This window comes from Martes martes, assembly GCF_963455335.1.
Source record: "Martes martes genome assembly, chromosome: 4".
Lineage (NCBI taxonomy): Eukaryota > Metazoa > Chordata > Mammalia > Carnivora > Mustelidae > Martes > Martes martes.
In genome coordinates, this window is record NC_137891.1 from 81,900,244 (window position 1) to 82,044,422 (window position 144,179).

Sequence of the window (144,179 nt, forward strand, 5' to 3'; positions counted from 1 at the left end):
AACCAATAAGAGATCTAACTTTACATAGATGTTTGCTTATAATAAGGAATTGGCTTATGTGGTTATGGAGGCTCAGGGGCCCTAAGATCTGCAGAGTGAGTTGGCAAGCTGGAAACGTAGGGGACCTGATGATGTAAGTTCCAGTCAGAGTCTGTGACTGGAGGCAGGTAAAGACCAATTCTTTCTTACTCAGCCCCTTTGTTCTATTCAGGCCCTCAAGGAACTGAATGAGGCACACGTTGGGGACGAAACCCTGCTTTACTCAGCCTATAGATTAAAATGTTAATGTCATCCAGAAGCACCCTCACAGACACTTCCAAAATAATGTTGTTGTTGTTGTTGTTGTTGTTGTTGTTATCAGAAAAATGTTTAACTAGATAATGTTTAAACATAAAATACTCTATGGTCCAGTCAAGATGCATATACAATTAACTATCACAGATGCGCAGGTAAGTCCAGACCAAGTAACATGACTCAGGGCTACTTTAGGAAGGGCCCTAGTTCCATACTCCTGTCCCTGAATACCAATTAATTCCTTCAAACTCTGGTACAAGTGAACTAAATCCGCGACAGAGGCTTAGTAGGACTCTGCAAATGCAGCACAGCACACCCCAGTCACAGGCTTGCCGAACTGCCTAAGCTGGATGGAAAATGGCTTGAGAGAACAGGGGAAGGAGATGGGCGGGGTGGGGAGATGCTGTTGTGATTAGGGGTGGGGCTGAGATAAGGGTACTTCATTGGGCAGGAGCTTGGGTGCTTTGAATCTCCTGCCAGTGCCACAAGGGGGCGGTACCCAGGCTCTCAAGTCAACTTGCTCAGGTGTGCGGTGCAAGAAAAGAGAGAAGCCCTCAGACCTGCAGCCATAGGAACCGAATCTGCCAACAATCTGAATCAGCTTGGAAGAGGACCGAGAGTGGGGCCTGTGATACCCTGGGTGCAGGACCCAGCTAAGCTGCCCTGACTCCTGACCCATGAAAATTGCCGGGTCACAAGCCTACATTGCTGCCAAACTTATGGCAGCATCAGAAAAATGAATGCAGTAAGTCGCAATTCTTGAAAACAAAGGTTAAACCTTTTTTCCCCCCATAAGCACCCACAGAGGTGTTCACAAAAAGTGATGATATATTAATCCACAACATTATCTGGTAGTAATGGAATGTAACTGGGAATTGATGAAAAAACTGGGAAATAAAACAATATCAGCAAGTATTCTTTAAACAGTTAAAAGTCTCTTAAATATATTTTGAGTCAGAAGGAAAATCAAACAAAAATTATAGACAATGTTGAAAGTAACCAAAATTAGAATACTCTATTGAAAGAGGACTCAACTACCTCCATTTTGACCTCAAACTTTGTAATTAAGGTCTGCTTTCCAGTTTATTTCTTAACTCAGGCAAAATATCCTATGGGAAAAGCATCCCCTGATGGGATCCCAAACTTCCCCTTCAATAGGAACTACCTTGAGCTGGAAGAACCTGACTGTGATCCAGCCCTAGACATTGATGGACTGACCTGACTTTCAGTGCCCACTTGCATGGACCCACCCACTGACCTTTGTCCTATATTTTCCTTATTATATAAACCTTGGATATTTTTGGCACTTGGGGACAGTCTTTGAGATGTTAATTTGCTGTCTTCCAGGCATTGGCCTCACTGAAATAGATTCCTTTCTTGTTCCACCACAGCTTGTTTCTCTGTCTTTGGATTTTTCAAGTGGCATGTGGCTGAACCTGGTCTGGTTGAGACCCCTGAACCAGGTGTTCTTGCACCCCTGTGCCTCCAGTATAATACCAGAGCTTTGGATCTGGAGCTAAAGGTGACAGAAAAAATCATACCCTTAGACACTCATGTTTTTAACAGTTTTCAAGTGGAATGAAAATAAATTAGTTAAGCTCCAACTGAAGAATTAAAAAATAACAGAACAATGAAATAAATCTAAGGAAAGTAAAATGATAGATAATATAAGTGCAAAATTTATATATTCAAAATCATTTTTAAAGAGTTGAATTTTTAAAAAGACCACAAGTTAGTTATTTCTCATAAACAACAAAATATATAAATGTTTACCACACAGGGGGTGCCTGGGTGGCTCAGTGGGTTAAAGCCTCTGCCTTCGGCTCGGGTCATGATCCCAGGGTCCTGGGATCGAGCCCTGCATCGGGCTCTCTGCTCAGCAGGGAGCCTGCTTCCCTTCCTCTCTCTGCCTGCCTCTCTGCTTACTTGTGATCTCTGTCTGTCAAATAAATAAATAAAATCTTAAAAAAAAATGTTTACCACACAGTGAACAAAAGAAAGAATAAAATATTGACAAATAAGAAATATAATTATGGGAATATCATAAAAACACAGCAGATTAAAAGAATTCCAAGTGAGTATCTGGATCAATTGTATGCAAATAAATTTGATAGGCTGTATAAAATGAGTGAGGATGATGATATCTGAGAGAAAAGCCATTCAAAGAGCCACCCTCTTGCAACCTCACACTGTTTCCAAAAAGCCTTGCTCCCAGGTGGATTTGGTGGTTATTATTCCAAATGGTTAAGGAATAGATAGTGCTAATACTGTTAAAATTTCAGGAACTTAGAAAAAGAATATTGCAACTTATTTTGAAGACATGGGCCAACAGTAAAGAGTCCAAAATGATATCACAAAGGAAGAAAATTATAAATCAGTTTACAATTAAATAAACTGATTCCTATGCTCAACTCTGTAGATATTTAAAATGCACTTAAAATGTCACCTTCTTTACTTTTTTTAAAAAGCTCTTAAACATAGGAATATATACATATGATATGCATATTTTATCTATCTATCAATCTACACACACACACACACACACACACACACACATGCACACAATATCATAATGAATCCAAAGCAAAATGCTTAGTGGAAAAGCATTGGAAATATTCCACTTGTAGGCAGACCAAAACAAGGATTTTCAGTCCCTACTCTAAGGTCACTGCACTGTAGGACAGAGGTATGTTTTTAAGGAATACAATGTGAGTGATGACTCCTCCCCACCTTGAGCAACTCAGCTCAATTGGACATTTTTATTTAACATTGCTCTGAATGAATTGCCCAATAAAATTAAGTAAGAAGAAGAAAAACTGTTATAATGACAGAAAACCTGTTATAAATGACATGAGAGTTCATAACCTACCTAGACAGAAAATTTATATACAGGAGTCACTAGTCTGCAATACACAAACACAAGCAATTAGAAGAGGAGATGGGAGGATATGTAATATAAAGTGTTTATGAATAGAACCGCCTCCCCAAATGCAGATCATTGTGAGTAAAAGTTTGAAACACTTCCAACCGTCATGATATTGCCATTTGGATGTCTAAATGGTTTTTAAAATAGTGCAAAAATATTTCTTTCTGGTCTCTATACAGACCTCGAAAATTTACTTCTTTGTATTTCAATAGTTGAATCACATTTAGGGATGACATCAGGACTACACATATTGGTATTTGGGATTAAGCAACTACAGATTCTAGATAAAACAATCTGAGTGGGTGACATATAATAAAACATAACAGATCTTTTTTATGCCCCAAAGAATTTTTCATTAAAGGGAGCAAACGTGATGGTACAGAGAAAGAAAGGAGTGTTGCTGAATGAAGTTTTTGTTTTTCAGACCATGATGGGATCCAGTTCACAGCTGTAGGGTTGGGGCTCAGAAGAATGGGCAACTTTTTTCTAAAATCTATGAAAGAAAATTCATAGGCACAGATGAAAATACGTACATAGGGTTTATCTATTTGAAGTTTTCTTCCCATTGAATTTTACCTATTTTTCAGAGAAATAAGAATTAAGGCCAACAGCTTTGAGTAGGGATGGGGAGATGTTTTTGAAAGCTTAAGAAGAAAGAATTCAGTATGAAATAGTCAATGAAGTAGTAGAAAAGGGAATGTACCTGGAAATGTAGAATGATTCCTGGGCAGCATGGAAGGCCCATGCAATACTAAAGGGAATGAGTACAAAGGGAAACAGTAACCTGCTTGTATATTTTTTCCAGCAACATTAAGATGCATAAGTGCTAAGATAGACTGTGAAGTGTTGCATTTAATAAGAATATGTGGTTCAGTGAAGGAAATATTTTAATGCAAGACAGGTGGAGGGAGCTGCAAGCTTATAAAAAGTAATAATGGTAAAAGGATATAAGTTGGATCAGGAGAGAAGTGAGGACAAGTTTGAAGGACAGTGGAAAGATGCTTAGATGAATGAAATGGCATAAATTAGGCTGAGAAATTTTAAAATTAGAATAAGAGATCCCACACATTTCAAAGACACTTGCCTTTCAGTACACAGCACTAACTTCTTTGAACACATGTGACTCTCTCCAGGTGGGATTGCTCTGTCTGTGGGAACATGCCACACCTAAGTGTAGGGAAGTCTGGGCACTTTTTATAACAGAAATCATCCCTCAACAAGTAATAAAAACTAGTAGATAAGGATTCTGTCTTCTCTTTTAGTAAAATTGTGAGATATTCTACACAGTATTCAGAGGTCCCCACTGAGACACGATTGATACTTACATTGGGAAAACCAAAACATTTTACAGTACCTGTTAGGGAGGGTTGCTGTGGTCAATTGGTTATAGGACTCCTGACCTAAATTGTCTTAGCGTGTGTTCAAATTTACAGACTCTCCTGTGATATTTTCTGTAGTCCCGAGTTGAATAATTGGAATCAATACATAGGGCAAATAGCAGAAGGCCATAATGTTTCCTAACCTGTGTACTAGGACTAATTTAATAAAAAAATTCCAGGATTAAAAAAAAAAAAAAGTTTGAAACACTAGTGAGAAACACAAATGAAGCCATGAGCCATGGAAAGACATACTTAAACTTAGGGGAAAATAATTCAATAAAAATGAAAATTCTCCCAAGTTTTGAAATTTAATGCAGTCACAATGAAATAAAAACAACATTAAAAAAAAAAAGAAGGGGAAAAGGCAAAGTTTTCAAACCTTATATAGAGAAATAAGAAAGAGAGAAAAAGGATATTTCTGAAGAAAAAAAAGTATGGAGGGAAAATTGGTTCTGGGGAGATGGAGCAAACACATTCCTCCCACCAATTAAAACTAACAATGCTGGACATTACCTACAAAGCAAATATAAGAAGTCTCTAAAGAGGAATGGTTAAGATTCTTAGATTCAAGGAAGAATGTGGTGGTGAGTTCCCTGGGTTTTATTTTTCCTTCATATATCTCAAACTGAATATTGAAGAAGTCAGCAACCAGGAAATACCAACAGGCAACAAAACAAAACAAAACCCAAAAAGAGCAGACAAAAATAAAAGCCCAAGGAAAGTCTGCAGAGTCAGGTCCAAAGCACTCCGGACTACTTCTAATAACAATCATTCTGCTGCAGCAGAATGTGGCCACACCTCCCTCCCTGCCAGCAAAGGTGAGTGGGGAGCTGTATTCTCACTCTTGCCAGGCTGTCACAGGTACCCCAATCCTTGGCACTGGTGTTGGAGAAGGTATTCCAGTGAAGAGCCAGGATGTGATGGTTCCCAAGCTCCTGGGAGCTTCTTACATGTGGTTTAAAACTGGCCTTATTCAGGCAGGGAAAGAAGAAGAAAGAGAGACAAGTACTTGAGATGGGGAAGATGGGGAGGGAGCGGCCTCAATAAGCAAGGGAGCTTACCTACAAGGCTTGTCTTGGGCTGCACAAGACAAGAGGTCTGCACCCGCCTGCCATATTTTAGGTTATGTACTTTTCAGATCTCGGCACCATGTCACCCTCTCCAGGCTGTGTCCTTGGAACAGCCTCTGGGAGTGGAAAGTCAAGCAGAATACACATTCTGAAGATGGGAGGAGTGGGGAGCCTCTCACTGCCTGGTCTAGCTCACAGATCAAACAGCAGTTATGTCCTCTTGATGACCTCCCCTGACACTCCACCTCCCAGTGACCCACTCATACAATTTCATATGTACCCACTCCCCCTCTAGTCTTATGCATTCTGCCCTGAAGTATCAGGAGTTTCATGAGGATGGAGGTGGCCTTTTGGAAACTACCTGGCTGCACTACAGGCAGAAGCCACAGCAACAATATTGGCTAATGCAAGAGAAACAGAGATAAAGACAATGATTCCCAAAGTCAGTGACAACTTTTTTCCAAGAGCTCCATGATCTGAACCGTTGATGAATCTCTTACACTGGGACATTCACTTATGTCCTCATGTGGCTTAATAAAACTGATACATTAGCGGACTCATGTGTATGAACACATGCATTCTGTTTGGATAACAGTACAGCTTTCTCCTTCTGAGACAGTTGTAATGTCCAATGCCATCCTATATTGGAGGACGGTTCTTTTCATCTGTGGCCCCAGTGCTCAGTGTTCAGAAAGGGCAGGTTTTGTTACTACCATTCAAGACCCTCTGGGCAAATTTAGTAAGAACTTCTATATATGTTATAACATCCTCCAGGCCAGTGGTGGGAACAAAGATGGCAATCAAGTGATTAATCAATGGAAAAGAGAAAGTGTCCACCTGGCCTTGAGGAGAGGGAGGCTGGCAGCCTTTTGGATTGTGACCAGGTTGTGCATACCATGTATGTTGGGAAAGCAGACAATTAGGTGTGAGGAGATGGACTGGGAGTGGATATGCCAGACCAGGACTCCCATCTTCTCCTCTCTTTCAATGGTGGATATTCCATTCCAGGTATAGTACATTTAAACAGGTCCAGCTGGTAGCAGGGCAATGGGGTCCCACTGGAGATTGATTAGTTCCCCTTCATCCAAGGGTACGAACTAATGGACCCATTGCAAATTCTAGTAGGTAACTCCTTTCCTAAATGTGATGGGTTTTGGGGTTCTCAGCAGCATAGCATGTGGATCCATGGTGAGAGTTGGGGCAATGGTTATTTCCTGTGATTGTTATAACTTTATGGTGTTGGGTGTCTCAGCAGAGGTCCCCAGCCTGTCACAGGGAGCAGCAGGCTTCACTGGTTGATCATTCAAATGTATTAAAGCCTGGGACAGTACTTTAGTCCACCCAGACCAGGTGGTTTTACCTATTAACAATTTAATCTGCTGTTTTAATATTCCATTTTTCCTTTTTACCAACGCTGTCACGTATAGATTTAGAGGAGATGGAACCTCATTTAATTCTATGTTCTTTTGCCCCATCTTACATATTATGACCTCTGAAATGTAACCCCAATCACTGTCTATTCCATGAGGGTATCCATATATAACTCAACTTCTGTAATGCCCTAATGGTGGTAACCTGGTTTGCATCTCAACAGGGGAAAGCTTGGGTCAGCCAGATGCAGTGTCCACACAAACCAAGCCATAAATAGAACTCTCATTTAGAGGGAGGGGACCAATATAATCAATTTGCCAATCTCTTACTGATTGGGAACTCCAGTGGATGGTCCAATCTCCTTTGGCAGTTGCCTTGTGCATTGTCTAAAACACACCGGACATGGCGTTACTGCATTAACCAAGTCACTACACTTCAAGGGTGCATGATCATGCTTGGCAACACACCAGTTCACCTGGGGACTGCGGTCGCCACTCTTTCTAGGCACCCAATCTGCTGTAATACTGCAGGGTCAGTTGCTATAGTTTGTACACAGATAGGCCATAATATTTTTGATTGCCAGGAAGTATCAGTGACTTATGAACCAGGATGTGCAAAACAGTGAGGATTGCCTCGGGTTCTTGTAGATGGACTCAAATGCCTTTTCACATATCTTGACCCTTTTAAGGGCTAATATATAATCATCTACCCCTTGGCTTTTATTGTCCAAGTCAGTTTAATAATTTATTAATTATTAATCTTTTCAGAACAGCCCAAATCTCAGTGCAAGGGGATCATCAGTCAAAGCACTCTGAGTTCAGCCCACTGCCTGCTGTCGTTCCTCCCTTCCTGACAGGCCCCACTCAAAGAATACTCTGCACACTCCTAGGAGCTGTCACTCTGTGGGGTCTATCAGACTCCTGCCACCTTCCAGAGCTGGGACCCAAAATCCTAGGGGCATGCTCCCTTTCGATGTCTTAGCCATAATGCCTGACCCACACCTTCCAGAGTCATAGACACATCTAACTCAAATGGTGGTCCTGCCTGGGGGATGCCCAGAGCTTTAGCCTGATTCACCGGTATTTTTGCCTCCTCAAAGGTGGTTTGTTGCTCTATCCCTACTCCCACATTTGCCCTTTTTTTATGAGGTAGTATAGGCAATGTGGACACTACAAAGAGTAAGAAATGAAAGTCCTCCAAACCCCCAAAATCCTACAAAGGCTTCTATTTCCTTTACATTTTTAGGGCTTGGTTAGGCTTGTATCTTATCAAACTCAACTTCTGGGACACCATGAGTTTTACCCAACCATAGGACTCTCCCAAAACCTTGTGGTAGTACATGAGTCTTGAGTTTTCTGTGGTTTACTACACATCTTCTCCCTCACAGATGTTTCAGGAAAGTCTGCAGAGTGTCCTGCAGCAGGGAGATGTCTTCACATGTTGATTATGTATTACTTTAATGTGGCCATTTACTGATGTGGGGAAGGAGCAGGGGGACAGGTCTTGCGTTACCATCTCAGGACATATTGTGAGGATGCACAAGTAGCTTTAGGGAAGCACTTGAAAGATTTATTATTGTCCTTTCCACATGAAAAAAAAAAATGATCTTGGCTATATCAGAAACTTGTCAAAGTCTTTTTGTCAAAGCATTGGAGTAAAACAGTAAGTGTCAGCAAATGGCGGAGGACTTAAAAATGGTTATGGTTAAAGATATAATGGGAGTTTATTATAAAACAATTGACAAGGGAATTTATTGCTGTGGCATGCATTTTAAATTTATGAATTATAACATTAAACCAAGATATATCAGATTTTGGGGGATTTTAGACAAACAAACTCTAAAAAAATTTATCATCACCTCTATTTGACATTTCCCATGAAATTTAACATATACAAAAGTTACATAAAAATTACATAGTTGTAGAAAATTTTAACTTAATCTTTTAATTTAATTTTTTAAATTTAATTTTTTAATGGAGACTCCATTCCTTGATTAATCAAAGACCTGATAAAAACAAAACACAGAATCTTTGTTCTCTAGGCAGATTACATCAAAGGTAAAATCAAACCAAAACAAAACAAAAGCTTTGTTATTTTTTTTTCCTTAAATAGCGGGACATTAAACTAAGACAACTTTGTTCTTTTAACAGAGAAAAAACCAAGTTCTAAGTTTGCACCAGTATACTTTTGGTATTAAAATTATTCTCTTTCTTTCCTTCTTTTTCTTTCTTTTTTTTTTTTCCTTTTTAATTGAGGGCAGTGTTTTGGTTATCTCTTAGTGTTTAAGACAGGACAAGGTTTACAAAGGTTGGAGAAAGAAGTCAAGTTTTCTCCTAGGAGTTTTGAGGTAATTGCTATTTAAATTTTTCTTTTGTAGTAGGGGTCAGACAACATGAAACATTTTGTCCATTTCTGCATCACAACATCCTCTTTGTTCTCATTTTTCCAGGCACTTCACAGCTTAGTGTCCTAATCAGGTTTTGTTACAAGCACTCAGATCTTAATCTGAGGCAGTTTGTGCTCTCTTAGCTTTGCAAAATACCATGCTAAGGTTTTCACCTCTCCACCTTGTTTGTTAGGCCAGAAGCCAGCAGAGCAGTGAGCACTCTTCTCTCTCCTCAGTTCCTCCAACTTTCTAACTTGGGCTTCAGCCTCTAGTTGAGCATCAGTGGCCAGTGGAACTGCCCACAGCAGAAGCCAGCTCATTGTGTCAGACATGCAAGTCCCTTCTTTGCCACAGTGTGCTATGTGCAGCTCTTCCAACAAGTGCATTAGGCCATCTGACATTTTCTGGGCGTCCCTGTATTCACAGAACAGTTCACAAGCATCTACATACTGGCCATCCCTCCCCACATAGAAGTCACTGCCAAATCAAGAATTGAATTCCCCATGGATACCTCTTTCCCAAGACCCATTTCTTCTGTCTCCTGGCTGGCTTGGCAATTGTTGATTCACAATCTCCTCAGGAGCTTCCCAATTATCATCTGAAATTAACCCTAGTATGCAGGGCAGGGACAGACTGAAGAAAGAGGCAGGCTATTCCAGGTTGGTAGCGGGCAGTTTTAATGAGCAAAGGTTTGTCTTGGACGGCTGAAAGATGGGTAGATGTCTGCACCTGCTGGCCAAATCTTAAAGTTTATATGGCCTTAACTGGACTCAGTGAAGTATACTGTTCAGATCGCCTCAACACCACATCTCTATCTCAAGGCTATGTCCTTGGGGCAGATTCTGGGATGGAAAGGCAAATGGAAAGCAAATTCCAAGGATGGTGGAAGGGTGGGAAGCCTCCAGATTGCCCAGGGTCCAGCTCATGGATCAACCAGTAGTTACGCCCTGTCAATGACCTCCCTAGTAGACTATCATCCCCACTAGCTCTTAATAAATCTCCTCACACTTTGTGTCATTGATGACCATAAGGGGGTCCATACTTCCAACATCATTCAACACTAACAACGGAGATCTCCTCCCCGCTGGGTGCTGTCAGTTGAGGCCAGGTGGAGAGTCAGGATTATGGACCCACTGCACAGTAACAAGGAGCTCCTCTCCTCCCAAGTGTCAAAGAATCCTAGTGGACAGGCTGGATTCCCACACACACCTAACAATGTTGAGGTACTGTCCTACTACCACCCCTTGGAATCATGTCAGAGGAGTTAAAAAAAAAATCTAAATAAGATCCAGAATCTCATAATGTAATACTCAAAATGTCCAGGGTTTGATTGAAAACCACTTTTCATACCAAGAGCCAGGAATATCCCAAACTGAATGAGAAAATTTTAAAAAGCCATTAAATGCCAATGCTGAGATAAAACAGATGTTGAAATCATCTGACAAGGATTTCAAAGCAGTCATTATAAAAATGCTTCAATGAGCAATTTACAAACATGCTTGAAACAAATTCAAAAAAGAAAAACATAGTCTTAGCAAAAATAGAAAGAAGTATCAAGTGAAAGTTTTAGAACTGATAGTTACAATAAGAAAAATTGAAAGCTCAAATGTGGGCTCAACAGTAGGATGAGGGGGACAAAGGGAAGCATCAGTAAACTTGAAGATAAAACAGTAGAAACTACTCTTCATGAACAACAGAGAAAAAATAGACTAAAAAAATGGACAGAATCTCAAGGATCTGTTGGACTATAACAAAAGATTTAACATTTGGCTCATTTAAGAGGAGGAGGTACAGAAGGCTTTCCATCTCTTGAGTTTTCTAAATGATAATTGATAATTGAAGCAAAAATTAGATAGCACCACATACTTATCAAAACAACTAAAATAATAAAAAAGTGATGACATAAAATTTTGGAGAAGATATAGAAAAACTGAATCACTCATGCATTACTTGGCGAAATGTAAAATGGTACAGACACTCTGAAAAGAGCTCTTCAATTTCTTATAAAATCAAACTACCATATGACCCAACAGTTACACTGAGCATTTATTCTAGACAAATGAAAAGTCATGCTCAAATAAAACACATGTATACTGATGTTTTCTGCAAGTTTGTTTAACCCTACCTGGAAAGATGCCCTTCGTGCAATGAATGATGAGACAAACTGGTACATTTAGAGACTGGAACACCACTCAGCAATAAAAGAAATGAGCTATTGACATATACAGCAACTTGGAGAATCTCAAAGCAATGATGCTGAATAATAACAATAAAAAATCCCAAAAGGTTATATCATATATATACTGTATTATTCCATTTACATATAATTAAATGATAAAATTTTAGAGATGGAAATATGTTAATGATTGCCAAGGGTTAAGGATGGTGTAGAGGGAGAGGTATAGGTAGCAGGAGGGAGGGAAATTATTGTTGATGGGTTAGTTCTGTATCCTTGAATGTGGGGGTGGTGACACAAATTTACATGTGATAAAATGGCATAGGACTATAAACACACCTTATATCAATATCAAATTCCTTCTTTTGATATTGTTGCATAAAAATTTAATTTGTTTATTTGACACAGAGCAAGAGAGCATAAGCAGGGGGAGCAGCAGAGGGAGAGGGAGAAGCAGGTACCTGTTGAGCAGGAAGACCCATGCAGGGCTCAACCCTAGGATCCCGGATCATGACCTGAGCTGAAAGCAGACACTTAACAGACTGAGCCACCCAAGAAAGGAAATTATTAGAAATTTGAAAACTTTGTATGAACACTTTTCAAAAAAAGTAAATGCTTTACCTATCAATTTCCTAATTGTTGTAAAATTCTATTCCATTTTAGGAACTATTGGGTGGGCATAGCATATTTTAGAAATCATACTTTTGGGGAAAATGCAAAACAGAATTTTTTTTAAAAGATCATTCTTAAAATACAAAATATATCATATAAAACCTCAAGCAAAAAAAACAAAAAACAAAAAACAAAAACCTCAGGCAATAATAAAAACTCATAAGTACATGTTTTCATTTTTGTTTCCTTCTTTAAAGCTATTTTAAACATTGCTGTTGTTCTACTTTCTTAAAGTTTAAGGACTCAGTGGTTATTTTTAACTTCAGCATACCAGTTATTCTTCCCTTCTACCATTACATAATCTGGAAATTTCATTAGCGGGTGTTTAGCAGACTCATTTCCTCAGCTCTACAATAGAACTAGTGTGAATTCCAGCCTACCCAAAAGTCACAGTGAAGTAAGAATTTGGAAGACTGGAGTCTAGTTGAGTACCTGTCATATGGCAGACATATAATAAATAATCACTGAATGAATACAACAAATATCACTGTGGGTAATGTTCTTAATCTACAATGATATAAATTATATTCATGTACTACTTTTGAAGATTAGATGATTCTATAAGCCAGTTTTCTATATTTACTTTGAAAGCCATAGTGCTAATCACAGAATCACAATAAATAAATAAATAAATAAATAAATAAATAAATAAATAAAATCAAATAAGCACTCTAGGTGTTTTATGTGACGGATATGCAATGGAGATAAAGAAAAATTATTATTCTTTTAGATTGTATTTATTTCTAACATAGGTAATAAGTGAATTAGGACTGAAAAACAAGAAGTACATTTTTTTAGAAAGATTTTTTATTCATTTATTTGACAGAGAGAGAGAGAGAAAGAGATCGCAAGTAGGTAGAGAGGGAGGGGGAAGCAGGCTCCCTGCTGAGCAGAGAGCCCGATGTGGACCTTGATCCCAGGACCCTGAGATTATGACCCGAGCTGAAGGCAGAGGCTTAACCCACTGAGCCACCCAGGCACCCAAGAAGTGCCTTTTAATTAAAAACAAAAAACAAAAAACAAACAAAAAAAAAAACAGTTTTTGGAAAAAAAAAAGAACACAAGAATTAGTTTTCTGTCATCATTAATGTTTGAGGATATAGACGAAAACTACCTACAAAAGTAGAAAATCCTTCCAAATCCCAATCTTTCTTTCTTCAATCTTTGAAGTCGATTCATTATGCATGTTCTCCCCTAACCCTTTGTCACTTGAAATGACCCTATATTATGTGATTTATTTCAAGAATTACTCACATGCTCTTTCAGGCCAATTTGAGCTTTTCACATCTAAAGTTACAACCAGGGCAAAACATATGCTTGTTTCCCGAGTTCTGGGAGAGGACAGTTGCAGTTTTGACAGCCTAATAAAGCCTTCTATATATCAGATACAATTTACCAGGAGCCCTTATTAAGGAATGAGATTCTTAGGTCTCAGCTCAGGACCATTGATTTAGAATTTCTGGAAATGGAGCTTTGACATTCGTATTTTATCAAACCCCGCACATGGTTCTTAGGCACACTGAGTTTTGAGAATTGCAGAGGGGCAGCTTTGCTAAAACAAGTATCTTCCTCTCTAGGCAACAATCAAGGCTCTTACAGATTTGTTACACTGTTGTAATATGCCTCCACCCTATACATGTCATTTTAATTACTTAGCATTAGAGAAGCTATTATTGCCATTTGAAGAAACACAAAGTGTTTCACCCAAGCATTGTAAATAATGAATTAGAATAATTAGCTGTAGAGAGATTTGACTTGTAATTCAATATTTTCTGGAGTTTTGAAAGGGCAAGAAGTACGGAATAGTGTTAAAAGGTTGTTTTCAAAAGGAAAATACTTGGTTGAATTGGAATTAATTGGTCAGTTACAGATTGGTTAAACTTTTTAAAGATAGGTGTAAGAAAAATTAATTCACCTCCACATTTCCCCAAATTTCTATTCCAGTCCTACCCTGCTGCTTTGAATGAGGCCTGCTTTGCTTTCAGGTTGGGTTCCTGCTTCTGGAGTCCAGAATGCTGGGCAGATTGAACTCCTGTATTTGCCATCAAGCGGACTCAAATGTGTTTCTACCTCAGGGACTGCAGAGAATGTCAGCCAGACATAAGGAAGCTAGAAGGATGCTTTCTGCACAGTAGAAAGAATAATATGGTGTCCTTCCAGAATATTAAGCAGTATCAGCAGTAACAGGAAATAAATGGATATGTGAAATCCATCTAGGATCACTAAGAAAAAGCAACATGATCAGTTTACTTTATGAGCTTTGTCTGTCTTCTCTCTTCATGCTAAAATTCAGCTTGAAATTTGAAGATGGACAGCTCTCTAAATGTGCTTTTTAAGATCGCATCAATATTTTCAAGGTAGTTTATTTGAAAATAAAATGCTGGTCACTCTTCCTTGCAAAGGAATTTCAAAATCCTAACCCTTGTAGTTGGTTGACATACAAACATAGTTATATTAATTGTTCATTCATTGATTTAAAAACCTCTGCTAGGCACATAAAAAGGACAAAATACTTATGGAGCTTACATTCCATTTGGCTGTTAATGAAATAATTACTATAATGCAAATGATATAACATATTTTGGGTTTACAACCTGGACCCAAATAAATTTCAATCTATCTAATTAAAAATGATGAAGCAAAACTTGTATATCTGATCTATTTAGATGAAATTATAACTAAAAAATTCAAATCATTTTTCCTGAATAGCTGAAATACATATTCAGTTAAAATGAATTTAATTAACATGTACTAAGATGTTGAATGAAAGTTGTTTGAAGCACTGTATTAGAATCACATACTTTTCTCCCCTCCACTTTTTGGAAACCAGATAATTATACTGTAACAGGAGAGTATTTTTCAGACCTCCAAACTGAAATACATTGTTTCTAAACTATTGAGGAAGGAAAGTAACTATGTAGCATTCTCTTTCCCTAGGTTTTTGTTTGTTTGTTTGTTTGATTTTATTTTTATGGAATAGTTGTAAGAAGATGTTTTTTGAAATGAAACTCAGCAATAATCTTTAAAATAATAGTCATTTGTTTATCCATTTGGTATGAGAGGTGGGGGAAAAATGATGGGATAAAACTTATGTTGTAGTTTAGAAAATTATTTCAGGAACTGGAGACTCTCATGAGACTGTGCCCACAGGATTCAAGGCATTCTGAAGAGCTGTGGGAGATGTCTGGTGACTTTACATGAATGTTGCTATGCACTGTGATTTTAGACCACGGTCACACTTTAAGAAAAAAATTACGTAACCTCAAATCTGACCAGACTATTTCTTATCCTGATTTTAGTTGGAAAGAAACAGAGCAGACAATTTGACCCCTATAGAAAATACCAAATTCTTGTAAAGCAGCTGTGTCTTGAAAATAGTGTAACAGGAAACTAAATACATTATGTAGAGCATAGTAAATTGCACTATTTTTTTTTTTTTTTTTTTTCTGTCTAGAGCACTTTTCACCAAACTGGCTGCTTCCCCTCTTTTAGGATTCAGTCCATGCCCAATTCTCAGTGAGGCTTTCCTAACTACACCAATTACAGCAGCCCTTCCTCAACCTTTGTCCTACCTCGATCACTCTCCAACAAATGTTCTCATTTCCTTTACAGTGCTTGCCACTGCTGGAAAAGGTTGTCTTTATTGATTTAGTGTTTAGTCTTTGCCAAAACATAACACTTCTTGAGAGAGGGGCCAGCTCTAGCTAAAGAACCATTGTCTTCTTTTGACAAATATTTGTTGATCTCTCAGAAGCTGGGTATAAAATGTCGAGTAGAGCAGACATGATCCTTGCCCTCATGTAGTTTATGACCCAGTGGGAAAAGTGTATTATACTGCAGCAGAGAAAATAAACACCTAGACAAACAAATGTAAAATGATAACTGTAGGAAGAGCTAGAAAGGAGAGAAAATGGCCTATGAAAGCCTATAATAAAAATCTAATTTATTAAGTAGATTAGAGAAGTTTTCTCTGAGGAAGAGACTTTTGAGCCAAAATTTAAAGGATGAGCAGACATTAATTAAGTGAAGAGAGTCCAAGCCTACTGAAAGGTTGCACAGCAGGAGAGAAGCTGATGCATATGAGAAACTGAAAAGAGAACTGACATAGCCAGAACACAGGATTCCTTGGGGAGAAAGACACAAGAATAGACTATGGAGATCTGCATGGGCTGGGATATGTGGGGATTTCTGTGAGTTGTGACTTTAACCTGAGAATCATGGGATTATTGAATATTGTGGGTGTGCTAGTGTGTTGGGGTGTGTGTTTGTGTTTACAGGGGAATATAATCAGATCTGTGTTTTGTTAAGATGACTTTGATTGACCTGTAGAGGACATTCAATTGGAGAGATCTAAAAAAGGGGTGCAGGTAGACCTTTTAGGATGTTATGGCCATTTTTCTCAGGAGAAATGATAAAAGTCTGGGTTCAGGTAGTGCTGATAGAAGAGTAAATATGTAGGTAGATCCAAAAAAAGAAAGAAAGAAAGAAAGAAAGAAAGAAAGAAAGAAAGAAAGAAAGAAAAAGAAAGAAAACACAAACATGTGGTGTTGGCTTAAGTTTAAAGGCAGATATCATGAGTAACAAACTTATTTGATGGGATGAATGTGTAGGCATTTTCTGAGAAAGAAGAAGCAATTGTGAGCTATTCAATCCTGAGCTGGCTTTTGGCATGTTCATTTGGAGGATGTCATTGGGAGGATGGATAAATTATGACTCTACATTTTTTGAATTTCTGTGTGTGAGAAGTTTGGCTACTCCATTTGACTTAAACAATTATTTTCCACTACTGCTTTTTAAAGATTTTTATTTTATTATTTATTTGACAGACAGAGATCACAAGCAGGCAGAGAGGCAGGCAGAGAGAGAGAGGAAGGGAAGCAGGCTCCCTGCTGAGCAGAGAGCCTGATGTGGGGCTCAATCCCAGGACCCTGGGATCGATCGTGACCTGAGGCGAAGGTAGAGGCTTTAACCCACTGAGCCACCCAGGTGCCCCCCACTACTGCTTTTTAATAGGCAAGTGGGATTCCTGAATTTTATTTCCTACAACCTAAACTTCTGCATAATGTATAAAGCACCAAGTAGGCCGAAAAACCAGCTAGATAACTTTAACTGTACTAAGAATTCATGAATTGGTTGTTGCTGATTTTATCTGTAAAAAATTTTGGGTTCAGTATCTTTGTACCTGCTATCAAAATCATATCTTGGGATGCCTGGGTAACACAGTCGGTTAAGTATCTGCCTTCAGCTCAGGTCGTGATCCCAGGGTCCTGGGACTGAGTCCCACCTTGGGCTCCTTGCTCAGCAAGAACCTGCTTTTCCCTCTGCCTACTGCTCTCACTCTCTCTGACAAATAAAATCTTAAAAAAAAATCATCTCTCAAAAATTTAGTGGAACTTTAACATATAATTTCACAGAACCTGAACAGAAATAGTCAAAACTTAGTTGCATTTAATACAGTCATCCCAGCCAAGTCAATTAACATTTCATAATATCAAATTAGAGTGATTATAGCACATCTCAAGTCATATGGAGTTATGGCACCCCTGTAATATATTTAGCCTCCACTATTTGTTATCCAGCCAATATATAACAAAGCCAGGCAGGGGATGTTTGAACTAAAATAACACAGTTATGCTGAGATATATGTGTGAAGTACCTTTTAAACATATCCTCAAAGTGTCTGAACTGTAAGAAAACTACATTAGAAATAACTAACTAGAATTTATCTAGAAGATATAGTTTTTCTCCCTTTATATCATCCTCATTCTATACAAACTCTGGGATAGCACACAGGAATCCTTTCAATTTTTTTTTTTTTAATTCACCTTAATCTTACTTTTCTGAAAGAATCCATATATATATATTTTTTTCAGAATCTCTATCATCTATTTATCTCTCTATCATCTATCTATTTATCTATCTATATAGTCATCCATCCATCCATCCATCCGTCCATCGTCTATTCTCACATATATATGTGTATTAACCACTCTAAAATGCTTAATAACTATTTATGGTCATTATGTTTGACTAAAAATCTTATGTAAAATCCAACTACCTTAAACAATAACTTTCCACAACAGTAACAGTAATCTAAACTACTATAAAAACAATAATTCTGACACATGCAAAATATACAAATACATAGGCAAAAGGTATAATTTAATAAATGCTATCTTTCTGAGTGAACACAATAAATATCAACTTGATATCTTATTTGGGGAAATTCATCAAATAACCTAAACAGTCTGTTCACACATTAAGTGGCTAAGAAAATGGAATTTGTTAATAATCTTAAAGGAAAAAACAAAACCTCCCACGATTTATCATATTGTTTCATCATATTTTTCTCTCACTTTAGAAAAAAAGTTAGTCTTCCATAACTGTAATTTGATTTTATACTAAAACCAAGTGAGATATATAGCCCCAAAATTTAATCAGCCTCTACAAAAAAAAAAAAAAGTATAAATGCAAGCAACCACCAGAAAAGCAATAGCATGTAAATAATGATGTACTATTGGGCCAACAAGGTATACGAGTCTGTTCATTGACAGCAAAGTGATAGGAAAACACAAAATTGAAGGAACATATGTCCCATTTGGAAACAGTAGTAAGTAATTGGTCAGTTGTGTCCATCACTGCAAATTGTCAGTCCTGATATTTTCTCATGGTTATACAGCTGGCTAAGAAGACAGTCTTACTAACAACCATATGTGTTCTTCTGGACGTTTAATGCAACATAAGATTAGTGACATCAACCTGAGTGAATTCACCATCCATAATTTTGAAAGTCTTATATCTTCATTGAAAAATATTTGCAAGCAGTATACAGAAACTTTTCAGCTGAAACTCATTTAATATTGTCTACCCCATATTGAGCATATTGAGGAAAGAAGGGAATATTCTAGCCAAAGTAGGGAATATTTCTGTTCACAAAAATGTCCAGTGCTTCTTTTTTTATAATAACATCCATTATTTTCTAATTATATGCAAAAACATCATATTAGAAATTTAAGAAGATATAGAAAAAAGATAAAGAAGGAAATGAAAATCACCTATAATTCTATATCTAGAAATAGTCACTATTACCATTTTGGTGTATTTCTTCTCAGTCTATTATTAGGGATATGTACATATCTAACACAACTAAAATCACACCATTTATAGATTATTCTATATTATTAAATATTATTTAAAATCATTAATTTTATTTTTTATTATGTTCAGTTAGCAACTGTATAGTACATAATTAGTTCTTTTTTTTTAAGGATTTTATTTATTTATTTGACAGACAGAGATCACAAGTAGGCAGACAGCAGGCAGAGAGAGAGAGAGGAAGCAGGCTTCCTGTTGAGCATAGAGCCTGATGCAGGGCTTGATCCAAGGACCCTTGGATCATGACCTGAGCCGAAGGCAGAGGCCTTAACCCGCTGAGCCACCCAGGCACCCCATAATTAGTTCTTGAAGCAGTTTTCAATGATTCATTAGTTAAGTATAACACCCAGTGCTCATCACAGCACATGCCCTCCTCAATATCCATGAGTTGTAAAAGTCTACACAATAACAAATTAAATATGTATACAGGAATATATTTTAACAGGTAATATATTTATGGGGATGTTTTCCATTTCCAATGTTCATGATTAGAAATACAACTTTTGCAACTGCTCTCTACATTCTCTACATTCTCTAAGAATGACATTTAAATCATTCTTAAGCATCAATGTTTCACTTTTAAAGGTATAATAAATCATTCATCAGACATATAGAGTACCTAAAAATTTTTAGAAACTTTTGAAAACTTTTTGAAAAATAATGTGGATTTTAAAAACAGTCTACTTCATACAAAGTTTTACTATATTTAAAGTCTCTTATTACTTTAAAAAGGCACGTGTTTTCAAAAGCATTCTGTTCCAATGTTCTCCATGTTGCGCTGATGCCACTTGCAGCAAGTCTGTATAATGAGGAAAATGCCTAATCTTTTGCCGTATGGGTGGCTGTAGAGATACTATCCCAGAAATGTGTTCTCAAGCAGATTTCTGTCTTCTTATAATGAAGAAAAGTCATCTGGAATAGCTTAGTCCTGAAAGGTGTAGTTCACAAATATAGCACCTTGACAGTAGAGTCTTGTTGATTGTCCGAATCAACTACTAGTGCTGTATAAAATAGTCAGCAATTACAACAATGTTCATTGAATTGTCATACACAGATAGTTAGCTAAGAAATGCTTAGCTGCAAGTTGCCTTTATAGTCAAAATAAAGTGGAAAAATGAGTGAAACAGTTACCTAGATAGTTCAAATTAATATACTTAATAGAGTGAAAAATACATGCTTTCAACAATTAACCTCACTTTTTTCTCTTTGATTTTTAAAATTATCAATATTTAATTGATCATATTTCAAATTTATATATGTAAAAAAATTCATTAAAACCCTTATGTTAGGATCTATGAAATCCATTATTACTCTTTTTATTCTATTTAGTAAATAGTCATTAGTTAAGTGTGTAAAAAAGTAAGTATCTTAGAGACCCTTAGAATAACAACTGTGTTATCCAGTGTGTTAGGGTTCAAAATACGTAGAAACACTTGTATGCAAACCCACCAATTCAATCTTCTATCTAGTAATTAGCACCGTAAGGAGACCAGTCAAAGCCAGGAGTGGGACTAACCTAGATTGTCTAGGACACGGACTAAACAATTGTTTTCTGTTTTTTGTTGTGGTAGTATCTGATAGTTTTCTCCATTGGAAAATTACTATTTTCCCCTTTGAAATTAATAAATATTTGTGGAGAGACACTCCCTATAAATACTTATTTATCACCATTTATTTTAGCACCCATTGTTAATCCTTGCCTAGAACAGTTACTACTGTAAAATATGTCAAAAGATAATTCTCTATCATTCCTTCTACATTTATTAATTGGAATACTGCAATAAAGAACTTTCCTTTTATTAGAGTAGATAATTGTTGTTTCCTGAAAGTACTGGAAAAACAAGTTTCGAACTTTGCCTTTGACTCCCAATCCATAACCTCTAAACAATGATAAAAACTGGCATGTGACTTTCAATTTCTCTTTAGTGACAGAATTAGAAAGAGTGCTCATGATTTGACTGACGGTTAACAAAAATGGGGGAGCATATGTCTTCTCCATCTCAATCCCCCAAGTGTGCTTTATATTAAAGCCTTCACCACCCTCAAGAAGCAACTGTGATTTATCCCTAATGTTAACATAGTAATTACTACCTATATTCTTTTATTCTGATAAGGAAATACCTTTATCAGAGAAAAACTAAAACGTACCCACTAGCAGACAGATCTTCTCTTCTTACATCTGAAAGGACGGGGTCACAATGGAAAAAGGATTTAAACCACCAGCTGGATTCTTCCACTTTCAGTAACCCTATCAAATAAAAGTCATATTACCCCCTTCTCAAACACATTTGGAAGATTAGAAACAAGGAAAATAATGAGGTCAGTGATCCTGATAAGAAATAAACCAAATACCTTGTTGGGATTTGTCATCAAGTATGATGTTAACAGTATCAGTTAAAGAGCTAACTGAAGAAATACTGGCCTCTGTAAGAAATAAATGGGAATCAATAAACAAGTAAATAATGGCCAAACACACACAGGCATATTGTTTATGCATAAACTCCCAATTATCAAGTAACATGGTTTAAAATCATTTACTCCTGGATCATTTTCATGAATCAAAAAATGGATTGAATTGTCAATTAAGAAGTTTTGGAAAAGGCATATTGCATGTTTTTTAAGTTTAAGATAATTTTTAAAGATACATCATAACATACGAATGTTCATTCCACAAAATTTTGATGATAGAGCTTATGATACACCTAGTTGGTAGTAACACCCGGGTTTTCCAAATAGTCATCATTTTTCTCTTGTCTGCATAGACTTACTAGCTGCCTTCCTGTTTTGCTACTTTATTTCAAAGTCTCTCTTCTTTCTCTGAGATCCCTTCCTAATTTTCTGGGATCTCTTCATGCTTTTCTGGTGGGCAAGTTCTTGCTGATATCTGTGGGCTATGTCGACTACCAGACAAAGCCTGGAAGAGAGTTACTTGGAAGAGCAACAGTCTCCTAGCACACTCTTACATTTTCTATTAATAAGGTATATTTATTTCCATGCTGGACAATGCTGTCTCTCTCCATAGATATAGATGTAGAATTTAAAATATAAGTGTCATCAAATTCAAAATCAGTACAAAATCAAGAATGAATATTAGAAATATTACATGGGCATATATTTTAATTTTCTACAAAAGTTACAAATTTAGAAATAAAGGAATTATTTCTAAAGAATAAGCATTTTATTTCTTTTATCATACTTGTATCTTAGACCTATAAGTCTTTTAAGTGATCAGAATATAAAAATAACTTTTATGGGTATAATAACACTAAGTAAATGGAAACAGCTTAACAATTTTGTAAAAAGAATAAGTCAATAAACATTTCCAACCTTTATCTACAAACAAAACATGCAATTAGAATTTTCTACAGGTGGGCATATTTTCAGTAAATGATCATTTGTTTCCGAAATGATTGCTTCATTCTAGAAATTTCCAAATTATCCTTAAGAAGCTACGATTTTCTATTCAGCTATGAATATTCACAGATGGATAGATAAATAAAGATAAAACTGCCAACCAGAACCTGACCTATTATCCAAGAGAAAATGGAAATTAAAGAATCCTTCAAGCAGTCATGTTATCCCTTCTTTTCTAAGAAATACATAGTATTTCCTTTATGTAAAATTATCAGCTTTTAATGTATCCTATTAAATGCAAGATACATGAAATTAAAACATAATTATGAAACATAAGCTTATTTTTGCTTATTTATAAGTGTAATGGTTTCATCAATATGGTATAATATAACATAGTTTAAACAAAGAGCTAAGCCTTGACAATATTGATTCGGAGAGGTCTGAATGAGTTCTATTCCTATTTTCTTCACTGTCACAAACAATTGTCAAGCCTTGTCCTTGAAGTTCTGACCAAGACACGATACGTAGGTTAATAATATCTCAGAAACATCACCTCAAATCACATTCTCTAGGAATATAGTGCTCTAGTGATGATACAACTTACTTCGATAATACTGATTTTTGGCCAGCAGGCAACCAATGGAAGGTACCGATGCCATTGTTTTCCCTGTGCAAAAGCGGCAGAGAGACTGTGAACAGCAATCTGGAAACAGTGACAAGGAAAGAGAGGTTGTTGCACAGAGTTTCCTTTCTTATCTATCTCCAACTACAAAAAATGCCCACAACTTGTTCTATCTGAAATAATCCTATCAGAAAAAAAAAAAAAAAGTGTTAACACAGCTATGATATAGTCACTCACCTATTTGTTTTCTCCAACTTGTTTTAAAATAAACGTGTTCTAAGTATTCCTCAGAAAGCATACACTGAAAAAGTGGAGGTGATCCAGAAAGTACTGAATTCTGCAGGCCAGGAGCACACTGCAGAGAATGTGGGTGTGCTCCGGGACCCCTGAGCACACCTTATATTTAGAAGGTTGAAACCCGAGCTGTGGGCACCACAGAGGGAAGTGAAGCTCTTCGTCTGTCTGCCCTTCAGCATGTCAGAGTGCCAACCAGGGCTGCTGGCAGCAGGGACAGACTCTGTAAGGTCAGGGCTTATGACTGCTGGTTTCTGCAGAGTGGAAAGTGATGCCCATGAATTCTCTTGGCCTTCCATCTTATCTCACACTGGGGCAAGTGCCAGTCTAGGTACCATTGGGGCAAGTGCCAAGTCTAGGTACCATTGGGTTTGGGGGTGTGTGGGTTACCGTGGCAGCCAGTCTCCAGGCCAGCTGAGGGAACTGGTCATACCCACAGACACAATGATGCAAAACAGAGCTACAGGAATAGCTCACAAGGAGGAGCTCCTTGAATCACTGAAGTCCTATGGGAAAGGACATGCACTGCAGAAATGTATGGACTGTGAGGTAGAAATTCCAGTGAGACTGATAAAAGACAGGTGGCAATCATCAGTAATGAGGGGAATTAGTGACATTATGACATTGTATCAGTATTATTTATTGATTCAAAAGTTATATTTATATTCTATTTTTGCAACATCTCAATTGAACTGTTTTGCCATTTTATAGACTCGGTTTATCATGAATCTGATCAGGGCTCCCCTTCACACAAGGGTGGAGGGATTTTCAGTCCTGTTTCAATTTATTTAGTAGCTATTAGTTTTATCAGCTTAAACCACACAAAATTTCTTATGTTAGTTAGTTTCAATATATTTAAAACTTTGATTTTAGTATGCCACTGTGGTTCTTTCTAACTGTCTAGTCCACCTGGTTATGGCTTACTTAGGCTTTTCTCTTTCTGACTTAATTAGTTTTGCTGGGGGTTTCCCTATTATATTAGATCTGTCAAAGAACTATTTGTCCTCTTTGTTTCTTGATTTTATAGTTCAGTATTTTCTGTATTATTTTATTGTTTTTCTTTTACTTTAAGATTATTCTTATTGTCATTTATTTCAAAATATTTTGCTAACTACCATTATGACATTTCTTGAATGCTTGATTTAAGGATGCTTTTCTTTTTCCAAATATATAAATTTTTAAAAATATCTTTTAGTTTATTTCTAAATCTACTGTGTTGTCAAGAGAAAATGTTCCATTTTTATTCGTTCTTTGACAGTCTTTATGGAAATAGCTTTCTGTGTATTTGAGAGTAGTAAATAATTCTTCATTTACTGCATACAGTCATTTTATTTTTTTCATTTAAAATAATTTTTATTTTTGCATTTTTAATTGACATTTTTATGAAAACATATTTAAATTGTATTTATTTTATTTTATTTTTAAATTTAAATTAAATTAATTAACATATAATGTATTATTAGTTTCAGAGGTAGAAGTCAGTGATTCAACAGTCTTATATAGTACCTGGTGCCCATTACATCACATGATCTCCTTAATGTTCATCACCCAGTTACCGTATCCTCCCTCCCCTCTCCCCTCCAGTAACTCTCAGTTTATTTCCTATTATTAAGAGTCTCTTATGATTTGTCTCCCTCTCTGGTTTTGTCTTGTTTTATTTTTTCCTCTTCTCCCCTATGATCCTCTGCTTTGTTTCTTAAATTCCACATATGAGTGAAATCATATGATAATTGCCTTTCTCTGACTGACTTACTCCACTTAACATAATATATTCTGGTTCTAGCTACATCATTGTAAATGGCAAGATTTCATTTTTGATGGCTGAGTAGTATTCTATTATATATGTGTATACACACACATATATATTATATATATGTATATAAAATATATACATATATATTATATATACACCTCACATGTTCTTTATGCATTCATCTGTCAAAGGATATCTAGGCTCTCTCCATATTTTGGTTATTTTGGTCACTGTTGCCATAAACATTGGGATGCAGCTGCCCCATTGGATCACACTTTTACCTTTGGGGTAAATCTCTAGTAGTGCAATTTCTGGGTTGTAGGGTGGCACCAAAAACCATAAGATACCTTAGAATAAACCTAACAAAAGAGATAAAGGATCTGTACTCAGAAAATGATAGAACTCTTGTGAAAGAAACTGAGGAAGACAAAAGAAATGGAAAAACATTCCATGCTCATAGATTGCAAAAATAAATATTGTTAAAATGCCTATGCTCCCTAAAATGATCTACACATTCAATGTAATCCCTATCAAAATACCATTAACTTTTTTCACAGAGATGGAACAAATAATCCCAAAATTCATATGAAACAAGAAAAGATCCTGAATAGCCAAAGGAACATTGTAAAAGAAAACCAAAACTGGTGGCATCACTGTCCTGGACTCCAAGCTCTATTACAAAGCTGTAATCATCGAGACAGTATGGTCCTGGAACAGAAACAGATGCATAGATCAGTGGAACAGAATAAAGAACCGAGAAATATATTCTCAACTCTATGGTCAACTAATCTTTGACAAAGCAGGAAAGAATACCCAGTGGAAAAAGGACAATCTTTTCAACAAATGGTGTTGGGAAAATTGGACAGTCACATACAGAAGAATGAAACTTGACCATTTTCTTACACCATACACAAAAATAGATTCAAAATGGATGAAGAACCTCAATGTGAGACAGGAATCAGTCAAAATCCTAGAGGAGAATACAGGCAGCCACCTCTGTGACCTCGGCCACAGCAACTTTTTGCTTCTTTCCACAAAGGCAGGGGAAGCAAGGGCAAAAATGAACTATTGGGACTTCATCAAAATAAAAAAACTTTTGCACAGCAAAGAAAACAGTTAAGAAAACCAAAAGACAACCAATAGAATAGGCAAAATATTTGCAAACCTCTCATCAGATAAAGGGCTAGTATCCAAAGTCTATAAAGAATTTATGAAACTCAACACTCAAAGATCAAATAATTGAGTCAAGAAATGGCAGAAGACATGAACAAACATTTCTCCAAAGAAGACATACAAATGGCCAACTGACACATAAAAAAATACTCAACATCACTTGGCATCGGGGGAATACAAATCAAAACCAAAATGAGATACCATCTCACACCAGTCAGAATAGCTAAAATTAACCACTCAAGAAATAACAAATGTTGATGAGGATTTGGAGAATGGGGAATACTTTTACACTGTTGGTGGGAATGCAAGCTGGTGCTGCCACTCTGGAAAACAGTATGGAGGTTTCTCAGAAAGTTGAAAATAGAGCATACAGTCATTATTTTACATGTGTTCTTAGATTGTCACTTAACTTTGTTAAATTGCGTACTCAATTAATTTAACATGTTAAATTAGATACATGTTACTGCTTGATGTACCAGTTTCTAGTATGATTACAATATTGAGTTCTATTGTTTTTAGTATCTTATGTTTTGAAGCTATATGAATAGGTGCACACAACATCATGACTGTAGTATTTTCTCAGTAGATTTTTGCTTTCACCTTCCTTTGTCAGCCCTAAAGTTTTAGACAACTTTCATAACATAATTTTTCCTAGATTTTTTTTCTTTTTCCCTAGGTTCCAGCTGGCCTAGTATTAATATTGCAACACCAGCATTTTGTAAGTATTAGAAAGGTGTATCATTTTGATTCCCTTTATTTTCAACTTGCTATTCTGCTTCACCTTATAAGCACCCTTTAGTTGTTTTATTTTTCATAATTTTGTATATATACTTTCTGCCACAATTATTGATTTATTGGTTGTCTTTCTTACCATTAGATTTCCTTATAAGTTTTGGAATGTGTATTTTCATGTTCATTTTGAGTGGGAGATAACTTGCATTGTTTTCTTTCCATCTGTATCAAATCCATTCACTACACCATTCTCCCCTCTCCTGGTTAGTGGTATCAAGATTTCACCTGCCTGACTCTAGTTTTTATATTTTTCTATTATAACACTACTCACATTTTATAAAGGTATTGTTTCTGTTGCACATTGGTATGTGAGTACCTCAAAGGCAGAGAATACTTTGTTCATTTTTGCTTTAGCAATACCCAGCACAAAACATGATACATATAGTAGTTCTTGTTCTAAAAACCTGACAAAACCAACATAGTCCTCTTATGCCTGGTAATGAGAATTACAACCTTGTTTACTAATTTAAATTCCATATAGGGCTCAGATTTCCATGCTCTTTCTGTGACATAATGAGACTAATTTTTACCCAATTATTTTCTGACTTTTTTTTCAATATCTAAGTATTAAAATTGGTTATAACCATATTTTCACTGAGCCTTTTGTTCTAGATTTAAGTCATGCTAACATGTCTTTTTGATCATAATAAGAGAGTGCCTGCCCAACTCTGATGACCCACTATAAAGCAGCGTGGAAGACGGAACCGTCATTCACAAAGTTCTGTTCAGAAAGGTGAAAGTTGCTGATCACTGATGCCTCACGGAGAGAAGAGAAAAATAGATTTAAGAAAAAAAAATACTAATTAAAATCAACTTTTGTGAAAGGTGATCTATTTATCACATTTAACTATTAGTCTAATTTTATTGACACTGAATGAAGTAGTAAATAGATATCAGATTGCTGTTTTGTAGAGCATAGAAATTTATGGCAAGGAAAATGGTTAAGCTTGTAGATAATTTATCATGACCCTGTGCTGTCACAGACAATTGACCAAGGATGTAGCATGAGATCAGTATCTGACTGTCCTGGAAGACCTAAATTGTTTATAACTAATTCCAGTCAGCAGTTATACAATATCAGAGTATGCATACAAGATGTCAGGGATTTTAAATATGTAGTAATATCCAGATCAATAAATTCTATGCTTAATACCTAATGCTACAAACAAACATGTGTAGCAGGTGTTTTAAAAAGGCATGACAGTTTGCATTAAAATACTGTTTCATTTCATAGTTTTTGTGGAAAAATTACCAATAATTAGTCACTGAATATCTCTGGGCCTCCACAACTGATAGATAAAATGGAAATAATAATATTTTACTTTATTTGAAATCAAATCCAGTCCCAAAGTATATGATTCAATTGTTTGTTTAAAATTTATATTTCTCTGAATTACATATGGTCTTTCAGTCAGTTATCATGACTGTACAAAACAGAAATCAATTCCATCTAGAAGCAGAGAAATGATTTATTGGGAGAATAATGGTCAGTTCATAAAATCAATAGGAAACATAGAGAAGCGTGGTCTGAAAACCAAGATCATCCAATGAGGTTTTGGGAGCTGACATGGCGTAGTTTTGTCAATGAAACACCTGAGTGGCGGTCGCAGCAGGAGGTGTGACCAAACTGAGCTTTCTTCTATGGCTCAAGAGGCTAAAATTGCCACAGGTGCACATCCTAACAGCTGCTGCCTTTCCTAGACAATTCCTCTAAAATGTGGTCACCCCAAATCCATTCTTCCATCTGACAAACAGTGTTAGTTCTGCACTGAGAAAGTTGTTCCTGCTTCCTAAGAAGGGAGAACTGCTAGAACGAAATACTTCAGCAGGTTCCGCAGAAAACCCTTGCCCTGTATGCCTTTTACAGGGATAATGAGTTTGAGGCTAAGAACGCCTTCTCTCACTGACCCTTTATTCATAAACTTTTGCAACAAATCCTATTTCTCAACCCATACACTGGGCACACTGACCTGAGAGCTACAGGACTACTGGGAAGCCACCCAGAAGGAATCAGTCTTAGAATGTGGCAAGAACTAAATACACTTGATCAGGGAAGCACCTGCTCAGGTCACATCCAGACAGAATACGATAAGGGTCTTCTTTCAGCTATGACTAATTCTCCAAGCCAAAGCTCCCAGTGGAACTGACCTTATTGACTAAGTTTAGATCATGTGCTCACATCAAGCTGCATGTAAAGACAACATAACCTTGCAGCAAAAATTGCTAACCATACTTCAGGAGCTATTCTCTCCTTTTCTTTTTAATATTTATTGGGCATAGTCTACCCAACTGGTGACTACATTTCTCAGCCTTCCAACCAGCTAGGAATTGGCATGAGCCAGTAAGATGTGAGAAGTTCATCCTCAGGGTCATCTCTTTAAAGATCAACCCACTTGCCTTGAACTTTTTGCACAGAATTAAGGGTCACAACTCACAGGTGGCACAACTGTTCTTATATTAGTATGAAATGAAGTTCTCTTTTTAGTTATTGTAACTTGTTACTATTATTTAATTTACACAGCACCTTGACCATTAAAATAACTTTGACTTCTGTAGCGAGTGGTACAGAGTGCTGGATCCCTCAAATAGAATGGATCCTAATATGCTGGACTTCCAGGTATAAGGGCTGAGGTCAAGAGCACACTCCACTATCCCTTTTCTTAACATGCAACTGTCTTTATTGAGCAGTTTTAGAAACTTTCTTACACTACACCCTCACCACATGCTCCTATGTACCCTGTTTACCTGACCTACAAGTCTTTCTTTTCTGATCTTTTCCCTGATTCCTTGAAGCAAAGGAGAATTAAGTTCAATGCCTTCTTCATGTCTGTGTAACTGCTAGGTGGAATAATGAGTCAGTTGCCAGTTATACAAATAGTCAAATATTAAAAAAAAAAAAAAAAAACAGTTCCTTCATACCTTTGGGCCACTTTCTCCCTGGTTTGTCTCCAAACATTAGTCACAATGTAAAAACATTGATTGATCACTTATTAATAAGCACTGGTCTTGATTTTTGAGGCTCCCCCCACCATTGCAAAGCCACCATCTGTAATAGCCAAATCTGTGAGGGCAGCAACCAGATCCTTCCTCAGTACTAACTCATAGACAGGAGATGGATGTCTTTCTTGGTGCAAAGACCATTTCTCAGTAGGCAATCTCTTCAGGATTCTCTTAGTTGCCAGTTTCCAAATTGCTGTCAGCATTTTTCTTCTTGTGGCAAGCATATAAATGAGCATAATAACTGGCAGAGCTCCCCAAGGCTCAGCACCCTACATTCTCTAGGCCTGATAGGTCCGATTCTGGAGAGCTTGTGAGGAGATTCAAAGCAATTACTTCATCAAATGCCTTTGTCTTCCTGAATGCTGAGATATTTAGGTAAGCAAATGCACTGAAAATAATAAATACCCTAAAACTGAAAGGATTTCATTTCAATTTTCTCTTGGTTTTATGATTTGAGGCATAGATAAATATTGCTAATTATCTAAGCCAATATTTCTGGCTTGTGAATCCTATGCCTGCTGAGTTAGGTATCTGCTCTCAGTAATGATCAATACAACAACTACTTGGAACCCTATTAAACAGTTTGGAGGCATGAACACAATTTCTCTTTCATTTTCTCCTTCATTTCTTCCCTGGTATCTGTAAGAGAAAAAAAATGAGATTTTTTTTAAAATTTTAGATTGCTTTTAAATATCAGATTAAACTCCTAAACATCTTTTTTCTTTGTCCTGATTGAACTGCTTCCATTTCCCATAAATCCCAAACCGGAATAAGAAGAGGGTGCTTATTCTGATACGCACAAAGATCTGAATTTGATGCATGGAGTACCGGGTGATCTGCCTCTAGGTGTCTTAGGCTCTGTTCTCAGGAAAACAGATACATCTGCATACAGTTTTATTGGAGAATTCTCTCTCCCCACCAAAAAATAAACAAACAAACAAATAATAAATAAAAACAAACAAATAAATAAATAATAAATAAATAAAAATGAAAAAACCTACAAAGGAATGGACAAAGTATAGTAAGAAGAGCTGACCTATAACCTTGCATGTGCTGATTTCATGAAGAAAATAAGATGATGCTTCTACATTGTTCCCAACTGAGGCAAGACTTCAGGCCTTTGTCCCTATACATCAATGAGTCTTTGAATATGTCCCCACAGGGGGACATATGTCAGTGGAAGGATGAATGCATTTAGCTAACGCAGATCCCTGGATGACAGTTGCAACCTGCTCACAAATGAGAAGTCATTATTTTGGGGGATGAGCATCTTTGTCCTGAAGGGAGTCTGGGCAGCACAGCCAGTTCCCAGAGGCCACCCCTACATTGCTTGAATAAAATGCTTTCCAGAGTAAGTCCATCCTGTCTGGGGCTTCTTTTCCTGGGAAAACTTACAAGAGGAAGGTAAGTGGAAGAAGTATAATTCCTGCCAGGACAGCTGGACTTATGTCACATCAGATAGCTATGCTCCCATAACTTACTGTTCATCTTGTGTTTCCCTCAGTCTTGGCTAGCACCTCTGCTAGTCCAAATGCTCTACCTGGACGACTGACCCAAATCTTCATCTTTGAGTTTTACGAGCTACTGAACTTAGGATATTTGTGTGGGAATGTTTGTGTGGGGACGTTTGTATGACAATGGCATTTTAAGCTGTGGAGAAGGCACATTCCCCTGAAAGACCTATTTTTATGACTGGCCATTGGCTGGCTCCTGGAAACTGAGCTCCTGGAATGTTCTGTCTCATGGGAGTGTTCTGCGTCTTTTGGCCTTGGGCCAAGTTGCACCAGTTGTCTAGAGGATTTATTCTAATAATGTGATTTATGATGGTCTGGGGTTTCAGTAGCTGAAGTAAGTCATGCAGGGACTATACATGATGACTTTCAATAAAAACCCTGAACTCCAAGGTTGAGATAAGCTTCCCTGATTGGTAACATTCCACACATGTTATCACATCGTTCCTGGGGGAATTTAGTATGTGCCAAGTGAGGCTATGAGAAGGGACACCTAGAAGCTTATGCCTGGTTTCTCCAGACTTACCCTAAACAGGGGAGTTTTTGGCAGTCCATCATCACCTACAAGATCTGGTTTCTACAGGGACCAGGCAATTAGAATAAATAAATATATCATGGCTACCACCACTCAGACATTCTTCATACCTTTAGAAGTAGAATTAATATCAACCATTTCTCCCAAGCCACAATTTTAAAAGTTTACTGTCTTAGCCATGGTGTGTGGGGGGGACAGTGTTGGAGGCTTCCACCTGGCTTTTCCCCTCAGCAAGTCCTATACTACAGGATAATGACAAATATGGTGGTTCTGTCCACCAAGAAAATGACCATTAGGTCCAGTGGACAGAGCAAGTGTGACCCAGACCTGGGTCAGGGCTCTGTTAATGACCTGGATTCTTTTTTTTTAAAGATTTTATTTATTTATTTGACAGAGACACACAGAGAGAGGGAACACAAGCAGGGGAAGTGTGAGAGAGAGAAGCAGGCTTCCTACTGAACAAGGAGCTGGATACGGGGCTCACTCCCAGAACCCTGGGATCATGATGTGAGCCTGAGGCAGACGCTTAATGACTGAGCCACCTAGGTGCCCCAATGACCTGGGTTCTATACTTTTCACTCTAACAAGGATGTTTCTGATCCCTGGGAATCAATTTCAATATAGTCCTTTTGTTTAGAATTCCTCAAAATGTGTCTGTATTCTCATCTCATGGTGTATGAATGCCTTCCTTTTGGGGCAGCCCTGGGGGGATTATTTTCAGATTCCATGATCTCACAGGATCATAAGTCATGGGAACCCAGCACTCCTTAGACCAATCAGTTCCAGGTATGAGAACTACCTAAGATCCAGACACTAGAATAGGGATCATGAGTATTTATTGATGAGCTGCTGTTACAATTCTTGATTTTATCTTAATTGTACAATTAAGCAAGATTCTTGATCCTGCTTACTTATATTGGCCTTAGGAATACCATGTTCTACAAGCCATCTCACTGTAAGCAAGGCTCCTTTTGTGGCTACTCTGACCTTACACCTGTTCTGATAGTTGTATTCACTGAGCTTCTAATGGTTAAGTGTCATCACCCAGCCTCCTTTTGGGGATCTTGTTATCCCCATTGCAATAAGGGAGTCGATTCTAACAACACCTTTTATTCTGAGTCTTGACCCATAGAAAAGTCCTCACTGTGCCTCTCAGCGAAGCTGATGCTCTTCTCTCCAATGCGTTCCTTCTCATTTTGTGAAAGGGGGATTGTAGTCAGTTGGGTCTTTGGGCCTTAAGTAGGATATCCACTCTAGCATGCCTATTTCTATTTCAACCATCTTCCACAGCAATTCTGGAATTTCTATTTTACTTTGTAGGGGTCATTCTTGCTTCCAAGAATCTTCCTGACAACATATTATCTTTGTATGGTGGCCTTGCCACGGTGTTAGATTCTATATCATGGGAAATGTAACCCTTATCAATAGACTTTCCTATTAACTAACTTCATAACAAGAATTCCTTTACCCAGTACCATGAGGAGCTAGTTCCATTTGTATGCACTCATGTACATGTTGGAAAATCTTGCAACTCCTTTAGAGTATACTCCCTTTGTACCTTAGCAGACCCAGCTGCCTCAGCTAGCTAACATACTTGACCTGAGTTATTTGTCCAATGACTAAGATAGGGCATAGGGGGATATCCTGAAGGGGCATGTAGTGTCTTGCAAGCAAGAGATCTATACATCACCTTCAAGCAAAAGAGGTACTCTGATTTTTTTTTTCTTGCTAGGAGATATTCTCCTTTCCTACTTTTTTTTTTTTAATTTTTAAAATTTTTTTGTGTTATGTTAGTCACCATGTAATACATCATTAGTTTTTGATGTAGTGTTCCAAGATTCATTGTTTACATATAGCACCCAATGCTCCATGCAATATGTGCCCTCCTTAATACCCATCACTGGGGCAAACCATCCCCCCAGATGGGTTCTAAAACCCTCAGTTTGTTTCTGGGAGTCCACAGTCTCTCATGGTTCATCTCCCCCTTCGATTTCCCCCCTTTCACTTCTCCTTTCCTCCTCCTAATGTCCTCTGACTTTAAGAAAGAAGTACTGGCCATTTCCATAGACACAGAGTTTTGGGATGATCCTGACAGTCAACATTTTTATAGTGCATTGGCTCAGATATTCCTATTACAAATCTTTCTTTCCAACAGGACCCCTGAGCTTGAAGCAGCAGAATTGCCAGGGTTGGGAATTCAACTTTTTTTGAACTCTGACCCCTTTATAATTAAGTCTTTGAGACTTGACCTCAGTTTTTTTTCTGCCATTTAGTTACAGGAGATAATAGACCTTTTATATCCTGTCAAGGAGCCATCTGACTTTCATCACTTACCTTATACCAGTTAAGGGTGCCTTGGTGGCTCAGTCAATTGAGCATCTGACTCTTGGTTTTGGCTCATATCATAATCTCAGGGTCATGAGATGGAGTCAGCAACAATCCCTGCATTCAGCTCTGTACTCAATGGAGAATCTACTTGAGATTCTCTCCCTTCGCCCCTCCCCCACTTGCACACTTGCTCTCTTTCTAACTTACATCAGTTCATAATCATTCTCCTCCTTTCACAGATTTTTTTTTCCACTGTGTCAGTGATATACAGCTACAGACAGCTCATCCCACAGCCCAACTGTTACTTTCTCTGACCCTCTCAGACACCAGAGATGTTGCAAATGCTAGTGCATCCCCTTCCACCTTTATCCTATTTCAGTTCACTACTGGTAAACATTTTAACAGTAGTCCTGTTTATTCATTTTCTAGGGCTACTATAACAAAGTATCAGAGACTGGGTAGCTTAAATAAAAGAAAATTATTTTCTCACAGCTGTGGAGTTAGAAGTCCAAAACCAAGGTGTCTGCTTACTTGGTCTCTTCTGAGGCCTCTATTCTTGACCTGTAGATGGCTGTCTTCTCTCTGCATCTTCCCATGGGCTTCTGTATGTGTCTGTGTTCAAATTATTTCTATTATACGACTCTGATAATATTAGATTAGGGGCCCACACAAATGATACATTTGGACTGGGTTACCTCTTTCAAAGGCCTGTCTCCAAGCAATAGGAGATACTAGAGATCAGAACTTCAATTTTAGAGGAACACAGTTCATCCTATAATAACCTGCTTAAAGCATTTTAGGTAGTATTATCACTCCACCTATCACCAATGACAGGATCTACATCGACAGCCAGCTGAAGGGTGATCCAGCTTCAAAATCTCAGGTTTGCTATACTGTCTTTGGCTGGGTTTCCTGGGAAGTAGACTCTGAGATACACTTGGGGAGGTTTGTGGGGCACACCAGAGGGAATAAGCATCATCTGTTCGAACCATCTAGCTCTTCATCAATTACATTACATCAATTATAATATCACTCAGACAACTTAACTAAATAGAAGTAAAATCTTAAACACTAATTGTACACTAAGGATAATATTTTTAATTTTGGACATGGATTATCCATTTAATTGAATGTCCTGAATTTTACAAATTTTTATTATCTTTATCCATAAATATAGGCATTGCTATTGCTGGAATGTAATATACATAGAACTTCACACACTGCAGTCATCTTTTGCACTGACCTTCTGACTAAACTTACACAAAACAATTTTCTATTCTGAATTAAAACCAGGCAAAATGAGCTTTAGAGGTAGAGGTATAAAATACATTTTTAATAACTTCCTGTAATTAGCAAAGAACCCAAATCAAGCCACTATGCTGTAAGCATTAGATTGTACATTATTTATCTGAAATAAAAAGTTTAAGTGAGACCTACATATAAAAAGAAAGAATAGTTTTAATACTGTGTTTTTTTTTTTTGTACTTTTCATTCTTTATTCCTATTTGAGGATATAATTTTCAACTACAATGTTTTTTCCACTTCCCATCCTTTTTTTTTTTTTTCCTTTCTCTTATGGAAATACACACTGCTGGACTTTCAGGTTAAATGTTAACTTTTATAGATAATCCAAAGCTCAAGGGAAAGCTTTGTATCTTGATGCATTTCATCACAAGAAGATACTTGGCAGTATCTTCAGAAGCTATTTCAGAAACCACAGAAAACTCACTTGTATTGCAAATCCATTATGACACTTATAAAAGTGTCATATATTTTTATGATAAAGATCAGTAGTTCGAAGTAATTATATAGTTAACTATAAAAAGGCACAAAGTTAAGTTACTGATAGAGCACTTTTCTAAATTATTACATCTATATGTATTTATACACCTATACTTAATTACAAAAAAATGCAAGGATATATGGAATTTTAGGTTTTTGTATAGTAAATGTTTGTGAAACAACAGTTTTACTTACAATCTAGGGAAAACTTTAGTAAAACACTTGCTGAAAACAGAGATGTCTCAACATACGGCACAATCTTCTATATGTGCATCTATAACACTGAACTCAAAGGTAAAATTTGATGAACTTTCATTATTCCACACTCATTTCAAATGGTTGGTGAGTTTGTACAAATATTTTGAGGTTTTAGTATTTCTTTTTTTTCTTAAACATTTTATTTATTTATTTGACAGAGAGAGAGAGAGAGATCACAAGTAGGCAGAGAGGCAGGCAGAGAGAGAGGGGGAAGCAGGCTCCCCGCCAGAGCAGAGAGCCTGATGCGGGGGCTCGATCCCATGACTCTGAGATCATGACCTGAGCTGAAGGCAGAGGCTTTAACCCACTGAGCCACCCAGGCGCCCCGAGGGTTTTAGTATTTCTTCACCAAGCTGTGTTTCCCTCCCCAGCACATTCCTTTCTACCACTGTGATTACCTTACACTTACCCCACTTTATTTAGAGTCATAGATGTTTAGGGTTCACTTACTCCACTTTATTTAGAGTCATAGATGTTTGAGGTTTTCCTCCTTTTTATCTTACCCTCCTGTTCCAACCTGGGACAACATGGAATATATCTAGATCCAGCATCTTGAAACAAGAAAATAACACTGAAGGGCAAATGAAAGAGTAAAAGAGTGAGACAAAATACAGCTTTCATGTTTGTAGTGTTTTCATTCTAGGGAGAGATGGACACTCTATTCTTGTGGAATGTGTCCATTTCTAATGGAGCCAAAATAAGAGTTGTTCAGTCCACATCATTATTCTGACTGTACAATGTTTCTCAAGCATAGTGTGAAAGCAAAAGAAACATCCCTGACATTACAGTATTTATAGTCCAATAGCTGGAGATAATTTTACACACAGTCACCTAGAAAGAAGATCCTTTGAAAAGAATCTGTAAGTGGTGAAGGTAGCATTCAGGATACTGAGGGAGAGGCAGAGGGGGAGTCTTGGTATGGAGCTGAGCTAGCAAATTTCCTGGAGTAATATTTCTAAGGTTAAGATTGCTTTGAGGTTCTTTATCACATAAATAAACCAATCATCCTTTCTGGTGACTTTTCTTATGGTGAAATAAGAAACCTTTGTAGCTAAAGCAATTTTTTAGATATCCCATTGCAAGCAATGTGCTAACTGTAAAATATGGAACTAAGGGAAATAAGGTGTTTCAATCTTTGTCATATTAGTATTCAGATTGCATTTAAGCTGTAATTAAAACACATTTTTCTTTGAATGTGCATTTAATATGCTCAGTAAGATTGATTAAATACCTCGAGCAAGCTGATATTTTACTTTTTGGTTTCCAAGATGGCATATACATTGATTCAGTATCTCACTTGGGATGCTTTCACTGTCTTCATCTCTCACATATTCCAAATGAGGACCCTCAAGCAACAGAAGAATGTCTAAACACCGAATTTGAATAACACACTATAGAATTGCAAACTTTAATAAATGATGTATAATATATGATTTGGTTATAAATTGCTAATATTTTCAGTAAGATTATTTACTTTGCACAGAATTGGATAAAAATGCAATTCAGATTTCAGGATTGAAAGAAGTCAGAGGTTTCAGGTAGAACTTTAAATTAATCATATAAACCAAGAAAAATGTCCTTGTATTTAATCCCCACAATATTTAATTTTCATTTATATCTGTTGGTAAAGAAAGCTAATGAAATTCAGAAGTTAGTCCATTTGGTCTGGATTTTGTCTAAATGTGCTAGGGTAAGCAAGACAGCAAATAACTACCCTACATTTTTATTTTTTTTCTTGTGAAAATAGAGCTATTAAAATTTAAAAAGCTTTCCAAGTATTATATATAGGAATCTTTAAATTATTGTATGCATTTGGAAAGCATGATACATTATACCACTTGCTACCAATTTAACCCAATTAGTGTTCTCCTTTTACTTTTAAATTAATCTCTAATTGTACATTAGACATCTGTGAAAGATCATGAACTATTTGCAGCCTCTTTTAGCAAATCCCCAGAAGGATAGATCTCCTGGAGTTAGGTCACCAGAGTTTATAATCATATTACAGGACATGAATGGCTTCCTTCAGCAAACTTCATTAAAACTAACTTTTCTTGATCATTAAAATACAGTTTGCTTTTGGAGCAGCTTTTATTGGTGAATGTAGCCCTTTTGTGAAGCATCCTAAACTGAAATTTGAGATTTTGTTTAGAATGACTAACAGAATTAGCATATCTTTTCTGCAGAGCTTATGCTATCAACACATATAATGACTTCAAGTTCACTATTATTTTATAAAATATAATCTATAATGGGTTTAGAGTAAATATAACAGAATCCACTCTCATATCTAATGGGAATACTCTGAGTTTGTTTTAACTTTTAATTAATTAAATTTTCCATACAAGGGATGAAGTGTTTATGATTTTTCAATGAATATTTATGAAAACTCATTGTCCAAAATTCACAAGCCTTCATTCAGACTCATAAAAGAGTTTATGAATATTTCATCAAAAACCAAACCAAAATGAACCACTTTGTAATCTTTCAAGAGCCACAATAATGTCCATGAATTAAAACCATGCATACGTTGACAAGTATTCAGTTTTGTTTTTTTTTTTCTTCAGAATGTATATTACAAATGCCTACTTAGGATCAACAGTGCTTCAAATACTATTATCATTTTAGGACCTCCTAATGGCTAATGGCTAATGGCTCCATAACTCCCACATATTGTCAAAATCTTTCAGAAAATTTGAGGGAAAGAAAATTATCATACCAAGTTTAAAGATAGTAATGATCAAATCTTAAAACAGTAGTGGGGAACTAATTTTACAATCTAGAAATCATGGGTCTGTGCATCATTGAATGACAGACTAAGATTAGAACAAATTTTCCAACATGTAGTTCAATGTGATAGTTATTTATAGAGTGGGTGCTCTGTGGCAGGCATTATGCTGCTATTTTTATCTCCAAGATTCCTATAGACTTTAAGAATATTGACATTTAATAGAATGTCACCTCCCTATCTACAGTAGAATGGAGAGGTATGGATTGAAATCCTGCTTTTGTTTTGTTTCATGGATATTGTTTTATAAACATGGTGAAAGCCAGTATTCTATCTGTAAATTCTCAGTACCTATTCAATATTTGGGTTCCTTAACACACAGATACTAATGATCATCAAGTCATTCATTCATTCACAGGTACTTTTGAGTGTATATTATATACTAGGACATCATGCAGATGCCTAAGGTTAATAAGACAAAGTCCTTGATCTCATAAACTCTAGTTAGTAAATAAATTAATAATATAATTTCCAGTAGGAAAGCATGCCAGAAATAAAATAAACAAGCAGAAAGAGTGTTGGAGGAAAACCAGTTTAGGTATGGTCATGAGAAACAGTCTCTGAGGTGGACTTCTTTGGATGAACTCTAAATGAAAGAGCAAATTCATATATTACATTAGTTTGAGAACAATTCCAGACAACAAGAAATGTTATGGATGCTCGAGGTAGGGCAAAGCTCAGAAACAGAAGGAAAGACCATTATAGATTTAACTGGGTGGATGAGATGGAGAGAAGGGAAGTAATAGGAAATGCAGTCAGAGAGGTGAGTGGAAACCAGTTCACATGTGGACTGCAGAACTTGAAGAACATTGATTTTGGTTTATGGTGAACATAATGGGCTGCTACTTACAGGTTTTCATTAGATGCATGACATATCTGATTTTCATGTTTAAAAGCCGTTCTATGGAAAAAAAGACTGAAGTTGTCAAAGTGGAAGAAAGTAGCTAAGTTAGGAGGTTATGGCAAACCTCTAAGAGAAAATAGGAGCATGGACAAAAATGATTGTGTTAGAGCTCAAATTTCATATTTTAAAGGTGGAACTTATTTTAAAAATGCTTATTAGCATAGGGAGTAAATGACTAAAAACAAACAAACAAACAAACAAAAAATAAACAAACAAACAAAAAAGCTCCAAGGTCTTGGCACTGAGCAACTGAGCAACTGATGATGTCACTGACAAAATCAATTATAGATAACAACAAATTGAGTCTAGAGTCTTCTGTGTCAGAGAATAGAGACCAAAGGCTCTATTTTGGATAAATTCAAAAAGAGTGTTCAAATAGAGATGAGGTTGGAGATTCCAATTCTGTGTATTCTTAATGTAACATGGTAGTTAACACCATGAGATTAGCTAGTGATATGGTGTACAGAGACATGAAGGAAACATGGAAAGCTGAGCCTATGGCAGACTAAGCCAACACTTAGAAATCAAGAAGAAGAGCAGAAGCCAGCACAAGAAATGGGGTCTGAGCAAACAATACAGTAGAATATTTTACAAATTTGGCATCTGAGGAATAAAGTAAGACAAAAGGTGGGAAGGAGGAAGATAAGCCAGTTGCCATTAATTTGTAATATGGAAGCCACTGATGACTCCACAGGAGACCTAGGTGAGACATAGCGAGGACTTTCAGTAACTGAAACAAGAAAATAGCAAAGAGGATGGACAGAGGGAAATAATATGAAGGCTATTTAATAAAACAGAACTCAGAAGCCAATAGACCATAGAGTCAAGGATGACTTGCAGAATGAGACCACAGTGCTATTCTCTAAACAGAAAACACAAAGAATTAATCTCGTTTTAGGAAAAGTTGATGTGTTTAGTTTTAAACCTATTTATATTGAGGTGTTTGAAGCACACATGGAGCTGTGAAGAAACTAGAAAACAGGCCTCAAGCCAGGGTTAAAAGATACACACACACAAATAGAACCTTACACAACACCAATACCAACATTTCAAGAATGCATTGGACAAAATGAGCCTGCCCTAGAATACAAGGAAGAGAAGGTTGAGAGAATTAATTGATTTATATGTGATATATGCTTCTTGAATGGTGATGATAAGTTATTTTAAATTCCCTTGTCTTAGTCTTTCCCAAACTTCTTCAATCTGGCTCCAAATCTGTGTCTGGAGAACAGGTAATCTATAGTTACCACCACTGGGGTAAAAAGAGAGAGAAAACCAGAAGTTCTAGAAGGGTATTAATATATACTTTTTCTTAAAAAATTAGTTTATTTTCAAACACAGAATTCTAACAAATATTGGTTATTTGAGCATGAAGGAACTATAGCTTGCTGTACTGGAAAGGAGATCGATCCTGTACAAACTTACTGAGGTTGAATTCTGATTTTCCCTCTGGTTAGCTGTGTAGTCCGGCAATTGACTCGCTCTCCTTATCTGTTGAGTGAGGATCACTAAACAAACTTCACTAGGTTCCTGTAAATATTACTTATGACAAGGTAGATGAAAATTTCACCATGGCACTTGGTGCACGAATGCTTAAGAAATACTAATTCACTTCTTGTCCGTCCGGTAGGGTATTTTGAAGGTCTTTCACTGCTATTAAATCTAAGCTCAAGAATATAATTATGCTTTCAAACCTATTTTACAATGTCAACAGTTATAGTTGCGGGAAGTTGAGATAATACATGTTGTGTTAGTTATTTACAATTTCATTACTTTTTATTGAGGTAAAATGTACATAGAGTAGAAGGCACATACCTTAAGTGTGTAATCGAATGGTTTTTGATAAATGTGTACACCTGTGTAAACACCATTCCAGTCAAGGCATAAAGCACTTCATCACCCCTTTGTGTCACCCATGTCCTCTCCAAATAGCCAGTGTTCTGAATTACATCACTACAGATTAGTTATGCCTGTTTTTAATTTCATATAAATGGAAATATGCATAAGGTATTCTGTTGTGAATAGTTCTTATCACTCATTTTATATCTACATGTATATACATACACACATATAACTAATCCATGTTGTTGCATGCATAAGTAGTTTATTCTTTTTTTTTCTTTTTATTGCTGAGTAGAATATTCCATTATATAACTTTATCAACTTGTTTATTCATCTTTTGTTGATGGACCTTTGGGTCATTTTTGTTTTTTATCCATTATGAGTAAAGTTGCTATGAACATTCATTTCCAAGTCATTTTGAAGACAAGTGTTTTCATTTCTCTTGGGTAAATACTTAGGGATGGAATTGCTAGGTCATGGGATAGTGTATGATTCCTACCCTCCCTGATGTTTATCATCAGTATTTTAAATATTATCCATTCTTATAAATATGAAAAGGTATCTAATTATGCTTTTAATTTGTGTTTCCCTAGTAATAGATGATGTCGGGCACCTTTTCATGTGCCTATTGGCCATTCATATATTTTCTTTTGTGAAGTATCCAAGTTTTTGCCCATTTTTACTAGGTTGTTTGTCCTTTAGTGATTTGTAGATCTTTATTTATTCTAAATATATTTCTTCTATGTGAATATTTTTTCACAACCTGTGTGCTCCCTTTTCTTTTTCCTCATGATGTCTTTTGATGGGTTCTTCAGCCATAGTTTTTAATTCTGTCAAAGGCCAATTAATCATTTTTTAAAATTATATATAATGTTTTTATGTTTTCCCTATGAATTTTTAACCTATCTTGACATTGGAAAGATATTTCTATGTAGATGTTTTATGCCTTTAGATTTCATGTTTGATGTATGATCTATCTAAAATTATGTTTTATTAAATATTAATATTAAACAATGTGTTTTCATATATTCTGGATTTTCTTCAGTGGTTAATGTTTTTAAAAGATGTTATTTATTTATTTATTTGACAGAGAGAGATCACAAGTAGGCAGAGAGGCAGGCAGAGAGAGAAGAGGAAGCAGGCTCCCTGCTGAGTAGAGAGCCTAATGAGGGTCTCAATCCCAGGACTCTGAGATCCTGACCTGAGCCAAAGGCAGAGGCTTAACCCACTGAGCCACCTAGGTGCCCCAGTGGTTAAATTTTTAAGTATCTTATTATCAGCTGATGTTTATGACTAAGTGTGCTATTTTGGGGTTGGAAATATGATCTCCCTTAGAAGCAGACACATTTCTAATCCTACCAGTTTGACTAGTTACCTTGTAGACAGAGATATGATTCAATTAGGAAATATTGTACTTTGTATCTCTAAAATTTAAAAAAAGCAATCTGTGTTTCACATTAGCACTCATCAAAAATTATAACAATAATAATATGAACAAAGTGCTTCAAGGCTTTCAAAAGAGCACATGAATATATAGAAGTAATGATTAGTAATTAGTAATTGTAACTTTAAGGGCTCTTTCTTTGAATCTGTTTACAGTGTCTGAAGAAAAACAGATTCAATACCAGAATTCAGAGGAAACTTTATTTCATGATCTGAAATATATAAAACAATCTACAGAACACTTCTTGTTATTTTATACCCTAATGGAAACATAACCAGGATCCCAAATTATTTTTATATTAACCTTTCAGAAGATAATGATTTTTGACTTTGAAAAGTAAGAGGAAGTCCATTCTATATTACTCTGTAATGAAAAGTGTTATTTCTCTAAATTAAAGCAAGAAAATGACCAATATAAGTAATCTGACCATTGTCATTTTGCATTATGCTCCCTGCAGTTGTAGTTCATAAATAAGGCCAGTTTTATATTTTTTTTAAAGATTTTATTTATTTATTTAACAGACAGATATCACAAGTAGGCAGATAGGCAGGTAGAGAGAGGGGGGAAGCAGGCTTCCCGCGGAGCAGAGAGCCCAATGCGGGGCTCGATCCCAAGACCCTGGGATCATGACCTGAGCCAAAGACAGAGGATTTAACCCACTGAGCCACCCAGGCACCCCCAGTTTTATAATTTTTTATGTCCAAAAACACTGTATATTGAGAAAGTATCTGTAATTTTCATCAATCTTCATATGCACTATTAAAACAATGTTTTTTCCTGCTTTCTACATTATATATATTTTAACTTGATGCTAGTGATCTACTCAATTTTATCTATCTATCATCTATCTATCTATCCATCCATCTATCTATCATCTATCTATCTATCCATCCATCTATCATCTATCTATTATCTATCTACCTCTGTACCTACATGTCAGTCTCAAGCAGACATGTGTCCAGAAGTCAACCCTCTTACTTTCTCGGACCTGATATGAATGGCTTGCCCATACTGGGGTGCAGAGGAAAACTATGAGAAGGCAGGGGGCACAAAGATATGTCCCAGGGACACCACATTTGTTTCTCTTGACTACCAAACAATGCCTGCCAAATTCCTATTTTTCCTAAAATCTAGTGGATTCACATGACCACACTTGTTGCTCCTGAAACAAAAGAAGAGTCATTCTGTCCAAGTGTCCTCTCCCTCTCCCAAGACTCAGGGACTCCAGATGCCCACTCCTTGGCACCAAGGCTGTTGGTGACTGAAAACGAGGGCACTGCCTCTGTCCACTGCTGCAGAAACACTAGCACTCAGAACTTCCAGCGCATTGTGGATGAGTTCAGCAATGTTGGACTTTTTATTTTTCTGCACTTTTTAATACAGTCTTCCTATACTGATGCATGCCTTAGTTCTACAGGTGATCAGCCTGAGGAGACTATGCTCAGAACCAGCACTTCCCTTTGCCCTGACCACTGTCCTAACCCAAACATTCAAGTCCCTTCCTTTCCTTAGGATTTTTCTGTCCCAGAAATCTTTGTCAACACCTGTAGAAAGGCTACTGAAGGACCAATATCACCAGATACACAGATTGTGATCATGGTCAGCAAAATTCCTGGGACTTGAAGGACAGCCTGCCCCCATACACACCTCTAGAAATAGGGTGTTTGCTCTCTCCCTTCAAACCTGCTGGCTTGGCCTTCTTTCCCTGGCTTTCTGCACCCCCTATTCCAGTCCCCAGCTGCTAACATCACTCTCAAACTCTCTGCTTTTGCAACATCTGTGGATGCTCTTCTTTTGTTGTTGTTTTTGCTGTTTTTATATTTTTTTATTATGTTATATTAGTCACCATACAGTACATCATTAGTTTTTGATGTAGTGTCCCATGCAATACATGCACTCTTTAACACCCATCACTGGGCCCACTCATCCCCCTCTCCCCTCCCCTCTGAAACCCACAGTTTGATTCCTGGAGTCCATAGTCTCTCATGGTTAGTCTCCCCCTCTATTTCCCCCTCCCTCATTTTTCCCTTCCTTCTCCTAGTGTCCTCCATGCTATTCCTTATGTTCCATAAATAAATTAAACCACATGATAATTGTCTTTCTCTGTTTAACTCATTTCACTTAACATAATCACCTTCAGTTCCATCCATGTTCATGCTAATGTTAGGCTTTCATCCTTTCTGATGGCTGAGTAATATTCCATTTTATATATGGACCACATCTTCTTTATCCATTTGTCTGTTGAAGGGCATCTTGGCTCTTTGTGGCTACTGTGGACATCGTTGCTATGAACATCGGGGTGCATAAGGCCCTACTTTCACTACATCTATATCTTTAGGGCAAATACCTAGTAGTGCAATTGCTGGGTCATAGGGTAACTCTATTTTCCACCTTGTGAGGAACCTCCATACTGTTTTCCAGAGTGGCTGTACCAACTTGCATTCCCACCAACAGTGTAAGAGTGTTCCCCTTTCTCAACAACCTCCCCAACATTTGTTGTTTCTTGTCTTGTTTATTTTTGCCATTCTAACTGGTGTAAGGTGGTATGTCAATGTGGTTTTGATTTGAATTTCCCTGATGGCTAATGATGTTGAAAATTTTTTCATGTGTCTGTTAGCCATTTGTATATGGATGCTCTTCTGGCACAAAGATGCCCAACTTGTAATGGAAAGGAGGGGAGTAAAGAGCTTTACAGGAAAAAAATGTCAGCAGGATAAATCTTATCTCTCAAGTTATTTTTCAGTGAGGAAGATTAGAAACCCCCAGAGCATTTACCATTGCCAAATCACTTCAATATGTAGCTCAGTGAATTTGTTGATTTAATTCAAATAGAAAAGGACCAGTAAAGTTATACTTCTGAAGCACCATGTAATTCAAAGTAATTATGTTTCATCTTTTCAAATACATTAAATACTCTCTTCAATTATAATTTCTTAAAATAGTGAAATGGGATTATCGGCCGGTCCAGTCACACAAGGCCTCACTCACCTGAACAGATGAAAGCCTGGTGGCACGGAATTGCTGATCTGCTCACACCAAATCACCTGGTGCCAGCTTTCACTGACCACACCTGTGCTGGCCCATGCTTCAGGACTCACACAGGTTAACTAAACTTCCCTACTTAGATGAGACTAAATCATATACAATAACCATGAATACCACACAGTGATTCCTCACAAAACTTCAGTTCCTTCTCACTAAACCCAGACTGAAGGGTCTAACAGAATAGTTCCTGCCTGGCCAGAAATATGGGGAAAGCCCACTGCCTCTGGGTGCCTCACACACTCTGACTGGGGACATCCCTTTTGTTTCTTGCCCACTGTCACTCTCTGAACTTCTCAGTCTCTCATATCTAAATGTTAACATTTCATTTCAGTAGAGGCTCTACGAATCCAGAGCTTTAGCTTCTTTGAAATGTTCCCTTGAAATAGGGCTGCCTGCCAGTTTCACCTGTTAAACTGAGGATTATCATTCAAGAATCTGTGTTCTGTGCTGTGACCCACATTCTTGTCTGTGTGCCCACCACTCAGACTGTGTGAGGGCCTGTAGTGGACACCCCTTTGCCCTGTTGTGTGCTTTCACTGACCACCTGTGACTACAGCCACTGCTCTGACAACCCCTTTCAGAAAGGTTCCCAGGCTTTCTCAAAGCCCAGCCCTATGAACATTGGGGCCAGATAATTCTGTGTTGGGGGTGGGAGGTTGGTTTGCTCATTGTAGGATGTTTAGCAACATCCTTTGCCTCCACTCTCCAGAGGCACCCCTTCCCATCATAAGGACTGACCATGTAATATAATAAAAATGTTCCCTGGGGAGTACAACAATGGTCCTGTGTTAAGAACCCCACCTGAGCTCCATTATGCCTCTCACTTTGTGGCACCACCATGAGGGATGGCAGCAAGAGCCCACCCTCCTGCATCATAGCTTATACAAATAAGGGGTTGCCTGTAGGGCATTCCTAACCAACAGAGGATGGTAACCTGTGGGCCAGTGTCTCTGTTTCTTTTTCAGAGTCAGAGACACTGGCTTGAAAATACTTGCCTTGGGCTTATCATCTCATACCACTATAATTCTCCCAAAGAAAGTAGCTCAGAGCAGCATCATTACAGACTTTACAACCAGGATTAGCTGGACTACATTTTGCTAAAGCACGCCATTACTAAAATCCCAATTCATGAAGAGATGCTCATCCAACTGATCAATAAGACTTGACCTAATATCTATGGCCAGACAACATGAAACTTATTATTTCTGGATATTATAAGTTAAATAGGATGTGGATTCTAAAGCAATTTTCATTCTCTATTTCTTATAGCTGCCTATGTGCTGTAATCATTTTAGATGTTTGGATGAAATCATTCGGTGGCTAAGTCATTGAATGTCCTAGCTAGACAGTTATTCATTACATTCTATACATAATAGAAAGACATTTTTCTTACTATTCCTGTCACTTAAGTTGACATACTCACATGTATGCACATGCATACAGGGACACACACACACTCTCATGCATAGATGATGAGAGAGAACCCTAGGGAATTCTGCACCCAGCAGCATCCCATATCCACGTGGCTTTATCTCAGCCATGAGAAGAATGACAGCTGTGATTATTATGCTTTTTCTCTGACCATGATCCAAATTTAGCCAGATAGTAAGACAGCTGAATGGCTTGTCCATCATGATCAAATTGAAAAACATAGTGGAAAGGTAGTTTTTTAATCCTCAAATGTCTAGTTCTTTTTACAAGTAGCTTCACTTATTCATACTTATGTAAATGAGATGGACATGGGGATGTATTTGGAAATTCGCAGCACAGTTCCAAATTTAGAGATATTGACAAGCCAAAAAAGGATTCCAACTAAACAAACAAACAAACAAAAAAGTCTTAAAAGACCAGAAAGCTTTTAGTTTAAAAAAAACATGGATTACCTAGGGCAAAAGTAGCCACCTTATTTGATAATGGAAATATGTTTCAGCCTGTTAAAAGAAGATAGAATTATAAATAAAAGGGGCTATACATAAGAGAAGATAGAAAATGTTGTGATATGAATGATTGCTGACAGGTAGACATAGAAGCATTAAACAAAACATTGCACGTTAGTCCAGTGCTAAGATATTTTTGCTGGCACAAACGATGTAAGTGCAAACTAATGAGATTCTCCATAGTAGGAAGCTGTTCATATCTTTCCACTTGCTTTATCTTCCACTCCATTTAGAGGGGACTGAAGGATAGTAGGGCACCACCTTTTACTTACGTGGCTGCTTTAAAATCCCCTTCTTTGAGTGGGGAAGAATGGAGTTTCTTTGAGAGGGGAAGAATGGGGTTTGGTTTGTTTCTCTTTGAATCTAAGAATCGTAGAGATCAGTTCGAATATGCCTTTCAAACACAGCCATCTTTTTCAAAGATGATTTTCAAACCTCGTTTTCAGTATGCAGACACATTTGTACACTGGTCAGGCTTGGGTCCTTCTCTGGGTTTTCCTAGGTCTGTCTTAGGGAGGTCTGAGGGAATCACTCATCTCTGGGTATCAGCAGGGTTCTCACATAAAAGAATGATGCCCATTTGGGGTGCCTGTGTGGCTCAGTGGGTTAAACCTCTGCCTTACGCTCAGGTCATGATCTCAGGGTCCTGGGATCGAGCCCCGTATAGGGCTCTCTGCTCAGCAGGGAGCCTGCTTCCCCCTCTCTCTCTGCCTGCCTCTCTGCCTCCTTGTGATCTCTGTCTGTCAAATAAATAAATAAATCTTAAAAAAATATTAAAAAAAAAAAGAATGATGCCCATTCTATCAGTCTCAGAAGGAAAGCAGGCTTACTTTGTCAAACCAAAAATTCTAGCTGGTGATACTGAATGAAACCTACCTGGTGAGCCATTTTGAAAGCCAAAGTTTCCCCCCACGTATCTCCCCACCCCGTTGAGGTCCTCATTACAGAGAGCTGCTGGCCGACTTGTGGAGAAAGCATACTTCTATTGATAATATCAACAACTTTAGTTTATATAGATTCACTGAGAGTACTTCACCATATTCAAAAGTTAATAAGCCAAGAAAACTTTTTGATAGTGTAGTTCTCAGAGCTGGAATTTCCCCCTGTTCTTTCTGTCTAGGCTAGCATAGTTTTTATTAACTTAACTATAAGCCTTAAAACCTTATATATTTACCAAGGACTAACCATAGGGAGGTGGTGCATTCTGCTATGACTTTGCTCTCAAGATAATCTGTGCACATAACAAAGTTCAAATACTATCCAGGTGCTACTGAAAGCAAATAAAAGGAAAATCGGACTTATATGACCAGCAAGCATTTAGCAAACGTCTTCTGCCCAGGAGGCCTTGTACTAGAGGCAGTATGTGAGACACAGCAGAGCAGAGCAGCAGCACTGGTCTCAGACAGAACAGGGTTTGAATCCTGGCTCTACCGCTTGCCATGATAAGCACAATTCTTCATCTCTCGAATCCCAGCTATCTGTAACTATAACAATACTAACTTGCGAAGATCTTTATAAGGATTTAAAGATTAAGGCATATAAATTACCTACTCAGTGCTGACACAAGAATTTATTTCCCATTCTCCTTTCTTAGAAGATGGGGATACAAGGAGATACAGCAGCCCCTGGATGGAAGAAAGTTGCAATTCCTTAGGGGAAAAAAAATTGAGTTCTTAAAATTCAAAGCAATAAAAGGTCAGTTACATAAGAAGTAGAAATTGGTATTAGTCATATACCATTTACAAACTAAGGCATATAATCATGCCTTTGGCAAGAACATTAATTTAGGTATTATAGACCCCCTGGGAGAAAGTGTTTACATGTGCTTACCTGGCTTCTGGGTATAGACATGTGTTTACCCAGTGCTTCACATATGAGTTCACCGCACCTGCTTCTTGATATTTGGTGCATTCTGAGTCTTTTATGGGGTCTCAGGAAATACTAAATTTAGAAAATGTATCTTGTGAGTAAATTCATCCTCTGGCCCAGAAGGAAACTGTTGAGGGTGGAACGCTTCCCCCTTCGTCCTCCCATTACTACCTTTCCTGTGGCCCAGACCTGTAACAGCAGAAGAAAGGCTCATTGTCATTGCATCTAGTGAAGAGCAAAGCATTTCCAATGCAAAGAGCACAAGGCAGCTGGCTTCCTTGGTCATATGCTTTGGTGAGAGCAGTGGGGCCAAGCTGCTGGGGCTGCAGAGACTGTGTCACCATGGGCCTCAGACAGTGGGAACAGGGGCAGTGGTAACATGCACATGTCCTGTTTCTCCTCTAGGTTTTATGAATGTGGGGGTGTCCTCTGTCCTCTGTCTGGATGTTATTACCTTCATGATTAGGTTGAGCTATACAAATTACTGATGTTCGGTCACTTTTGATCTATAAAAACGACTACTTTGTGTGATCCAACCTGATCATTTCTACTTAGCCTTTAAGCCTCAGTTCAGACTTCATCTGCCTAGGTAGCCACCTATGACTGGCCAGCTGGGTTGCATGTCCCTCCTCTGCATTTCCAGTGCATCCTGGAAGCTGGTCTTTAAACTTACTTCCCTACATTGGAACTATCGGTTCTTCTGACTTCCTCATTCTTAGATCGCTAGACACGGTGTGATAGTGCTGACTTCACAAAAACAGGTCTAAAGAGAGGGTTTCTCACCGTTTCAAGATTGGTTATTTTAAGGGGGAGGAGTCAAGATGGCGGAGAAGTAGCAGGCTGAGACGACATCGGGTAGCAGGAGATCAGCTAGATAGCTTATCTAACCATTGTGAACACCTATAAATCCAACGGGAAATCGAAGAGAAGAAGAGCAACAATCCCAGAAACAGAAAATCGATCACTTTCTGAAAGGTAGGACCTGCGGAGAAGTGAATCCAAAGCGACGGGAAGATAGACCCCGGGGGGAGGGGCCGGCACCCGGCAAGCGGCGGAGCGACGGAGCACAAAATCGGGACTTTTAAAAGTCGGCTCCACTGGGAGACATCGCTCCAGAGGCTAAACTGGGGGGAAACCCAGGCGGGGTCAGCATAACCCCAGGACCCGCGGGGTCACAGAAGGACTGGGGGTGTCTGAGTGCCGCAGAGCTCGCAGGTATTAGAGCGGGGAAGCCGGCTATAGCGACAAAGCCGAGGAGTGAGCTCTAAGCCCGGGGTTACCTTGTGCCGGTCGCAGGCTGGGTGGGCTCGGAGCGCGGCCGGAGGCCACGGAGACAAAAGCGACCGGCGCTTTTCTCCAGCTCCAACAATTGACTGCTTTCCTCGAGGCGCGACCGCAAGCCAGGGAGGCGGGGCTATTGGGCGCTTTGCTCTGAGAGCGCACTGAGGAGCGGAACCCCAAGCTCTCGGCTCCTCTGGGCCGAGAGATTGGGAGGCCGCCATCTTCATTCCCGTCCTCCGGAACTCTACGGAAAGCGCTCAGGGAACAAAAGCTCCCGAAAGCGAACCCGAGCGGATTACTTAGCCCGGCCCCTGGCAAGGGCGGTGCAATTCCGCCTGCGGCAAAGACACTTGAGAATCACTACAACAGGCCCCTCCCCCAGAAGATCAACAAGAAACCATCCAAAACCAACTTCAGTCACCAAGAACAGCGGAATTCCACAGCAGGAGAAAGCAAATCCTACCTGGACAAAATGACAAGGCGGAAAAACTCACCTCAAAAAAAAGAACAAGAGGCCGTACCGAAGGCTGGAGACCTAATCAATACAGACATAGGTAGCATGACAGATCTAGAGTTCAGAATGACAATTCTCAAGGTTCTAGCCGGGCTCGAAAAAGGCATAGAAGATATTAGAGAAACCCTCTCCGGAGAGATAAAAGCCCTTTCTGGAGAAATAAAAGAACTAAAATCTAACCAAGTTGAAATCAAAAAAGCTATTCATGAGGTGCAATCAAAAATGGAAGCTCTCACTGCCAGGATAAATGAGGCAGAAGAAAGAATTAGTGACATAGAAGACCAAATGACAGAGAATAAAGAAGCTGAGCAAAAGAGAGACAAACAACTACTGGAACACGAGGAGAGGATTCGAGAGATAAGTGACACCATAAGACGACACAACATTAGAATAATTGGGATTCCAGAAGAAGAAGAAAGAGAGAGGGGAGCAGAAGGTATATTGGAGACAATTATTGGAGAGAATTTCCCTAATATGGCAAAGGGAACAAACATCAAAATCCAGGAGATGCTAAGAACGCCCCTCAAAATCAATAAAAATAGGTCCACACCTCGTCACCTGATAGTAAAATTTACAAGTCTTAGCGACAAAGAGAAAATCCTGAAAGCAGCCCGGGAAAAGAAGTCTGTAACATACAAGGGTAAAAACATTAGATTGGCAGCGGACCTATCCACAGAGACCTGGCAGGCCAGAAAGAACTGGCATGATATATTCAGAGCACTAAACGAGAAAAACATGCAGCCAAGAATACTATATCCGGCTAGGCTATCATTGAAAATAGAAGGAGAGATAAAGAGCTTCCAGGACAAACAAAAGCTGAAAGAATTTGCAAACACCAAACCAGCTCTACAGGAAATATTGAAAGGGGTCCTCTAAGCAAAGAGAGACCCTAAAAGTAGTAGATCAGAAAGAAACAGAAACAATATACAGTAACAATCATCTTACAGGCAATACAATGGCACTAAATTCATATCTCTCAATAGTTACCCTGAATGTTAATGGGCTAAATGCCCCAATCAAAAGACACAGGGTATCAGAATGGATAAAAAAACAAAACCCATCCATATGCTGCCTCCAAGAAACTCATTTTAGACCCGAAGACACCTCCAGATTTAAAGTGAGGGGGTGGAAAACAATGTACCATGCTAATGGACATCAGAAGAAAGCTGGGGTGGCAATCCTTATATCAGATCAATTAGATTTTAAGCCAAAGACTATAATAAGAGATGAGGAAGGACACTATATCATACTCAAAGGGTCTGTCCAACAAGAAGATCTAACAATCTTAAATATCTATGCCCCTAACATGGGAGCAGCCAACTATATAAACCAATTAATAACAAAATCAAAGAAATACATCGACAGTAATACAATAATAGCAGGGGACTTTAACACTCCCCTCACTGAAATGGACAGATCATCTAAGCAAAAGATCAACAAGGAAATAAAGGCCTTAAATGACACACTGGACCAGATGGACATCACAGATATATTCAGAACATTCCATCCCAAAGCAACAGAATATACATTCTTCTCTAGTGCACATGGAACATTCTCCAGAATAGACCACATCCTGGGTCATAAATCAGGTCTCAATCGGTACCAAAAGATCGAGATCATTCCCTGCATATTTTCAGACCACAATGCTCTGAAGCTCGAACTCAATCACAAGAGGAAATTTGGAAAGAACGCAAATACATGGAGACTAAACAGCATCCTTCTAAAAAATGAATGGGTCAACCAGGAAATTAAAGAAGAATTGAAAAAATTCATGGAAACAAATGATAATGAAAACACAACAGTTCAAAATCTGTGGGACACAACAAAGGCAGTCCTGAGAGGAAAATATATAGCAGTGCAAGCCTTTCTCAAGAAACAAGAAAGGTCTCAAATACACAACCTAACCCTACACCTAAAGGAGCTGGAGAGAGAACAACAAAGAAAGCCTAAACCCAGCAGGAGAAGAGAAATCATAAAGATCAGAGCAGAAATCAATGAAATAGAAACTAAAAAAACAATAGAACAAATCAACAAAACTAGGAGCTGGTTCTTTGAAAGAATTAATAAGATTGCTAAGCCCCTGGCCAGACTTATCAAAAAGAAAAGAGAAAGGACGCAAATAAATAAAATCATGAATGAAAGAGGAGAGATCACAACCAACACCAAAGAAATACAAACAATTATAAGAACATACTACGAGCAACTCTATGGCAACAAATTTGACAACCTGGAAGAAATGGATACATTTCTAGAGATGTATAAACTACCACAACTGAACCAGGAAGAAATAGATAACCTGAACAGACCCATAACCAGTAAGGAGATTGAAACAGTCATCAAAAATCTCCAAACAAACAAAAGTCCAGGACCAGACGGCTTCCCAGGGGAATTCTACCAAACATTTAAAGAAGAATTAATTCCTATTCTCCTGAAACTGTTCCAAAAAATAGAAATGGAAGGAAAACTTCCAAACTCATTCTATGAGGCCAGCATCACCTTGATCCCAAAACCAGACAAGGATCCCACCAAAAAAGAGAATTACAGACCAATATCCTTGATGAACACAGATGCGAAAATTCTCACCAAAATACTGGCCAATAGGATCCAACAGTACATTAAAAGGATTATTCACCACGACCAAGTGGGATTTATTCCAGGGCTGCAAGGTTGGTTCAACATCCGCAAATCCATCAATGTGATACAATACATTAATAAAAGAAAGAGTAAGAACCATATGATACTCTCAATAGATGCTGAAAAAGCGTTTGACAAAGTGCAGCATCCCTTCCTGATTAAAACTCTTCAAAGTGTAGGGATAGAAGGCACATACCTCAACATTATCAAAGCCATCTATGAAAAACCCACCGCAAATATCATTCTCAATGGAGAAAAACTGAAAGCTTTTCCGCTAAGGTCAGGAACACGGCAGGGATGTCCGTTATCACCACTGCTGTTCAATATAGTACTAGAAGTCCTAGCCTCAGCAATCAGACAACAAAAAGAAATTAAAGGCATCCAAATCGGCAAAGAAGAAGTCAAACTATCACTCTTTGCAGATGATATGATACTATATGTGGAAAACCCAAAAGGCTCCACTCCAAAACTGCTAGAACTTATACAGGAATTCAGTAAAGTGTCAGGATATAAAGTCAATGCACAGAAATCAGTCGCATTTCTTTACACTAACAACAAGACAGAAGAAAGAGAAATTGAGGAGTCAGTCCCATTTACAATCGTACCCAAAACCATAAGATACCTAGGAATAAATCTAACCAAAGAGGCAAAGAATCTATACTCAGAAAACTATAAAGTACTCATGAAAGAAATTGAGGAAGACACAAAGAAATGGAAAAATATTCCATGCTCATGGATTGGAAGAACAAATATTGTGAAAATGTCTATTTTACCTAAAGCAATCTACACATTTAATGCAATCCCTATCAAAATCCCATCCATTTTTTTTAAAGAAATAGAACAAATAATCCTAAAATTTATATGGAACCAGAAAAGACCTCGAATAGCCAAAGGAATATTGAAAAAGAAAGCCAAAGTCGGTGGTATCACAATTCCAGACTTCAAGCTCTATTACAAAGCTGTCATCATCAAGACAGTATGGTACTGGCACAAAAACAGACATATAGACCAATGGAACAGAATAGAGAGCCCAGAAATAGACCCTCAACTCTATGGTCAACTAATCTTCGACAAAGCAGGAAAGAATATCCAATGGAAAAAAGACAGCCTCTTCAACAAATGGTGCTGGGAAAATTGGACAGCCACATGCAGAAAAATGAAATTGGACTATTTCCTTACACCACACACGAAAATAGACTCAAAGTGGATGAAGGACCTCAATGTGCGAAAGGAATCTATCAAAATCCTTGAGGACAATGCAGGCAGCAACCTCTTTGACCTCCACCGCAGCAACTTCTTCCTAGGAACATCGCCAAAGGCAACAGAAGCAAGGGCAAAAATGAACTATTGGGATTTCATCAAGATCAAAAGCTTTTGCACAGCAAAGGAAACAGTTAACAAAACCAAAAGACAACTGACAGAATGGGAGAAGATATTTGCAAACGACATATCAGATAAAGGGCTCGTATCCAAAATCTATAAAGAGCTTATCAAACTCAATACCCAAAGAACAAATAATCCAGTCAAGAAATGGGCAGAGGACATGAACAGACATTTCTGCAAGGAAGACATCCAGATGGCCAACAGACACATGAAAAAATGCTCCACATCACTCGGCATCAGGGAAATACAAATCAAAACCACAATGAGATACCACCTCACACCAGTCAGAATGGCTAAAATTAACAAGTCAAGAAATGACAGATGCTGGCGAGGATGCGGAGAGAGGGGAACCCTCCTACACTGTTGGTGGGAATGCAAGCTGGTGCAACCACTCTGGAAAACAGTGTGGAGGTTCCTCAAAAAACTGAAAATAGAGCTACCCTACGACCCAGCAATTGCACTCCTGGGTATATATCCTAAAGATACAAACGTGGTGCTCCGAAGGGGCACGTGCACCCGAATGTTTATAGCAGCAATGTCCACAATAGCCAAACTGTGGAAAGCGCCTAGATGTCCATCAACAGATGAATGGATAAAGAAGATGTGGTATATATACACAATGGAATACTATGCAGCCATCAAAAGACATGAAATCTTGCCATTTGCGACGACGTGGATGGAACTAGAGGGTATCATGCTTAGCGAAATAAGTCAATCGGAGAAAGACAACTATCATATGATCTCTTTGATATGAGGAAGTGGAGATGCAAGGGGGGGGGTTTGGGGGGAGGTAGGAAAAGAAAAAATGAAAAGATGGGATTGGGAGGGAGACAAACCATAAAAGACTCAATCTCAAGAAACAGACTGAGGGTTGCGGGGGGGAAGGGGGATGGGAGAGGGTGGTGGGGAAATGGACATTGGGGAGGGTATGTGCTATGATGAGTGTTGTGAAATGTGTAAACCAGACGATTCACAGACCTGTACCCCTGGGGATAAAAATACATTATATGTTTATTAAAATAAAAAAATTTATAAAAAAAAAAAAAAATAAAAAAAGATTGGTTATTTTAAAACTACTTAAGGCTGGTTCAACATTAGTTCTCACCAGGACTAAGTAGCTAAAATGACACAAATAATCCATGCACTTAGGTTGTCATACCCACATACACATGTAAACACATAAAAAGTCTTCTTAAGTAATTTTCAGTTTAAAATTTTATTATTCTTATGCACTATGAGTAAAAGCCATCTGTAGCTAGTAGCTTCATTAACTGGAGAGAGGGAAGGGGAGCATTTAAACATGACTTTAGGCCTAATTACAATTTTCCTAGAACCTGACAGCAACCTGTTCCACATGATTGAAGCCCAAATCTTGAGAAATAACTACCCTTCACAAGTCTGCTTAAAACAGACTAATGTTCTGCACTTGGTCAGACATAGAACCAAATTCACCTTCCTGAGATTCCTGGGTTAATAGAGTATGGGTTTCAGCAAACAACTTTTTTCTTTTTCTTTTTCTTTTTTTTTTTTTTTTTTTTTTTGCCATTCAGCTAATAATCAGAGGTAAAAAGCACTATGCCTTCTTTCTACAACAACTGATTTCCAGGAAGAGTGTTTAGTAGAAATAAAGAAGAGACATAGGGCTAGCCAAATGACATATGTCCATTTGGGGACTAATTCTACCAGATTTTCTATTCCTGGTCTCAGGATAGAAACTGGTCTGCATTGGGCTTTCCCTTAGACAGAAGCTCCTAGGGCTTAAATACATGCTATCTTTTGGCCAATGACAATCTGGGGCTTGGGATGTTCTGGGCTTCTGAACTCTGGGATTAGTCCATGATTTCAAAAGCAAGGATATTTACTTCCCCTCTCAAAGACAAACAAACAAAACAACAACAACAAAAACCAAGACACTAATGTGGAAAGATATGTGCACCCTATGTATATTGTAGTAATATTTATAACAGCCAAGATATGGAAGCAACCTAAGTGCCTTTGATAAATGAATGGATAAAGAAGACATGAAACACACACACACACACACACACACACACAGAGGAATATTACTTAGGTATTAAAAAAAATGAGACCTCACCACTTGCCACTACATGAATATACCTAGAAGGTATTACGTTAAGTAAAATAAGTCAGACAGAAAAAGATAAACGCAATACAATTTCACTTACCTGTGGAATCTAAAAAACAAAACAAACATATAAACAAACGAAACAGAACCGGAATCATAAGTACATAGAATTGGTGGTTGCCAGGGAGAGGAGGCTACAGGGAGAGTAGAAAAGCTGAAGGGGATTAATTTGTATAAACTCCCAGTTATAAAATAAATAAGTCACAGGGATTAAAAAATATAGTATAGGGAATATAGTAATAATATTGTAATAACATTGTAAAAGATGTTAAATACACTTTCTGTGATGAGCATAATGTAATGCATAGAATTGTTGAATCACTATGTTGTACACTTGAAATAAATATAACATTTTATGTCAAGTATATTTCAACTTTTTTAAAGTGAGTGTTACTTAGAATATGGAGCCAAAGCTGAATCTTTGAGTGATACTTTTTGGTTTGAATCCTGGGCTCTCTATTTGTTTGTGACATTAGGCAAGTTTTTTTTAACATTTTGTGGCTTAATTCTTTCATCTATAAACTCAAGAGACCAATAATAAGACTATATAAGAACTAGGGGTATATTTCCTATAAAGTGTCTGACATGTTACTTGCCACAATTCCTGAAAGCTATGTTAAATGAAAACAGTCAGCTATTTGAGGGCAATATTGTTCATTTCTAACAAAGAAGATAGCCTTTGACAGGTCTTCAACAAGAATAGATGCACAAATACCAAATGGATCCTAATGGCCTAAAATAGTCAAATGCCTCATTTATAAATATTAAGAAATTAGCTATAGATTAAGATTGATCTACTGTATTTAATGTTATTCAATTTTCAATAGTATAAGAATAAAATTGTAATAATCAATTATTACCTACATCCTCAGATGAGGGAGTATTACTTTCCTTTCCTTTCTTTTTTCTTTTTGAGAAAGTTATGTTTATAAAGGCATTTAGTCAACTATAATTATTCACAGAATCCATATATGTGAGTGCCTTTATTCACTAAATTTATCTGCAACACCCAAATCAATAGTGATGGCACTTTTATGTTCATTTGTGAATGTGCCTGTAGTAACAAAACATTTGAGTTACCTGATAAGCGCCTTCCCAATGAAATCAAACAAGGTGTATCTCTGTCTTCTTGCTTCAGTTTTCATACTCTAAATGAGTATCTTCTTTATGGTCTATTAAGTGTCTTGTTTTGTTTTGAATTTTTGTGCTTTTGATTTTTCTGTTTTAAACATTCCCTGAGCATAGTGCTGAACTGTTTTCTAATATTCCTAAGGACAAGATTGTGATGTGCTTGTAAAGAAATTATATGTGTTAGATAGGATTTGTTTAGGCATGAGTTATGGTGCTGTTTTTTCTTTTTAAGATTTTATTTATTTGTTTGACAGACAGAGATCACAAGTAGACAGAGAGGCAGGCATAGAGAGCGGAGGAAGCAGGCTCCCTGCCGGGCAGAGACCCTGATGTGGGGCTCAATCCCAGGACCTGGGATCATGACCTGAGCCGAAGGCAGAGGCTTTAACCCACTGAGCCGCCCAGGCGCCCCAAGTTATGGTGCTGTTAACAGTGATTTCAATGGTAATGAATCAACAATATACATTAAATAAGTTGGTTTTATTTTTATATTATTTTATTTATTTATTCTAAAGGGAGAAAGAGAGTACAAGTGGGGTGGTGGAGAGAGGGGCAGAGGGAGAAGGAGAAGCAGAATCTCCACTGAGCAGGAAGTCCAACTCAGGGCTCTATCCCAGGACCCCAGGATCATGACCTGAGCTGAAGCCTAACTGACTGAGCCACCCAGGCAGCCACCACTGACTGGTAGAAATGCAAACAGAATACTGCTTATTTACCCTGGAATTACCTTCAGTAACCAAACATCCATTTGTTGTTCAGCTGAGAGTCATCCACAAGGTTCTCGGTTCTAGCAATTCCTCAGGTAGCTCTAATGTTGGTCCTAGAAGGAAAATAGCACCTGATCTGGGATTTGGTGGGTGCCTCCTTGAATTTCCCTGGAAGCATACTCCTTTATGAACCATTGCCATTGTATTATGGAATTCTTCTGAGCACTGTCTTTCTTATTAGAATGTTCCTCTGATAGCACCCAAGACATTATAGGTATCTCGGGCCTCATGATTATTTTGTGTCCTTCTGTCATTGAGGCAGTTTCAATTAAGGTCTAGTTATTGTTTCTCAAATGATGTGTTCCCAGCAGCAGCATCTGGCAATTTTCTCATCCAACAGTCAATGGTTGCCGTTGAGAGGCATTCATGAGTTTTTACCATAAACTCTGGTCTGCATGAATACATGGCAGACAATTCCAAAGTCAAATCTGAATGGGGGTCAAAATGACCCAATGGCATTGAGACAGCTACATTTTTTTTTTTGTAATTTAGACATGGCCTGAAATATAAGGCCCCCACTGAAATACAACTTTCTTTCAGTTAATCTTAAAGATAGGAGCTTGCAATATTTCCAAATGTTGAAAATGTGTTCTCCAAAATCCAAATAAAAACAACCAAATGCTGGGCTTCTTGTTTGGTTCAGGGGTTGGTTAGTGATAGCAATTTATTTTTTTGTCACTTGTGGAATACCCTATGTGGCTCTTGCCCAGGTTATTCCTAAGAATTTTGCCATTTGGGTGGGCTCTGGAATCTTCGCTTGTTGCTTTAAGCAGTTTTGGTTGACCATGTACATCATCATTGTATCCGAATCAATCCTAGATTTCTTCTTAGTTTCTGATATCACACTATCACAAATATGGCATACTACTGCACTTGAGACCTGCATGAAGCTCAAATACCTTTTGACCAAATCATGACAGTAAGCTGCTAAGTTGAGGTAATACTATGGCGGCACAATATAGCAGTTTCCCCTTATAATGGGAGATATGATCCAAAACCCCCAGTGGAGCCCTGAAATACTGAATTGTACCAAATCCTGTATATACTGTGTTTCTTCCTATACATACATACCTATGATAAAGTTTAATTTTTAAATTAGGCACAGTATGAGATTAACAACAATAACTCATAACAAAATAGGACAATTATAATAGTAAATTGAAACTTAAGTAACTGTAGCCTCCCTTCCATTTCCCAAAATATCTTATTATACTGTACTTAGTCTTCACCATATGATGATCAAAGAGAATAAAATGCCCATGTGATGAGATGAGGTGAAGCATAAGAATGTGATGTAGTATTAGGCTACAATTGACCTTCTGACAATATATCAGAAAGATGACCATCTGCTTCTGAACCTCAGTTGATCTCAGGTACCTGAAACTGTGGAAAGCAAAACCATGGATAAACGGAAAGTACTGTAAAAGTAAATTAAGGTCTTTCCCATGTGAAGCAAACTGTAGCTGTCTGTTTTCTGTGGTTGAGATAGAGAAGGAAGCATTTATAAGGTCAGTCACTAAGTACCAGCTTTGGTTAGCCTGTTATGTTTTCTATATTGTTGAGACCACATCCGAAGCCACTGAAGCTGTGGGTGGTATAATTTTATTTCAGCCCTCGTAGTCTCCATGAGCATCACCTTCATCGCAGGCCACACAAGACAACAAATTCATTGATACCATTATTTCCAACTTCTAATATATCATTAATTAAAGTGGTAATATCCTTTTGCCCACCAGGTATTCTATAGTGCTTCAAGTTAACCACCTATGTGGGCTTGGGAGCAGTTCTAGTGCTTCTCATTTAGCATGCCCAATTGAAATGGCCTGAGGGTGGGCTTACATGTTTTCCATTTTATAATACTAGATAGCAGAAGCAATTCCCAGACAGACATCATATCCATCACAATGATATATTATTGGTAAAGAAGATATGACCACCTCACACAAAATCTGTTCAAAACCACAATTTTCACCCAAAAGTTCACCTTAATCCCATCAACTGTTGCATCTGTATATTCTCAGTATACCCTCAACCCATTAAGACTTCAAAATCACAGTGCATTGGACTCCTGTGTTAAAGAGCTCCAGAAAAAATCTCTTCTCCCTGCCCCAGCCATTCTATCCACACATGTGCATATGACCTCGGGCCTTTACATAGGTCTCTACCTTAATTAATTGGCTTAACCATCACCCCAGTTGATTTCTTTTCAGGTTTCTCATTGGAATCTGTGCCTTCCTACTTGTGAATTGCTCCAAATTGGGATAAACAACACAAATTACTCAGGACTCTTTAATGTCAGGGGACCAAAAAGGGGTCCCAATCAGTCCTCCCAGCCCATGATAGTGTTATATCAATACCTTTGTTTCAGCTCCACTGATGTCTGCTTTATTAATCCCATTTCTTAACAAATATCTAAAGACTTCCACCCTATAGAGTCAGTCTCTTGACTTCTCCTATAGCTCTCCTCATTTTCTTGTTAATTAACTTAATGTTCTTGGTATCAGTAAGACACAGGTGAGAAAGCTGAGACAGCAAATTTCATTAGACTGGAAATGTTAGATTTTGTAGCAGTAAAGTTACATGGGGTACCCATGCAAAAGGGGCTGCCTTAATTATAGCCTTAATATATACCCTAACTTGGGGACACCTGGGTGGCTCAGTTGGTTAAGCGGCTGCCTTCGCTCAGGTCATGATCCCAGCATCCTGGGATGGAGTCCCACATCCGGCTCCTTGCTCAGCAGGGAGCCTGCTTCTCCCTCTACCTCTGCCTGCCCACTCTGTCTGCCTGTGCTCGCTTTCGCTCCTCTCTCTCTCTGACAATAAATAAATAAAAATCTTAAATAAATATATATATATATATGTGTGTATATATATATACACACACACATATATATGTATATGTATATTTATACATACATGCATACATATATATATCCTAACTTCGGTAACAGGCATATTCAGGGGATGAATATCCCAGTCATCATAAAACCAATCAAACTATAAAACACAGCTGCTGTATCATACCACTGGTAACCATATAATCACCCAGGAATCAAAGATTCCTCATCCTTGATCCTTTCATCCTTTCTCTTCTCAAAGCACATGTTTCTGTGAGCCAGGGACATTCTAGTAAATCTCACTTCACTGGCACAAACTACAATTTTGACACCAATTATAAAATGTGGCTTTTCCCATACACACCAGCCTGGTGTCCTAGGATTCAATTTAATTCTGAAATTACATCAAAATAGCATCAGACCCCACAGGTTAAGGGGTTCAGTCCTACAACCCTGCCCCATCACCCAGGGTAATGCTCTGACACCCAGGTCCAGGTTGTCATATATGCTCCTGACCCACTTGTTATAGATCAGAGGTTTCAATATCCCCCTTCTTGGGTTTGATTAATTTGCTAGAGAACCTCACAGAACACAGAGAAATACTTTATTTACCAGATTATCTGGTTTATTACAAAAGGGTATAACTCAGGACAGCCAATGGAAGAGATGCAGAATGAAAAGTTGTGGAAAGGGGAACAGAGAATCCATGCTATCTGAAGACACCACTTTCCCTGAATTTCCATATGTTCACCATCTGGAAACTCTTGAGCCTCATCCTTTTGGGTTTTTATGGAAGCTTCATTAAATAGCACAGTTGATTAAATCACTGACCATCATTAATTGGTTCAACCTCCAGCCCTTCTTTCTTCTCTGAAGGTGGGAGTGGTATAGAATTGGAAATTCAACCCTCCAATATCAAGGTCACTCCCCTGGCAACCTGCTCTCCTACGTTGGTGTTTTCCAAGAGTCACCTCGTCAACATAACAAAAGACACTTTTTATCCCTCACTTCACTGAGGAAATTATAAGGGTTTTAGAACCTTTGTGCCAGAAACTGGACAAAGACCTAATACATTGGGGTGCCTGGGTGGCTCAGTTGTTTAAAGCCCCTGCCTGATCCCAGGGTCCTAGGATTGAGCCCCACATCAGGCTCTGCTCAGCGAGGAGCCTGATTTCCCCTCTCTCTCTCTCTGCTTGCCTCTCTGCCTACTTGTGGTCTCTGTCTGTCAAATAAATAAATAAAATCTTAAAAAAAAAAAAACCTAATACATATTTCTTATCATAAATCACATACCTCAATAAATTATTTTTGTAAAATATAAATGGAAGAAAAAGAGAAATTCTAATAAAGGTTAGCCAGCTTTTTAGGAAATACCAGAATCTGCTTAGCTGTGCTGGCTTATCTTCCTAGAGACAACTTAAGAAATCATTGAATTTGGGGGGGAGGATGGGGGGGGGGACTTTTGCTATGAAGTAGAGAAAGATCCATGAAGATGTTTCCAGTCTTCAAAGATTGGCATTCTGAGATAAAGTATACTGTTTAGAGAATATGCCTTAAGTGCTATTCATTATTCTAACCAATAGTCTTACCTTTAAAGTAGTATAATACCTTACATATAAAGGCACAGATACTAAATGCCTTTTGAAACTATATAGAAAAAATCTGGAAAATGATAGGCAAAATTTCATCTAAAAGTTACTTGGTACAATGGTACAGAGAGAAGCCAGGATGTTCTTTCCTGCAACAGATGGTGGACACATGGCCATTGATTTCATTGTCATTTATACCTTACCCATTTGTTATAAACCCTTTTCTGTAAATTTTCAAAATTTCCTTCCTTTTTTGAAAAAGAGTTTAGTGAGTGAATGAATTTCAAGAGGATAGCCAATGCATAAGCATCTTGCTAATACTCTGGTTTTAAAAAATTTTTAGACAAGTTATTTTTAAAATAATGGATATTTTTATTTTTATTAACTCTCAAATCCCATGTGACACAGAAGTATTCAAAATTTAGCAAATTTTAAACTCAATAAAACTGAAGTATAAATACAAGTGACTTCCTCAGGGTCACTTACCAAGAAAGTAATTGAAGTCAACTTAAGTTGTGTTAGTTACAGGCCACTGAATATCCCTGAATATTAATCACCATGAACTTCACTGAACTTCAGTGCTGTCCATATGAGTGACTAGCCTGGCCAACAACTCCAGCTTGGTCCATGCATGGAACATGAGGTGAAGGTTTTTATCTTTATACTTATTCTTGAGCCAAAAGAGTCACCTGTGTATTTAGTGTTTAAATTAATGGATTAAAGATATCTTAATTATAAAAAGCTGTTTTTCAGTACTTTGCCTTTGGTGTCCATAGAGAGTCATGGAGTTTTATGAAGAGTTATTCAAGGCTGAATTACCTTTGGTTTTTTATAATCCCAAATCAGTTTTGCCAACAATTTTTTTTAGTTCCCAGTGATAAATAATTCCTTTGCATTCAGTTACAGAATACAACTGAATTTAAATGAATTTAGAACAATCTGGTGTTGTTTCAGTGTATTTCAATCAACTTCAACTGAATGTAGGGCAACAAAATGTAAGGATACAACCTGCAAAATAAAATGTGTACATTTATTTAGAGTCTTAGGTATTGTAATCTGGGAAACACAGAGTCAAATGAAATCAAAATCATGCTCCAGAAAGACAAAGGAGGCTAGAGCTTTTAAAGAGGAAAAAGGGGGTGTGGTGCCTGGCTGGCTCAGTGGGATAAAGCCTCTGCCTTTGGCTCCGGTCATGATCCCAGGGGCCTGGGATCGAGCCCCGCATTGGGCTCTCTGCTCCGCAGCGAGTCTGTTTCCCCACCTCCCCCCTCGCCTGCCTCTCTGCCTACTTGTGATCTCTGTCTGTCAAATAAATAAATAAATAAAAATCTTAAAAAAAAATCTTAAAAAAATAAAGAGGAAAAAGGGATTTACATAAGTTATTTTGAACAAAATATGATTGGTGCTGATAGCTATAGTAACACTATCTATACATGGCTGGTTGCTAGGGCTAATGCTGGGCAGAATGTCCATTTCTGTCCCTAGCTGAGTTCAGCAATTCTGAGAATTTGAGGCAGGAGACAAGGGGCACAAGCCCATGTTCTCAGTGTCCTCCTGGTTCCATTCTAAATACCCCCTTAGCAATTTTTACTCCATTATTGTACGTTAAGAAATGTATTTTGTTATTTTAATTTCCTTTTAAAAATTAGAGCTTATCTGCAAGGAAGAGAAATTGAAGTGATATTGATCTGTTTTCAGAGGCTGCCTTTTTCTCTAACCTTCCTTAGACTTCCTTTCTTTGTATACATCATCCCTTATAGCACGTAAGCAAGGAAGTCCAATTATTTAAAAACAACGGAGTCAGTTAATTTTAAGAAGACTCTAGGGTCTGATTGAGAGCAAGCACAGCCCACAATAGGCAGAGGCAGTGCAGACAACTGCATTGAAAGGAAAATGGACTCAGACACAAGAATAGGACAAAAGCAACACACATAGGGTACTCTCCTGAAGTGCTAGGTTCTGTGAACAGGGGATACTGCATGGTAGGGCACCCAGGACCTCCTTTTCATAAAGTCACTACTTACAAAAACTTAAGACACAACTAACTTTCTTAACACAGAGAAGCAAACACAAAGAGGCAGACAAAATGAGAAGACAGAGGACTTTATCCCAAATAAAAGAACAGGACAAGACCACAGGCAGAGATCTAAGTGAAACAGACATAAGTAGTGTGCCTGATAGAGAATTTAAAGCATTGATTATAAGGATACTCACTAACTTGAAAAAAGAGTGGAAGACATGAATGAGACATTTAACACAGATTTATGGGTTACCTTAGCAAAGATAAAGGGCCCAATAAATGAAATGAGAAACAGCTGATGGAATGAATAGCTGGCTGGAAGAAATAGAGGAATGAATTAGTGATCTATAGTCCAAAGTAATGGAAAGTAATCAAGCTGAACAAAAGACTGAAAAAAAGTTACACAAAACAAGAATAAAAGTAGGGAACTCAGTGACTCCATTAAACATAATAACGTTTGTATTATAGGAGTTCCAGAAAAAGAAGAGAGGGAAAAGGGAGCAGAAAATTTATATGAAAAAAAGCTAACTGAAAACTTCCCTGATCTGGGAAAGGAAACAGATATCCAGATCCAGGAGGGATAGAGATATCCCACCAAAATCAAGAAAATGACCCACAACAAAACATATTAAAAATCTTAAAAGCAGCAAGAAAAAGGGGTCATTAACTTACAAGGGAAAACCCATAAAGCTAATAAGAGATTTTTCAACAGGAACTTTACAACACAGAAGGGGTTTTAATATGTTCAAAGTGCTGAATGGGAAAAAAATCTGCATCCAAGAATACTCTATCCATCAAGGTCATCATTCAAAATAGAAGGAAACAAAGAGTTTCCCAGAAAAACAAACAAACAAACAAACAAACAAACAAAAAACTAAAGGAGTTAGTGACCACTAAACCAGCCCTATAAGAAATATTATAGGGGACTCTTTGAATGGAAAGGAAAGAGCAAAAGTGACAGTAAAAAGGTAGGAAACACAAAAGCAGTAAAAATGAATAGTTTTGTAAACAACCAGTCAAGAAAAAAAAAGAATATAAAATATAATAGCATATACCTACAATTTAGGGAGAAGAGGAGAAAAGAATGGGTTTAAACTTAAACTACCATCAACTTAGTATAGACTGCTATATGCAGAAGAGGTTTTATACAAACCTAATGGTAACTATATCAAAAACAACAGAGACATATAAAATTTTTCTTCTAATTCCAGACATGTCACTAAAGAAAATCAGGAAAACATGAAAGAGAGAAAGACAAGAAAGGATCAGAGAAAATCTACAGAAACAACCACAAAACAAGTAATAAAATGGAAATAAATACATCAGTGATTACTTTAAATATAAATGGACTCATTGTTCCAATCAAAAGACATAGGATGTATGAACAGATAAAACAATACACATCTATACCTAACGTACAAGAGACTCATTTTAAATCTATAGCCACTTGCAAATTAAAAGTGGCGGGGGGGCGGATAGAGAAACATGTAAATGGATGTCAAAAGAAAGCCAGAGTAGCAATACTCATATAAGACAAGCTAGACTTTAAAACAAAGGCTGTAACAAGAGGCAAAGAAGGGTGTTATATAATAATGCAGAGGATGCGGGGCACCTGGGTAGCTCAGTGGGTTAAGCCTCTGCCTTCGGCTCAGGTCATGATCTCAGGGTCCTGTGATTGAGCCCATTGGGCTCTCTGCTCAGCAGGGAGCCTGCTTCCCCCCCCCCTCTCTCTCTGCCTGCCTCTCTGCCTACTTGTGATCTCTCTTTCTGTCAAATAAATAAATAAAATCTTTTAAAAAAATAATACAGAGGACAATCCAACAAGAAGATATAACAATTGTAAATATTTATGCACCCAGCTTGGGACCACATTTCAAATACATAAAACAGTTAATAACAAACATAAAGGAACTAATCAATAACAACACAATAATAATAGGGGACTTTTACCTTGCATGCACATCAATGGACAGATCCTCCAAACAGAATATCAACAAGGAAACAATGACTTTGAATGATACACTAGAAAAGATGGATTTAACAGTTATACTCAGAACATTCCATCCTAAAACACCAGAATACACATTCTTTTCAAGTGCACACAGAACATTCTCCAGAATAGATCACATATTAGGCCACAATGCCTGCCTCACAAATTCAAGATTGAAGTCATACCATGCATCTTTTTTTACCACAATGCTATGAAACAGGAATCAACCACAAGAAAAATCTAGAAAGACCACAAATACATGGAGGATAAATAACATGCTACTAAACAATGCATGAGTCAATCAGGAAATAATGGAAAAAAATGAATATGAATGAATAATGAATAATGGAATAATGAATAATGGAAAAAATGAAAATGAAAACACAATGGTCTAAAACCACAATGGTCTAAAACCTCAGTCTTCTAATTTATAAAGAGGAATACAACAAAAATTTGTAAAAGGGAAGTTTGTAGCAATACAGGTCTACCTCAAGAAGCAAGAAAAATCTCAAATAAACAATATAACCTTGCACCTAAAGGACCTAAAAAAATAACAATAAACAAAAACTAAAACCAGCAGAAGGAAGGAAATAATAAATAATAGAGCAGAAATAAATGATATAGAAATTAAAAAAGCAATAAAACAATGAAACCAGGAGCTGGTTCTTTAAAAAAGTCAATAAAATTGATAAACTTCTAGCCAGATTTATGAAGAAAAAAAGAGACAGAACTCAAATAAATAAATTTACAAATGAGAGAGTAGAAATAAAGCCAGTACCGTAGAAATACAATCATAAGAGAATATTATGAAAACCTATATGTCAACAAATTAGACAACCTAGAAGAAATGGATAAATTCCTAGAAACATACAAACTACCAAAACTGAAACAAGAAGAAATAGATAATTTGAACAAGCTGATAACAAGCAAAGAAATTGAATCAATAATAATAAGAAAGAAATCTCCCAACAAACAAAAGTCCAGGACCAGATGGCTTTACAGGCAAATTCTACCAAACTTTTAAAGAAGAATTAATACCCATTCTTCTTAGATTATTTTTAAAAAATTAGAAAAAGAAGAAAAACTTCCAAATTAATTCTATGAAGCAAGTATACCCTGATACCAAAACCAGGTAAAGACACCACAAAAAACAAAAACAAAAACAAAAACAAAAAAAAACACTAACAGCCAATATTCCTGATGAACATAAATGCTAAAATTCTCAACACAACTTCTTTCTAGATACATCTCCTGATGCAAGGAAACAAAAGCAAAAATGAACTATTTCAATTACATCAAAATAAAAAGCTTCTTCCCAGTGAAGGAAACAATCAGCAAAACTAAAAGACAACCTACTGAATGGGATAAGATATTTGCAAATGACATATCTGATAAAGGGTTAGTATTCAAAATATATAAAGAACTATTACATCTCAACACTCTCCTCCAAATAATCCAATTAGAAAATGAGCAGAACACATGAACAGACGTTTCTCCAAAGAAGACATCCAGATGGCCTACAGATACATGAAAAGATGCTCATCATTACTTAACATGAGGGAAATGAAAAACCAAAACCACAATGAGATATCACTTCACACCTGTCAGAATGGTTAAAATCAACAACACAAGAAAGGACAGGTGTTGGTTAGGATGTGGAGATAAGGGAACCCTCATGCACTTTGGTGGGAATGCAAACTTGTACAGCTACTATGGAAAACAGTATGAAGTTTTCTCAAAAAGTTAAAAATAGAACTACCCTACTATCCAGCAATTGCACTACTGGATACTCACCCAAAGAATACAAGAACATTAATTCAAAAGGATTCATGCACCCCTATGTTTATAGAAACATTATTTACAATAGCCAAGATACGGAAGCAGCCCAAATGTCAATCAATTGATGAATGGATAAAGAAGAAGTGGTATATGTATGTGTATAGATATATGTATATACAATGGAATATTATTCAGTTATAAAAAAGAATGAAATCTTGCAATTTACAGTGACATAGATGGAGTTAGAATAATGCTAAACAAAATAAATCAGTCAGAGAAAGACAAATGCCATATGATTTCACTCATATGTGGGATTTAAGAAAGAAAACAAACAAACAAAGAGAAAAAATAAGAGAGAAAGACAAACAAAGAAACAAACTCGTAAGTATAGAGAACAAACTGATGCTCTGCTGATATCCAACATGTTGGCAGTAGGCAAGCCAGTTCACATAAGCCTAAAACATTATCCAAAAACACTGTCACTGCCCAATGTTGAAAATGCTTAAACTACTCTACAATTGTCCAAAGATCAAATGCCCCCCCACAAACCATCTCCCGTTTTCTCCCTTTTTCCTACAATAAGTAGGATCTTGCTTCATCATGCCACTACCTATAGCCAACTGTCTTCAGGAACAGAGCACATTCTGTCTTTATTAGGAGTCCCCAGAGACCTAACAGGGATGAAGTTTTACTATTCCTGGAGGCAGTGGGAGCAGGGTGAGAGAGCTGGCTCTGAGACCAAGGCCTACTGCTTAGAAGCTGTATGACCTTGGGAAGTGCTTGGCCTATTTACACCTCAGTCTTCTAATTTGTAAAGAGGAATACCAATAAGGTTGTTTGAGAATTTCATTAGATAAATCATGTAAAGCATTTAGGGCATTAAGTATTCAATAAATCATTTAATAAATTACTCAATTTATTAAAATTACTCAATTTATTGGGTAAGAACTCAACAAATGCTAGCCATAAATAAAATTATTACTAACATTAACATTATCTATTGCCATATTCTTTATGTGCTGCCTACTATATTTACAATTTGAATTCATGATTTATAGTCTTTTCTTCTCCTAGGCTTTAACAAATGGATGGCAATGCCATACAATATATCTAAATGCCTGGTCAATCTTACAGAACTGATCAGTTGCAAACCAAATGAATATTCTGGAGAGAAAGGTATAGGCATGAGACGATAATGATTCTGTAAAAAGAAAATAATTTATAATCTCAGAGTAGAAAAGGCTTTTCTAACCCTGCCTCAAAATCTACAAACCATAACTGAAAAAAATAAATTGATAAATTCTACTAAATCAAATAAAAATTTTTACATGGTATAAAAGAAAAATCAAAAGATACTTGACAAACTGGGAAAAGTATGTTTGCAATTCAATCACAAAGTACTAATGTCCTTGATATACACTTTATTACAGAAGACCAACAAATTGGGGGGGTGGGGAAGGGAGATGAAACAAAGAATTCGGAGACCAAAAACCACAAATGTGTCTTACACTGAAAGATTCCCAACTCAATCACAACAGGGAGACTCTAATTAAAGCTACCCCAAAATACTGTATCTTGTCCATCAGACTTGCAGTGTCTGAAGTTTGATGATGTATTCTATTGAAGGTATCTTTGAGCATTGTTAGTAAGCTGGGTATTTGTACAACCCCTTTGGAAGGAAATCTGGCACTATATATTAATTGCAAATGCATATTCCTCTGTCCCAATAATCTTACTTCTCAGTATTTAACCCACATATATGTACAAAAATAAAAATTGATATACTTACAAATTTATTCATTTCAGCACTTTAAATAAGCAGAAAATTAAAAATTAATCTGTGTCCATGAGTAAGGCACTGTGTAAGTAAATTGTGATCAAGCTATGTAATAGTAAAATTACCATGTGCCTGTTAAAAAGAACATCCCTACTTAGTAATATGGAAGGCATTCAAAATACGTAGAGCGGAAAAAAGAAAAGTTTTATAGAGGGTGTATGGTATCTCATCACTTGTTTAAAGTAATCGGAGGAAAACTATATATTATTGGTATTTTTATATGCATAAAACTGCTCTGGATGGTTACACAAGACACCAAGAACTCTGACAAGAAGGGTCTTGTCAGAGAACCTGCAGTAGATGAGGGTCAGCTGGGTTCTTCAGGTGTTAAGGCCAAGCACCAGTCTGAACAGTGGGTATTTGTGCATGGGAATTGGCAAACATTTTGCATATTGTTCCCAAGCTTGGGGTAAGTAGTGCTGATGACAGAAAGGAACTAGAAAGTCACCACCCCATCCTCCTGGCCCAGAGGATGACACCCAGCTTGCAGTACTGAGAAGCTATGTGCCCCCACGCCTGCACCATCTTCTAGCTCAGCCCTGGTGAGTGCCCAAAGCCTGAACCAGCCTTGATGGGAATATTTACACCACAGGAAGCAAACACCACAAATCAGGTCTCTTGCTTTTCTGAAAGCTGGTAGCTCAACATTGAGCAGCACGGCACTGGAAAAAACTATCACAGGTAGGTAATAACCATAACACAGCATCAATGAGACTTGAAAGAATATTTTATCACTCCAATCTTTCCAGACTTTCTGCTAAGCAAGGCTACCTATTGCTGCAGATATCCAATCTGAAGTATGAAAGAGATTCTATATGTGCTGGTTGCAAAGTAATGATGCTTTGCTGAGTGTAATCAGCACCCAAATCACAAAACCCGGAAGGATAGAGATGGGAGAAAGTGTCCTGGTGCATGCAAAGAGGGGAACTCTGGAGCCCATGGGACTGCTCTAATGACAGGATCGAAGGGAGTTTATGTCCATCCAGCTTTAAAGTTACAGTTCAAAAAAGACATGATTTCTGTGGTTAGATCCAGAAATAACAGTTTTATAAGATGTGTCTGCCCCTAAATTTTATAACATTGTAAGAATTTCCAAGTGGACAACGTTTCTGAGTGTGATGTCAATTCAGTGATTCCTTTAGATTATTACATTTCTTCATGAGAGGGGAGAAGCCTGAATCCCTTATACATTATCATTGAAAACAGTTTCTAAATCATGAACCTGAGTCATTACCAAGAGCTCTGTGGACAGCTGCTATATAAGTTACAAAGCTCCCACACAGATATTCAGGTTCCATGGAAAAGGAAGATCAATATCTTGGGAAAATTTGCTCTTTGAAAGCAGTACTTATAATATTACACTAAGGGGATGCCTGGGTGGCTCAGTCGGTTAAGCAGCTGCCTTCGGCTCACGTCAAGATCCCAGGGTCCTGGGATCGAGTCCCGCATCAGGCTCCTTGCTCCGCAGGGAGCCTGCCTCTGCCTGTCACTCTGCCTGCCTGTACTCTCTCTATCTCTCTGAAAAATAAATGAATAAAATCTTAAGAAAAATATTACACTAAAACTTCAAAGAATATTCTAAGTTAGCCAGAGGGCAATGTGTGGTGAGTGATTGTTTTTAATTACTTTAACATCAGGATGAAACAGAATTCAACTTTTACTGGTAACAGTTAGGCCATGTTTACAAAATAAGGTGTTATTTTAAAGTAATTATCCAGAAAATTTCAACCGAAATCTCCAGTCATTCATCTGGGATACTGTAAAAGCAATCTTTTAGAGCACTGATCTTCAAACTGAATTCTGAAATGTGTTGAGCATATACTCCCAGCATGTATAAAAATATTCATAAATTAAACATGTTCAATGCTGCACTGATTGTCCACATTATTAAAGATATGCAAAACATAACCACAAGTACGTGCTTGTATAAAATGCACACTCAAACTATAAGATAAGATTCTGGGCACATGTTGAAAGGGAACTGGGCCAATGCATTTTAACCACCTGGTGGTTCTTACACCATGTTATGAGAGGCAGTGTGGAGCCCGGGTATTTATTATGTATCATGTTTGGCTGGTCCTTCAGTGACTTTTCATTTTGTAGTCAAAATCACTGAAGAACTAAATCACTCAAATTTCTCGCTACAAGAAAGGAATATTTAAAAAGAGTTTCTTTTCCCCAATATTTATTATGTGTATTACCTGTCATCTTTTCATCAGGAAAAAAGAAAAGAGAAAAGAACCTCAATGGAATATTTAAGGAAAAAACTGTTCTATTTTAGCCTTTGTAGCTAAAGAAAAAAATCATTTATTTTCTTTGGCTTTGTTTCCTGAAAATATAGAGTGCTCTATTAAAAATTTCTTTAAAACAAAAAATTTTCAAAATCAAAAGCGTTTATTCAACACAGAAAAGACAAAAAACACCAAATCTTAAATAAATAAAATGATGAAATGTTCCCCAGGAGATATAATATATGCCTAAATCATCTAAAAGAAATTTAATATATGTTTAAATCATCTTATATTAAGCTATATAATTCCAGATAAGTTGTAAAATGAATGATTACTTATTTTTGGCAAGTTGTGACATATTGTAATGTGTCCAATTTCAGTATAAGCTCTTTTATTTGACTATATACATTTTATAAAACATGTTTAAATCTCTATGTTTTCAACTTTTAAGCTTTTCAGGTATGTATAGGCATATCCTTTGAAATGTTCAGTTAAAAAAATCATACTTGATCCTTTTATTAAATCTAGGAGAAATGAATCTGAGAAAGTAGAGGGAAATTTTATATATTGTTTATATATTGAAAATATCTTTCACATAGTAAAAAAAAAATCACAAAAATAATTGGTTTTCTCCCTGATGTCTCTGTTTAATAAAGATTAATGGAAAGAAAGAAAGAAAAAAGAAAGAGCAAACATTCAAATAAATAAGTAGGTTATTTAAATATTTAAAGAGACCAAGATCTTCAAAATAATTATTTAAAAAAAATTTCTTCTAACTTTTAAGAAGATGAGAGGGTTTGTTTTACTTAATTAACTCATCCTAATTTGGGAAGTTTAAATATTAATGTATACAGTTCATAACACTTGAAATTATTATAATATCAAATAGTTTGAATATAATCATTGACTTTATTGATAATCTTTTCTAAGACAACTAAACTATGAAATTTAGAGACCATAAAAGAAAATTTTGATAAATTTGTCCATACAAAATGTAAAAATAAGCTTCTATATTACATAAAGAATATCAATTAAAAGTAATTTCTGCCAGCCTATTATGTCTTTATGATAGTTATAATATTTATTACGCATTATATGTTAAGCAAATACTAATTATATAACCATCACAAACAGAAGTGTAACAATGTCAAAAATGAAATGACTTAAAGCTTATTCCTCATTAAGGATATTCTTATTTTTTTTTTATATTTTATTTATTTATTTATTTATTTGACAGACAGAGATCACAAGTAGGCAGAGAGGCAGGCAGAGAGAGAGGAGGAAGCAGGCTCCCTGCTGAGCAGAGAGCCCAATGCAGGACTCGATCCCAGGACCCTAGGATCATGACCTGAGCCAAAAGCAGAGGCTTTAACCCACTGAGCCACCCAGGTTCCCAAGGATATTCTTATTTAAAAGTATTGGAATTTGTAATCTATCAGATTAGCAATGCTGTACGTTAATATTACACAGTATTAAGGTAGAAAGAATACACTTGCTCATGTTTATGTATCACCATTTTGGAGGAAAAGATGACAAAAACCATGAAATATTTCCATGCATATCTCTTTGATCCAGCAATCCCAAGTTCAGGAATTTCTAAAACTGATGTAATCACATTTATGTAGCAAAATAAATAAATGATGAAAACAATGGAAGGGAAAAAAATCCATCATTTGTGTGCCTTAGTAAGGAACTGGATAAATAAATTGTGTATGCTCACAGAATTAAATTCTACAGGGGTACCTGGGTGTCTCAGTTGGTTATGCGTCTGCCTTCAGCTCAGATCATGATTTCAGCCCTGCATTGGGCTCCCTGTTCTGTAGGGAGTCTGCTTCTCCCTCTGCCCCTCCTCCTGGCTTCTCTCTCCCTCTCTCTTTCTCAAATAAACAAATAAAATCTTTAAAAATAAATAAAATTTTCAAAAAAAGAACTGACTTCTACAAAACTATTTAAAAGTGATGTAGTGTTCCAAGATTCATTGTTTATGTATAATACCCAGTGCTCTGTGCAATATGTGCCTTAATGATGTACTGTATGATGACTAACATAACATAATAAATATATATATATGTGTATATATATATATATATATATACACATATATATATATATTTTTTTTAATTGCAATTCTGGGACTCCTGGGTGGCTCAGTTGGTTAAGTATCTGCCTTCAGCTCAGGTCATGAATCCAGAATACTGGGATGGATCTCCATGTTGGGCCCTGCTTCTCTCCCTTTCTCTCTACCCTTCCCTGCCTCTATGCTCTCTTTCTCTCTCTGCCTCTCAAATAAATAAATAAAATCTTTAACAAACTGAAATTCTGTGTTTTATCCATGGTTATGAAAAGACTTCTGGAATACACTGAATTTCATACAGTACATAAAAACCAAAGTGCAGAAATGTGTGCTGCCAGGCCCAGTGGCCCAGGATCATGTTGGGCCCTGAGCATGGGCACAGACACTATGTGGATTGGGTTTCAGTCCTCCATGTGGGACCAATGGTTGGGCATGGTAGGCACATTTATTTTTCACATCAACTCATGTACTGTTTGAAATTTCACAACTGACATGTGTGATTGTAATAAGAACAAGACAATAAGAAATATTGAGATGCTAAAGGGTGTCTGCTCTGTGATAGTGTCCTGCTTCCCCTTCACTGTGGTTGGACTCGGGTCACAGTTGTGCTATTTGACCCCCAATGCTGAAGCTGACTGAACCACAGGTGAATGCTTGATTCTACCTGATCCAAACAAATTTTCTCCTTCAAGGAATTTGTAATTGAGACTAAAAGAGAGCAACTGGTGAGTGTGAAATTGTTATTTAAACTAAGCTGTATACCTGGGTGAAAACAGCCATATTATTTCCCGCACTTGGAAAGAAGCAAGGTAACTTGGGGAAAGATGGAGGCAGAGAGAAAAGTTGAGGTAGATAATGAGGGAGAAGTAGGGAGGAAGTAGGGAGGAAGGAAGAAAGAACCAGCCTGTAGGAGAGAAGCAGGAAGCAGAGGCCAGGTATCCCAAACAGTAGAGCGGTGGCCCCAGGCAACAGGAGGGGGCTGTTCTTATTTCAAAATCCTCATTTTCTCATTCTGATCCATGTGTCTAATTCCCCAAGACAGACTCCCTATTAAATCTCCCATGTACTGAAGGAATGCCATGATCTTACCCCAGCTAAAACCTTAGTCATCTTTAGGACCTTGCATGGCCTCATTTTCTTCAATATACAGGGACTCAAGATATAATTGATTCTACTTTTCAAGTATTTCTCACCTCCTCATCATCTCCTCTACCTCGGCTGGTCTCAAGTAGACATTGAAAAATCACCTGGTTGTCATGATGATTCTATTTTTTATCTCCTAGATAAAGCTTCTTAAAAGGATATGCTGAGCATTTTCTCAAAATCTTCATTATATTATTATGATTGATTACCTATAGTGAGTCAAGCCTTATATTGGTGGTTGGGGTAAATCAGAGAACAAAACAGCAAAAATCCTTCTTTCAAGGATGAATACTGACAAAAGATAAGTACTCTATTTTATTAAAGCTGAGATGGCATCTTTTATTAGATACAACAAAGAAAAAATTAAATTATAACAGCTGAAATTCTATGGGTTATAAGGGCATCCTAAGCATCCTGATTCCAGAGCTGTTAAAATGTGAAAAAAAATGTTAAATTGATTAAATATATGTTATGCGAGATAGTAATAATTGGATACATGGAGATTAAATAAAACAGAAGGTAGGTAAGTGTCCAGGGACAGTCACTGATATGTCTTGAAAGAGAAGCAGACAGTTGACTGAAGACAAGAAGGAACAGTCTGATCTGTTTGGATCAGTTGTGTGAACACTGGAGAGAAAAATTCCTAGCATTTTCCAGAAGAAATAGTGTGTTCAAAGGCCTTGAGGCTAGAGAATACAATGTTCCTAAAGACCAGCAGATCAGTAGGCTGAGCAGAGTGTGCAGGGAGAGAAGACAGGGGGGTGCAGTGAGTGGTCAGAGAATGAAGAGTGCAGTTACATGGCATGCAGCCTATAATTTAAAGAAAGACTTGAGTATTTCCTCTGAGTGTGGCAGAAGCTACATGATTTTGACCCAACTTTTCACTTCATCAGGATAATCCTGGCTGCAAGAGCACATAGAAGCCAGTTGCAATACTCCTAGTGGAAACTGACAGTGGGTTGTACCTGAGTAGTCAGTTGAAATTTCCACTGAAGTAAGATGGAGAGGAATACAAGAGAAGGAGGCGTGGGAAGCAGTTCCTGATTCTCAGGTGTGGCCAGGCAGGGTAAGTTTGCAATGCCTACAGAATATCTAATTGAATCTATGAATAAGGCAGTTGGATAGGGCAGTCTAGAAGTTAAAGGAGAGATCCCTAGTGGTGATACAAATCTGGAAGTGATCAGTGTGTAGGAGGCATTTCAAGCCAGAAGACTAGGTGAGTATCTTAAGATTAAGCAGACATAGGGGCACCTGGATGGCTCAGTGGGTTAAAGCCTCTAACTTCGGCTCAGGTTATGGTCCCAGAGTCCTGGGATCGAGCCCTGCATCTGGCTCTCTGCTCAGCAGGAAGCCTGTTTCCTCCTTTCTCTCTCCCTGACTCTCTGCCTCTTTGTGATCTTTGTCTGTCAAATAAATTAATAAAATCTTTAAAAAAAATTGAGCAGAGATAGGCATAAAACAAGGCAGAGAGAATCAAGGACTGAGATTAGAGGCAGTGCTGGGCTTGGAAAGTAGGATGATATGTGGGAGCTAGCAAAGGAGATTCAAAGAGAGGCCAGAGAGGCTAGAGGAAGGGGTGGAGGTGAAGGGAGGGAAAGAGAAAGGAAAGGAACAGAAGGGATGAGAGGGGAGGTAGGGGAAGGAGAAAAAGTACAGGGAGTGGGGGGAAAGAGAAGAAAAGGGCTAGGAAAAGAAGGAGACAAAAATAAGATAAAAGACAATCCAAATACAAAACCAAAAATAAAAACAAATGAAGAAATGGACAAATATGAAACTCCAGGGGCTAAGTGGAAAAGATTTTTCAAGAAGAGGAAGGGACACTTGGGTGTTTCAGTGATTAAGCATCTCATTCTTGATTTTGCCTCAGATCGTGATCTCAAGATTGTGTGATGGAACCCTGCCAATGCTCAGTGCTGGGTGGGGAGTCTGCTTAGGATTCTCTCTCCTTCTTCCTCTGCCCCCCACCTCTTAAAAAAAAAAAAAGGTGAGGGGGAGGGAAGTGATCACTTTGCCAAATGTTACTTATTGGTCACCAGGATGGAGACTGGGAATTAAATACTGATTTAATGATGTACAGGCCATTATTGAACTTCATAAGAACAATTTTCAGAGGCTCTGCTAGAATGGGTTTTGCAAGAAATTGGGGACCATGAGCATTTACAACTCATCTCAGAAGTGTTTTCATAGAATGAAAAAAAAAACAAATGGGGTGACACTTATAAGGAAAAAGTGGTTCTTTTGCCATGAGAGAAATTGCAGCATGTTGTTATGGTGATGAGAATGACCTGATAAATAAGGAAAAGGTGATCATCCATGGGAATGAGTGGGGATGACTAAAGTTACACTAAAAGAAGGAAGGGTTGATATCCAGTGTACAAGTGAAGCATTTGTTCTGGCCTAAGAGGGAAAGCAGTTCTTCCATAGTTAGAGGAAAGTAGGTGTATCACTGGGCAAAGGTAGAGTCCACTCATGTGTCATGTCTGCATTCATGGCTTACCAACAGAAATCCAATGACCCTTCCTACCCTGCTTCCAAGAGACTTCCTGCTTAACACGAGCCACTCTTCTGAAGATGTGCTAAACCACCAGATTGCTCATCTATCCACTCATCAACATGGCATTGAATTTCCTAACCCAGGCTCTATTTCAGCCAATTAGGATATTGTAGTATGGCAAGCAAAACTCCCTGTGCTCATGGGGGGCAAGAGACAGATAATAAACAATAAACATGATGTAGCATGCTAAAATGGAATAAAATGAGCAAAACCAGATAAGGTGGAGAGATTGGGAGTGCTAGGTCATTTTTTCTAGAATATTTTCCCCCCACATTCCTTCTCTATGTTCTGAAATCCTAGTAACCTCTAAAGTTTGAAAATAAAAATTGACTCCTCCAAAGTAGGAGAGACAAAGCCTGGTTTCTTTCTTTCTTTTTTTTTTTTTCAAAGCCTGGTTTCTGATGAAACTTCCCTGAATATGCCACACACCCCCAAAATGTGATCCCTCCCTGCAGTCAATCCCCAAAGCACACTGCATCTATTCACAACCAATCCCTATAAGCCATGCTGTGTGTTTTATTCAATTTCCCCTTTGTAAATATCTTATTTTCTTTACTAGACAGTCAAATACATGTGGTTAGAAACCGACTATATTTTTGTCCCCCAAGAAAATAATTTTTGTCCCCCAAGTTATATTTTACTGTAGTTCTGAGGAATGAAATCTCTACATATGAGGACAACTTTAAGAACTCCAAACCCTTATAAAAGCAAATAGAACACGATATCATTGTCTGTATTCATTGTACTGTACCTATCCCATCTTTAGGGCTTATCCACAACTCATCACAAGTTTGTATACTTCAACAACATCTGCCTATCCCTCCAACTCCCATCCTCTTATAACCATCATTTTATTTGTTTTTATGAATTTGGTTTTTACACACATCAACAATATCATATAGTACTTGTTTTTCTCTGTTTGATTTATGTCACTTAGCATGATGTTCTCAAGGTCTATTCATACATTGCAAATGGCAGGATTCCCTTTTTCTTCATGGCTGAATAATATTCCATTAAATATATGTTCCACATCTTTATCCATTCATCCCATTGATGGGCAGTTGGGTTGATTCCATATCTTGGTTATTGTAAATAGCACTGCAATGAACATGGGGGTGCATAAAACTCTTCAATGTCCTGTTTTCATTTCCTTTGGGAATATACCCAGAAGTGGAATTTCTGGATCATATGGTAGATCTGTTTTTAACTTTTTGAGGAACATCCTTATTGTTACTATAATCATCAAACTTGCCAAGAGACTAGAACTTAATTATTCCAACAACTAAAAAGAAATGATAATTATGGAGTGTGACAGGGGTGTTAATTATCACTAGGATGGCAATCATATTTCAATATATAAATATACCAAATGAACATACTGCACACCTTAAATTTATGCAGTGTTTTATGTCAATATCTTCAATCTAAATATATCTTTTAAAAAAACAAATATACAACGAATTTGGTATCTGAAAGAGGCAATTAACTAAGAGACAGCATTCTTGGAAATCTAGTTTTTGTTCTGCCTCTAATAACTGCTATTTTATGTGTGAGTCATTTTTCTCTCCTAAGAACTGAGGTCTCCTCTCATAAAACCAAATAAGGTGGTTTTATGATCTAGAAAGTACTAAATTGTGTTCCATGAAGCCCCAGAGTCTCAGAATAACTCAGAAATTACCTTGAGGGTGACAGAGCCTGGTTTCTGGATTCTCACCATTCATTATCTTATTTTATTTTCTTTAAAGAGATAGCACACACATACGTTAGCAGGGGAGGGAGGGGCAAAGGGAGAGGGGGAGAGAGAGAGAGAATCTTTTTTTTTTTAATATTTTATTCATTTATTTATTTGACAGACAGAGATCACAAGCAGGCTGAGAGGCAGGCAGAGAGAGAGGAGGAAGCAGGCTCCCTGCTGAGCAGAGAGCCCGATGCGGGACTTGATCCCAGGATCCTGGGATCAAGACCTGAGCCGAAAGCAGAGGCTTTAACCCACTGAGCCACCCAGGTTCCCGAGAGAGAGAGAATCTTAAACAGACCTGGAGCTTGTTCTGTGACCTGGAGATCATGACCTTAGCTTAACCAATTGAACCACCCAGACACCCCAAATCTCACTTCATTTTTTAATCAGAGCCACTCTATTTGTACATTTCTATGTCAGAACTTCATGCAAGATGTTGAGTAAAATATTAACATGCTAAAAAAATGAAAACAGATGAATTAGGTAACATCTCAAATTCTCTTTAGAGATAAATAAATGTTCTACACATATGAACGGGTTCTGAAAGAATTCCCACAACATGCTTAGATTAATTAATTAATAATTGATAATTTAAAATAGAAATGTGTTATCTGAAAAGTTGAAAACATTAAAACATAACTATCCATGTGTAGAATTACAGTATTTAGTTTATTCCTTTAATAACTGGAGGCTTAGAGAGCAGGACCCAAGACACATGAGACTGGGGGAGGGGCAGAAGGCAGAAAAGAGTGGGAAGACCCCACCATAGGTGAAGATCATTGTCCCATAAAAGGACGGAATTATGTTTCATTCATTCATCTTCTCCATTATAAACCCCACAGGAAAAAAAATGATTCAGAAAGCTATAATAAAAGTAGTCATCATTCAAAAGAGAACTACCACCTATGTCAAAACTGTAACAAGGTACATGAGAAAATCCAATCTCATCTCCCATCCTGAGGTTCAGACCTGAAACTGCTAGATTGCTCCTCTTAGTGTGGCAAACTTGCTCTCAAACCTACCTTCCTTTCTTTAAATACCATTCTCTATGTCTCCTTCCATTGGAAATCACAAACTCCAAGAAAAAAACATTTCTAAATTGCCAGTCCATTTTAAATAGATATCATTTGATACTCACTTATGCAAAAATGGTTCTTTTAACATCTTGCAACATCTTGTAACACCTCCAAAGATGATATCCTAAAAATAATAAAGATGCAACTCAATCTCACAGTCACCTAGAAGCAACTTCCTGCTTTCCACTTGATACTACTAAGGGACTTGTCTCTGGTACGTCAAAGCTTCATAGGTGATTAACATTATTTTGATTTGTAAGGTCTCTGGGTCACTTATCAAATTTCTCAGTACTCACAAATTTCCTCTGAGACATCATTGCCATACTGGTCCACAAATATGTCACATAGATTAATTTTATTTTAAATTGAATATGTGCCTGGCAGGGCAGCCAATTAAAAATGACAAAGCAATACGGTTAAGAAATAAATGTCAAAAAATAAGATGAGACATCACTTGGATAATCAAGTTACCTAGAGGTGTCTGTTTAAGCATGCATCAAACTGTGGGTGCCTACACTTGTAACAAATACTAGACAATACCTAAGTCAGATGTGAGATTTTCAATGAAGATCAGAGTGAAAGTATAGTAAATTTTAAATGCTGAGGACATTAAAATGTCTCTCTCTTTCTCTTCCTCTCTCCCTCTTTCATACACACACACACACACACACACACTGCTACCATTAGATGTGTGATTCTACCTAAGTGAGTTACTGTAATATTCTGAATGTCACCCTAGGCTTTCCAGTCCTTTTTCACAGTGGAGTAATGGAGATAGTGTGGATTTCAAAATCAGGTGTGAGATGTCTGACTAGTCATTTCAGCTCCCTAGTCCTCAGTTTCCAAGCTGTTAAGTAGGGATGAAAATATCCACCTTAATGTATTGCTATAGGAATCAAATATGACAGAGTGTATTTTAGGTTGGTCAATAACATATAAATGTGTAAAAACTAATTACTAATATGACAGCTGAATACTGATAGGCATAATGCTCACACACACACACACATGAATAAATACACTTGTCTTATTTACTACACAGGTTAAATATAAGACAACAGACCCAAAATGGAGTCACTTATGCTAAGTTCCATGTCACCAAATTGAGACTTAATTACAGTTTTGGCTGTGCCAGAAATGGAATCTTAAACCAGTTAGTCAGAAGTTGCCTGGCTCTTAGCAGTAATTTTGAAAATCTGCCTGATAGACTCTTTTCATTCCCTAGAGTAAAGTGACCTTGCTATAACCAATTCACTCTTCTACTTGGTATAACTTCCTAGTTTCCACTCCATTCTGCCTATAAAAGACTCATTTTCTAAAACTCCTCTGGGCTCCTTTATCTCTGCTATAGGTCGGATGCTGAACAATTTGTGAATCATGGAATAAAACCAAAAATATCTTTAAAATTTACTCAGTTGAATTTTGTTTTTAACACACATAACTTAATTTATTATTTAATAAATATAAATTAGAATATTATTTATTATTTTTGAAAGAGTTATAATTCCTAATCTTGAAAGAAAGAGAATGGAATTGTTTTGGGTACAGATAGGGCTTTATCCCTGTAGAAGCTACTTATACAAAGATGAGTTCAGGAGCTAGAATTTCTTGGTTATTTCCAAATCTACCCAAGTAAAACTTCAGAATGTCATGTTTGTCACCAGAAAATAGACAATATCTATAATTATTAACCTTTGTGATTACTTTAAAATTTTATTTGTTATTTCTACTGATAATGAACTACTTGCTCATTATCAAAATATTGCTTATTTTAAAATAACAGATCAATATCCCTGGTGAACGAAAAGCCCACAATGAATATCATTCTCAATGGGTGGGAAACTGAAAGCTTTTCCCCTGAGGTTAGGAACGGTGATGTCCACTTTCGCCACTGTTGTTCAACATAGTAATAGAAGTCCTAACCTCAGCAATCAGCAAACAGAATGAAATAAAAGGCATCCAAATAGGCAAAAAAGAAAACAAACACACTCTTTGCAGATGATATGAAATTCTATGCAGAAAACCCAAAAGACTTCACCTCAAAATTGCTATAACTCATACAGGAATTCAGCAAAGTGCCAGGATATAAAATCAATGTACAAAAATCAGTTACATTTCTACACACTAACAATGAGACAGAAGAAAAAGAAATTAAGGAGTTGATTCCATTTATAATTGCACCCAAAACCATAAGATATCTAAGAATAAACCTAACCAAAGAGGCAAAGGATCTGTACTCAGAACACTATAGAATATTCATGAAATAAATTGAGGAAGACACAAAGAAATGTAAAAAGGTTCCATTCTCATGGATTAGAAGAACAAATATTGTTAAAATGTCTATACTCCCTTGAATGATCTATATATTCAATGCAATCCCTATCAAAATATCAACTTTTTTCACAGAGCTGGAACAAATAATCTGAAAACTTGTATGGAACCAGAAAAGACCCCAAATAACCAAAGGAATGCTGAAAAAGAAAACTGCAAGAAAACTGAAACTGTGGCATCACAATCCCAGACTTCAAGCTCTATTACAAATCTGCAATCATCAAGACAGCATTGTACTGCCATGGAAACAGACACATAGATCAACGGAACCAGGAAAGAATATCCAATGGAAAAAAGAACAATCTCTTCTGGGAAAATTAGACAGTCCCATGCAGAAGAATGAAGCTGGACCACTTCCTTATACCATACACAAAAATAGGCTCAAAATGGATGAAAGACTCAATGTGAGATAGGATTCCATTAAAATCCTAGAGGAGAATACAGGCAGCCACCTCTGTGACCTCAACCATAGCACCTTCTCACTAGGCATATCTCCAAAGGCAAGGGAAACAAAAATAAATATGGGACTTCATCAAGATAAGCTTTTGCTCAGCAAAGGAAACAGTCAACAAAACTAAAAAGCAACCTAGAGAATAGAAGAAGATATTTGCAAATGACATATCAAATAAAGGGCTAGTATCCAAGATCTATAAAGAATTTATCCAACTCAACATCCAAAAAACAAATAGTTGAGTCAAGAAATGGCAGAAGACATGAAAAAACATTTCTCCAAAGAAGATGTTCAAATGGTCAACAAACATGAATAAATGCTCAACATCACTTGCCATCAGGGAAATACAAATCAAAACCACAATGAGATACCACCTCACAATGGTCAGAATGGCTAAACTTAGCCACTTAAGAAATGAAAGATGTTGGTGAGAATGAGGAGAAAGGGGAGTTCTCTTCCACTTTTGGTGGGAAGACAAGCTGGTGTAGCCACTCTGGAAAAGAGTATAAAGTTTCCTCAAAAGGTTGAAAATAGAGCTATCCTATGACCTGGAAATTGCACTACTAGGTAATTACCCCAAAGATATAAATATAGTGATCCAGAGGGACACCTGCACCCCAATGTTTATAGCAGCAATGTCTACAATAGCCAAATCATGGAAAGAGCCCAGATGTCCATCGACAGATGAATAGATAAAGAAGATGTATACACACATATACACATACAATGGAATACTACTCAGCCATCATAAAAGAAATATTTCCATTTGCAACAATGTGGATGGAACAAGATAGAGGATGTTACGCTAAGTGACATGAGTCAATCAGAGAAAGACAATTATTATATGACCCTGAGGATATGTCAAATTTAAGAAACAAAACAGAAGATCATAGGGGAAGAGAGGAAAAAATAAAACAAGACAAAAATCAGAAAGGGAGAAAACCATAAGAGACTCTTAAACCTAGGAAACAAACCAAAGGCTGCTGGAGGGGAAGGAGTGGGGGGATGGGTAACTGGATAATGGACATTAAGGAAGGCATGTGATGTAATGAGCACTGGGCATTATATAAGACTGATGAATCACTGACCTCTACCTCTGAAAACAATAATGCATTATATGTTAATTGAATTTAAATAAAAATAAATAAATATGTTAACAAAAAACAAGTCATATGTACTACATATTCTAGTCTAACTCTTTCATGAAATAGAAAAAAAGTCAAACAATAAAACTTTCCTTTTTAGTGGAAAGTTAATTTCTCCAAAGATGTCAGTTAATAAACTCTTAAATAGGTATTCACTTATCAAAATAATAAATAAAATGGGCCAATTACACGTAGATAGCATGGAAGCTTTCAAGTCACTACTGAATGGCATGAACAGTTGTTTTCATAAGTAAATTACACAGGTCTTGACTTGCTCTCTACCTGGATACAATGCTCAAAAACAAATCTTGTAAGAACCACATTTTTTAACTATTTCAAATGGCAAAGATTAAAAACAATCAGATAAATATGAATTCACACCATTATTTTAGAGGTGTGCAGAACATTACAGGAATTACTCAAAAACTAAAAAAGAAAAATCTCTGAATATTGGATGTATCATCATATTGTTGTCTGAATTGAAAATATAAATTAAGCCCAACATGTCTATATTTTATAATATTCATTTGGTATTCTACATTATTTCCTTTACATTTTATTGCTTACAAGTCAGAGATAATTTAAATTTAGGTACTTAAGAAAAATATGAGTCTTTTAATTACTATACTTCTTTTTGTTTAAGATTTTATTTGTTCATTTGACAGAGAGAGACACAGCGAGAGAGGGAACACAGTGGGGGAGTGGAAGAGGGAGAAGCAGGCCTTCCGCCAATCAGGGAGCCTGATGTGGGCCTCGAGCCCAGGACCCTGGGATCATGACTTGAGCCGAAGGCAGAAACTCAATGCCTGAGCCACATAGGCACCCCTAATTACTATACTTCTTGAGCTTAAAATAATTAACATTTTGCTATATTCATAAGCAATTACAATACAACTATATACCAGAAGTCTGAGGACTTTTCCTTCTAGAAATTTAAAACATTTTGAAGCAAACTCTTCTTACTGGGAAATCCTACAATTCTTAGGAAGCAGAAAAGCTTTCTTGACAATTCAGAACATGGAAACTGGTTTTAATTTTACCTTTGATATTATTTGATCTCACTTCAAAAGTATTTATTAGATGTGTTAAAAATTATTTTGCACTGAAAAAAATTATTCAGCACTGTGGGTTTTTTTTTAAGATTTTATTTATTTATTTATTTATTTACTTATTTAAGAGAAAGTGACTGAGAAAGAGAAAAAGAGTGCACAGAGTGAGGGAGAAGCAGGATCCACACCAAGCAGGGAGTCTGACATGTGGCTTGATCACAGGATCATGCGATAATGACCTGACCCAAAGGCAAACACCCAACCTACTGAGCCAACCAGGTGCTCCAGCACTGTGTTTTGAAAACATTTGGTACAGCAGGTCTGAGATTTCCTGAGTGAATTCCTTAACCTCTCACTTTCCTTTAACCCATCAATAATAAGAAATCATCTACTGTTTGCAGACCATCAGAGTTACAATATAGTTGAGAGATGGATTAAAAACTTGAAAAAAGTTTTGAAAGAGAGTTCAATAAAGATTATAAGAAAAATTAAAATGTAGTCTGTATTAATTGAGAAAAGACCTCTATTTCTTATATTTACTAAAGAACTTTGGAGGGCCTCATTGTTTTGGGAAGACAAGCATTGCTTTGAGAAGAAAGGCATCTTTAGAGGAGAAGGAGGGAATTTTGTGAGAAGAGTTGTAGTAAATGGGGCTTGGAAAGCACGTCAGAGACCACAGCACACAATAGGAAGGAGGCAACCTTGCAGATGCAGGATTGAAAAAAGTAAATGAGAGATCAATGCCCCATTTAACTTGTAAGACCTCAGAGTCCAGTGTCAGCACAACTTTGAGCCTACTGCTCACTGGGGTTCTCCAGAAAGACAGCTTGGAAGGACAAAAACCTAGAGCCATATTTCATTCACCATTTAGAGAACTGCATACAATGGAGAGACTCAAGAAACTTCAGATATAAATCCAGTGAAAATTCTGCTAGTAACACAGATAAAAGTACCTACTATGTGTGTGTGTCTGGCCCTGGATTAGGTGACTAATACATACTGTCTCCTTGCATCCTGGCATAAACAACGTATTTGTTACCATCACCTCAAGTTAGAGACCTCTAATATTTAAGAAAAGTGGAACAAACGCTGTTTCTTAAGCAGAAAAATTAGAATTCTCTATCCATTCCCCCTTTACTTTTTATATATTCATAGTTATCTTAAGAGTAAAATGGTATCTACATAAGAATATTTTTGTTTTTTCTCTAGTTCAGTAGTTCTCAAACTTTATTTTGCATAAAAATTATCATAAACAAAATCATATATTCCTTTCTATGAGATACAATTTGTTTTCAGGTGCAATTTTAAGAACACTCAATTTTTTCTATGATGACTTTGGAACACACAGAAGCTTGTCTCCATCATCATGAGAAATAAGCCTGTGAATGTACTTGGGACAAAATCATGAGGTTCCTAACTGCCATCTTCCCATCAGTACTGAAGAGAGTTGAAGTGTTTTTTTAGGGGGCATGAAATGTTTTCAGCCAAAAAAAACATGGTAGCAAATTTGAAAAGAAAGAAAGAAAGAAAAAGAAAGAAAGAAAGAAAGAAAGAAAGAAAGAAAGAAAGAAAGAAAGAAAAGAAAAGAAAAGAAAAGAAAAGAAAAGAAAAGAAAAGAAAAGAAAAGAATTAAAAAGAAAAAGAAAAAGAAAATCACAATCAATCCAGAAGAAAGGAATTTCTCTAAATGTGTGAGTATGATGGTAGGAACAAGATGGAATAAAAGGACAGTATCCTCATTCAGGCATATATCTTTTCACACTAAATTAATGTAGTCACCCAAAAGGTTTTCTGCATATGATTCTAATTTAGTTAAATGTTTAGAGACACAAACAGAATTATGTTTTTAGAATATAATTCTGATCCTTTTATTCTGATGCTTAGAATGCTCTGCTGAAAACTTACCTTCCTGGGACTAAATTTCATAATGCTCTGCATGATCTCACCTCTTTTTCCTCTCTCCCTCACAGCCTTGTTTCAGTCATTCCTAACCATTTGAAGACACTCAATCATACACTCTGTCCTATACCTCTAGCTTTTGAAGAAATGTGTCCCAGATGTGGAAGGGATGGGCTGGGTAGTAGGTCAACCCTATATTTAGAGAACAAGGAATGACATCCATTGACATCTGATATAGCTTGCTCTCAGAAGAACCTGTACTCTTCCAGTCTTAGAAGCTGTCCTCTATGGTTAGAACATTGGTTATTCTCTAGAGTGTATTTAGTCAGTTTTACCTTCCCTAGTAATTTATAAGCAACTTGAGAAAGAAAAAAGACGATTTTTTAATTCATCTTAAGATCCACAGAGTTCAATATCAGTTCATAGTAGGTGTGCAATGTTTGATTAATCGAATTCAACTGAATGAAATTACATACAGTTAGAAGAACAGTACAAATATTGTTTGTCTCAGAATCTTTTGCTCTACAATTAAATACTTAAAAGAATTTTTTAACTGAACATTTTTATAAGATAGTTATTTGATCAAAATCTATACCCTTATGTAAGTAGTGTAGTGATTTTGGAAGTAATAATTTCTATGTCATAAGCAATTACAATACGACTATATGCAGTCAGTGTTGCCACTGACTTGAATTAACTAGGTCTCTATTTGCCTTGATCAGATTGGCTGTTCTCGGTCATTGTGTTATAGACCTTTATTCTCTTAAAAATTTTAATTCCCTAAAGATATTATGTTTCTGTGATTTATATCTTCAATATCTACCATATTCAATATTTAAAGCAAAATTTTAAAATATATATGTACTTATCCATTTAAACTAACAATCATAGATTCACTAGATATTAATGTAACATATTTATACAAAAAAATTCCAAAAAGAAATAAACACTTAGTGATATGAGTCACGGTTTTTCATATTTGCAAACTCCTTACTGATGGGCTTAATAGAAGACAGCTGGATTCTCAAATCTGTTTCTTCATTCAATCTGTAGTGTCATGTTGTTTTTATTGAAGAAGGTGAAAATGTTTGGCTTCATATATACATGTAGTTGGCAAAAAGAAAGCCTTGGCAAACCTCTTGAAAGTGGCACAGGAAACCCTATGAGTTCTTAGACAACACTTTGAGAATGTGTGACACTAATATGTTCTTTAGAAGAAGAGCTGTAGGGGTGCCTGGATGGCTCAGTCAGTTACATGCCCTTTGCCTCAGGTCTTGATCCCACAGTCCTGAGATTGGGCTCCACATTGGGCTCCCTGCTCAGTGTGGGACCTACTTCTCTCTCTCCTCTGCCACTCCCCCTGCTTGTGATCTCTCACTCTCTCTATCAAATAAATAAATAAAACTTTAAAAAGAAGAGGAAGAAAGAAGAAGAAAAAGAAGAGGAAGAAGAAGAAAGAAGAAGAAGAGGAAGAAGAAGAAGAAGAGGAAGGAGGAGGAGGAGGAGGAAGAAGAAGGAAGGGGGATGGGGAAGAGGAGGAGAAGGGGAAAGAAGAAGAGGAGGAGGAGGAGGAAGAAGGAGGAGGAGGAGGAGGAGGAGGAGGAGGAGGAGGAGGAGGAGGAGGAGGAGGAGGAGGAAAAGAAAAGGAGAAGGAGGAGGAGAAGGAGAAGAAGAAGAGCTAAATTGTACTGTGTTTAAAATGTGGTCCCTGACTTCTGGTCCTGACAAGAAATCATACTCATTTCTCTCCTCTTCTCCCTGCTAAGTTACAACTATGAGCTCTGGAAAAGGGCCAAAGACTCTCTCCAACACAGTTTTATGAAGGCAGATGGAAGGGAATACTAAGAAGGACTTAGATGTAAGTGCCCAATTCTAGAATCCTTTTTGACCCTGTGGACCTGAACATCTCATCCTGTACCCAGAGGAAAGAGGGAAACCAGTGACAATAGCAGAGGGGATCCAACCACAATGAGCACCCACCCAGAAAGTCCCACTGAGACAACCAATCTCAGACTCCCCTATCCTCACAGATAGATACCTGAGGTCAGCCCACAGAAACCTCTTCTGTCCCCTCAGGCAACACTAGCAGAGACCTCTAAAAGCACCAACACCATTATACAAATAAAAAAGACTAAAATTACATTGAAAAGACTCTGGAAATTAAACTACCATTGTAACCAAAGCCCACAAAAATAGCCCAAGATCCATGTGCTCACCTAAAGAGGATGACTGTCTACTAAAACAAAATATTTAAATAGTACCCAGAAGTACCTAAAATATTAATCAAGTGTATAGGTTGCAATAGAAAATCATCCATCATAATAAAAATCAAGAAAATCACAACTTGAAATGAGAAAAGACTCAATTGACAAGACCTCAACAAATTAGGTGGTTAGGATAATCTGAAGGATTTAAAATCAGCCATCAGAAAAAGTTTCAACAGTTACAAATTCTCCTGAAACAAGTGACAAGATTATGTCTTACCAAAGAAGTAGAAATTATAAAAGGCAATTAAATGGAAGTTATAGAACAACAACAATAACAACAACAAACAAAAAACAATAACAAGTAAAAACAAAAGCAAAAATTTCAACATATGGGCTCAACAGAAAAATGGAGACAACAGAGGAAAGAACTAGTGAACTTGAAGATGAACAATGGAAATAGTCCAATATGAACAACAGATGAAGGAAAAATGCAGAGAGTGCCAGGATCCTGTGAGATAATAATAAAAGATCCAACATTCATATCAATGCAGTCTTGAAGAAAAGGAGAAAGAAAGAGGAATGAAAGTACATTAGAAGTAATAATGGCTGAATGTCCCAAATTTTCTGAAAGACACAAAGAATTTGAAGATGAGTGAACCTAAATCAGATAAACCCAAAGGAATCCACATCAAGAGCCTTTATTACTTTTCCATGATATTTCAAAGATATTCCATGCAAATGAAAACCAAAATAAAGGAGAAGAAGCTATGAGGTCACTATATAATAAAGGAGAATAGAGAACCCAGAAATAAACCCATGAATATATAGTCAACTAATATAGCCAATCAACTAATACATACAGATAGACATACAGACAACTAATTTTTGACAAAGGCTCCAAGAACACATATAGTCTCTTCAATAAATGGTGTTGAGAGTGGGCCCCTGGGTGACTCAGTGGGTTAAGCCTCTGTCTTCAGCTCAGGTCATGATCTCAGGGTCCTGGGATTGAGTCCCACATCGGGTTCTCTGTTCAGCAGAGAGCCTGCTTCCTCCTCTCTCTCTCTCTCTGCCTGCCTCTCTGTCTCCTGCCTCTCTCTCTGTCAAATAATAAATAAATAAATAAATAAACAAACAATCTTTTAAAAATAAATAAATAAATAAATAAATAAATAAATAAATGGTGTTGAGAAAATTGGATATCCACACGGGAAAAAAAAAAAAGAAGGAAAGAAAGAGAGAAACTAGATCTCTATCCTACACCATTCACAAAAGTTAGCTTAAAATTTATAAGACTTAAATATAAGACCTAAAATTGTAAAATCCTAGAATAAAACATTAGGGGGACATCTTCTTGACATTGGTCCTGACAATTAATTTTTGTATTTGACTCCAAAAGAACAGGTAACAAAAGAAAAAAATAAGAAATGGGATTAATTTAAACTAAAAAAGGTGTCTGCACAGAAAAAAAAAAAAGTTGCAATTTTTAATGTATACATTAAAAATTATATATAATTACATATATAATCTTAACAATAATAACATTACATAGATATATATTTATCAGATGAAAGAAAATATTTGTGAACCATATATCTGACAAGGGGTAACATCCCAAAATTCATTTAAAAATCCTACAACTTAGTAACAAAAAATAAACAACCTGATTTTAAAATGGACAACCTGATAGACAACCATATGTCTTTCCAAAAAAGACATAAAAATGATCGACATGTGTATGAAAAGGTGTTTAACATCAGTAATTATCAGAGAAATCTAAATCAAAACCACAATGAGATATCATCTCATACATTTTAGGACGCCAACTATGAAAAAGTCAAAAGATAACAAGTATTGGCAAGGATGTGAAGAAAAAGGAATGCTTATACACTGCTAGTGGTAATATAAGTTGTTTCAACCATTATACAAAACATTACTGAAGTTCACCAAGAAATTAGTAACAAAACTACCATATGATTCAGCACTCCCACTTCTGAGCATATATTCAAAGGAAAGAAATTCCCCGTCTGCAAGAGAGATCTGCTCTTCCATGCTCACTGAAGCAATCTACACAGTAACCAAGATATGGAAACTAAGTTCCCATCAATGGATGAATGGGTAAGGAAATTGTAGTGTGTATATATAATGGAATATATATATATTAAATGAATATTATTCAACTTTATAAAATAAGGACATCCTACCATTTGTGGCAAAATGGATGCAAAGACATTATTCTAAGTGAAGTTAGTCAGATACAGAAAGATAAATGCTGCGTGATCTCACTTATGGGTAGAATATAAAAAGTCTAACCCATAGTAACAAAGAGTAAAATGATAGTAATGTACCATGGTGATTATAATTAACAATAGAATGTCCTATACTTGAAATTTGTAAAGACTATATTTCAGGGACACCTGGGTGGCCTAGTTGGTTAAGCATCTGACTCTTGATTTCGGCTCAGGTTATGATCTCGGGGTCCTGGGATTAAGCCCCATGTAGGGCTCTGTGCTCAGTGGGGAATCTTCTTGAGGATTCTCTCTCTCCATCTTTTTCTGTTCCTCCCCCTGCCTCTGCTTGTGTGCTCTCTCTATCACTCTCTAAAATAAAAATTTTTGTTTTTAAAAAAGGTAAGTAAGTAAAGCAATATTTTTTGAAAAAAAATGATGGTGTATGTATATTTAACTCTTCATGTGTTTTTAACTCTTCATGAAATTTTGTTTTAATCAAAATTTCTATTTTGAGATCATTTCTTTTTCAATCCAGTTTTAATAAATAGTACTGAGAAATGCCATATCCTTTATCTAGTTTCATCAAATGGCAACATCTTGCAAAATCATGGTACAATTTCACAACTAGGATGGTGACATTAATATAGGCAAGATACAGAACCATTCTGTTACAAGAATCCCTTATGTTTCACTTTCATAGCCACATCATTTTCCCTTCTGCCACTATTCCTGCCACCCCCTATTCCCATCCTTCAGGCTAGAATTTATTAATCTGATCTCCATTTCTATAATTTTGCTATTTCAGAAATATTATGTAAATGGAAACATGCATTTTGTAATATTTTGAGACTGATTTATTCACAAAGCATAATTCTCTGGAGATCTATCTAAGTTGTTGCATATACTAGTAATCTGTTCTTTTTCATAGTTGATTATTACTCCATTACATGAGTGTGTCTTAATTGGCCAGCTTTATTGACTTTAAAATTGATTTTATTAATTCTAATGACAGCATATTTTGCATTCACCCAGGGAAGGGTGAAGTAACTGGCACAAAAAAAAAAAAAAAAATAATGCCTAAAAGAAAAGTCTCTGCCCAGAATTCTTTATTGGCTATAAGTTTTTTGTTTTTGTTTTTTTTTTTTTTTTTTTCCAGACATAAAGAAGAAATGGGGCACCTGGGTGGCTCAGTTTTTAAGCATCTGCCTTCAGCTGATCTCATGATCCCAGAGTCCTTGGATTGAGCCCTGCATTGGGCTCCCTGCTGCACAGGAAGATTGCTTTTCTCTGTCCCACTCGCCCTACTCATGTTCCCTCTCTCACTGTGTCTCTCTGTCAAATAAATAAATAAAATCTTTTAAAAAAAGAAGAAATGAAGACATTCTCAGATGAAAGAACACTATAAGAATTTGTCACCAGCATATACACCATTAAAAAAAATTGTCAAGAATTCTTCAGAGATTAATAAAAAAGAGGATCTTGGAATATCAGAAAGAATGAACATTGGAAAGAGGAATAATATGAATAAATATGGATTTCCTTCTCTTAATGAGTTTCCAAAATTATGCTTAAATTGAAGAAAATTATAACACTATGTGATGTAGCTCTAATTGTATTTATAGGAAACGTTTGAAACAATTATAAATGAAAGGATGTAAAGGAGTATTAAGGAAGGTAACTTTTCTATACTTCACTCGAATTTTTAAAATGATGACACTGGTATACTGCAGTAAGTTATTCAAATATAATATAATGCCCAGAGAAATCACTAAAAAGCCATACAGAGATATACTCAAAAGCACTGTATATGAATCAAAATTGATCTATAATAATTTTTTCACTAATCCATAACAAGATAAGAAAATAAAACCAAAACTTGAAAATGGAGAACAATGAAAAAACAAAAAATAAATTAGTAGTCATAAGCTACAAACGTAACAATAATTACATTAAATATAAATGATCAAAATACAGCAACTAAATGACAGAGACAGGCACAGCAGTTAAAACACATGAACAAATATATACTGTCTACAAAAAATTCTTCTCAAATATAACAATACAGATTACTTGAAAGTAGAATGAATGAACATTACAGCAAATATTAATCAAATGAAGGCAATAATGAGTATATTAATATCAGATAAGGTAAACTCCCAAGTCAGAACTATCACTCTAATCACATATTTTGCAGCTCTGTTGTTTGGTTTATATACATTTTGGATTACAGTGTGCTCTTGGCAAACTGACCCTTTTATATTCATGTAATAGCATTTTTTCCTGGTGATAGTTAGTATGATGGTAGTTAATAATAACTAACATTTGTAGTCAGTGTATTTCCTACTAGGCATTGAGCTAATAGCTTTCTATAGATTATCTCATAGAATATTAATAATGACCTAATCAATAAGTACTCTCATTATCCCCATTTTACAAATGAAAAACGGGTCTAGAAAAGTGGCTCACCCAGCATCACATAGGTAGTATCAGGATTCAAACTCAGCCTAAATCTGAGTCTCTCTAAACCACTGTAATGTACTGGCTAAGAGTTCAGCAAAGTTTCACTGTAGGGAAAGATATTCCAAGAATTAACACTAACCTTAGAGAACAAAAAAGTTTAAAAGCACCAGTTTGGTCAGTGAAAGTAGATACTCCAGTTCTGATTAATTCTATGATACCCTTAAAGAGTGAGTGAAAGCATAGTTGTAAATTATGTAAGGAGTCTAGAGTAAGGAATACACATGAAAAACTTTGTATTGATGCTGGCAGGTGATAAGGAACAGAGATAGGATTCTAGTGTCACAGGACTGTAACATAAATTAAAACAAACAAACAAAGAAACAAACACCCCATGGGGTGCCTAGGTGGTTCAGTCAGTTAAACGCTTGACTTTGGCTCAGATCATGATCTCAGGGTCCTGGGATCCAGCCACGTGTGGGACTCCTCACTCAGTAGGGAGTCTGCTTCCCTCTCCCTCTCCCTCTTCCCCCCTTTTGAGCTCTCTCTCTCTCTCTCAAATAAATAAGCAAAACCTAGAAAAACAAAACAAAACAAAAACCCTCACACATAGGAATGTAATCAAAATCTGGTTTTGTTTCTCACGGCTGCTGACTATTGTTAATAAGATACAGTCCTTCCGTATACATGCTTACTGCTACATTAAGGATGAAAAATTAATTCCTGAAAGAATCAAGAGCAAAAGGTAGACAACAGAGCTACAATTCCAGGTATTAGAACATCAAAAAGAGAAATTAAATCAATAATTCAAGATTCCTGGGTGGAATAAAAGCTGTGCTCCACGGAGAAACAGAAGTGAAGGGTGGAGATAGCTGTGGTCCAAGGAAAACAAAAATGAAACTGATCCACGGAGGGTAAAACTAGGGATGGCAGATGTGTTCCATGGAGAGTATGTGGGGAGTGAAACCTGCAGCCTATGAAAAGGAGCAGCAGGAGTGTATTTGTCTCCTAATCCATGCAATACCTCTGGGAAATAAGAGTGAATAACAAAAATAGTCCCAAAATAACCGAGAAATGAACAGAAGGAGAAAAGTTTGAATCAGTGGATGGTAGGCTTGAACTAATTTAGGGACAAAGGAAAACACTGCCAGATGAATTGGAGTTTAGGGTGCCATAACACAGAAACGCCTCCTGGAGAGGAGGCAAAAGTTTGATTTACCAGGAAGTCCTAGACAGATCAGAACACAGGTGTGAAAAGTAAACCGGAAAACATGAGGATTTATGTCTGTTTATAGAGTAGCACAAACAGTCCCCACTAACAACCCACTACTACCACCACCAGGATGCAAAAAGTTCCTGGAAACAGCACTGCCACAAAATAAAGTGGACAACCATTTCTTAAAGCATTAGCTAGGAATGGCTTTGTAGTTAAGTGTGGCTCTGGCGTTGGAGAATAAAGCCCTCCCCCAACATGGTAGCAATCAGGAGTTCCCATCCAACGGACAGCTTCTCACCTATCTATCCCAAAGTGCATTCTGCCCTGGCACCAAGCCCAGGACACTCATTCAAAAAGCAGTTGTTTGGGACATCAGTGCCTCTGTACAGTGCTGGAGGATACCTCTGCTCTTAGAACCAGCCAATGAGGAAGATACTGCCACTATCTCAACTTTGCAAATGTGCTTTGTGTGCGCCTTCAGAGTCCACAGCTACTGAATGTGAATGCATTAGCAGCTCAGTGAAGCTTCTCCATGGCATTACTGCCCCAGCATCCATTTAGTTTGGCCAAGTGGCCATGAAAGACCTTAAACTGACATTAGCTCCCTTGTACAAGTGCAGCCCATAGAATCACAAACTTGTAAGTTCCTGATATGACTCCCTAAACAGTCCCTGCCTCCCAGTGCCTATATGCCTTGTGTGTTGTTTAGATAAGACCCCAGTGGTTCTTACCTTCTTTTGGTTTGAATTGACCAATCCAGCTCTAGCCCAGGAGCTCAAAGCACTCCACTCATGGATCCTAATAAAGACATGCATTACAGGTCTCTTATTTTTTTCTCTGTCTATGCTCTGCCTTGACCTCCCTATATAGCCCCCTTGAGGAATGCAGTGTCCTTCCTCCAGGACCTGTGAGTAACAACCTCCCGTATTTTAATTTGCCTTGTGCTCTGTTGTTGAACACTGGCTCACCATCTGGCACCCTGTTCTCTGCTTAACAAGTGTTAATTTAACAAAGTCATAACAGATGAGAAAGTCAAAGATCTCATTTGCAAACAATTGATAGCCTAAAAATAATTGGTTTAGATAAATAGAGACAGAAATAACTGAGAATACCCAAGAAAGCATTGAAAAAATTGTAACTGCCATCCTCAGTAAGATTTAAAGAGTGTTTACATTTATTAACTAAGAGAACAAGAAAGAAAATTTGTGTATAAATGTAGGATTGCTAAAATAAAAGTGCCAATAAGAAGGGCAGAATATGAAATTAATATTTAAAAAGGCCCCTAAAAAGCAAGGACATTAAAATGTAAGAGAAAAGAAATATAAAAGATCTATATGAATGGGTCAAACTCTGACTAATAGGAGTTTTCAGCAGAGAAAATGGAAGAGAAGAAATAAAGAACCACCACAAAAAGTTCAGTAGTCAAAAAAAAAAAAAAAAGATAAACATTTAGATTGAAGGGGATGAATGATAAATAGGAAAGATGAAAAAAGTGAAACAAAACTAAAGACATCTTTATTAAATTTTAGAGAAGCAAAAATCCTTAGATCCTGAGATCCAGAGATACAAAAGAACACAAAACAGCTCTCCTACAAAGGAATTCAAATCACACTGCTCTGAGACTTCTCATTTATCAGAATGGATTCTGAAAGGCAATGAAACAGTGTTTGCAAGGTTATAAAGAAACTGATTTGAACTTAAAGTTCTTTATCCACCAAACTATTAATCATGTATGAGGGCAAAAATAAAGACATTTCACCGATCAAGGACTCAGAAAGTTACCTCCCATCTTTCCTCCCTGCAGAAATAACTTGAATAAGCATTCCAGAAAAATGAGCATGACAACAAAGAAAGGGGAAAAAAGGAGTTTCAGAAGGCAAAGTCTAACCTAGAAGTGTCGTTCAGGGATATCCCAGGAGGACAGATTTGCAATCAATTCCAACTGGGGCAAGAAGAGAGAGTTAGGCTTCTCTGTCTCCAAGAAAGGCTGGATGCACACAGTTGAAAGACCTGAGATAATTTTTACAATACAGCAAAGGTATATTATACTTTGTGAATATGAAAAAGAGATGAAAACTCCAGGAAAAACAGCCAATCAAGAAACTGATAGTCCAAATGTAAAGCAAGGTACTGAAAGACATCATTTGAAGCAATTGATGGGCATAAATACAAATATAATCCCAGTGCACTGGTTCTACAGAGAATGAGCAGAATATGCATAACCTGTTATATTGGAAGCACCAACAAATGGTGGATACCATTGCTATCATCATCATCATCATCATCATCGTTATTGTTATTACTGTTATTATTACCTCTTAGGACCTAGTTAGGTTTTAAAATAAGTTAGCACAGTATTCTTTGGAGGAGTCTTCCCTCAGTTATTTTTCACCTTTCTCTATCTTATACCTCTTTTTACTCTTCTTGGATATCAAATAAACTTTTTGAAAAAATTAAATAAAAATACATGACATTTGGGGTTCCTGAATAGCTCTGTTGGTTAAGCATCTGCCTTCGGCTCATGTTGTCATCCCAGCATCCTGGGATTGAGCTCCCCATTGGGGGGGGGGGTACCTGCTCAGCAGGAAGTCTGCTTCTCCCTCTGCCCCTCCTCCCGTTTATGTTCACTCTCTCTCTCTCCCTCTAGCACACACATGCTCACTCTCTCTCAAATAAATAAATAAATAAATATGACATTTAGAATACATTTCGGGAGTGATTTCCAAGGAATTTTAAAAGTGGTTTTTTAATATGCAAAAAATTATAAATAACAGAAGTATTGTCTTTATTCTTTTCATGTTTTGTTATTGTTTTAAATTGTGAAATATTTTAAGCATAGAGAAAATATCTAAAGACACTTATGTCTCATCTCCAAAATATTTCACGTTATTATCTTGGCACAAACAACAATCCAACTCACACCCTTGCCCCTCTGTTCCTCTCAAGTATTCTGATCTAATGTCTGTGTGTGATTTTCTCTTGAAAGTTTTTATAACTGTACTAAGTATACATGTGTCCATAAAATTATACATCAGTATACCATTGCTATGGTTTTTAAAATTTACATAAATGACTCCAAGTTGTATATATTTTCAAGTGCTTCATTTACTCAAGACTTAGATAATTTGATACATTTACACCATGTTCATTTGTTCAGAGCATGTTGTTTGGTTAAATGTCCATATCTTCTCATGCCTTTGAAGCACAACCCTTAGTCTGGCCCTAGGTCAAGATCTGGAAATGATGAAGATGCATCTTTATTCCATTTTTGAAATGCCAGGATTCATTGATCTGGGCAGGGTCTGAAGAAGTCCTCAGAGCCTGTACTCCATAGTCATGATTAATGTATTGCTGATGTCCACACTAGATTCTGGCCCAACCTGGGAGCACTGGTGTCACCCAGAGAAGAGGACTGCCCTCTCACCTTTAGCACTGGGCTCTCCTACGAGTCAGCAAAGGAATTTGTAGACAACATGATCTGGCAGAAAAGGCATTAGGAAATGAAAAAGCATTAGGAAATCCCTCTTGTCAAGCAAATGTCTCACCACAGGCTTTCTACAGATACCATAAATCTCACTGTGCAGGACACATTCTTAGAAAACTATTCTTTATGGAACTAGCATAAGCATTAAGCTCAATCAACCAATAGTACCTTATTTAAAATAAATTAATATGAACTGCTTTTGGAGTAGCTCCATGTTGAACGAACAGGACATAGGTGAGTTTGGACAGAGGAAATGATAGAGGAATACGGAACAACCTGCCTGAGAAGTTCAGCCAAGTGGGGGTTCCTGATAGCCAAGCGACCCATGGGGTGCCCCCTTTAAAAGATGGTCTTTGTTTATTTAGTGTGGATGGGGAAATCTGATTTCCATTGATATATTTAATACTTCCATTTTGGGGGGATCTAGATAAGAGATTATTGCATGTATTTTTTTTAATTTTTTATTTATTTTCAGCATAACAGTATTCATTGTTTTTTCACCACACCCAATGCTCTCTGCAATCCGTGCCCTCCCTAATACCCACCACCTGGTTCCCCCAACCTCCCACCCCCCGCCCATGTATTTTGCATGTGATTTTTCTGAACCAATTCCATTCTTAAGGGGCAATATTTAAAAGTTTGGAAATTATATAATCATAATATATAAGTATAATTTATATCATTTTACAAAGATATAATATAACAACAGAACATTATATAATATAATGAATAATTTTTTAAGAAAGCTGTATTATAGTATGGACTATTTAACTCCAGAATTTTGACTGTTACTATTCATATTGGGTAACAGGGAACTACAGAATGTCTGGGTCATACAGCCCGATTTGGAGCATTTCCCAGGCAAATTTCTTGTATGGTTGCCAAAATACTTAAGGTCCAGGCAAGACTAGGATACCTTTATTCGGTTTTAAAATTTCCACTAACATGTTTTCATGAACTATGCCATTTGTGTGTGTGTGTGTGTGTGTGTGTGTGTGTGTGCAGATGTGTGTATACAAGGAGCATATCAGAAATTCAGAGGAACAGAATTGCTTAAAAATAAACCAGTTTTATTCTTATAGTTGATATATAATCTGTGAAATGAAAAAGATAGATATTCAGATCCAGTTATGTCTCTTTGCCAGGAAGGCTTTACAAACAAGCTGAAGTGTTCAGAAAAATAATTTACTCTGTTTGAAAGAAATAGGCTGATTTCTACTATACAAATGTGATCACTGAAGCCTTGACCTGGCTTCTTGGTGCTGTCAAAACAAAACCTCCTCCCCAGAATGGAATGTGGTCCTTGTGACTTGCTTGTCCTAGCAGGTTGGTAGCTCATTTCTATCTACACCATCTCATCCCTGACAACTCACACCTCTTCACCGTGGGAGGTGCCCCTTGGCCGAGATGGCTACAATTTCCCCTTCAAGATTCCACTGTGGCAATGCCATTTCTTCCAAGAAGCCTTCCCTGATTGCTTGTCCCCAGAGTTCAGCAGGTTCATCCATGCTCACTACACTCTAATAGCCCTTTATATCAACAGCAAATGCCAGGCTTTTGCGGACAGGAATCTTCTTGCTTATCAATATGTCCTTGAGACTTTACCCATATCTGGCCACAGTAGGCATGCCATTCTTCTGTTTTCACTGAGCGAATAAGTGAGTGAGTATCAGGAAAACATGAGCATGAAAGCCTGAGGAAACAGAGGCAACCTCATGGAGGCTGGAGGAGAGGTGGAAGGGATGTTTGATGGTTGCTGCAGAGATGATGCTCCCCAGAAAATGTACCAGCTGAGACAAGGCAAGATTTTAGGAAAGAGAATCACAAGGCAGAGGACAGTCAACTTCCCTGGATCATAAAGGCACAGGCTGAGGAAGTTTCCAAAGCAGCAAGTCCATTCCAGAAATGTTTTAAGGTAATTCTCCCATTGAAGTAAATTAAGAATAAAGAATAAATTGTAGACTTAAGGAAGTACAGGTCATACTAATTGTAGACTTCAGGAAGTGCTGCACAGGCGGCAGCAGGTTGGGCATCAAATGTAGATGGCAACACTGTCATCCTAAAGCCTGGGGAAGGATCTTGCTTGTTCTAAAGAAAGAGAGACCACATTAGGAGATTAAGTTTGCAGGAAGTGCCATACCATGAACTTTGTACAGTTGTGTTTCATAAGCACAGGTTATCCTATCCTCAGAAAGTGTAAACTGTGTCCCACCCAAAATACAGCCTAGGTCCAGTATTCCAACATGGGGACCTGGTGATAGAAACAAATGGGAAGGTGAATTGAAAGACATCAAATTCAGTATATACTCTACAGGGAAGAAAGGATCCTTAGGGAAGACCTGATGTCATAAATTTGTCATTTTATACAGCCAACAAGAGCTTTCTGGATGCTACTCTCTCAGTAGAAAAAAGTATGCATTAACATAAGACTTAAGATTTACTAATTTAGGGAATTTGTGTTTTCAAAATCACTCAATTTCATAGAACAACTGGTGTAGATTGGTTGGTAACCTGGAAAAGGAAAGTGATCTATTTCCTCTGTTTAAACTTTTTTCCAAACATGTAATTTATGGCTGCATCAGAGATGATATTGTTATTTGTAGTAGTTTATATCCATTGAACAATTGCAATATACCAATCAAATGCAAAAAGTCCACAATGCTTCAGGTAAATGTAATCCTCACAACAATCTTACAATGCAGATATTTTATTATCCTCTTAGTATGCAAGACTAAAATCAGAACAGACTGATGAAAGAACTTTCCAAAGTCATGCAACTGGCAAGAGACAAAGCCAGGAATCAGAGCCATCTCAACTTACTCCAGAACTCATGTGCTAATGATTGCACTATTCTGCCTCCCAAATTCGAATTTATGTATAAAGCTGTGAGAAGACTGTATTTTGATTTTGTTGTTTGTTTTTCTGGGAACTACTATTATGGAAGAATATTTAAGTTGTAAGCTGCTGGAATGATTGGTGTTTTGGTTTAGGGATTCAGCTGTGTATCTATAGCTGCCAAACGTGGGGTCAGAGGTAGTTTCCTTATGAGCTGGATTAGCCTTGCATCTTTGGAAAAGTGATACTCAGAGAGACTTGAGGATGGAGTAATCCAATGTTGCAATGTCTGTTTTTATTTATTGTTGAATTCCACTTTCTGGCACTCTGCCTGTCACCCATCTGGAGTTCAATACATGTTTACTGAATGATTGGACTGAATGAGTGAACTGCAGGCATTTCATGTATGCTGATGAAAGGTGTCCCAGATTGTACTTGCTCAAGTAGCCCCAGCCAGGTAATGATCTTTCCTCAGATCACCAATCTGAAAAGGAATTGGTTCAGCTGAGATAGTCCCGAGCATATTTTAGAACCAAATTGTTCTTATCTCACCTGTGGAGATTCAGATGCAAGAAATTTCTTACTTTTTAAGACTTAATCTCTGTAAATAAAGATGTGCCCTTTCCAGTCTTCTACAGGATGTGCAATTTTGAAGAGCATACTTATGACAATAAAATGTTTGGTTATATTGTTGCATATGGTCTGGTAATAAAACTGTCCTCACTAAACTTGTTTAAGAAACTTGGTTAGATAAGCTTATGAGGATCCTATCTGACAAGGAAAGTGATAGGGATGACTTCTTGCAGAAGCTCAATTGAATTAATGGCACGATTGATTTCATTCACTTCTGAACTGGAGGGTGTGTGCAGAAGTATTCAACTCATTGTTCCCAGATGGAGACACAGAGGCAATGATTGGAAAAGCCGCCTCTCCTGGAGCAAAATCCTTACTTATGCCTGCTTCTTACTTCTGGTATGCCTTCAAGGTTGGGAATTAAATTCACTTTCGTTATTCCTAGTGACCTTCTCTTTGGAGTATATTCTGCCACTGACACTGGTGGCCAGGTAGGATTGAGGATCTTTCCTAAGACAAACAGAATGATGTAAAGTCTAGTTCATCGGGTTAAAAGACTAGGTACGTGGTTTGAGCCCAAGGCCTTAGCTTGTAGTGAAACTGATCTCCTCTGCCTAAATGTATTTTATCCTAATTGCAACCACTGCAGTTAACTGATTGAGGATTTGGAGATTTAGGATTTAGTCCTAAACAGTAACTGTTCCCTTGGGAACTCACATCATGCACAAGCCATATGACCTCAAGCTTATTATTTAATCTAAGCTTGTTTATTCATCTGTAAAATGTGTGAGCACTTAATGAGAGAATGTTTGCAAAAGTATAAACTGTAATGTGCTCTTGCTATTAGTAACTTTCACAAAGTGTTTGCCATTTGGTTTCATGTGAGTAGTTCCAAAATTTGATGATAGTAGTTTTACCAGCATCTAACTATAAAGAAGCTGCCTAGATAGAGTTGATTTGTCTAGAACTTGTTACAGATAAATACCTACTCCCTAACCCACCTTTCACCAACACTCAACTTGCTAGTAATTAACAGCCCTAAAAAAGCAAGCTATTTTATTCACTTGCCTCAGCAAAGATAAGAATTTGATGTTAGAATTATTGCCTGGGAATATTCACTGTTTTCTTCCTTCTTTTCCTCATTCTTCAAAAATAAAATGACTTTATGGGATTTTTTCTACGATTCTTTAAACACTTGCTTATTTTAAAATCACAAATGCAGAAATTACTGCCACTCTGTTTTGTTCATAGAAGTATGTGTTATTAGAAATGCATTCATGGGGCACCTGGGTGGCTCAGTGGGTTAAAGCCTCTGCCTTCAGCTCGGGTCATGATCCCAGGGTCCTGGGATCGAGCCCCACATCGGGCTCTCTGCTCAGCAGGGAGCCTGCTTCCTCCTCTGTCTCTGCCTGCCTCTCTGCCTACTTGTGATCTCTGTCCAATAAATAAATAAAATCTTTAAAAAAAAAAAAAAAAAAAAAAAAAAGAAATGCATTCATGAATGAGTGTAGCAATTCTAAAACCCTGAAAGCCAGATAAGATTGAATTTTGGCTTACAGAAATCAAAGACAGTGGTTGGTTCAAAACCAGATTATCCATGTTTATAAAAAATATATGACTGCTATACACTGTTATAATAGTTGGGTAATCAAATGTCATGTGTTCCAATAGTTATTATACAAATATTTTTAAAGATTTTATCTACCTCAGCATAGATTTTTAAATTAAGAAAGTAAGAACAGTCTCTTTATAGATTTGGAATGATTATAAATCCATACTGCCCTCTGGTGGGAACTTTTTTCCCACAAATTAATGTCAATCTTTTAGAACACTTTCTTCCAATAAACAAACTTCCGAATTTTAGCGTCTCTTTATCTCTTTAATTTTTAAGTAGGGCTACTTACTTAAAGGTGATCTTTGGTATGTGTCTTAGTATATTTTTCTCAAAATATCACTGATATATAGTTGAGATGATAAAATATGTGAAATGGAAGAACTGTTCTTAAATTATATATATGTAATATAATTTATATATTATCTATAATTTAACATATACGTACTATACATATATGTCTTAAAATATATATGCTTTAAGACTCTTTCCTTTTCATATTGTTGAGGAGGAAACATTTTTCTTCTACTCTTCTAGTTTCTTTGACAGATTAACAGGTGAAAAAAAATCTAATTATATATGTGCAGGAGCTCCATAAGAATATGAGATCCTCAGGCACTCAGACAATAGAGGCTTATATGTCATCCTGAGATAAGGAGAAGGGATAGAGGCCTGGGACTTCAAATGGGAGGAAAACAATCCATAAGGAGATGGGAAGAGCAAATGTTTGATGACCAGATGTTTGCCATGTCACAGAGAGAGAGAGAGAGGAATTGATCCCTAAGACCTGCCCAGTTCCTTCCAGCTTACCACACTTAGCTCAGACTCTGTAGTCATATCTGATGATAGCTCTCTTCCTTCTATTTAGGTTCTTTAGGCAGTTAAGAGGGAGGTAAAAGTTCTTCCTGAGTCTTTTGGGCCTTGATTGACATCAGCTCAATGTAAGCCACATGCTGAAGTCATACATTGTGGAGATACTCATTCTGAACACCTTCATTATACTTCTATTTTCCAGTTAATATTTTTTTAAAGATTTTATTTATTTATTTGAGAGAGAGAGAGAGCATAAAAGGAAAGAGGTCAGTGGGAGAAGCAGACTCCCTGCCAAGCAGGGAGCCTGATGCGGGACCCGATCCCGGGACTCCAGGATCATGACCTGAGTGGAAGGCAGTTGCTTAACCAACTGAGCCACCCAGGCGCCCAATATTTTTTCCATATATGAAGTGTTTTACACATTTTATAGAATTATAAAATAAGGCATATCACTAAAATGTACAATATTGTCCACCAATCCTCCTGATGCCTTGCCTGAACCAAAATGATGGCAATTTAACCGATCTATTTAGAATTTGATGAAGACATTATAGAACAATTCAAAGAGAAAGTACTTTAAAGAATGGGCTGCCTAGATTTGAAAATCATGGGTTAGCTTGCTTTCTAAAAACATGATCTTGGGCGAATATTTACTATAAATCACTTTCAATTTCCTCATCTTGAAAGTACGCATAACATTTATAGAACCATTATAAAATGTGTATAATAATATATATTTTACAGAATGAGATGATGTACACACAGATCCCCCAGACTTCTCTGGAATAAAGTAAGTGCTCACCAGCTGTCAGTTCCTTTATCTTCTTTCTCTTGAGCAATAGTTCTCACAGAATATAGCTTCAAAAATTGACATATATTAGGCACTCAATAATATTGTTAAATGAATGAATAATTTTACAAACGATGGTTGCAAGTAGGAAAATTTCAGCATATTTCAGGGTCTGTTTCCAGCCCAAATGCTTTCACATTCAACATATTAAAGGAGTTCTAACTGAAACAAAATTTTAAAACTATGGATTTATGTCATTGTTCCTGAAAGCAGTTGAATATATAATACATCTTTTCTTATTCTTTGTTTGGTTTCCATGGAAACTGGTTTGGAAGGTGAGATTTTTATGTGTTTATCCCAGTTACCTCTATTTCCTTGACTCAGAAATATGGAGACTACTCCCAAAAAAGGGGGGGGGCAAGGAGGGGCTCCTGGGTAGCTCAGTTGGTTAACCTTCCAACTCTTTTTTTTTTTAAGATTTTATTTATTTATTTGAGAGAGAGAGAGAGAGAGAGTGTGTGTATGTAAGTAAGTTGGAGAGGGAGAAGAAGAGAGAATCTGAAGTAGACTCTGTGTTGAGCTCAGAGCCCAACATGGGGCTCAATCTCACAACTGGAGATAATGACCTGAGTCAAAATCAAGAGTTGGGTGCTTAATGGACTAAGCCCTTAAGCGTCCAACAGTTGATTTCCACTCAGGTCATAATCTTGGGGTTGTGAGATAGAGCCTCAAGTCAGTCTCTGTGTTAAATGGGGTGTCGGCTTAGTTTCTCTCTCTGTTTCTCTCTCTGCTCCTCTCTCCCTCCTCCTGCTTGTGTGCTCTCTCTCTCTCAAAATAAATAAATAAATCTTTTTTTTTTTTTTTAAAGAAAAAGAGACATGGAGAATATATAACTATATCTAATATCCACACTTTAGCAAGATTGGTACATATCAGCAAATTATCTTCAGGTCTGTCCTACAGAATTTCTCTTATTTCCATTTTCAATTTTCCTTAGATGGTGACTGCCTCTGAGGGCAGGGAAACTGTTTTAGTTGTCTCTGTCTTCATGGAGTCTAACACAAGACCTTGTATACAGATGAAACTTCAGATGTTCAATGCGAATAATGTGTTCTATTGGGCACCATACATAATCACTGCCCTTGCACCTACAGTAAAAGAGATATGCAGCTCCTATTTTTCATATGAACTGCTACTATTAGCTTCTATCGTTTATTTTCTTGATTAAATCAGTTTATAATGATTCACTTGAAATGTAGGAAGAATCAACTCTCAAAGAAATCAGGAAGACTCATTATTAAGACCCTTGAGGTGTATCCCAGTTGTAAAGTTTTATTGCACTTTGGCAATGAAATCATTCTTCCTACTTGGGGCACTTACTCAGACCAACCAAGCTTTGAGTACGTGCTGGAGATACAAGGATGAACACAACATCATGGCTGACACCAAGAGTTCTCTGATCTAAGTATGGGAGGAATTATAAAGCAGAGATGAGTACAACTATGGAAATGATGGCTCACAGAAGGGATATGTGATTTGAAACATAGTCAGGTATATACTTTAGTCAGGTGAAAATGGGGTGGAGGGAATGGACAGGTGGAAGGAATGTTTCAGATGGAAAACCAGGGCTGATGTTCTCCAAGGGATAAGAGCACTAAAGGGGAGGCAAGTTTAGGGTAGACAACAATGTGGTGAGTTCAGTTTAGGATATGTTGTGTTTTGAGGAACATTAGCAAGTTGGAAGCATGGATTTGAAACTCAGTGGAGAGAACCATAATGAACATGCTTGTTTATAGTCAATACCAGGTGGGTAATCCATGAAGGCCTAGAGGTGAGAATAGCACTTGGAAGGAATGTATAGGAGAGAAAAATAGATGGGCACTGACAATAGGGTTAGAGAAGGGGCATCCTCAAAACAGTGAGGGTCTCCAGGGAAGCGTCACAATGTAGAAATTCAATAAATGTTTTCTAATTACATAGCTAATTTGAATTTTAAAAAGATAGATAACAAAAGCCTTCCTAATCTTTTTCTGGAAGTAACAGAGAACATGAAATACACATAGATAAAGAAGGTAGATATGGATATATATTCATAAGTGAGATAAAGTCATTGAGGAGTTACTATACACTACACATTTACTAAAATTCTATAAATATTACCTCATCATCTTATAATGTAGCTATGTCTTGTTATTTCAATTTCTTCCATGATAGTATGTATAATCATAGAAGCAATTTCACATGGTTTGTAATAGCATAAGCCTAGAGATAAGAAATACCTGGTTTCTAGTCTTGACTATACCACTAGCTGCTTGTCATAGACAAATTCTTTGAACTTCTCATCTCTCATAATTCATACACATAGTAAAATTACATATTTTTGCTATATTTATCATTGGGTAATTTTCTTTAAAGTCACAAAGCTTATCATAAATTGGACTAAGATTTGAATCTAATAAGAAGGTCCAAACATATATCTTTAATCATTAAATACCCCATTACTCATCTTCTATATCTCAAAAAATATTTTATATACGTATGGGAAAACTTTTATAGGAAAGGTTACAAAAAAGGTATTAATATTTGCATATGGAGTTCATATAAGTTAATAATAATTGATCTTAATAAATATATGGTCAAAGGACATAAACAGTCATTTCACTAATGAGAAATAGTGCCTAGTAATTTAATGTATGAGAAAAAAGACTTCAGTCCTTCTGGGAATCCAATAAATAAAAAAATTAAAGTATGAACTGTAAGTTTTTCATGTATCTAAAGGATCCCCAGTGAACCCATAAGCTTTAGGGAAAAACATAATTGATGTATTTAAAAACTACTTTTTTTTAGTCTTTAAGAAAGCTTCCAATATGTGAACAACAGTAAAAAAATGGACACAGAAAACATATGATTGTTTAATACGGCAATTAATTTATAATTTCTTAATATATCAAAAGACTAAAAATGAAAGAATGAATGAACTAAAATGTAAAAGCAAAAATTGCTGTTTTACAAATTTTACTGTTTTCCAGCTCTTTTTGAAGGACAAATTATTTCATATTAAACACACGGGACAAAAAGCCTGTAGTCACAGACAACGTGACTTCCGGCTGAAACCCACTTGGTAGTTTACTTATTTGTTTAAAAGGCAAGTTGGAGGGGCACCTGGGTGGCTCAGTGGGTTAATCTGCTGCCTTCAGCTCAGGTCATGATCCCAGGGTCCTGGGATCGAGCCCCACATTGGGCTTTCTGCTCGACAGGGAGCCTGCTTTCCTTCCTCTCTCTGCCTGCCTCTCTGCCTACTTGTGATCTCTGTCTGTCAAATAAATAAATAAAATCTTTAAAAAAAAAAAAAAAAGGCAAGTTGGAAAACTCAGTGCTAGTAATTTGTTAAACCCTACCATGCATTTAACTGATAAGCTGAAAATAAATTGGAAAAGAGTTTCGGGAGCCCATTCTTTCTACATAAAACCTATATCCCTTCCAATGGGATATATACAAAGAATTAATCATTCTTCCAGTTCTCCTTGAACAACCATCAACGCCAAGGATGTATTAGGATTAGGCCTAACAATAGGAAGGGCAATGTTCACTCAATTTAAATTTAAACAGTTTTAACTCTCTTGACACCAATTCTGAAACACATATCTGGATATAATATTGTGTTTGTAACATGGCCTGAGTCCTGTAGAAAGACTTTTTTAAGTTCAAAATAAGCTCAAAACAAACCTTACTTTAACTGGGATAGAATATGATTAGAATTAATTCTTTTTGGTAAAGACCAGTAGCTCAAAAATGTGTCAGTCAGCCTTTCTGCAGAGGTAAGTTAGACAACATGAATAAGGGCTTCAAGTTCAAGTTGCAAGGGACCCATTTAATGTACTACTATATATATATATATATATATATATATATATATATATATAAATGTCTTCATCTGAATATATCTGCCTTTCTCTTAAGAAATCAATTAAATCCTGATGGGATTTAGTAGTAGAATAAATTACAATCAGAATCAATAAGTGACTCATTAATGGCATTCCCATTAACTAGCAACTGCTGTATATTGGGGAAGTCATATGGGGAAAAGGTAAAAATGAAACCAGGTTTGAGTGTCCAAATTTGGTTTTATGACCTTGGGGAAGTTACTTAACATCTTATATGATAAGCTTTCTCATCTGAGAACTATTAATAATAATACTATTTTGAATAATTTCCTAAAAATTAAATGATATATGAAAATTTTTTTCATGTATGAAAATGAAAATTCTTTTTAGGAAAAATAATTTCCTAAAAATTAAATGATATATGAAAAGTGATTTGTGCACATGTCTTCTTTTACCAGATTTAATCCTTTGCCTCAAACCAATGTATAAATTGAAATACTTCTTCCCAGAGACTCATTTCTATCAAGTAACAATATATGAAGAAAGAGCAATCAGATTTGGCTATGGCTTAATGGCATATGATTTATAAAAATAGCAAGGCTAACAAGAACTTTCTCCCAACAGAAAGTATAGTTTGGCTTTTTGTGACAACAAAACACATATATGTATTGACATAAATGGATATCTCCACCTCTCTATGTGTAGTTAATTTTTCCCTAAGTATATTTAACCTTTACACTTTTACCTAGAAAAGCCCATCTTGTAAGTTTCAGTTTATTTTTCTTCTTTTTCAAAATTCATTTAATAATCTGATTCTATATCCATAATATTCAGTCCAACACCTGCCTCTCTGTATCTACAAATGTAGTAAGCATATACTGTCATCTATCCAATGATACAGCAATTCCATGCCTAGCTATTTATGCAAAATAAGTAAATACAAGATACCCACAAATAGATTTGTATACAAATATTCATAGCAGCTTTATTTTTAATAGCCCCAACCTATAAACAATCTAAATATCTATTAACAGGTGAACATTTGAGGGTATATTCAACAATCAAATACTACTCATTGGTACATACACATGAATATACAACATAGATAAATCTCAAAAACTATACTGAGCAAAAGACGTCACACACTTAAAAGAGTGGATACTGTAGGATTTCGGGTAAATGAAATGTTGGAAGAAGAAAAACAATTTTATAATTATGGAACTCAAAACAGTCATTGCCCATTGAGGGCCTGATACTGTGGACCAAAATAAAGGAACATTCTGGGGTTCTGGAACTGGAACTATTCTTTATGTAGATTACACACACACACACACACACACACACACACACATGCAAACAGTCAAATTTATAGAATTATAGAGTCATGCACTTAAAAGGGAGCAATTATTATTTAAATACTATATCTCATTAAAGTTAATTTAAAAATATTCATCAGTAGGTGAATGGATAAATTATCATATATTCATAAAACACAAGACTAGAGCAATAAAGAGGAATAGATTGTTACTATATGTAACCGTAAGAGAGATGATTTTCCACCAATTCGCTGAACAAAATAAACCAAGAGACTATCATATGTGCTTGCACATGTAGAAAGCTTAAGAACAAGAAAACTGATTTGTGTGATAGTGGTTTCTCTGTCAGGTGAATATATTTTTCCAAATGTATGCAGATCAGTGCTTTATATCTCAATAAAAATTATAGTAAGCCAAGAAAAAGATAAAATTTCAGGCTCTGAGAGAAAAATGAAAGGAATGACAGAACTTATACATACTATGCTACCTTTGGTATACAAAGACACAAATTTGAAGTTTTACTTATGTGGAGAAAAAAAACCAAACAAACAAAAAGCAAAATAAAGTGCTTTGGAAGTATAAATTATTTCTACTATGAAATGTGAGAAAATCAGAAAAGGTGCTAAGTCTGGGGATTAACCTGAGAGGCCCAGAGAATGGGAAGGGAGAGAGCCCAGTCATTGCACTTTTTAAATAATGTATGTTATGTATATTGTGCTTTCAAAAATATAAATAAATATAGTAATTAAAAAATTGTGTTGAATGTTCTAAAAAGACTCCGTGAAGGCAAATCACTAATATTAAATTGCAGTTTGGACAAACATAAAGGATTGAAGAAAAATCGTAAAAACCAAGACACATACTTATTTTCATTGCTCCATAAGTCATTTAAAATTTGATCCACTTTAAAATAAGTAAAAGTACGAGTCATTATGGCTGTGTTTAATGCAATAACCACAGGTAAATGCTGTCAGCCTTATAATACAAAAGGATAATATTTATTAAGAATTCAAATAGTGTCACAAATTAACTTCTGTAGATGTCATTAGGGCTCCAATTCGCATTTCTCTGCCCACTTCTTATCTCAGGCACAGGGGAAAAGGACAGACCCATGTAAGCCCTGGGTGAATAGGAGGGTCCTTAACTCACATAACAAGGTATTCATTTTACTCTTTCTGTGTAGGTGCTTTGGTTTTTCTGTTCCTGCACTTCTGCTTCTTAGAAGCACCTCAGGTCTCTTAATAAAATACTTGCATCAAAAGACTTGTTACTTTTGGTGTATCCTGAACTAAGTGCCATTTGTGGAAAGGTTAAGGTTTGTGTACACCATTTAGTGATGTCCCCTGTAGCCAGTGCTAATTCCTAGTTCTAATTTCATCAGATAAGAAATCCTACTTTTTCTCATCTTACAGAGATTGCCAAATGCAGATCTATGGACCAGTTACATCAGAATCATTTTGGATGCTTTCTAACAATGCAGATTTTTCAGGAGGAAAGTGTTTCATTCACTCACCTTAAGTATGCTAACTTGTGGGCTTTCCATAGATGTTCTTTATGAGGTTAGGAGGCTTTCTTCCACCCTAGTTTGTCCTGGGTTTCTATTATAATAAGGTGTTGAATTTTGTCAAAAACATTTTTTGGCACCAATTGAGATGATCATGTCTTTTTTGTTCTTTATTCTTTGTTACAATATATTGTTGGGTCCCCAATGTTGGGTCCCTCAATAATGATTAAAGGAGTGAGACTGATACAAAGCGAAGGTCAAGCAAAGCTTTATTTCGAGCCAAGCATCGAGAACCAAACCGACAGGCTGGGGCCACGCCTTTTACAGAGAGCACGTGAACCCTCCATGCCTCACAGACTAACTTTTATAGAGCAAAGGCCATGTGGTTGAGCCTGGCCACACACAGGTGGCCAATGAAATTGCAATACACAGAGAAAGCTGCACAGTCATGCTAGGTCACACACGGTGGCCAAATGAACTACAATTCACCCCATAGCAGCTATTCGAACTAGCCTATCACCTCAGTCAGAATGGGCGTCCAAAAGGCACCCCAAGGGCAGGGCCCATACCCCTTTGTAGCTAGGAGACAGTATGCACCCCCACTGATTGAATGTCTCCACCTGACCTGACCCACCCTTGTATTTGGGCTGTTATCTCCACTTGACCTGACCCACCCTTGTATTTGGGCTTTGTCACCTGGGACTGGTTTCCCAGACTTGCTTTTAAGTAAGTTCCCCTGGCGAGGGGGTGGGAGGGCAGGGTCAGTTTAAGTTTTACTGCATAAACAAAATGGCAGTTCAACCGGGGGTGGGGCCACTCTGGCTGAATAGGCCTTTACAATATTACTTAAATTAATTCTTTGATTTTAAACCACCTTGCATTTCTGGGATAAATCCCACTTAGAATGTATCATACTTTATGTTGTTGAATTTGGCTTTCTAATATGTTGTTGAAGATTTTCCATCTATTTGGTTTATCTGCTTTTTATTTGGTTTGTTATTTGGTTAGTGCCTTAGCTGGACTGACTGTTCAGTGGTTTCTCTTTCTACATAGCTTCTGATACCACTCCCCAGAAGTCCCAGCCCTGCACATGACCGTGGTCACCTTTGTATGAAACTGTTTTTGCTTTCTCTTTGACTCTCTCTTTTCCTTAATCTCTCTGTTAAATTGGCTGCCTCTGACACAATCACAACAGTTGTTAGCTTCCACTAACCACTGGCTAGTTGCCCTAATTGTTTTCAGCAATGCCCTGGTACATAAATCTCTCCACGGTCTGATCCAGTTTAATTCAAGTTTATTTACAGTGGTAGATTTTAGGCCAGTTTTTGAAGCTCCTTCCTACCCCAGGATGGCCTTTCTTGCTTTTCTTGCTTTTCTCCTTCCCTGGATTTCTCTGGTAACTATTAACTGACTATAGTTCGGCTTGTGGCTTTTGCAGAGCTACCAGCACCCTCTTAATTGCTTTTCTCTCCACTGTTTTCAATACCATCCTTAGGTGTGAGCTTCCCCATCTACTTTTCCAAATTAAGTTGGTTCCCTTGAGGAGAGCTTCAGAGCTCTCTGTTCTCACAGCCTGTCTCCCACCCTGGGCAAAGTCTCTGAGTCATGGGCGTAGGGCATGAGATCAATAGCCCACTTCTGAGTGATGCCTGTCTTCATGAGCAGAGCCCTGGGTAGGCTATCGGCCTCTGTTTGTCTTGGTTTGTCTGTACTGGTGTGGAATTCTACCCCATGAGCAGAATGTGGAGGTGGATGGGGCCACTCTTCTCACCCTACTGTTCCTGGAAGAGAGTTTCTGTCCTCTGTGGAGGTTGTGTGAAAAAGGATCTCTCAGCCAATCTTAGCAGAGGGAGCCCTGTGTCCTGAGTGGACTGGCCAGTAGAGCTTCTGTCATGCTGAGGTGGGTAGCACAGGACTCACATGCCACATTCTCTCACTGCTCTTACTGAGATTTAATAGATTTGAGCAAATGTTTCTCCATTTGCTGAATGCCCTTAAGATTATGTACAGAGATTTTAGGTTTTTTGTTTTTTGTTTTTCCTATCGTTTTCACTAATTATGGTTGTTTCACCAGAAAGATGGTCTGTGGGAGTCCTCGTGTCATCTTTTGGAAAATGAAAGACTCATTTTCTTTTCATTTTATGTGAAGTTTTGTTTGTTTCTGGCTTTCCTCTTGGGTTATTTTTTGCATACTGTCCCCCAAGAGCTCTGTTTTGCCTATAAAGTAGAGCATGGGAAATTTTATCAGAACCCACTATATTTTTACCAAAGACAAAGATAAATATGTATTTGTGTTAAAAGTTTTCAGTAGAACACTGGTTCTCACAGATTAACCATTTGTTGAGAAACACAGAGACTGAAGATGCAGTCATTTGTAATTTTGCTGAACTTCGAATTTGAATCACAAAGACTTGGAGGTTAATGCTCAGGAATGGATAAGTTTCTGAGAAAGCAGTCACCTAACATTTTCATCCAAGGGAGTTTTATTGTACTCTAGTTATCCACTTTTCTAAGGTGACAAATGAAATAAACAAAAGCTTTGTTTCTTTGTAAAATGTGGCCCTCTTTTGAGAAATAAAACTTGGTTATTTAAAGTATTGCAATGTTATAGGCAACATATCACTATCATAAATATTATGAGAAAGTCTGTATCTTATAAAACATTTTCACATTCTAGAATTTGGCCTATCAAAGATATGGGACAAGTTAATTTTTACATAGCTGGCTGTTTATTTACCCAGTGCTTTTTCTAGAAACAGGATCCATTGTGAATCTCTCTGAATCTCATATGCCAAGCAGAGGTCTGACCTATTGCAAATTTTTATTAAGCATATGTGAGAGTGACTTTATATCAAGATGCATGGGGCACCTGTGTGTGGCTCAGTGGTTAAGCTGCTGCCTATGGCCCAGATCATGGTCTCATGGTCTCAGGGTCCTGGGACCCAGCCCCACATTTGGCTCTCTGCTCAGCAGGGAGCCTGCTTCCCCCTCTCTCTCTCTGCCTGTCTCTCTGCCTACTTGTGATCTCTGTCTGTCAAATAAATAAAATCTTTAAAAAAAAGATGCAATACCTATTATATAAGGCAAACACAGCATATAATTTCAAAACAGATTTTTTTTTTCAAAAGTTCAAACCCATGAATTTCACAGATGACTAAAGGAGTTCATAGTTGGTTCTTCCTAGAAGACCTATCTTCTAAGAGCAAAAATATGTAACTTAGTTTCCTTTCCCATTCTAAAAACTATTTCACAGAAACACATACCTTATTGTAGCCCAAAGAAAGTGAATGGTAATTTTGTTTAATCAGTAATCTTTCTTATTTTTTTAAAGATTTATTTATTTATTCCAGAGACAGAACCTTGTGAGGGCTGGGGGCAGAGGTAGAAGGAAAGAGAAAGAAGGAGATTCCCCACTGAGCCCCAGGTGGGGTTCAATCTCACCATTCATGAGCCCACAACCTGAACAGAAACTAAGAGTCCCACACTTGACCAACAGAGACACCCACACACCCCATCTTTCTCACTTTCTTATGTCTGGAAAAACAAATGCTTTTGATTAGAACTTTTCTCAACTTTAATTTTTCACAAATAAGATGGTATTCTGAGTTTGAGTTTCATCTGCAAAGTCTTTTTTTTTTTTTTTAAATGGAGCTATATATGTTTTACATCCTGGATAATTTAATAAAATTTATATTTTAAATATATGAATTTAGGAGTGAAAGTAGATAGAATATGAATATAAATAAATATAGATAGATATAGAGATAGATAATCTGATATCTTGAGTTTCTAGTTCTATAAATAACCCCCAAATGGAGTTAAAACATCTGACAAAATTACCCCTATTTTTTATTAAATGACTTTGGTCATTACTTCATCCTCACTTATTTATGGCACAATGGGACTTTATCCAGCAGTTAACATTTGCACCATCTCTAAGCTCCAATTTCCTCGTATACATAAAGGGTATCATAAAAACCAAAAGTAAGAATTAAGTTAGGCAAGTGCGCAGGCGCGGCTGGGGCTGGACAGCTGCTTGAGGAATCCACTCTGTTTGCCCCGAGCCGCTGCCATGGCCACCTACGAACTGGTAGAGGACAGGGTGAGAGCACTTGGGACTGGGAACACTGCTTCAGCGGCTGGTACAACATGACCTGAGCCCCGCTGGCAGGAGGAGGCAAAGCACAATGGCCAGGCACTGAGAGATGCTCGCTAGGAGTTGGACACCTGCTTTACCCAAGTACAGAAGAGAGCAATTCAGACAGTGCTGGATGCCATTGACCAAATGTGGCTGCTGGTACTGAGGACTTGATGCCCCAGTGAGTGGCACCATGGGGCTCTAACCGGCCTCAGAAACTGCTGCCAAGCATGGCAAAGCCCAGGTAAAGATCTGGACATGCCCTAATGATGTCCCGCCACCTGAGATGGAGCCTGACATTCCACAGCAACATCAGTAAGGCTCACAAGTATGCAGAGCTCACCGAATATCAGCTATCCTCCTGTGATTGTCTGATGCACACCATTGCCAGAATTCTGCCCTTTTGAAATGAAGAAATACCCCAGATCAAGGAGGGAAAACAGTACAGATTGCAGCCTATGGCAACAGCCTTCTGTGCATTGTCAGGTGTCTGGAGGATCTTTCCAAAGAGGCTATCTCGGAGCTGCACCTGCCAATTGGTATTCCCATGGTATAAGAATTGGACAGGAACTTGAAGCCCATCAAGCCCATGCAGTTCCTAGGGAATGAAGAAGCAGTGGGTAAAGCCACGGAAGCTTCAACTGCCCAGCACAAGGCTGAAGAGTGAAGGAGAACAGGCAGACTCTTGCCCAAGGACATCCTCCCTACCCATCCCATTCCTCTGCACGTCTTCCTTGAACAAGTCACACTGACCACATCTGTAGGCATCTTAAGTTTTACCTGCAGACTGGGACCAGTGGCTCCTAATTTTGTTTAGCCATTTTGTCTCTTGCATCTGCTCCCTTCATATAATCGAATCAAAATGGCACTTCGGAAGCCCGGGCTTCAGTCCAAGTTGAGGAAAGACCTGATCCAAGAGTAGAGCATTAGTAACTCTGGGATTTTTGCTATTGCTTTGTTACTAAGGACCTGCTTGAGTTGGGGATAGGGAGGAGTCAGCTTAGGTGTGACCAATGAGAAACAAGAAAGCCTATTTGTGTTCCCAGGAACCCGTTCTCTACTACTCTGTAGCTTCTGTAGTCAAGAGACTGGGGGGCCAGGGGTGACTTTATTTATTTATGTATGTATGTATTTATTTATTTTTTTTTACTTATTTATTTATGTAGACCATGCACTGCCTTTTCTTTTTGTTGGCAGAATTCTCTCACCAGTAAGAATACAGCCCAGGGAAGGGACCCAAAGTATAAGGAAATCTCACTTTGTTTACAACTGGAGAATCAGGGTTCCTGCATTCGTTCTTGCTCTGTGCAGGGCATCGTGCTAGGAGCAACTGCTCTGCTACATCTCTTCTTTCTCCCTGGGGCTGGGCGGGTAAAAGTTCTGGTTCCAATGCTTCAGGCTGGAAGACTGAGCTTGGCACCTCTACCCTTTCAAGTACAGCAACAAAGAAGCCACCAGTGGTCTTGGGGAGGCCAGAGACAGTGTTCATCCCCCGAAAAAGTGCTGAGGATTCTGTGGGACCAAAATAGTAGGACAGGAGCTAGCCTGAAGATGAATGTAACTTGCATGGTGACTAAAATGATCATTTCACCTCTGACCCTAGAAGAACTGGCTCCAGGAGAGTGGGATCAATCTGAATGTTTTATGTATTGCATTTACTTTATACACACACACACACACACACACACACACACACACACACACAACTAAAACCTTTCTGAGATTTCTAGTGGCTGTTGAAATATTCCCACATGTGATCATCCCAAAATAAGTTATTCCTCATACCAACATGCAATGAGCAACTTGACTTCTGAGGCCTAGGAATTCATCCTAATGTGTTTTAGAATCCCTCTGCCCTATCTTAATGTTTTATGGCAGTGAAATGCCTCTTGATCATGTCTAAGTGTGTCTTTCACTGTATCTGTTTCTGATCATGTTCTAATTGCTTGGCCCTGCCACTTGGGCCCAGTACTCATTTTGAGTGTAACTGTACTAAATCTTTTTTCCAGATCAATATAATAAAGGAGTGATGTGTAATAAAAAAATATAAATGTATACACACACACACACACACACACAACCACACACAAGAATTGTTGGATAATATATGTGGTGTTTGTATCAGAGTACCTACTATATAATACACTATCAATAAATATTACCTGATATTACTTATTATTGTCATAATTGTAGGTATCCTTTGAAGGATCTGTTGAAATGTCACTTTCCAATTATTTTCATTAATTCCTGTAATGCCAACATAGCTGTAATTTGGGTTATTATCTCACTTTCAAATATCTCTTTCCATTTGTTCATTTGTTAAGAAAAAATAATTCAGGGATGCTGGGGTGACTCAGTCAGTTAAGCATGTGCCTTTGGCTCAGGTCACGATCCTGGAGTCCTGGGATTGAATCCCACATCGGGCTTCTCATTCCATGGGGAGTCTGCTTCTCCTTCTCCCTGCCATTCCCCGCTGCTTGTGCTCTTTCTCTCTCTTTCTCAATCTCTGACAAATAAATAAATAAAATCCTTAAAAAAAAAAAAAAAAGAAAAGAAAAAGAATTCAAACATTGACTTCCTGGGACAGAATAGCATCCCTACTCTTGGAACCTAGTTTATTCTGAGAAGTGCAGAGAATAAGAGAGAAATAAGAAGTAATGTTTATCATCTTTATTTTTAATTTACTGCATGTTCCAAATTTTCAACAGTTTAAAATAAAATAAATATTTTCCCATCATGAGTTTTTAACCCTGATATGAATATTCAATGGTGCTTTTATCTATATTTAAAATTCCCTTATTAAAATTTTTAGTGATCAATTTTTATAATATAGAAGAGATATATAGTAGCTTAACATATATAATTTACATATCATGTAATTCATACATTAAAATTGTACCATGTAATAATTTTTAGTACATTGGCAGAGTTGTGCAACCATCACCATAGTCAATTTTAGATTATCCAAAAACAAACTATTCTCATTAGCATTTACTCTCCATTTCCTTCTAACCACTCCCAGCCCTAAGCAATCACCACATTACTTTCTGTTTCTAGATATTTGCCTGGGCGAAACATACAAATAGATATTTCTTTCAATTGTTGTACATGAAACGCCTGTCCATTTATTGAGGGCTTTTATTTTTTAACAATGTTTTATAGTTCTCAGAGTAAAGTTTTATACATTTTTTGTTAAGTTTATCCCCAGGTATTTTACTCATTTTGATGCTAATGTGAATTAAGTTGTTTTCTTAATTTTTGAATGGCTCATTGATTGAATATAGAAATACTGTTGTTATTTTATATTGATCTGAACCCTACAAAAACTTGCTAACATGTTATTTAGTTCTAATCATTTCTAGTGCAATTATTATATTTTTAAATGAACAGGGTCATGTCATCTCAAAATAGAGATAGTTTTAATTCTTTCTTTCCAATCTCGATGACTTTTATTTCATTTTCTTTCCTAATTTCCTTGAGTAGACTCTCCAGTACAATGTTGAATACCAGTGGCAGGAGTGGTTATCTTTGTATTGCTCTTGATCTTAGGGGGGAAACTATGTAGTCTTTCGTCATTACTTAATATCAAACTTATGATATTAGCTGTGAGTTTTTCCATGGATTTTCTTCACCATGCTCAGGAAGAGTTCTCTCGTGCCTGGTCTGTGGTATATTTTCATGATAATAAGGTGTTGGATTTTGTCAAATGCTTTTTTCTGAACCTATAGAAGCTCTATTGGTATATGTATTTATTATATAATAAATATATGTAATATATTTATTATATAATAATAATAAAATATAATATAAATTATAAATATAATATATATTTATAATTGTTACAATTTTTTAATAGATGAGCCACTTCTATCATAATCAAGTTTCCCTCTTTATCTCTAGTCACATTTCAGTTAGTTTGTTTTAAAATATATTTTGTCTGGTATCTGTGTGGCCACTCGAGCTTTTCTATGGTTGCTGTTTGGATCATACATGTTTTTCTGTCTTTATTATATTTCAACTTAAATATTCATATTTGACTCTAAAGTGCATCTCAGGTAAAGAGCATACAGACTATGGATTGCTTCATGTCAGTTTTGATATAGTTAGATATGTTCATTATTCTATTTTTTTGTGTTATGAGACCACAGCAAAGCAGACTTAAGCAGAGCCTTGGAAAAGCAGTTGTGTACCTAAAGGTCCACTCCTGGTCCTGCCCTGCCCCACAACTCATCAGTGATGGATGATACACATGTGAATCCATCCACAGGGTATTTTTTAATATCCTTTTATCAAGAGTGGACTCCCTGGAATAAGGCCAGAATATGCCACTCCAAAATATGCCCTTTTGGCACAAGGATTATCTGGAGCTCATTACTTGGAGAAATCTGCTGATGTAGAAGAAGCTCTGAAAAACAGAGCATAGGTGTCCTTGTATATGGAAATTTTACACTATAAAGGAAATTTCCATTTATATAAGTGTTTCCCTTTTCTGCATCAAAGAGGAGGAGGACTTAACGACTCTCATGAGTGGAAAAGCAGACTTAAATTTGTATAACAAACTGTCACCAGCTAAACCCCAAGACTTGACCTTTAAAGGTCACCTGCTTGTGCCCACAAAAATTTGTCCCCAATTTTTCCTTACACTCTTCTTTCCACCTTATTTCTTTACTCAGGCAAAGGACCCTAAGGGCATAACATTCCATTTTGGAAACCAAAACTACCCCTCAAGCAATAACAACTACCGGCAGGAAGAGCTCTGGTGGTCCAGACCACTGAGACCACTTTGAACTAAATCCCTGACTCATGTCTTCTCAGATGGACCATGGCGTGATCATTGGGATGACCAACAATTACCCTTACCTCATTTTAGTATTAAATTCTCTGCCCAAGGAGGAGCACAAGCCTCATTTATGTAACACAAAAGGTATGTACAGGCATGTTTCCTTAAGGTGCATAAGTGGCCTTATGCATACAATGATAAAGCTTCCCCATCTAAATATTCATCCTAACCCTAAATAAAAGGAATTCATTCACCCTTCTCATCTTTGGGAGATATCCCTCATAATCTCCTTATTTGCTGCAAATAAAGTTTGCTCTGTGAGAAAACTAACCTGGTGTAGTTTCTATCTCTGACTCACCAAGGAGCAAACTCATGTTGCTTCAGTTATAAAACCTTACTAAAAATTTCTGGTTTACCACATATTTCCTGATCATCTTCCCATAACTTACCTCCTCTTCTCCCAACAGAAGTCCAAAATTCTTTTTCCTTCATCTGGCTGGCCTAACATGGTTTGTAAGCTCCCCCTACATCTGAATACCTCATGAAGCTTCATTTTTCTTTGACAATCCCTGCTTGTGAAAACTAGAGCAGGCCTTATCCAATTAGGCCAAAAAGCCCTGATGCTTGCTCACAGGTACACTAGAGCAAATGCTTTTTGCTGTCAATCAGCATCCAGGCACCCTAAGTTATGTCCAGGCACCCTAAGTTCTGTCCACAGGTTTAGGACTTGTGGGGGATAAACCAAGTTTCAGCAGGGACTTACATGGGACTCACAGCAATGCCAGCTCCACCCCACACCATAATACACCACCATCTTCCCTACAGCCAGACCTCATCAAATAACAGCCTTGCCAATCAGCACAGGGCTGAGAAGGCCACTGATGAGAGATACCGGGAAGACATGACTCCCACAGAGGTGCTAAGTATCACACAGGCACAGGGGTTTGACTCACATGGTTTTCCCCCTCTGCAATAGGACCACTGAGGGGTACTCTAAGCTCTAAGAAGATGGCCTGTTGGGATCTAGCAACACCTGTTCACACAGGCTGAGAGGTCTTGGAAAACTGAGGGCAGGAGGTACCCAGAAGTAAAGTGTGCATGCTATGGCCACTCTAACCCAACACCAGTCACCCTGGATGTGTACCTGGGTCTGCCACGAGTACTTGTGAGGCACAGGTGAGGACCACAGGGCCTATCCTGCTCCAACACAAGGAGCTAATCCCCCTGTCACCAGGTGATCTTGGAAGCCATCCTAGTCTGAGCAGGGCTAGGTAGGACAGAGAAGACCAGGGAATCACAGTCATCACCAGACAGGCTTCTTGTCTCATAAGGAAAGCAAGGCCATCTGGGTCTGACAGTACCAAATATTCACATCTCGTCATCAAAGCAGCAGCATAAGAAACAGTGCTCCAGGAAGACAATAGGGTAGGCCAATGTAGGCCCTATGCAAATGCCAAGAGGGATTGGCTGGTAGGAGCTAACTGCATTTATGATAGTTACTATGACTCAGGTTCCCAGTCCGGGAATTGTAGATTGAGGGACCCCAGTGGGGAATTCTGGGGGACTTCTAGTAGTACACAATTTCATCCCATTCCCAAACCTAGCTATCTGTTTTCCTGAACCTGAACAGAAACTCCTTAGCCTGGCCATCTTGGGCATTGCAAAAGTTCGCTGATGAGGAGCACTTTGCAGAAATGATTCTCAGGAGGCCTTGAGATTCATCCATGCAGGGCCTCAAAGGTCTGCCCCAAACAACCTTTACTTCTCCACATCACAGGTACAGCACAAGGAGCCAACAGCTCCAGCAAAGTGGACTGCCAGGCTGGACCACCCCAGTACATACAGGCCTAGAGGTTCCTGGGGGGCCTGATGGCAAGGGGTAGCAGAAGCAAAGTGTGCAGGCCTGGGTGCTCCAAAGCCATAGTGGGATCCCTGGGCTTGGCTCCCACCTCAGGGCATGTACTTATTGACTGGGATGTAGGTGGGAACTTGTGGGGAACACATGGGTCCAAAAGGGCCTTCTCTACTCTCAAACATAGTGGCTCACTCTTCTGACACCAGAATTCCTGGGACCTTAGAATCCATTCTGGGCCTAACCAGAGCTATCTCAGGTGTGAGATCCTGGGAATCATGATTGCCTGATAGGACTCTAGTCCAACCAGGACAGGAAGTCCATATGGGATCTGACCATTTCCACCATTCTAATCTTTTTTCTAGTGGATTAGTGTGAGGAAAGGCTGCCTTGGAAAAGATGTGTGGTGAGCAAGGGTGGGCTTTATCTAATACCTGGGGTGGGCCTGACGCCTGGGACAGGGACACAGAGCAAGGTGCAATGTAAGAGCCACTGTGACTCAACACCCAAGAATCCAGGCACTAGTTCCTAGGTCTAGGGATTGTAAAGATAGACTGATTCCCCATCGGGGACTTGCATGGGAATCACAGGAATGCCCAGGTACCTCTCTCCAAAAATGAGTTACCAGTTCTCTGAAGCCAGGTCTCATGGCGACTGCTTAGCCTTGCCACCCCTTGCTGGCAGAGAAGTTCAGTGATGAGAGACCCCCAAGGGACCTGATTCCCACAGGTGTGCTTTGCATTCTCACCTAAATGCCCTGTCCTTCTTGTCTTTGGAAGTACAGTGTGGGGCACCCCTGGCTATAAGAGGATGGACTGATGGGCTGATGGGCTGAAGTGACCTCTATTCACATAGGTCTAGAGGTCTGGGGAATCTGAGGACAGGAGATTGGTGAAAAGCAAGCATGTACGACCTAGCCTCTCCAAACCCAAAGGCAGGATCCCCAGGAAAGATTGGTCCCAAGTTCGTGGCTATGTCAGGATAGTTAGGGCAGTGACAAGTAGGAACCTATAGGGAAAACAAGGGGCTGCCAGGTCTCTCTGGCTCCAAAACAGAGTAGTTAATTTCCCTGTCAGCTTATCTCTCAGGATATCTGAACAGGATCATGAAAGCCATTGCAAGCCCAACCACTGTTAGGTGGGATGGGAGACACCTGGGTATTATGACTGCTGGACAGGCCCTTATGCGGTGTGGCAGTAACCACCATTCAAACCTCATCAGCGCTGCTGTGCAGAGAACCACCGCTCCAGAAGAAGGCCAGGTGGGCGAGAGCAGGCCTTGTCCATCAAGTCAAGAAAGCTATACCTGTCAACTGGTGTGCAAAATCCACAATCACACATCCTGAGACCAGTTGCCCAATTTGGATTGTGGGTATAGCCCAAGAGTCTAGTAGGGACTTCTGGAGGACACACAGTGATTCCAAACTGACTCTTGATCCCAAATAGCATTTCCTGTTCCCCTGAAGCCAGATTTTACAAGGTATCCTGAGTTGTGCCATCCTGGGCCTGGTAGGGAAGTTTACTTGTGAGAAAAACATGGGAGACCTGCCTTCCTGAGAGGCGCTGATTAACTCCCAGTGCAGGAACACAGGGACACAAGGGGTCTGATTCAAAGGACCTTCCCCTCTCCACATCAGGAGTATAGTGTGGGGTATCCCCAGCCCCAAAAACATGGCCTGCTGGGCTTACGGGGTGCCGATTCACACATGCCAAGAGGTCTAGAAAACCTGAGGACATGGGATAGTTGCAGAGAAAATTTCACATGTGGCAGGTACTCCGCTCTGTCAGCCAAGCTCCCTGGGATTCATTATAGAGGCCCAGAGGTCCTGGAAACCTGAGGGCAGGTAGTACCTGTGGAGTGAAGTGTGCATGGGCCAGCTGCTCAATCCTGTCAGCAAGGTAACTTGGGATCAGTGCCTATGTCAGGTCATCAACATGAGGAGTCCTGGAGGTCAAATGGGGCTGCTGCAAATAGTCCATCCTGTTCCAACCAGTAGCTAACCCTTCTTGCCAGATCTTGTAAGTTTTAAGACCAGATATTGCGAGATAGAAGCCATTCCAGGCCTAACTGTAGTCCCTAACTAATGTGGGATAGAAGATACCCAGGAATTATGGTTCCCCAGACAAGCTCTTAGTCCCATAAGGACAGCTGGGCCAAGTTAGTAAATAACTTGTTTTGGGCAGCAAAATCATGCTCAGAGACTGAGTTTGTCTTTATAATTTATTTAACACAGGTTTGCTGTGGGAATTTCAGAAGTCAATAGTATACAGGATAATGTCAGTTAATAAGCCAGTAAATAAGGGCACCTGGGTGGTTTCATTGGTTAAGTGTCTGCCTTCAGCTCAGGTCATGAACCCAGGGCCCTGGAATAGAGGCCGACATTAGGGTCCCTGCTCAGAAGGGAGCCCGGTTCTCCCTCTACCTCTGCCTCTTTCCCCTGCTCATGCTCTCTTTCTTTCTCTGTCTCAAATGAATAAATAGAAAAATCTTAAAATAAAAAAAAAAAAACAAGCCAGTAAGTAAGTAACATTCCAGGTCAAGGATAGATTAATCACACTGTTGTTCCAGGCAAGGGTTGATGAAAAGAATAAAGTCCAAATTTAGCTGAGGTTCACCTTTATATGAGTTGGTCCTTGGGAAAGGACATTGCTAGGGAACAAGCATGATAGTTCTGACCAGGAGGATGGTCTTCCTCAAGGGGCCACACTGCACAGCTTTCACTCCTGCCAGTAAGGGAGTGACCCTTAGTGCAGGGGTGCTGAACGCCCCTCCTGCCATCAGCAAAGAGTTGCCCAGCACAGACCAAACACTTTAGAGGGTTCTCACAAACTCTCTGTATTTATAGTCTAAATGGACCCTTGCCACAATTGCCTCTTCATGTTTTTATTGGTAAATGCTGGCAGGCCCCTCAGCAGCTGAGCTACTGAGTTCTAAACAGAACAGTGAGATGATAACATCCTGACACAAAACACGTCACTATTTTATCAAACCCTTTTTCTTTGTCTTTGTTATAACCAAGTGGGTTAAAACAACTTCACCTAAGTTATAAACCAGTAGATTTGAAATCCTATCAGACCAATACACAATAGTATCCACCTCCACTCAAACCCCCCTGCTACCAGTATGGCAGTGTGGAGAGAGACCACTCCAGAAAAGACTGCTGGGGAGGCTAGAGCAGTTCTGATGCTTGCAGGTAGCTGCGGGGTGGCACACCCGGAGTCCTTCAGCCACTGGACACAGCATTCGGGTGCCCTGGATCAGACCCAGGATTTGGGATCGGTGGGGATGGACAAGGCTTCTGGTGGGGGCTCCTGGCTGTCTCACAGCAATGCCAAATTCTGCCCTGCTCCAAAATAATGTTTGCTGTTTTCTTGAAGCTAGAGATCATGAAAATCCTGGAGGCCGGCCACCCTGGGCAGTCAGAAAGTGCACAGATGAGAGACACCTAGGGGATGTGATGCCCAGAAAAGCCCCCAGCCACAGGGCCACAAGGGGTCTGACTCAGATAATCTTCCCCTCTCCACATCAAGAGTGTAGTGTGGACACCCCTAGCTCCAGGAAGATGGCCTGCTGGCCTGAAGTGGCTCCTGTTCACCATAGCTTAGAAGGGCTAGAAACCTGAGGGTAGGAGGTATCCAGGAGCAAAGTGCACATGTGCTGGCTGCTTTGAGCCTGCAGGCAGGCCTCCCTGGGAATAGTCCACGGGTCAGGGCCCTGACAAAATGAGTTAGGGCAACAGCTTGGGACGTGTTGGGAATGAGCCTGCCTGTTTCTTCTAGTTCCAAAACAGAATAGCCAATTTGCCTGACACCAGATCTTGTGGAAACTTGGAACGTACCTCGCTCCATCTTGGAAGTCGTTTAGGGCCTTGATCATTGGTATGTGAGATGGGAGATAACTGGCAATCATGATTTTCACACAGGCTTCTCATCCTGTAAAGATATAACCACTGTTTAAACCTTCTCATTAAAGCAACAGTGTGGAGAAACGCGGCTCTAGGGAGATAGCTGGGGGGAAAAGGCTGGGTCCTATTTGAGAGGCCATGAGGGCTAATGCCTGCTGGCAGGCTTAGAGGAGATACACAGAGGCATGAGCCTCTGTGACTCAGCAGCTAGGTACCTATGGATAGGTCCCTGGGTCTGGGAATTGCAACGATATGTGAAAGTTCCAGGGGTGATTTGGAGAACTCAATTTGATGCCAAATTACACCCCATTCTAAAATTAGTTTCCTGCTATCCTGAGGCCACATGTCATGGGAATCTCTAATCCTTGCCATCCAGGGTTGAACCAGGAAGTTCACTAATGAGAGCACCTGGGAGACATGACTCCCACAGAGGCACTGAGTATTCCCTAGCCAGTTACAGGGCCACATGGGGTCTCACTCAAAAGACCTTCCCATCTTCATATCAGGAACACAGTTCCAGGACCCCCATCCAGGAAGATGTCCTGCTGGGTTGAGGTGGCACCTGTTCACATAGGCCTAGAGGTCCTGGAAACCTGAGGACAGGTGGTACCAGGAGCAAAGTGTGCATGTGCCAGCGACACTGACCTGGCTGCTAGGCCTCCTGGAACTAGTTCCTGGGTCAGGGCCATGTAAGAATAGTTAGGGCAACAGGTGAGGTCATGTGAGGGACACACAAAACACCTCTACAGAAACCGACAGAATGAAAATATGTTTTTAAAATGATGAAATGATTGTCAAGTGATTAAGTTTATTCTCATTCACTGAAATGGATTGATATGCTGTATCTCCTGATTTGATGCAAATGGAAGACTACAAATCAATTCTTACCAAAGTGTTCCTACCAAAGTGTTAATCTGAATCATTGATAAATCCAGATTTTGGAATAATTTAAAAACATTAAAGATATGCCAATGCATAGATACCACATACACTGTTACACTCTCAGGATGGAATGAGGTGTTTTGGAGCAATGACCAATTAAAATGTTGGCAATAAATAAATCTTTCAAGTGGAAAAAAATGTCTCAGAGAAATAATATTAGTTGTGTGTTCAGCTTCTAAAACCAGAATTAAAATTAAGAGAAATAGAGCAAATTTAAGAAACCCGTTTAGAAAATAACTGTGGGTATGGTTACTGATACACAGAGTTGATCGTAATCAAATATGTGATGAACTACCTAAGTCTCTGAGAGTTTTCTTGCCTAAAGGATCCATCAGCTGGGACTAAAAGAGAATGTGATTATGTAAGAATTAAAAGAACCATTGGTTCCTAGCCTTCTATGGGCAAAAATAGCAGTCTGGAAAACTGCTTAGTCCCCAAGGAGGAAATATGTCCCAATGTCTATTTCACAGGCAGCCAAAGAGGATAAAGTAAAAGGAAGACTTTCTCATGGTGGGACTGGAATCATGGAGATCAAGGCCCTCCAGGAAGAAAAATTAAAACCTAAACAAGGCACAACCCCACCTTCTGGATGGGGGCCTCCAAAATGTCTGCACTAAGGAACATTATCCTTGAGCTCTCCTTTAGGAAGAGGTGAGAATATGTTGTCTTTGGGAAGGACAATGAGCTAGATATGTAGTAACTGTACAGTTTTAGTTGTAATTAGTGCTACTTGTCAAATAGTTCTGGCTTTTAGCCCTTTGAGAAAATGATAGGATTTCATTTCCTTTTGATTGGGTGGGGTCATGTGACTTGTTTAATGGCCAAATGGTTTGGAAGAGTATTAATGCGTGTCTCTGCCTGACCAGGACACTTAATTACTCCTGCAAACTCTCTGGAACTTTTGTTTTTCTTTTCCCCATGATGGTCAGCTGGACACTGGATGTCTATAAGGAATAAAAACTCCCCTTCACCCCATCCCTGGCCTCCAGATATCTCTTCAAAATGGGTATTTTACTTAAGTAAGAAATAAACTTCTGTGTTTAAGCTACCAATATTTAGGGTTTTTTTAAGATTTTATTTATTTATTTGACAGAGAGAGAGAGAGAGATCACAAGTAGGAAGAGAGGCGGGCAGAGAGAGAGGAGGAAGCAGGCCCCCTGCTGAGCAGAGAGCCCGATGCTGTGCTGGATCCCAGGACCCTGGGACCATGACCTGAGCCGAAGGCAGAGGCTTTAACCCACTGAGCCACCCAGGCGCCCCTATTTAGTATTTTTTTTATTAAATTTTTTATTTATTTTCAGCATAACAGTATTCATTGTTTTTTTCACCACACCCAGTGCTCCATGCAATCTGTGCCCTCCCTAATACCCACCACCTGGTTCCCCCAACCTCCCACCCCCCGCCCCTTCAAAACCCTCAGGCTGTTTTTTTCAGAGGCCATAGTCTCTCATGGTTCACCTCCCCTTCCAATTTCCCTCAACTCCCTTCTCCTCTCCATCTACCCTTGTCCTCTATATTATTTGTTATGCTCCACAAATAAGTGAAACCATATGATACTTGACTCTCTCTGTTTGACTTATTTCACTCAGCATAATCTCTTCCAGTCCTGTCCATGTTGCAACAAAAGTTGGGTATTCGTCCTTTCTGATGGAGGCATAATACTCCATAGTGTCAGGATCAAAACCACATTGATATACCACCTTACACCAGTTAGAATGGCCAAAATTAGCAAGACAGGAAACAACGTGTGTTGGAGAGGATGTGGAGAAAGGGGAACCCTCTTACACTGTTGGTGGGAATGCAAACTGGTGCAACCACTTTGGAGAACAGTGTGGAGATTCCTCAGGAAATTAAAAATAGAGCTTCCCTATGACCCTGCAATTGCACTACTGGGTATTTACCCCAAAGATACAGATGTAGTGAAAAGAAGGGCCATCTGTACCCCAATGTTTATAGCAGCAATGGCCACGGTCGCCAAACTGTGGAAAGAACCAAGATGCCCTTCAATGGATGAATGGATAAGGAAGATGTGGTCCTATTTAGTATTTTTTTAATTATTTTTTCTTACTGTAGTCCAGTCCTACTCTATGCTGAATAATACATGGGTTCTCTGTTTCCAAGGACCTTTTATCTGGGTAGCAAGATACATATGCCAATGAATAGATGTTATATGAGTCAGGACCCCAGAAGAAAATAGATTTCACCCCCAATGTTCAAGTGAAGATATTTAAAAGTAGGGAGTACTCACAGAGGTATGTACAGAGTAAATGATCAAACAAAAGATGATAAAGTACACCAAGACTAGTGAGAGCAGGAAGCCATCACTACACTTGGGGTTGAAGGGACAAGGGGAGGAAATAGAGATATTGAAACCAGGTAGGAGCTGGTGCTTCAAAGGAAGACTGCCTGGGAACTCTCTCTTACAGAAGGAGGCATGATTGAAGCAAGGGAGGAGACAAGAAACACCAGATTTCTTTCTCCTGCTACCGTACCTACTGCCTCCTACCTGGCTGGCCAAGAATCTGGGGAAGACATTCCACATGGGTTAGCCTTCCTGAGTGTGGAGAAGAGTAGAGAAGAAGTCATGGGTAGGGTCATAGGGAAGCTCTATTTTTAATTTCTTGCACTACTGGGTATTTACCCCAAGTTACAGATGTAGTGAAAAGAAGGGCCATCTGTACCCCAATGTTTATAGCAGCAATGGCCACGGTTGCCAAACTGTGGAAAGAATCAAGATGCCCTTCAACGGATGAATGGATAAGGAAGATGTGGTCCATATACACTATGGAGTATTATGCCTCCATCAGAAAGGACAAATACCCAACTTTTGTAGCAACATGGACGGGTCTGGAAGAGATTATGCTGAGTGAAATAAGTCAAGCAGAGAGAGTCAAGTATCATATGGTTTCACTTATTTGTGGAGCATAACAAATAATATGGAGAAAAGGAGAGATGGAGAGGAAAAGGGAATTGAGGGAAATTGGAAGGGGAGGTGAACCATGAGAGACTATGGACTCTGAAAAACAACCTGAGGGTTTTGAAGGGGCAGGGGGTGGGAGGTTGGGGGAATCAGGTGGTGAGTATTAGGGAGGGCACGGATTGCATGGAGCACTGGGTGTGGTGAAAAAACAATGAATACTGTTATGCTGAAAAGAAATAATTAATTAATTAATTAATTAATTAAAAAAAAAAAAGAAGTCATGGGTAGGGAATGGGGAGGAATTGGTCAGAATGACCTTGTGGGTGCTCTGATCAAGGATTTAGAGTATCAGGTGGGATACTTTCATAAAAGCCATAAATTCTGTTGAAACAAACCTTATTTTTTTTAAATTTTTATGCTTAAGAAACACTTGTGTAGAGCAATAGCATTATCTTTGTGAAATGATTTCTAACCAACTCAGAATTATAATTGCTTGATTAATGATTGTTGTGCTACATGTCTAAGCTAATTGGAAAAAAAAAAAGATTTAAACATGTTCTCAAAATATGCATTCCTGAATATATTTTGTAAAAAGAAGCTCAAGAAGCTGTACAGAAAAAAAAAAAAAAAGAGTAAAAAATCTAAGCATTTGCAATCAATGCACTTAGAGACAAAAACCTTCTCTTAGATTATTTCGCATGTTCACTTGCCAACTAACTTCACAACAGCCCTATGAGACCCTATTGGGCAATAGTGTTGTTGGTACATACACCAAAGAATTGCCATTTTAATAACTAGTAAGAAAATCTCTGTCTTTCTACTTTGGAAAGCAGTCTAAACTCTTGACCACATGTGAAAATGACCTGCCAGGAGTCCAAATATTAAAATGAACACTGTCACACACATTAATTCAGACAAGTCACCACCACAAAACAGTCAAATTGAAGTTCCCTAGTTATTGTAGAATTATAATATAGTTTCTAAGGATTGATGTTCAGATGAGAAACAAAAAAGTTGTTATAATAAATTGTTGTGAATAAGTTGTTAATAATAAATTATTTGTAAATTGTCCCTAGAGTTGCAAAATATATTAGCCAGAATATGACACAGTATTTGGAAGTTCCTCTAAAGCTATGTCCTTTGGAAATTACACAGTTGTGAATAAGGCATTGCTCCCTTTTCCAAGTGAGGAATAAATGAGCCAGGATGAATGATTCCCTGTGTCTTCTTTGTTCTTCATATTGGCTCTTTCATGTTCCCACTGATAGGTATAAAAAGCATATTTCAGCAGCAGTGTTCTAATCAGCAGTGGCATTCCTGTGACTGTGGGCCATGGTCCCAGTTGCATGTGAAATAAGGTGCACTGTTCCTGCTATGGGGAGAGGCCATGCCTCTGCTCAGGATGTTTGTTTTTCTGACTTCCCCAAGTGTAGTTAGAGTTACTTCTGAAATATCATTTCAGCCTGATGAGACACAGACATCTTGTGTAAGCTCTTCCTTACTTTGGTTCCCTAAAGACTTCCATGCCTTGCTCTCCACATTTGTGGGATATGTCTGGTGATACAGAGAAGAGGTACCTAAAGTCCGGCCTCTCAATTTCAGGCTATGTTTAGAAGTGTTTAAGGTATCTGATCTCACAGACTTTCAAAATAACTGCATTGCTTGCAGATTTTAAATTCTTTTAAAAATCTTTTTAGGATTTCAAATGTTGGGTGACCAATTGTTTGCCCTCCTGGTCTCAGATGAAAGTTTATGAAGAGAAATGGGAAAAGGCAGGGATAGGAGGTGATCGAAATGAGTCAGGTAACAGAAGAAGATGAGTTAGTCTGATCCCTGAATTAATACTTCAGGGCTATGCAGAAGCATTTTCTTTCCTTACTTCTGCTTAAATTCAGAATTTTTACCTCTCTAAAAAGATACTTAAAATCCTTTTATTCCATATTCATCTTATATTTCATGATCATTATTCTTTTCCATTTGAAATAATTTTACTTCAATTTTCAACTTGCTTCCCATCCATTGTTTATTGAATGTATTTTGAGAACTATCCTATATTATTTTGAGAGGGTTCTTTTTTATTTTCCACCAACTAATTTTTAATGATTTATTTTTCTGACAGACAATTTGCATTTGCATCGTTTGCCTTATAATTGCTCCTTTTTTTTTCCACTTCATATTCATCTTATTTTCATTCTTCTTAGTCTTCCCTAAAGATGTTTCAAGCTATATTTGTCCAATATTAAAAGATGGTATCTCCTCAGGTTAAGATTAATCATATTTTCAGTATCTTTGGATTTAAAGCTGTTACCTTTATTTTTAAACATAAGTGAATCCTAAATGTAATAGAAATTCTTAGCAGAAGCTTACAAATATTAAATACACTGGCAAGAGAATAAGTTGATATTGTATTTAAAAACTACATGTGGGCAGGACTTCTGGCATGGAGGAATCACAAGTCAATGCATATGCTTTCACATAAAAAGCAACAAAATACTAAATAAATTAACAAATCATTTTTACAGAACTCTGGAAATGAACCAAAGGCCAACAACAATCTTAAGAGCATTTATTGAGGAAAAACTACCAAACCTCAGTAGGAACAGGGAGGTTTATAGCATTTTAATTGTTCACTTTCCACTCCTCTCCCTTGTCCTTAGCCGTCTTGAGAACTAGGAGCCTGGTAGCACAGGATGGGACAGGCCAGGCCTGGAACACTTGAAAACCCCTATCCCCAGAGTATTGCTACTATTTGACCTGTTGAAGCTCCTTAGAAAAGCTACATTCACATAGTGTTTTCATTATTTGATCTGACTCAGAGTTTGGCCTTTTGAAAAGCTTTGTCCCTGGGGCAATTTTTGAAAATATTCAGCTGCAATTGTTTAACACTGGCAGCTGCCTAAGGCCAATACCAGTTTGTGCAAACAAGTGCGCAGCCAAAAATTTTAAAGAATGATCTGGGGAAAGAGATGTTCAAAGAGGGCTTTTAAAAATGCAAATACATTCCTGGGGTATAGAAGGCCATGTGCATATACAAGAAAGTCCTGAGCAGCCCCAGTCACCTCTAGCTGACCTTGAGGCTTTGTTTAAGCAAACTTGAAAGTTAAGGAGTAATTGTCAAGAGTACTTGAATGTCAGAACTCTAGCTCTGTCTCAAACACACACATGCACACTCACACCACCTTGGAAAGGTGTAGAAGACTCACTGGCCCTAGGCATCTAAGGAAATCACTGAGCAATCATTAACTAAAAATGAGGCTAACTGAGCAGAGACGTGAGTGATCACATAAGACAGGGAATGCAGACATCATAGACTTAAACCAAGAAAGTCAATAAAGAAAAATAATAAAACAGCAATAACCACAAATCCTGCAGGGGTATGTGTGTGTGTTTGTGGGGAAGAGGTGCATGGGAATTTAATTTCCAGAGTTACAACATTATGTTATCTAAATGTCCAATTTTCAATAAAATATTTTAAGACACACAAAGAAATAGACATTATGGCTTCCAGACAGCAAAAGTGGCAGTTGGCAAAGATGTAAAAGGAGAATATTATGAACCAGCATGAACTAATAAACACCTTAGGGCCCTCCAGCCAGTAGCAGGGTATATAATATTTTCCAGTACACCTGGAATAGTCCCAGTATAGACCATTCAACTAGGCCATAAACCAAGTCCTAATACAGGTAAAAGGATTGAAATTATATAAAATATATAAACATATTCTAATAGAATTAAATTAAAAATCAATAACAGAGGGCAATTTGGGGAGATCATAAATATTTGGAAATTAAACAGTAGTTTTCTAAGCAACACAAACCACACATGAGCGAAAGAAGAAATTGCCAGATAGATAAGAAGCTTTTGTTTAAATGAGAGCAAAATAGAGCATATCAACATTTAGGGTATATGGCTGAAGCAGGATTAGTTTTTCTAAAATGCTTTAAATGTCTATATTAGAAATGAAGAGAGATCTGAAATCAATAATCTGTCCCCTTTAGAATATTGATGAATGGCTAAATAAATTGTGTTATATCATTATAATGAAATATTATATGGCTATAAAAAGAAATAAAGTACTGCTGCATGCTATAAGATTGATGAACTTCAAAATCATTTAGGTAAAGTGACTGAAACCAGATACAAGAGACAACATATGGTATGAGTCCACTTAAATGAAATGTCCATAAATGAAGATTTACAGAGACCAAAAGTAGATTAGTGATTGCTTGGGGAGAGGAATACAAACAGATAGTACCTGTACATTAACATGAGAGATCTTGGTACGGGGAATGGAAATGTTCTAAAACTGATTTACAGTGATGGTTGTAGCACTCAGTAAAGTTTCTAAAAATCATTGAATCATACATTTTAAGGTAATTAATTTTATAAGACATGAAATATACCTCAATAAAGCTGTTTTTAAAAAGCTACTTATATCTATGAAAAGATAGATAGTACCTGTAGTGTCACTTCTAGGTGTCTCCCTCTAAAAATATTTTTTTTTTAAAAAATGGAAATGTAACTCTGTCAGCAATAATTAGTTTACAGCCATTCCCTTTGTACATTATGATGTGTAAGGTTAGATTTTTTTAAAAATAGTTAATCAGTGAAGCAACCAACTTAACAAAAGAAAAAAAATAATTAATGACATAAAATCAAATCTATTGAAATGTCTGCCTGGTAGAGTATATAGAGTATACTATAATTCTTATACAAAATAATAAACAGCAAGAGAATCAAAATTTTGAAATCTCAAATTGTTTTTCATTTTTGTATTCATTATTTATCGCTGCATATGAAACCCACCTACACACCAACCTCTCATTTCTTTAAGGAATGTTCATGCACCGCTTCCATGGAATGGCCTCTTTACTCAAAATTGCGCCACTTCCAAAATCACCAATTCCAGAATTCCACTCTCTGATTACAAACCTCCATCCTTTCAACTCTTTTGCTTATCTGATTCCTTAGATCTGTTCTTAAATCTTAAAAGATTTTGATTTATTGAGTCTTCTGAGTTCTCCCTTCTACCAGCCTTCTTATTTCTTTTCTCTTGAATTGTCATTGGTCATTATTTCAATAATATATCTGTTGTACTAGTAAAGATTAGGTTTAGATTGATAAAAATAAAAATAAAAATACCAACATGATAGTCGTTTATTTTTCTCTAACTGTTTAAAAAAAAAGACAATTAAAAAAAATTTTTTTCCAGTGTTCCAAAATTCATTGTTTATACATTGTTATACACCCAGTGCTCCATGCAATACATGCCCTCCATAAGACCCACCACCAGGCTCAACCAACCCTCCACCACCCACAAAACCCTCAGTTTGTAACTGAGAAATAAAATCACTGCCAACATAAAATTCTATGCACAGCACAAATGCCATTCAAAAAAAAAAAAAAAGTTAAGTGAATTGCATCAAAAAGAGTAAAACATCGAGGAATAAATTTAATCAAGGAGGTAGAAGACCTGTACACTGAAAACTATAAGACACTGATGAAAGAAATTGAAGAAGACACAAATAAATGGAAAGATACCCCATGCTTGTGAATTAGAAGATGTAATAGTGTAAAGATGTCCATACTACCTAAGGCAATCTACAGAGTCAATGCAATTCCTATCAAAATTCCAATAGCAATTTCCATAGAAATAGAACAAAAATCATAAAATTTATATGAAACCACAAAAGACGACAAATAGCCAAAGCAATCCTGAGAAAGAACAAGTCTAGAGGTATTACGCTCTCTGATTTCAAACTACAAAATCTTAGTAATCAAAACAGTACATTATTGGCATAAAAACAGACAGATCAGTGGAACAGAATAGAAATAAACCCAAGTATATACAGTCAATTAATTTATGACATAGGACCCAAAAATAGACAATAGGAAAGGACAGTCTCGTCAATAAGTGGTTTTGGGAAAACTGGTCAGCTACATGCAAAAGAATGAAACTAAACCTCTATTTTGCACCACACACAAAAATCAACTCAAGACGAATTGAAGACATTAATGTAAAGCCTAAACCAAAAAATTCCTTGAAGAAAACATAGGCAGTAACCTCCTTGACATAAGTCTTGGAGATAATTTTTTGGATCTGAATTCAAAAGCCAAAGCAACAAAAACCAAAGTAAACAAGTGAAAGAAAACCATTAACAAAATGAAAAGTCAACACATGAAGATAGTTGATGAGAGAATCAAATGGGAGAAAATATTTGCAAATCATACATTTGATAGGTTAATACCCAAAATATATAAAGAACTCATATAACTCAACAACAAAAAAAAAACAATTTGATTAAAAAATAGGCAGAGGATCTGACTAGACTTTATTCCACAGAAGACATACAAATGGCCAACAGGTACATGAAAAGATATTCAACATCACTATTCATCAGGGAAATACAAATAATAAAAAAAAAAGAAATATGACCTCACATTTGTTAGAATGGCTAGTCAAAAAGGTAAGAAATAGCCCCTGCTGGTGAAGATGTGGAGAAATGGGAGTCCCTGTGCCCTGTTGGAAGGAATATAAATTGGTACAGCCATTATGGAAAACAGTATAGTGGTTCCTCAAAATATTTAAAATAGAACTATCATATATTCAGCAATTCCACTTCTGGGTATTTATCCAAAGAAAATAAAAATACTAATCTCAAAAGATATCTGTGCCCTCATGTTCATTGCAATACAATTTACAATAGCCAAGAATGGAAGCAACCTAAGTATACATTGAATTGACAAATTTTATATGCCATAAAAAAGAATGAAATCTTGCCATTTGTGACAACATGAATGGATGCTGAAGGCATTATGTTAAATGAAATAAGTCAGAGAAAAACAAATATTGTATGATCTTACTTATATGTGGAATTTATGATCTCAATATGTAGAAACAAACAAAAAATAGCCAAGCATATATAGTACAGAGAACAGACTGTTCCGGAGGCAGGGCATGGGGTGGGGGGGGGCAAATGGGTGGAGGAAACCAAAAGGTATAAAGTTTCAGTTATAAAATAAATTCGTTGTGGGGATGTAATGTACAGTGTAGTGACTATAGTTAATAATACCGTATTGCACATTTGAAATTTGCTGAGAGAGTCGGTCTTAAAAGTACTCATCATGGGAAAAAAAAAAATGTAGCTATGTATGATGATCAATGCTTACTAGACATTTTGGTGATCATTTTTGGTAATATATACAAATGTCAAATCATTTAGTTGTACACCCAAAACTATTACGGTGTTACATGCCAGTTATATGTAAGTTTAAAAACACTGATTGACATAGCATGGAAAACCCCTAGCAAAGCATCTGCTACATAGTAAGCACTTGATAAAGAATGGTGGAACCTAACAAAAGGTAAAATAACATATCGTGAGGTTTGTAGCATACCTAGAAATAAAATTACAATAATTCAACAAATAACAAGAGAATAAAGCAAATATCAATATGGCACATTAAAACTCAAGTTATAAACACAAGTTGTGATAAATGTGTAAGGTCTAAACACCTAACTTAACAGGTAAATATTGTCAAATTGAATTCAAAAGAAGCAAGACTTTAATTGATACTCTAAATATTAAGATACATTTAAGTTAAAAGAAAAGGATGCAAGAAGGTAGATTAGACAAATGCCATTCAAAAGAAAGGAATAAAAAGGGACTTTTTAATATGATAAATGCATCAATTCAGAACGAGCACCTAACAGCCCTAAATGTTGTACATTATAATAGAGTTTCAAAATACATGAAGCAAAAAGTATAGAAGTAAAAGGAAACAAACATACCTACAATCATCACTGAAAATGTCAACAACACTCTTTCTTTCAGTAATTGATAGAAAAAATAGAGATTCAGTAAGGGTGTATAGGCTTGAACAATACAATCAGTTCACTTGACTTAATTGATGTTTATAGATGTTTATACCCAATAGAATACAAATTCTTTCCAAGTACATGTGGAGACTTCATTAAAAAAAAATTCTGATGATTGAAACCTGAACATGAAGGTTAAACTAGAAATTAGGCAGGGAAAGATAATTGGAAAATAAGCAACATGAGAATAAAACAATAGGTTACAGAAGAAATCACAAGGAAATTATAAAAGGTTTTGATCTGAATGATAATATACATTGTATCGAAATGTTTAAAATAGAGTTTTAACAATGCCAAGAGGTAAATTTAAAGCCTTAAATGCTTACATTAGAAGAGAAAAGGGGTCTCAAATCAATCACATAAGTTTTTAACTTAAGAAACCAGAAGAGAAGAAGAGCAAATTTAACATAGAAACCAAAGGGAATAATTCATATTCTTTCATGAGCTAGGATGAAGTAATGACATTTTTCAGAGAAAAAATACTGTTTTATATCATAGAGAGACAGCATTACAAAACAGACTTAAAGAATGCTCTTAAGACAAAGAAAAAAAGTGATTGTATAAGGAAGATCTAGAATCAAAGAAAAAATAGGTAACGAAATAACAGAGTAAATATATAAGCAGTCAATGCCTGGACCATGCGTGCCTTTAGAGCTCAGACCCACAATCTCTGCAGCAACTATTTCTAGAAACCGAACAACCTCTGCAGAAATTGTCCCAGACCCTATCGACCATCGACTGACCACACACTCTACATCCCACCTTTCAACTCAGGACCTGGCAGAGAAAGCCAGATTTGCTCCTCCAACCAATTACATAAGGTATCCTGCTTCTAGTTACCCCACTTCCAGCTTCTTTATGCCAACAACTTCCAGTCAGAGAACAAAGGAAGACTTCCTTTCTTTCACTGTAACCCTTTCCCACTTGCCTGCCTGCCTTTGAGTATCTGCCAAATCTGAATGATGATGACCAACTCCCTTGCTACAGCAAACTCTGAGTAAATAGCTGTGGTTTGTTCTCATTTGGGTGATCTTCATTATTACCGTAAAAGAATGGTAAATATTTAGATGAATATAAATAAGAATTAATTTTATAGCATATTAATAATTATATCTAATTTTCAGGTTCAAAACAAATAAGAGGAGACCTAAATAAATAGAGAGATGTACCCTCTCTCTCTCTCTGCCTGCCTCTCTGCCTACTTGCAATATGTCTGTCAAATAAATTAATAAAATCTTTTAAAAAAATGGGGCGCCTGGGTGGCTCAGTGTGTTAAAGCCTCTGCCTTCAGCTCAGGTCATGATCTCAGAGTCCTGGGATCCAGCCCCCTTTGGGCTCTCTGCTCAGCAGGGAGCCTGCTTCCTCCTCTCTCTCTCTGCCTGCCTCTCTGCCTACTTGTGATCTGTCAAATAAATAAATAAAATCTTAAAAAAAAAATAGAGAGATGTACCATGGTCACAGATTGGAAGTCTTAATATAATAAAGATGTCAGTTTTTCCCAAATTAATTTATAGGTTTAATGCAATTCCTTTTAAAATCTCAGCAAGGGGGGCACTTGGGTAGTTCAGTCCTCAATGGAGGGACTTCCTCTCTCAGCCGGGAGACTGCTTTTCCCTCTTCCTCTGCTCCTCCCCTCTTATGTTCTTTCTCACGTGCTCACTCTTTCTTTCAAATAAGTGGGTAAAATCTTAAAAAAAAAAAAAAGCAAGGTTTTTGTTTTTCTTTTTGTTTTCTTTATGTAAAAAGTTACAAATCATCATGACAAAGGACATTCCAGAAAATTACAGACTTTATCTTAAATTTTTAGTGTGTGCAAGACTGTATGACATTAATCTTATGCAGACTACGGAGATTGTTTTGTTTTTCTTTCTGTTTGGAGTATTCCTTTTTGGTTATTATTTTTTTTAATGAAGCAGATGCACAATGTTTGCTCAGGGAAGAAATAGAGCTGCTTCTTTGAAGTTTTGCCTTGTCATTTTAACCTTGGTAAATATTAAAGTATAGCTCACCTGGTAGCCCAGAAAAAGGGCCCACAAACATTACATGTTGAAATTTTCTTCTATTATTTCCCCCTTTGATCAATAATCTTTCCCAAAGTATTGAGGATCAACTTTATATTTTTATGTACTTCTTACCAAGGTGACGGGCTGATCTGTTTTGGGTCCATTGAGTTCTTCATGGCTAGGTGTGAATATATATGTGTGTGTGTGTATATATATACACACACACACACATGCACATTTATATTTTTAAAAATTATTTATTTAAATATATATTTATATAAATATATAAATTTATTTATATCATATAAATTTATATATAAATATATATTCTTAATATGTCTAAATATATATTTCTATTTATACACATATATTTAATATATGTGATACATTATATATTATATTTATACATATATATTCATCATGTATATATGTTATATATGTTTATATAATTATATATTTATATATTATATATATATATTTTTTTACCTACAGTTCCTCTTTGGTGGGAAATTATTGTAATGTAAATGGTGAGAAACTTAACAGTGAGATACATTCTCTCTTAAGTCCAGTTGAAGAGCAA

General features: G+C 37.4%; 1 protein-coding gene and 1 pseudogene across 2 annotated transcripts; one reads left to right on the forward strand and one right to left on the reverse strand.

Annotated features, from left to right (window-relative positions):
* Positions 1 to 19,468: 19,468 nt before the first annotated feature.
* PPDPFL (pancreatic progenitor cell differentiation and proliferation factor like) lies at positions 19,469 to 23,889 on the reverse strand. Its single transcript, XM_080799923.1, has 5 exons — positions 23,643 to 23,889; positions 23,388 to 23,486; positions 21,782 to 21,853; positions 21,578 to 21,677; positions 19,469 to 20,430 (listed from the first exon to the last, which is right to left on the reverse strand). The coding sequence occupies exons 1-5, from the start codon at positions 23,701 to 23,703 to the stop codon at positions 20,418 to 20,420; spliced, it is 345 nt and encodes a 114-aa protein (XP_080656049.1). The 5' UTR covers positions 23,704 to 23,889; the 3' UTR covers positions 19,469 to 20,417.
* Positions 23,880 to 119,986, forward strand: LOC308341618 (phosphoglycerate mutase 1-like; annotated as a pseudogene). The gene is made up of 2 exons: positions 23,880 to 24,243; positions 119,167 to 119,986. The product of its transcript is annotated as a phosphoglycerate mutase 1-like (transcript).
* Positions 119,987 to 144,179: the final 24,193 nt, after the last annotated feature.

Excerpts from the sequence above, each read along its gene's own strand:
- PPDPFL (XM_080799923.1), bottom strand. The coding sequence starts at position 23,703 with ATGCTTTCTGAGGAATACTTAGAACACGTTTATTTTAAAACAAGTTGG. Across the intron at positions 21,854-23,387 it reads CAAAAATCAGTATTATCGAA|AGGCCAGTATTTCTTCAGTT; the intron begins GTAAGTTGTATC and ends TATTTCTTACAG. Across the intron at positions 21,678-21,781 it reads TGATGACAAATCCCAACAAG|GGTTACTGAAAGTGGAAGAA; the intron begins GTATTTGGTTTA and ends TTTATTTGATAG.